At 49.8% G+C, this 124469-nt stretch overlaps 1 protein-coding gene and 2 gene segments (V, D, J or C); 1 reads left to right on the forward strand and 2 right to left on the reverse strand.

The window, feature by feature from the left end:
- The first annotated feature begins 11297 nt into the window (after positions 1-11297).
- On the forward strand, positions 11298-48989 carry LOC116815921 (carbonic anhydrase 15-like). Its single transcript, XM_032764717.2, has 8 exons — positions 11298-11386; positions 26031-26066; positions 30268-30438; positions 30944-31104; positions 32830-32922; positions 43992-44058; positions 44748-44914; positions 47038-48989. The coding sequence occupies exons 1-8, from the start codon at positions 11326-11328 to the stop codon at positions 47257-47259; spliced, it is 978 nt and encodes a 325-aa protein (XP_032620608.1). The 5' UTR covers positions 11298-11325; the 3' UTR covers positions 47260-48989.
- A 60626-nt stretch (positions 48990-109615) lies between these two features.
- Positions 109616-114151, reverse strand: LOC116815932 (immunoglobulin lambda constant 1-like). The segment is given in 3 exon segments: positions 109616-110254; positions 112887-112950; positions 114092-114151. Coding segments are annotated over 3 exon segments (447 nt in total).
- Positions 114152-117195: 3044 nt separating this feature from the next.
- LOC142045840 (immunoglobulin lambda variable 3-21-like) overlaps positions 117196-124469 on the reverse strand; it is a 100785-nt gene continuing 93511 nt past the window's right edge. Inside the window, 2 exon segments of the V gene segment in view lie at positions 117196-117461; positions 120558-120601. Coding sequence covers positions 117196-117461; positions 120558-120601 — 310 coding nt within the window.

A 124469-nucleotide genomic window follows, 5' to 3' on the forward strand; every position in this document is an offset into this window, starting at 1 on the left:
GCTGTGGAGGGCAATTAACTCTTTCCCACCTCTTCTCTCTTGTGCTGGAGCTGATGGGACAGCTGTCTCAGCTAGCGCTTTGCTGGAGGTTGCAAACTGGTCTGCCCCATTTTTGCTGGGGGTAGGGCTGAAGGGGAGCAGGTCCCTAGCTAGACTCCATCTGCAGTGGTTGGGGTGTGTGCACACAGTGCTCCCATTTGTGATTAAGTTAACAAAGCTTATTGGTGTCCTGGTTCTTCCTCCTTCCCTGCAGCTCAGCTGGTCCCTCCCTGCTGTGGCCAGCCCAGCCCTCCTGCCAGGACTCGGGGGAGGTGGGCTGCAGATGGCAGCAAAGCTCCAGGGGTAGGAACCAAGTTGTTTGATGAGATGGTTTGGGCTCCAACCTAGTGAGGTTGGGTCTGTGATCCCGCTTCCCATTTATGCAGCTTGCACTCTGAAAGATCTGGAAGAGACTTGCAGAGAGCATGGAGTGGAAATATCAGCCTGCCCTGCAAATGCAGCCAGCTCTGGGGTGGAGCGTAGTAACTGCCTGGTGCTGTCCAGCAATGCAGGGCAGGAAGGCAAGGAGGACACCTCTTGTGAACTTCCTTTCCCATCTGTGCTTTTCAAGGACAGTCCTTTCCCACAGGACGGTAATGCTGGGACAGCCATGGAGATGGGAGTCTTCTAGCCCCAGAACAGGCACAGTTTGGGTCACAGCAGGCTAAAGCGCACCCCAGCCTGCTTCTCTAGTGGTCCTCACGCCTTGCCTGGAGGACCCAGCTGTAGAAGTCCCCAAGGAGTTCACCTGCCATGTCCCGTTGGCACTCGGAGAGTACAAGTGAATGAAGGGGGGTGGGGGTGGGGGTGGGAATTGTTGTGAACCGGACGCCTGCCTGCTGTTTAACCAGACTGCGCCCTGAACAGCCATCACCTGAGCAGCTTTTGGTGACATGAGCTGGATTTGAGCCCCCTGATCTACTCCATCATTGGAGACCATTCTTTCCCTGCACTATCGCTGCAGGAAATGCACCCAGCAGTTCATCCAGGGCTCACTCGAATAGCTGAGTTTGCTGAAGCAAGAGATGAAGCTTGGTACCTGCTGTCTTGTCTTGGATGCACAGAACAGAGCTGCTGTTTCACCAGTGCACACATCTCAGGAACCAGGCTGTAGATGAGATGTCTCTTTCCCAGCCTCCTCCAGCCCCCTGTGCAAATTAATCTGCAATTTCTTTAATGCTAGGGATGCTGATCCTAGAGCTCATAAACTGACCCCAGCCCCTGGGTGCCTCCAGATCCCAGCACAGCCTGTAGCCACAAGTATTCACCGTAGGATCTGGCATAATGAAGCTAACTCTGTTTCCAAAGGACCGCTCCGCAAGTCCTTTCAGGCACTTGGTTATCAAGCGGCGATATTGCTCTTGCCAGCCGCCGTGGGAATGTTTTCTTCAGTGTTAACGCACGTTCTCCACAGGCCCGGAAACATTCTCTGCAGGCAACCACAACATCGTTACGTCCCAGTGAAATGAGGATGAATCATATTGGCACGATGCGCAGCCTCGGTATAAATCAACCGCCCTGGAGGCGAGGCAGGCTGGGGCTTGCTTTTCTTGTGCCTGCGTCGCAATCCTGGCCTTCAGCTGCTGAGTCTGGACTTCTCAGGTCTTAGGACAGCCAGTGTTATCACCTCAGACATGGGGGGGGGCACAGTGGCTTAAAGCCCTGTGCCTGCTCAAGGAGAGAGGGGAATGGATCATCTACCCACTGCTCTGTATTCAGTGAATGCAATGCACAGGCATGGTGGCTGATTGACAGCCCTGGAGACATGGGCTGTAGCAGGGACATCTTTCTTGCCCCAGCCCTGCCAGGGTGCTTCAATCCTGATCTGGAGGGAGTCACCCCTCAGAGAGTGGGTGAGAGTGGAGCCATGTCCAGGGTCTGCTCAGTCTTTGGTCTGCCTGCCGGAGCGCTAGGCCAGTGGCTGTTGTCTGTAAAGCAAGGCCTCTGACCACTTGGAATTGAGAGCAGCAGCTCACTCCAAGTGGGCCATGGAATCGCCGTTCCTCAGACTATTGGCACAAACCTCCAACCATTGCCAACCTGGGCTGGATTGGACAAGTGACCTGCATCCGTGTCCCCGTCCCCGGGGCGCCTTGTTACTGGGGTGACCAGGCCGACCAGGCCCCTTTCTCAGTGTGAGGAGGGAGTGCTTCCTGCGCCTAATGGGTTCCTCTACAATTCTCACACCCCTCTCGGTTCCGCTGCCTCCCTGACTATGGCACCTCAGTGTCCTTCACTGTTTCATGCCCTGTGGCTCTGGGAAGTGGCGCTTCTGGGGTGAGGTGAAACCCCCAGGCATCAAGGGACTGGAGAGGGAGCTTCTGTCAAGCGTTGTCTCATTCTGCTGGCCACCAGCAGGGCCGGGAAGGGAAGGGATCCCAACCTGGGACTGAATGTCTTTCTAAAAGATCTGCTCCAGGGATTATTTTGGGGTTGTTCCCTGGCATGGGTTATGCAGGAGGCCAGACAGGTCCCTTCTGCCCTGGGAATCTGTGCAGCTCTGCACAGGCAGCAGGGGACCAGATAAGTGGAGGGTGGATTTGCTTTTTTCCACTGCCAGGAAATTGGATTCCTGTCTCCAGCAGCCACTGACTTGATGGTCCCCTGGTCTGATCTAGTTCGGCAGGGCCGTTGTAAATCTCTTCCCACCTCTTATGGCCTGATGACATCTAGCAAAGCCTAATCCCTCCAAAGCAGCGAACTCCCTCTGGCATTCTTACTAGGGTGGCATAGCAAGAGCGGAGCGCAGGCTTGGGTTTGCACAGTCCCATCGGCAGCCCTCAGCCAGCCAGTCCCTCCCTGGGGTATGTGGACAAGGCTGGGGGGAGGTTCAGTGTGTGTTAAAGGCTGGTTAGCCCTTTCTCTCCCCTGAAGACAGAGTCCTGATCAGTGGGTCTTGACTGACAGGCAGGGATTTCCTGCCGGGGTGCTCTCCTTTGGGGCTCCCTTCCGAACACCTGCCAAAGGCCGTTGCTGGCAGGAAGGCATCTGGACAGCCAGTGCAGACGTGATCATCTCCCCACCCGCACTTTGTATCTTGTTGCCACATCAGCGTCCCCTCCCTCCCGGGGCCCAGCCCGACCGTCGTCCTCGCGTAGCTGGGGAGGTTTGTCTGGACCCAGCGCCTTGTTCGCCTGCAAGGAGACAGGGCTAATAACTCCCCCTTAGCTTTATGCTGCTCTCCAATGGCTATGAATTATTGACAGGCTGGGAGGCTCGTTCACTCCAGCAGCCCTGCGTTCGCTGCCCTTGGTGGAGAGGGCCGGGGCCTGCCTGCGTGCACTACTGAAAGAGCACAGAGGGGCGTGTTAGTTTAGACACTAAGAATAACCAGGCAGAAAACCCCAGCTTCCCGATCGATTGCAGCAGGACTGCAGAGCCGCGCTGCAGGGGAAATTGTTCTTGGCTCCTTTCTCTCTTCCCACTCTGGGCTCTGGAAACGCACAGAAGGGGCTCTGACCAGCTATCCCACACAACAGGAGCCAAGCTAAACAGGAGGTCGCTACATCCAGCCCTCCCCACCCACAACTGGGAAACTTGAACTGAACATGTCCCTTCTTTCTGGCTCCCATTCTCCACCCCCAACCTGAGGGGCAGGGGATGGATCTCTCAGGCTGCTCCCTGGGCTCATTGATTTTCATTGTGTGGCATTGGAGGATGGAGCTCAAAGCCGGGGTGGTACCCAGCCGTCCCCCTCCCCTTGTGTGCACCTGTCGCTCCAGGCCTGTCCTGTGCATGATTCATGCCAGCTGAGTGCTCAGAGGAAGCTTCCTTTGCCAGTAAAAGCTTTTTCTACCTAAAGAGAGAGATGTCCTGCAATTAGCAAGGTAGTGGGAGATGGGGGCAGGGGTGCTGCCCGGCTTTTCCTTCCCTCCTCTGCTCCTCCTGGATTCTCTGCAGTGGAGAGCTCGTTCTGAGTTAACAACCTGTGAACTCCTTTCACTAGAGTGTCCAGTCTCGTGAACATCCTCCTAAAATTTTTCTTCTTTACCTGAGTATAAATGATAAAAGCAGTGATCTTGGAAATATAAAATTTCTTTTTATGACATGCTTATTACACACTATTTATTACTTTATCGTTACAGTATTTTTATTACATTATGAAAACGGCAAGACTCTTCCAAGATCTCACTTTCGTAGCTTGTATCTCTTTGAATAAGTCTGTTATAAGACCAGGCTCCTATGTTTCATCAAGGAGTATCAGATATGAAACAGCATGAAGGTATTTAAGAAGCCAACTCAAATCATTCCTCCTATACAAGCATTCAGGTCTTGGGCAGTCCAGGCAAATAACTCAAGTTACAACAAAGCTTAAACTTGTTCTTCATAATAATTTTAAAAACAACACTAGCTGCCTATTTAATTTTAAAAACAGCAAAAAAATCCACCTCCCCTTCCATTTCTTACAAGTCTTGAAGTTTAAATCTCCCCAGTGTGATAGATATGTTTGTTTTGATCTGTTTAGCTCTTGGAAGTCCAGGGGCTCTGGGCTGCTGGCCACGTGCTTCTCGGGGTCCCTAAGGACAGCTCTGTCCGCCATTAAGGAATTTCTACCCCAAGAACCCCCTGTAACATTTTGCAACCCCCCAGGGGTTCACAACCCCCAGTTTGGGAACCACTCTCCTATAACCCTAGGTGCAAAGGGGGCTCAGCATTGGGAGGATGGTAAGTGGACAATGGCTGCCAGCTGTCTGGCATGGGTATAAGGGCGTGGTGGGTGGGTGGGGACAGTACCTGAGAGCTGGAAGTGTGAAGGACGGTGATACCTTGAGACACCACGTTGCTGGGTACATTCTAGCTATGCTGGGTTAGGCTGAAATGCTCCAGAAGCAGAGAGCCCGTTTGGGATCTCAAAGCTGTACGAGCAGAGTGCCCCCGTTTAGCTCAGCGGAGTGTCTGTGGGTTTGCAGGGGGTAACTGGGCTCAGAATCTGGTCCAGCCCCCGTGGAGAGAATGAAAATGTTCTGTCTTGCTCTCCAGTGACCGCTGCGGTGGTCAAGTGAGGCACAGCACTGAGCTGCAGCAGCAGGGGCCTTGGCCACGGGAAAACGCCGTGATGCGACCATGGAAGCAGACAGAGAAGCCCTCTGCTAAGAGTGCCACAAAACACCCCCTCTGGAGTCAAGCCGGAGAGCAATGCGACTGTGCTGTGACAGCTTGAGCATGTGCCATGCGTGGACCTGCGTCTGCCCCCGGTGCCCAGGCCTCTGGTGATCTCTGTGCAGATCATGACGCCAACTCCAGGGACCACATGTGCCCAGTCAGTTCAGTGGAGTTACAGCAGCTGTGTCTGTTCACTGCAGTGGCCCATGTCACCTCCACTGGGATGGTGTCAAGACTGGAGGGTTTTTTTCAGATTGAATAACTGAATTAGCTGACAGGTCCCTGACTCCAGGGCCCTGCCACTTTCAGATGATGTGCAGATACCCACTTGTGGCCGAGCATTAAAGCAACAGGTCTTGTGTGGCACGTGCATTGGTGCTCACATGCCCATAAGGAAATCCCTGGATATTGACTCCTGCTATGGTGGGAGGACCAGTCTAGGACCACCTCCGCTGCATCACCGAGCACAAGACTCAGCCATGCCTGTGCATGAATGAATGCAGCTCTCAGACTGCAGCTCGGCCTGTTGGGGTGCACCAAGCAACTGGGCCTACAAACCCACCCCCAGCAAACAGCTGAGGAGCAGGGGGGGCTTTTTCTGGGGCTCCCCAGGACTCCAGCAGTGGAGTAATGTAGCAGCAGCTTAGTTGCAAAGTGCCCTGTTGAGGGGGTGGGGGTTGGGGCTGTTGAGAGAAGACTGAATGCAGGCTGTGCAGTGCCTGCTAGTGCGCTTTTGGGGTGTGGGTGTCCTGAATAGGGGACTGTGCAGCTGGAGAAGCAGCTGCCCAGTGAAATATCTGTTTAGAACCAGAGACTGAAAACCCCGTCCCTGTTGCAGGTGTGTCCTGCTGGCAGGCTGACATGGAATGAGGCTACGGGAGAACAGCCCGCTGTCGCGGATCCATAGGTCCAGGGCGGACCCCCTCAGCGTGCCTGCCCCCTTCCACGAGGGTACGTCACTTGGCTTCACTGCCTCCTTGGACTGAACTGCAGCGTCTTCAGCGCCCTGCTCCATCCTGGGAGCTCCCTTCAGCGAGTCCACCTGAGAGAGGCTTGTACCCCCAAAGGGAGCAATATACCCCCACTTCCCTTAGGCGGGAGTGACTCTTAGGCAGGGTTGTAGAAGCAGGAAGTGGGTGGGGGAGTTTATTAGATGTCTGGAACACAGTAGAGAAAGTCTTTGGTTAGCGCAGAGGACAGAAAGTTACAGCATGGCCGTCTTGGTCAGCCTAGAGCTCAGACCCCTCTGACCCCTCCCTTGTCCTAGTTCACAAGAGTCTCCAGCTTCCAGCAGCCCACATGTAACACCGGTGCCTGTCCCCTCCTCTGCCCTGTTCTCCAACTGGTCAAACCAGCTGGCTTCCCATGGAGTCTTGGCCATCCAGGGTCGTTAGTTGCTAGGTGCCAAATGTCCAGGCAATTGGAGTGGCCATTGTCTTCTCAGACTCTCCACGGTTTGGGGGCCCAGGCCCTAGACAGGTAGGCATCAGTCACTCCTGGATCTCTGGGTCTCTGCAAAGACCTTTTCCCGCAACCTAGTTAACCAGGCAGCACATAGGGGGAAACTGAGGCACATACTGTCTATTCATACAAAATATTACAGAAAATGCCCACTCTGTCACACCAGCCTCAGTTGTTAGCTAACTGCGTGATGTTACTGCAGCATCAGAGAGTCCGAATTGCAGGTTTAAAGTGGCTGGGACTTGGGAAAGTGGCTGTAAAAATGGCATTTGCCGGAGGCTAATTCTCTGGCTGGTGAGTGGCAGAGGGGGAGAATCCCTCATTTGGGACTGAAGAAACAATTAATTACACAATCTCTTGCTGCTGAGGCAATAAAACCCTTTCTCTTCTCTCTCTTTTCTTTTTTGATAGCCAGCAGCAAAAATGAAAACTAACAAGAGCCAGCAGCCCTTGGTGAGCTGATAAACCCTTCCCTTCAAAGTCAGCTGCAGCATCCGCCATTCCCAGGTCATCCCATGCTGGTATCGCTTCTCAACAGCCCAACAGGAAGCGCATGTCAGCGTAACTGACAGAGATGCGTCCTGAACTGATGATGAACGTGGGAGGACACGGGGGCATCGACAGGGTGAGGTGAGATGCTGATGAATGTCAATCATCTCGTTTGCCCTCTGTGTGGAGGACGGCTGCGCGGTGGAGTGGCACAGCCCCAAAGGGCCAGGCATGGGGTTGGTGCAAAGAGGAGGCTGAATGCTGATGAAAGGGGTCGGTCGGTCTGTGTCTCTCAAACAGCAGGTTGGGTGGTTCTAGCTCCAACCAAATAAACCAGCTTTATAGGAAAAAACCTGCCTCTTTTCTCTGCCGAACAGGTGACTCTGAGGGAAGCCCCCTTGGTTTAACTCCCCCTGGATCATGGCTGCGGACGGGCTGGCATGCAGCAGGTAGTGCACTGCCAATCCCAGTCAGGAGCCAGCCTCACAATCTGCTTGGAGCAGCAGGACCTGAAGTCCCGAGGGCCTGACTTTCAGAGGGGCTGAGTATCCCCAATACCAGGTGAAGTCAGCTGGAGATGTGGGGGTTGGGCCCCAAAGCAGGACGCTAAAGAAACACTCTGCTAGCTCTGAGAGGCAGCTGCTGTTAGCCACCTGCTCAGATGGGACATGCTAAATGCAGTTGATGAAAGGGGAGATTTTGGGAATTTAGGCACCTGACACTCATTGAAAGTTAGGCACTGTCCAGCCCTCTGTACCACTGGAAACCTTGCCCAGCATGACCAGCTGTTCGCCAGACAGGCTGGGTACACTCTCCTGGGCAGTGAGCGAGCGGGGCTAAATGAGTCTGGCTGAAACCGCTGAGCTGGATTTTATGGATTGCAGCTTTGGGTCCCCAGTTCCAAACAGCATTGTCTGGTCACTGCAGGCTGAGCCCACCCAGGAGTGCCAAGAATCCAGCAGCAATAACAAGTGCGCGAAGGGCTCTCTGGAGGGGTAAATCTCCCCCTCTGAGGGTAATTTCACAGGCTTTGATGGCTTCTGCAGGCGCACACATCTCTCCCTCTCCCTGCAAAGCCTGGAATGTTTATTCCATAAGTGTGTGTGGCCGCGAGTTGCCTGGTGTAGCTGTGTCAGTCCCAGGATAGGAGATGAGGTGGGTGAGGGAATATCTTTTACTGGATTTTATTGCTTGCGAGAGAGGCCAGCTTCACTGGACAGCTTCTCTCTCTCATCAATAGAAGTTGGTCCAATAAAAGCTATTACCTCACCCGCCTTGTCACGCTAAGTAGCCATCAGGGCTCATTCGCTTCTGCCCCTGAGAGCTTCCCCAGCAGTGTGGTTGCTTCCCTGCCTTTAGAATCTCAACGCCAGCTGAGAGCACCAGTTCTTGAGAGATGCACAAGCACACCCTCATTTCCTGCCCACCCAAAGCAGCACCCCTAGGCCCAGCACCTATAAGGGGTGTTGTCCATGGGCTAGGGATAGGAATGCAATTACAGGTATGTCTCCAGATGATGCGGGGGGGGGGAGGGGGGAGCAGATTGTCAGTGTGGGTGTTGGCAACAAAAATCCATCAGCTGACTAGCGCTTGGCGGGGGTAGGGAGGGGCTACTCCATTTCTAGTGTGGTTGGTTAGGTGGGTTAGCAGAGGTCAGCCTCTAACTCGCCACTCACATGTGCAATTACCTCACGTGTGTCTCAGCTGCAGACAGATGCTGAGACAAGACAATCAATGATCAGGTTTTTCTCATGCCAGGCCAGTCCCCCTTCAGGTTTCTGATCAGATTTTTGGAGCAACTGGGGAAGCACAAGACTGAGCAGTGATTTTTCTTGGGCTTGCTCCATTGGCTCCTAGGTCTGTTATGCAGGGTAGTTGTAGCCATGTCAGTCCCAGTATATTAGAGAGACAGGGGGCGGGGGGTGAGCTAATATCTTTTACTGGGGAGACAGACAAGCTCAGGTATTGGGCAGGTTTCCTTTCACCCTGTAGGTCAGATACAGAGTGATGACTGTCACCTGCCAGCACACACTAAGGCAGGGGTGGGCAAATTGTGGCCTGCGAGCTGTTTTAAGCCGGCTTGTGAGCTGCACCATGGGGCTTGGCCCCACGCCAACGCTTTGGCTGGGGCACTGGGTTGGGAGCTGCACCACACGGCTCTCGGAAGCTGCAACATAGCCCTGCTCTGGCTCCTACGTGCTCCAATGGGAGCTGCAGGCGCAGTGCCTGCAGATGGGGCAGTGTGCAGAGCCACCTGGCTGTGCCTCTACTCGAGAGCTGGAGTAGGGACATGCCGCTGCTTCTGGGAGCCGCTTGAGGTAAGTGCTGCTCGGAACCTGCACCCTCTGCCCAGCCCTGATCCCCCTCCTGCTCTCCAAACCCCTCGCTCTCAGTTTGGAGCACCCTTCTGCACCCCAAACCTTTCATCCCAGCTCCACCCCAGAGCCCTCACCCCCTCCTGCACCCTAACTCCAATTTTGTGAGCATTCATGGCCCCCCACACAATTTCTACTCCCCGGTGTGGCTCTTGGGCACAAAAGTTTTCCTACCCCGATCTAAAGCCCAGTGAGTGTCTCTGCTGTTTCATTGCTCTTGTTCTCCTCCTTTCTCTTTATTTTTGGCTCCACTTGTGCCTGGACCCCTCCTAGGAATCCCCCCCACCACAAGTTTACTGGAATGAGCATAGCTTGGTTGTTTGTTTAGCATTGAAATCAACAAATGCTAAAAAAAACACCCGCCCCCCCACAAGTTCCCTGGAGGGATGGCATCCTGTCCCCCTTGCCCCCCAGCCCTCCTTAGCACCCTGTTGCTAGGCCTGGCCAGGGCATAACCCTCGCAGCCTATCAATGGGGTGTGAGAGTTTTACTTACATGGCTGTGCCTGCACCATTCAGTCAGAGCCCCAGGGCCTCTGCACAGGCCTCTAGATCCTTTGTTAGAGGTTTCTAGAGGGCCAGAACTAGTGCTAGACACAAGCAGACTAAGCAGTTGCTTAGAGCCCTAACAGCTTAAGGGGCCCCCTTATTTTTGTGTGTGTGAGGCCCATCTACTCCTCGGGCACATTTGTTGTGTCTAACTCGCCCAGCCAAGGGACAGAAGTGGGGTGTCAGTCCAGTAAGCTCACGGAAACGTGCTGGCCCTAGAAGGGGCTATCTTAGCACTGGCCTGGTCTGTAGGCAGGGCACTTGCTGTGTGGAGAGGGGGTGATACTCTAGGGCAGGGGTCAGCAACCTTTCAGAAGTGGTGGGCTGAGTCTTCATTTATCTGCTATAATTTAAGGTTTTTCGGGCCAGTCATACATGTCAATGTTTTCAGAAGGTCTCATTCTATAAGTCTATAATCTATAACTAAACTATTGTTGTATGTAAATAAGTTTTTTTTTTAAATGCTTCATTTAAAATTAAAGTGAAATGCAGAGCCCCCTGGACCATAGCCAAGACTTGGGCAGTGTGAGTGCCGCTGAAAATCAGCTCAGGTGCTGCCTTTGGCACAGGTGCCATAGGTTGCCTACCCCTGCTCTAGGATATCCTGCGGTGTCCCCGTTTACCAAGAAGACCACACCTCTGTGCAAAGCAACAGCTCCCACCAGTGTGGGGGACATGCAGCCAGAGAGGGGCTGGCTGTGCCCCCCGTTCAGAATAAGGCAGATCCTTGGTATGTCTCTCGGTCTGGCTCAGGGGCTCAGGAAGGGCGTAAGCCCCTTGGAAAGCCGTGGCTTGGGGTAGTGCTGATGGGCACGGGCCCCAGCCTAGCTGCAGCACTGACTGGCTTTGCTGCAGCCATGCTGTGGGCAGAGCAGGCACGTCGGACCCAGGAGTCCTGGTGGCCAGGCTGCAGCTCTAATCACTGGGCACCATTGCCAGGTGTCTACCCTGCAGTAGCCCGATGCTCTAGTGGCCCCTGAGCGGAGGCTGGAGCTTGCTGGGCTCCCCTGCGCCATGTGCCCCCCGAGCTGCGCCCCACCACCCGGAGCGGGAGCAGGGCCGGGGCTTGCTGGACCGCCATGCGCCCCCCGAGCTGCGCCCCCCGCCCGGCCCCGCGGTGGGTGCAGGTGGGCAGGGCCCGTCGCGGGAGGCGAGCGAGGGGTTAAGCGCAGCCCGGCTCCCGGCGCTGAATATTTAAGAGCCGCGAGCAGGCGGCAGCGCAGCCCCGGGTTCCCCTTGCGCCCCGGACGGCCGAGGCTGGGCGCGAGCCGCAGAGCGCGCGGTGGCCCCGGGCAGCAGCCGGCCGGACGATGCAGCGCCTGGCGCTAACTTTCCTGGCTTTGCCGCTGATGCTCCGCGCCGCTCCGGGAGGTGAGCAGCCCCCAGCCCGGGCAGGCTCCAGGGACCGGCCCCGGCTCTCGCCGAGCGGCTGCAGCCGGGCCGGGGGGACTTGTCTGGGGCAGGACCGAGCGAGCCCCTGGGGATCTGGCCGGGTTGTCTGGTGACTGCGGCGCTCTGCCCCTCCAGCGCCCCGGGAATGGCCCCGCGGGGGGAGCTGGACTCTGCTGGGGCCCCTGCCCAGCCCGCTTCTTCCAGACTCGGCAGTTACCTGGCCTCGGTCCCCGCCTGCTGCAGCAGCTGCTTTTCCTGCTCTTCTCCAGCTGGGAAAGGCCTGAGGGGCCAGAGCCCGGGGCTTGTTCCCTTTCCTCCCCCTGGCTGTGTGTGGGAGGGTTTAGAGACACCCGGAGAGCAGGGCTGGCTCTCGGCTCCCCTCTGTCTTTGCAGGCAGGTGGCATCACCTGTCCTAGGAGTGCCTGTGAACAGCACTGGAGGCGCAAGAGCCTTCCACCTGCTGCCCTCAGCCCCTGGCATTCCCAGCTTCTCTGTGGGCTACAAACGGCCCTTCCCTGCCCAGTGCCCCAGCATCCCCTGCCACTCATAACCCCCCTGGCGGGGCAGGACAGAGACCCAGCAGCTGGGACGAGTGGCTTGCCCTGGCTTTGGTGCTGAGCGCCAACCGGCTCGGAGGCTTGCCATGGAATTGCTGGCTCCCCCGGGCAGTGCTGAGCTGCCAGCGGGCTGCTGGCACCAGGACAATTTCAGTGGGAGAGGGGGGCTCATTTCCATAAAGCGTACCTGGTTGTTTCTTGCCTTAGCGAGGCAGTTTCCTGCCAAGCTGTGGAGAAGCTGCAGCTGTGTCTAGGGATTTAGGGGGACTGGAGCAAGTGCATAGCCAGTGGCCAGATTCTGCTGTCCCTGCTGTTGCTGTAAATTCACGGTAACTCCACCGATGTCAGTGAGGATCCAGGCCAGTGATGGAGTTCAGGGGTTTGGCTCATTCTCATTATTCATTAGAGCTGGCTGGAAAAGGTCAGCAAATGAAATTTCAATGAAAGACCAACTGAATCTCGTGGAAATATTTGTGATATTTTCCATTTGCTGCCCAGCTCTGCTACTGGCAATAACAACACTCAGCGGGTGCCTGGCAGTAAGAGCAGTTAAGGTGCTGGCCCGGGATGCAGGAGTTCTGGGTTCAATGAGTGTCTCTGCTACAGGTGACCTTGGGGGTGTTGCTAGGGGCAGATCTTCTCAAGAGCTCTGCTTCCATGTAGACCCCACGGCATGCATCCAGAACTGAGTTTTCTGGCTCTCCAATTGCTGGAGACCAGGAGTCCTGCCCCGCCGGGTGAGGAGGCTGCTGGCGTGGACTGTGTCCTGCCAGCAGCTCCTGGGTTTGAGCCTGAAGCTCTCTGAGAAGTCCTTGTGAGAGGTGCTGGCTTCACAGCTCTGCAGGCTGATCTGCTGTGCCCAAGTACAACATAGGCAGGGGCCATGTGAGCCTTTAGCACTGTCCCACCAATGAGCCTCACACCTGATCTGCACGGACCATGTCTGGTGTGGGCTGGGAGAGCTGCCTCCACAGCCCAGCCAAGCTTTGGCTTCTCAGGCAGGGATGCCAATAAATGTGTTGCTCAGTGCTGAGGTTACACAGACCTTCCTCCACTAGGAACAACCAGGCTCTCAACTCCTTTCACTTAAGGCACCGATCAGACCCCAGCTGCTAATACTTTCTGTTTATGGATCTACTGACCTGTGGGACCAGTGAGCTCCAGGAGAGAGGAGCCATATCTGGTTGCCGAGCCTCTGAGCCATTTGGTTCAGCATCCGCTCCTACTTTTCTTCATCACACATGGACAATTTAAATGGTACAGCCGCTGTGGTTGGCCAGACTAGCCTGAAACCCCACAAACCTTGATGCAGAGCAGGGGTGCATCTGGCCCTTCAGATGTTTTAATCTGGCCCTCGATCTCCAGCTGGGGAGCGGGGTCCTGGGATTGCCCAGCTCCATGCATGCCAGGTCTCTGTGCGGCTCCTGGAAGCGGCAGCATGTCCCTCCTATGCGTAGGGGCAGGAAAGGGGACATGCCATTGCTTCTGGGAGCTGCTTGAGATAAACGCAGCCAAGAGCTTGCACCCCTGACCCCTCTTGCACCCCAACCTCCTGCCCCAGCTCTGATCCCCCTCCTGCCGTCCAAACCCCTTGGTCCCAGCCCGGAGCACTCTCCTGCACCCCCAGCTGAAGCCCTCACTCCCTCCCGCACCTCAACCCCAAATTTGGTGAACATTCATGGCCTGCCATACAATTTCCATACCTAGAGGTGGCCCTCGGGCCACAAAGTTTGTAGAGCCTTTGCTCAGCCACTCAGACTGCAAGATGAGAGACCTTGCAGCACATTGCTATGCACTGGGGAAGCTGCCTAGCTCAGGGTGGGGGACTCAAGGGGTCAGGACTGAGATTTCTTGGATCTCACTGCCAAGTGACTGGTACAAGCCATCCCAGGAGGTCTGTGAGGGTATGGCTACACTTGGAAATGTGCAGCGCTGGGAGTTACAGCTGTGGTCATACAGCTGTGTAGGAACAGCGCTGCAGTGTGGCCGCATTTGCAGCGCTGTTGGGAGTGGTGCATTGTGGGCAGCTATCCCAGCGTTTAAGTGGCTGCAACGTGCTTTTCAAAAGAGGGGGGTGGGGTGGAGTGTGACAGGGAGCGTCGGGGAGACAGAGAGAGCGGATTTTTGGAGCAGACACTGTGAGCTCCCTGCCTTGCAAATTCTGGCCATTTCCCCCACCCCTCTCTCAATCACTCTTAAATGTAAAAAGGCTTCAGACCAGATAAGCAGCTTCTCCGACGGACTCCCTCCCCCCCGCCGTGCTGTTTGTCTCCTCAAGCAAACAGCTGTGAACATTCCAAAGCCTCGGCTCGGCTCGCTCGCTGGAGCAAAGAGCAGCTGTGTTTGGTAGCTCCGGGGAGTACCTTCCGGTTTGTTGTAGACAGGAATTCTGGGATACCTCTTAATACCCTGGAGGCCAATAACAGCGCTGGTGAGTGTCCACACCTGATGAGCAGCGCTGCATCACCAGCGCTGGATTCGCTACACCCGTAGCAGCCCAGGAGTACAGCCAGCGCTGCAGCCAGGGAGTTGCAGCGCTGGCTGAGCTTTGTAAGTGTGGACACCGGGTAAGTTGCAGCGCTGTAACCCCCTCACCAGCGCTGCAACTTGCAAGTGTAGCCAAGCCCTGAGTGACCGAAGTCAGGAAACTGCTCTGGAGGCCTGTGGCAATGTATGATTGACAGCTCCAGTCCAGCTCCCTGGCTGACCCTTGCTCCAGTCCAGGCAAGTGTCTGTCTGTTGTGTTTGGCACTTCCAGTAGAAGAGCCAAGAACTGAACTGGGTGTAAAAACTGCACTGCCCCTAGGTACAGTCCCTTACTGGTGGGGAATGGGGTGTGTGTGATGTAACACTGTTGCTACTCTGGTTTTGCCTGACTTGCACCTAATTAGACAACTCCAGAGCCCCTTGACATTGTGCATTCAGCACCCAGATGTGTCCTCGGTCTGTCTGGCTCGTTGGCTTTTTGCACAGCACCCCACCAGGTCATTGCTCCTTGCCCAAGGGATCAGCAGATGTCCAGTGTCACACGGTACCTACGAACAGGGAAGTTGGCCTGCAGCACAGCTCTGCTCCTGTCAGAGCAAACTCAAGCCCCACAAAGCACAGGAGGTTTCCCTGTTGGGATCACATTGGGGAACTGAAGTCACTACTGCAGGAGTTCGCAGAAGAACCTGCAAGGGCGATTGATGCTCTGCCACAGTGGGCAGCAGAAGGAACACAATGGCCTGCCATAAATGTGCCAGCTGAATCCTCAGGTGAATTGTTTGGCTAGTTAGGCTTCAGATTACCTGATCTGCAAATGACCATTTTCATGCAGATGGGCAGGTTTCACCACATGCAAATGGAGATGCCTGGGAGTGCTCTGAGTGCATTACTGGAGGTTGTTTCAGGTCCAGGTCATCTGAGTGCAGTGCAGAGAGGATCCAGCTGGAAATTTGTGATCCCACTGTTCTAGGATCTGCTGGAAATTGAGAATCAGATGGAATTCTAGACTAGCTCGGGCTAGGACAGGTGGGGCTAGAGGGCCTGATCCAAAGCCAAAGTCAATGGGAATCTTTCCATGGACTTCAGTGGGTTTTGGATCACATCCATTGTGTGTGTGTGTGTGAGCGGGGGTGTGGGAAGTGCTTGGGCACAATGAATGAATTCTTAAGAAATTGTGAGTAACTGCACAATGGGAGTTTGTAGCAATGGCAGAAGTGTGTATTGTTCAGTGCTTTGAATTCACTGTGATGAACTTACTTTGCTGATTGAAGGTATCACAACCTATCTACTGCCCCTAAATCAGAAGGACTTTTATCTTTTGATAGCATTTGGCAGAGAGGGTTATGGCTAGTCTTGAGCATGTCCGGTGTCCTCAAGAAATGGATCAAGCTGATGAAAAACATTTACAGCAAGGTGATGAGTGTGGTGGCAATAGACAAGAATCTGATGGAATGGTTCAGGATGACTTAGAAGCAAGGATGCACGTTATCACCAGATTTGGAAGCAGTAGTGGCTATTGCACTGAGAGATGCAATGGGAGGTGTCATGTTGTGTGGGAGGACAGTGAACAACTTTATTTTCGCAGGTGATATTGACCAAGAAGGATTTACAGAGAATAGCTGACAAGGTGGATCAGAAAAGCAGAAAAAGTCAGACTGAAGATCAGCACAGAGAAGACAAAAATTTTGGCAACTGGAAGACATGAGGGAGAGGTAAAGATAAAACCCAGAGACCAAGAACTAGAACAAGTGGAAAAAATGCATGTACCTTGGAGGTACTGAAGAATGGAAACTGTGAAGATGGCATAAAAGAAGAATTGAATTAGCCACTACTGCATTCATAAAACTCTGTAACATCTCGAAGGCCAAAGATATTTCAATCAAAGCAAAAATCGGCATGTATGAGCCAGTTGTCCTGCCAACGCTTTTGTATGGGTTGGAGTGTGAGGAAAGCCAACGAATGAAAGGTGTTGATTGAAGAAATGGACTGGCTGAGGGGAACACTGAGAGTTTCAAGGCATGTCCTGGTAATGAGGACAGTCGGCCCTAATGACTCAGTTACTGATTGTGAGACCTTGAACATGAAACAAAAGAGGAAGCGAGAAGAAAACAGCTAAGCAAGTAATAAGCCTGTTACAGAAGAAAGATGACAGTGGGTGGTTTGGACACATGGTCAGAATTGACCCAGAAAGTACACTGTACATGGCGATACACACTAGAGTGCAAGAAGCTAGACACAGGGCAAGACTGAGGATGCATTGGAAAGACATGGTGAAAAATGACACAGAACAAAAAGGTTTAAAGAGGAACAGAACTGTGAAGCTGGTACAAGACAGAATGTGGTGGGAAGACTTCATTTGGCCCCATTGTCACTGTTGAGCTGATGGACAGGAATAGAAGCCAAAGGCTGTCCCTAAAACAAGAGTGTTCTTTACAAATATCACCTCTAGATCTGGGACAGATTCCTTACAGGGCTCACCTGGGCTTCTCATCCTCCTGGATGTCCGTGTGCTTGCTGTGTGGTTGGCATGTCCCCTCAGAGTGCCTTGGGCGGTAGGGGCAGGACTGATATTCTTAGATAACTCAGGAGTAGTTTAATTGGCCTGTAGCTATGACTCTTTGCTCTGCCTGAGCACAGTTGGAAGAGATAGGCACAGTCAGCCCCATAGCGGGATGCAACATTTCAAGCTCACAGCCCTTGGAGGATATCACGTATTATTTATATTATCGTAGTGCCAGGAGCCTAGTCATGGCCAGGACCCTGTTGCCAGAACAAAGGGTCTCTGCCCCAAAGAGCTCACAACCTAGGCAATGCCTGGGGCTGAGGAAGGATGCTCTCTCCTGGCTTTCTTATACCCCCTGCACAGCTAGGCAGAGAGATACAGAAAACTTCATGTGCACCCTGGAGTAAACGTGCAAAGCTCTCCGGTACCATGCTGGAGGATGCAGGATAAAATGCCGAGATAAATGGTGGGGTTCACTGCCCTTTGGTCTGACACAGCCTGAGTTTGCTGTGCTTCCGGGCCCGTGCTGAGGGGGTGGCAGGAAGGTGCAGCACATCCTTTGAGATGGCTGGTGACTCTGGAGGTATCACTGGGCGTGTCAGTGGGACTTTTGCCTGCCTGAGGAAATGAGCCCTGAAAAAAACATGAAGGGCCATTAGCTTTTCTTGATGGGTAGAGCGGAGAGCAGAACCGATGGCAAAGTAGGGAAGGGAAGCCGAGCCCCCGCTGGGTCTGGCTGTGAGCAACCAGCCGTGCAGCAGCACTGTCCGTGTCCCAGCCCCTTTGCTGCTTCGGGCGGGACAGCGCACAGCACAGGGAAAGTGAGAGCGGGGAGCGGAAGAGGGGAGAAGAGTTCCCTGCTCAGGGTGTTTGCAGAACCTTCAGCAGCCGGTTCAGCCCCGCTTGACTTGGGCTGAGTTAACGCAGCGTCTGCCAGGGCTGAGTTTGGCCATCAACGCTCAGAGGAGAGAAACTTCTCCCGCATGCACCATGGTGACCATGTCACCGTGTGCCCTTCCCCGTGCCTCGCCCCCGCAACCCCGGCTCCGTGGGTGCCCCGTCCATCACGTCCCATCTGTGCGCTGGGGAGCCTGTCCCTGCCCATCCTCCGCATCCGCCTCCTCATGCACCCTTCCCTGTCTGCCCCCAAGCCTGGGACACCTCCCCTCCAGCTTCCACCCTGTACAGTCTCAGCCCACACGCCTCCCACCCTGGGCACAATGAACCCACCTAGTCCCCTGCCTAAGCATTGATGGTCTGGAAGAGCGGGATGCAGACTGGACAGTGCTCGGCCGGGCTGCTGGCGGGGATGGGGGAGGAGGGGAAGTGCTGGCTCCAGTCACTTGCCTTATTTTGCATTCCCGCCGTGTGCAGTGCTGCGCTTCCCTGCTGCACTGAGGCCATGCTGCAAATGAAGCCAGCGCTGTCGGCACAGAGATTGGGGCCAGCGGGGCACTGACCCTTGTTAATTGCTCTGGGTGTCTCCCACTGGAGACCTGAGCAATGAAGAATGTGCCAGACAGGGTTACGTAAATGATCTCGAGGCCTTCTCAAGGCAGGCGGCTCCGGGCTTACGAGCAGGGGCCATGCTGTTGGCGAGGCGGGTGCTGCATGCCCTGGTGCCCACCAGCTGAATGCCCTCTGCTCCGGCGCTCCTAGGAAAATGACTATTTCATGGGGCTCAGAGCACGTCTCGGCCTTGCATGCTCAGGTGTGGAAATATAATATGAATTGTGCCAGAGGGGTTTTTTGACTCTTTGGCTCTTGCGTCCAACAGCTGATTTAATCTTTGGAAGGGGCGGTAGCGTAGGCAGAGGGGAGTCTGGAGAAATAAAGGGGTTGGGGGGTCAGCGCAAATCTTACCTGGAAACATCAGGTGCAGGCAGGGTCGTCCCTAGGGGGCCTGGGACAACCCTCCGTCTCTGTCTCAGGACCCGCCCGTACTCCACCTCTTCTCTCAAACCACCGCCCAGCCTCTTCCTGGCTTCCACCCCCACCTCCGAGCGATGCCAAGAACCGGCGGGGGGTAAGGGAGGTGGGCTGGGGCCAGGTTTCTCATTGCTGCTGGTGTCAGGCCCCCCGCTAACCCCCCAGGCTGCCCTGGGCCCTGCTCCCCAAAGCATGGAGCCCAGGGCGGTTGCCCTGATCCATCCTATGGATGAGACAGCTCTGGCTGCAGCCAGGGTGAGGGAGGTGACAGCCAGCTGTGTGCAGCAGGAGGCGAGTGACTCCAGTAGGCCCTGGCAATCGCACCCTGCACACTTAGCAACAAGCCTGCTCCATCCTGTTCTGCGGGGAGAAGCTGGAGGAAGCTTTCTCTGGTAATTTGCCTTTGCTGGGTTTGGATGGTGATACTTCAATGGGGCAAGGTAATGTACAGTCTGCTCCAGAATGTGTGTGAGCCTCAGGGTGCATTGAAGAGGTTTTGTCAGTGCCCCAGCGCATGATGTTTTGCAATTTAGTTTAAAATTGTGGTCTGTCTTTGAAATTCTCAGTCTTTCTGGTCCTGCTTACAGGTTAGGGGGCTCTGTAGGGAAGCGTGTGATCAGAGTCAGTTCTAGAGCAAGGTGGGGTGAGTTGTGGCTCTGTTTTTAGGGAGCAGCCAGTTTTAGCTTCCTGTGTTTTGGGGTTCCTGTGTGGTGGTGTACTGAATTCTAAACAGTGTTATGGTGCACCTTCCAGCAAGTATATTTCTGTTTTTAGCAAACTTCTCTGCGTGTATGCTGTGAACATAACCCAGAGCACAGAGGTATTAGTATCATGCACCCTGTGCTGCAGGCTAGCCTGTAGCTCTGGTGGGCTCTTGTAGGTAATTACCTTTGCAGTTTTGCAGCACAATGCCTTCTCTCCGCAGTGTTCAAAGTGACTAACAGGTTTAGCCTCACAACCCTCTGTGGAAGTAGGGAAGGATTGTTATTCTTGCTTGACAAATGGGCAAACTGAGGCACACAGCCGGGAAGGGCCACAGGAGACCTGGCTCTGTGTTCATGACTTTCAGCTTTTGGAGATAACTGAGGTCAGATTTGTCCCTGAGTGATTGCACAGCAAGGCAGCGCCAGAGATGAGAGTAGAACGCAGGAATCCTGACTCCCAGCACCATGTGCTAACAACTAGCCAACATGACCTCTTTCACTGTGCTATGCAGGTCGCTGATCACCTAGGCCTAAGCCCATGGTGATGGCTCAGGCTGACACTCCACTGCTGTGTGTGTGAGGAGGGGAGGAGATGGCAAGTCACTGGGGGAAAGGGCAGCTGTGTCTGGGAGGGGTGGGAGGAAGCAGGGCTTGGGAGATGTTTGGTTTTGACAAGGATCAGACTCAAAGCTCCCATGAACAGATGCAGAGACCCCAAAGGCAGGAGATCAACATTTTCCCAAACGACCTGCACAGTTCTTTGTGCCCAAACTGAGATTCACCCCCACCTCTGGCTCGGGGGACAGAGGTCCAGGGAGCAGGAAAATGACTGAGAAGTTTCAGTGTGTCATCCCAGAGCTTTGGAGAGAAACAAATCAGCCAAAGTGATGAAGCTGGGGCAGGATCCATTGCAGCCTTGGGGACTGAGTGATAGTTTAGCTGCAGTGAATTAGAAAATGATGAATACGGGGCTGCCTGCCGGCCTGCCAGCTCGGCAGTTTCTGAAAAGAGAACAAACAAATAACCGGTGGATTTCCTTGGAGACAGTCGTGTGTGTGTGTGTGTGTGTGTGTGGGGTGGGGAGGTTAAGGGGGGGTAAGAAAAACAGCCAAGCTACCAATAACCAGGACAAAGTGAGAAACAGAATCACCAATTTCATGGGTAGTTTTGGGACAAAGACCCCAGGACTAGAGAAAGTGGCTATGGGTGGCTCTCAGGTTCGGAGAGAAGACTAACGAAACCTGTGAAGGGACTGTGATGAACTAGGAATGTTCTTAATGTTTTCTCTGAATCCTGTGTTGGTACCTCAGTATCCCTTAGGCAGTTCTTAAGTATCTGGCAGAGCAAAGGGCCAGTGCACCTAAATGCCTGACACTCTGTCTCCTAGCAACTGATGGCCTGGGCCCCTCCTCTGCAATGGTGCCAACTGAAGGTGTTGGAGACAAAGAGGTCAGGTGACCTCCTGGCCCGGGAAAGGGGCTGAGCAGAGGAGGAGGGGCTGGAGGGGGTTTTTAGTCTGGAGCTGGCTGAGGGCAGATGTGGGGGTCTGGCTCACTGCCCCCCAGAATGGACCCGGCCGACGAGTCCGGTTCGCTGTATCTACAAACTCTGTTTTAGACCCTGTTCCTGTCATCGAATAAACCTCTGTTTTACTGGCTGGCTAAGAGTCGCGTCTGACTGCGAAATGGGGGTGCAGGACCCTATGGCTTCCCCAGGACCCTGCCTGGGCAGACTTGCTGTGGGAAGCGCACGGAGGGGCAGAGGATGCTGAATGCTCCAAGGAGAGACCCAGGAGGTGAAGCCATGTGAGCTTCTTGCCATGAACAAGTCTGCTCCAAGGAAGAGGAGGCTCCCCAAAGTCCTAACTGGCTTTGTGGGGACCAGTTCCAGAGCATCGCCCCGGGGACTCCGTGACAGGGACATGCAGAGAGAAAGGAAGGAAACAGTTTGCTTTAACACAGCATCCGAAAAGGACAGAGTGGAAGTTTGGGTGACACTGATCTATTGCTGTAGGAGCCTCAGGCCAATGGACCAGGAGGTTTATTCCCTAGTGCCAGGGCTAGAAACGAGGACTGTAGGTTCTAATGACGCAGTTACTGACTGTGAGAGCTCAGCAAGAGAGCTTTCTCCTGGGGGGACATGGTTCGCTGCAGCAGCCAAGGTGGTCACCTTGTTAGCCATTGAACCATGTATGGGTGATGGGTGTGGTAGGTTGTAGAACCCTGAGGGTCATGTGAGCCCATCGTTGCTGGATTTGAAATACAAGGGCTGGTGGGCTGTGACTGCTCCTTACTGAGTTTTAATCATGTCCTTGTTACCTTGTGCTACCCCACCTGTTTTCTCATTTTGTACTTAGTCCCTGCCCCAAAGAGCTCACAATCTGATGTATGTATATGCAGTACGTTGTGCAATGGGGCGCTGACTGAGGCCTCTGGGGACTACTGTAATATATGAGTATCAAGAGTAATGGGATGTTAGAGAGACCCCATGGCCCAGCTGGCATGGCACCAGCATGGGAAACAGCCCTCCTGAGCCTTGTTCCCATCTCTGCCACTGACTTGCTCTATGACCTTGAGCAAGTCCATTAACTCTCGGTGCTGCCAGGGAAGGCGCTTTGCTGTCTGTGGATGAGAAGTGCTAAGCGTTGTGGGAAGGAGAAAGGGGTGTCTGGAAATGTAATGTGGAAATATGTGAAATGAGCCGGGAGGGGACTGTGGCCGAGTTTTTCATCTTGATTAAATCCAGAGTAAACACACAAAAGGGCAACAAAGGCCAGGCTGGTTAAGTGGAGATGTAAAGAATAGGACAAGCAATTATAAGGAGGTTAAAAATACAATCAATCTGCTCAGGGGGAGGATTGCAAGAGCTATAAAAATAAACAAAAGCAGGTTGCAGGGATAATTAGAGGAGCAAAAGCTAATATTGAAGGCTGGATTGCAGTGAAGATCTCCGCTCCTAAGAAAGGTCTCCTTAGATCTATTATTAATAGGCAGAAGATAAAAGGGAAAATTGGTCCAGTAAAAATGATGATGGGGAACTGAACACAAGTGCTAAGGCGAGGGTGGATTTTATGAGAGCTTGTGCTGGCTTTATGGGATGGGAAGAAGGCAAGGAAATGCCCGAGACAGGAAGGCATTTCTTGTAACTGGACAGGAAGCTGTTGCCCCCTGTTCTCCCCCCTCCAGTGTGTCCTCCCCTGTCCCCTTCACCCACTCTTCCCCCTGCCATAGTCTGTCGTCCTCTACTTGAAAGCAGTCCTCTAGCTGTTTCCCACCCTGTCGGGATGGGTGAATTCTTTACTAGCCAGAAACAGGGCATATAGAGCCCTCGGATGCTGCCATATCCCTTTCACCTGGCATTCAGGGGCTGGAGCAGGGATGAGGAGCTCAGTTCCTGTCTCCTGCCTTCTGTCTGTCTTGTATACTTTGACAGTGAGCTCTTTAGGGCAGGGATTGTTTCTGACCATGGGTTTTCCCGGCACCTCGAACAACGGTGCCCTGAAATCAGGTGACATCTAAGCACTACTGTCATAATAGCGATGATGGTCATTGCCAGTTAATAATTAATTTAGGACAACATGTAAAATGAACGGTCTCTAAAGAACAAGTAGGGGACGAATTGGAACGTATGCAGATTGCTTACCCTGCATCACAAAACCCTGATGTGTTCAGAACTGACAGGGAGGATGATGCTGGGGAGTTGGTGTAAGACTGGAGAAAAAGCATTGAGAAAACAAAATAGGAGTGATCCTGGCAATCGCCAACCTGCAGATCTTCCTAGTAAAACGACGCAATTGTTATAAAGTGGGGACTGAATTGTGAAGCACCTAGAGATAAGAGAATCATAGTTCGTGAGCACTAAGCAGGATGGATTCAAGAACAGGTCCAGCGTGGTGAACTAGACTCTGTTCCTTTGATAGCAGCACAACGGTGTCAGTGGATGAAGGCATGCAGACAACTACCTATTGTGTTTGATGGTCACTAAAGCACGTTGATATAGGGTCTCATGAAATCTTGTTCTCACAATTAATTCCAACCGGACTGGCCAGGATTAGCGACACAGATCCAAAACTGTGGCAGCAGTATAAACAAAGCCGTGATGAATGGCAGCATATCAGCCTGGCAGGTGATTCTAGTGTGGGTACTGCAGGGATAGAGGGTAGATCCAGTTTAATTAGCATCTTCTACAGTCATCTGGAAGAAGAGGTGAAAAGCACACAATTGAAATGTACAGGTGATATTTGGGAGGCATCACAATTGCTGCAGAGGACAGAGAATTAACACAAAGGGATCTCAAGAGGCTAGAACTATGAGTGTGATCTATACAAATGAGATTCAGTTTAATCTGTATCTCCCTGATGTGTATATGTGTGTGTGTGTGTGTGTGTGTGTGTGAAGGGCGTGGGCAGTTGCTGTAGGCTGCAGGGAAGAGGAAATTCAGTTTCATGAAGTACAAGAAGGGCTCAAGCCCATCAGTAGTTTTGAGGCAAAACTCCCATGGTGGAGAATGGAATTAGGCCTGTGGAAGGAAGACAGGCTACAGTTTTGGACTGAACCCTCTGGTGCTGCCCCGCGAGGCTCAAAAGCAACAGGTGTCCTGCGTGAGAGGTGTTTGCTGTTGGATAGCTCAGTCCTTCTTCGTGCCGCGTCTCAGACAGAAGATGCTGAATGGTAGGAAGCAGAAGACCAGCAGGATGGGTCTGGTACTGGATGCCGGAATAAAATGCTCGGTAATAAGGGATTCTAGTAGGTTTGTTCTTCACATCCCTCCCTTCTCTGTGGGTTTAGCATCAGTTTTTCCTTTGGGCAAATATTTCTGGACAAAGGTAAACCCCAGATTGCCAATGTAGCTGATCCAGTGCTAGTTATAGCAATGATGACCTGTAGGACAGACCTGTTCCATTGGAACTGCGTGGAATGCATTGGTATGACGCTGGATTAGGTGTATCATGTACTGATTTTCAACCCTCTTCCCCTTCACTTTCCTGCTCCGCTGCCGTAGGCCACAGGAGAAAGGGGGCAGGTATGTTCTTGCATGCTGGCTTTTGGGCACTTGGGTGTGAATGTGGTGGGAGGATGGGCTTGGGATGGAGCTTGGGGTGTAGCTAATCCTCCTCACAGCCCGGCCATGCCCTGGAGAATGGGGGCTACCATCACCGGTGATCTCTAAAGCCTTTGTAATCAGAAGGTCACTGAGGCATTCACAGAAATAATGGCAATAAAATGTGCTCATAGAACAAGCTGTAGCCACATACAGGTCCAGTCGTGCAAACGGGCATATGTTTCACTTCAGTGACTAGTCTGCTAGAAGTCAGTGGGACCACTCACGTTCTGGTCGTTGGCAGCAGGGCCGGCTCCAGCGTTTTTGCCGCCCCAAGCAGCAGGGGGAGGGGGGGAAAAAGCTGCGATCGGCGGCACTTTGGTGGCAGGAACTTCCCTCTGAGAGGGACTGACGGACCCGCCGCCGAATTGCCGCTGAAGAGCTGGATGTGTCGCCCCTCACCATTGGCTGCCCCAAGCACCTGCTGGTGCCTGGAGCTGGCCTTGGTTGGCAGAGTTCAAGCCCTGCAGCCCTAGTCTCTACCGCTGGTGCTGAAGGAGAGCACCTGTTGTGCTCAGTAAGTGGGAAACTTTTATAGTGGCTGGGCACCGCTGTGAGAAGGAGACATGATCACATTCACTATGCTAGTGTTACAGCCAGGTTCCCGTTATTCGAGGGGATGGGGGCACACAGCTTTAGTGATAGAGGTTTTGATAATTCAACTAATTATTCAGCTAATCATTGGTCCAAATTTACCTCTAAAATGGCTGGTTTTAGCAAAATCCAGTGTCTGAAAAAAAGAGAAAATGTCACTAGAACCACGATAACCTGTTGCCAAAATGACCACAGGTACATTTCAGTGACAGCACAGCCCAGGCAGGAAGGGACAACTTGCTGAAACCAGGCAAGAATCTGCTGTGAAAACAGTGCTGGGTAATTCCTGTGATTTCCTCCTCCTCCCTCCATCCCCCAACACGTCAGTCACGGGCAGGTCAGGAAGCCTGGCACTCGGTGCAGGGGGCAGAGATCAAGGTAGCTGCAGTATCTCCATATCTCCTGCTTGTGGTGACTGGTATTCTGAAGGGTGACCACAAGAGGGCTCCATGTGGATCCTTCTCATTTAGATTCCTGGGCTGCTAAGGAGAAACTCCACTAAGTCGCCTGGGGCTTTTGACGCTATTGCTGTTCACTCCCATATGTTGCCTCTGTAGAATCAGGCCCACGTCAAAGCCTGTGCATCTAACTGCATGTTGTTCTGCAAACCCTTCATGGCTGCTTAGAATGATGGGTCAGGAAAAGTGAGAACGCAACGAGCTCTTTGGCCCTGCGAAAATCTGTGGATTTTAATGCCAACTTTTTCCATTCCTACCAGCCTGTATTCTGACTTCTTCTCTCTCTTGCAGTTTCCTGGTGCTACGATTCACAGGATCCCAAATGTGGTGAGTACAGAAATTGTTTCAAGTTGAGGTGTGTGCAGAGGGCAAGTGTGCTGGGGCAGCGTGTCCGTGTGCACGTCCGTGTCTGAAAGCAGTGTGAATGTGCGTGGTGTGTGAATGTGCATGCGTGGCCCTGGGGGCAGAGATCACGGTGGCTGCAGTACCTAAAACTGCCCTTGCAACCCTGGAATTCAGAGAGATTTTTAAATTACTTTTTGCAAAGCACCTACATGGTTATTCCCATTGAGCCTAATCCAGCTCCCTCTCCCCGCAGGCTAAATCAAGACTGTCTCCTCTGAAGTCAGGGCCTTTGCACTGGTGTAGGAGCAGAATACATCCGCCCAAAGTCAGGCATTTGGGGTTTTTAAATTTGTTTTGCATAAATATTCTGGGCCAGGCAGAACCCTGGAACAGCGGAGCGAGCACTGGGACAACATGTGATCTAGTTCATGGTGGGAAACCCGACTAAGGGAAGGAGAAGTGAACCCATATGATGCTAACATGTGAATTATTTGAATACACTTTGAAGCCTAAATTGCCCACATGCTAATATATCAAATAAGCAGCTCCGTCCGAGCTGTGGTCCGTGACCTTAGGGACAGCTTGAGAGGCAGTTAGCAGGGGAGCCTATATTCTGCATTGCTGTGGAGGTGTGGCCTGTGTGCTGGCCCCCGGGATCAGGAGGTTTTCCCTGTCACTTTAACACCGAAGTATTGTGCTGTCCACCTCCTGACATGGCTCTCGGGAGAAGCTCAGCACCGCATGTTTTTTTTCCAGTGACTGTCTCCCCTTTGTCATGCCTAACTCCATGGCTCTCTTTGCTCCTGGCCCAAAAGGATTTCAGGGTCTCACTAAATTCCGAGCAACTGTTGCATCCCCTTGCTCTGAGCCGACACTGAGTGGAGAGCTAGCACCCTCCCTGCCAGGCCCTGCTCATTTGTCACATGTCTCGCTCACTTGTTTGGGAGTCCTTCACTTCCCCGAGGAGTGGTATTTGGTTTTAAGTGTCACACACAGCATGTGGTCAGAGCTTTCCTGGACAGGAGGGGGGTGCATTGGAATGGGACCCCCTGTACAGAGGACTGCAGGGCCAGGCTGAGGGAAAGGATCCATTTGCGCTCAGCTTCCCCATGTTTGCTGAGGACAAGATTTGATTTGTAAATAGAAAATGGCTAGTGAGCCGTGTGAATGGTGCCAGGATCTCAGCAGAGGCCAGGAGTCAGCAACATTATTCAATCTCCTGCTACCCTAAAGAGAAAACAGAGATGCGATGTGAAACGTCAGCCTGGCAGTCTGACGTGTCTGCTCACCGCCCAGCTCGGAAGAGCCTGGGAAACACAGCGTGGGGTGGACGGTTACATTTCAGAGGCCAGAAATGCCCTTCGTTATCTCACCAAGAAAATAAACTGGTTGCTTTACCCGTACTAAAATATAGTTGCACATTTAAAATGTCGGTCACGCTTGATATTAAAGGAGCGGTTATAAACAGTTTATAAAGGGTTAAAAAGCTTAATAAATGTTTAAATGAATGATTAGTCAATGGTTAGAGTTCAACAGATCAGCAGGTTGTTTATAACCATGGCTCAGACCCATTTATAATGTCTCTGAACGATGTGCTGATAACCATCTATCACACATACTGTTCATGTCTATAACATACTTATAACATCTATGAATCATTTATTAACTCTTTATAAACTATTTATAAAATGGAGTCGTAATATAAAGTGTAACCAAAATGGGTAACTTCCGTGGGAACGGTACATAACTAGTGTACAGTTTATATGACAGTATTGGACTTACACAGGAGAGTGACTTATTTGAGGACTGATGTGTGTATCTGTGCAGTATTTTATTTCTGACATATATGTGGCCCTGTAAGGACTAGTGTGAATTTTGAAGTCTGCCATTTAGTACATCTTGTTATAAGAGTGGCCATGCTGGGTCAGACCAATGGTCCATCTAGCCCAGTATCCAGTCTTCCAGCAGTGGCCAATGATAGGTGCTTCAGAGGGAATGTACGTAACATGGCAATTCTCGAGTGATCCATCCCCTGTTGTCCAGTCTCAGCAGCTGGCAGTCAGAGGATTAGGGACACCTGGAGCATGGGGTTGTATCCCTGACCATCTTGGCTAATAGCCATTGATGGACCTGTCCTCCATGAACTTCTCTATTTCTTTTTTGAGCCCAGTTATCCTTTTGGCCTTCACAACATTCTGTGGCAATGAGTTCCGCAGGTTGACTGTGCATTGTATGAAGAAATATTTCCTTTGGTTTGTTTTAAACCTGCTGCCTATTAATTTCATTGGATGACCCCTGGTTCTTGTGTTACATGAAGGGGTAAATAGAATCATAGAATATCAGGGTTGGAAGGGACCTCAGGGGGTCATCTAGTCCAACCCCCTGCTCAAAGCAAGACCAATCCCCAACTAAATCATCCCAGCCAGGACTTTGTCAAGCTTGAGCTTAAAAACCTTAATAACACTTCCTCATTCACTCTCTCCACACCATTCATGATTTTATAGACCTCCATCCTACTTCTCTTAGTTGTATCAATGAAGCACATCTGTACTGAGACATATTGGCATGCACCTCACAGTCCTTCTGTGCGTGAATGGTAATATGACCCAGTGGCCTGGGCACCAGTTTAGGATTTGGGAGGCCACGATTCAGTTCCCTGATCTGCTGCAGATTTCTTGCGGGCCTTTGGGCAAGTCATTTAATGGCTTTTGGCCTCTGTTTCCCATCTGTAAAATGAGCCTAATAGCACCACTCCCTCTGGAATGCTGTTTCAGTGCCTGATGCTGATCAGGCGTGGTGCAAAAGGAAAGGACCTAGATGCTTTGCCCCATGGGCATCCAAGTGCCTTCCTGACTGTCCAGTGACAGGAGTAAGGCCCTGACACCCCTCCCCCCTTCGGTTCAGAGACAGCCAAATCTCAGTAACATTGTTCCTGGGCTCCAGCTGACATGGCAAGTGGGAGGACTGCTGATGTGTTGGCTTAGTGTTCTGCTTTAATTGTGGCATCTTCTCCTCCCAGGCTCTGGGGTGTTTCAATAAAGCAGATGTTCCATTGTGCCGCTCATTCTAAAGTGCAGAGGCTGGATTTCAGCAGCCAAAACATTACTGATCAGGGAGACTGTCTGGCTTCCTTGCTCGTTACAAGGTTACACACCTCACAGATTAATGTTACTTACCGTGGTTTCCACTGAAACAATCCCAGCTCCCTGGCAGTCTACAGCTGTAGACAGCAGAGCCAGCCATTTGCTGCCATGGGCTCACTGGTGGTGGAGTGATGGTTCCTCAGTCGCTGGGCACCGGTCCCCTTTCGTCGCTACGTTCCATCACCGAGGCAGTGCCGACTGTGGTAGCCCAATGACGCATTTGTGTTCGTGGCCTTAGGGGGCGGCTTCGGCTCTGTCTTGGTGGCTTATCAGAGGTATGAGGCAAGGGTTTGTGCTGCCTTGGCATAAAGGCCTCAGGCTTACAAGTGACCATCATGGTAGCTGTGGAGAACCCAAATGGTTGCTAATGCATAGACCCTTGAGAACAGCCCCGACCGACAGGGCAGGGAGGCTTTGGTGTATGAGGGGGCTGTGTGTGGCGGGGAAAGACGGCTGAAGCAGGGGAAAGGGAAGGGGCTGAGAGGGGTGTGGCTGGGGTGCGGAGAACCTCTCCAGGGGAGACGTGGGAGGAGCGAGGGGAAGAAAAAACCAAACCCAGTGAGGAAGCTACTAGTGGAAGCAGAGCCTGTTCTTCAGGGACTGTAACTAGCTCAGAGATCAGGGGCCGCCTGTCAGGCTAAATATAGGCCCTGGCCCAGCGGAGGAAATCCTGCTGAATTATGAATGAGGCTTGACTAAGACCCGGCTCATTACTATTCATGAAGGTCGGCTAAGCGAGCGGCTGTCTCTCGTGGGGTGGGGTGTGGGGCCATGGAGGGAGAGGCTAACGAAAGCGCTGGCGTGCGCTGTGTCCTTTGCGGCCAGAGAATGCTCGCAGGCAGATGTGCTGCGTTTACCAGCATTTCGCTCGTTGAAAGCAGGACAGCCAGGAGCCCTCGGCAAACCCAGCTCCATTTTAACACACGCCCCACGAAGCTGCTCTCGCTGGCGTTCTCACGTGATGACACCAGGACCCTTTACTCCGCGGTAGCTTGCCCCCATGTGGGTCATGTTTTACCCCCTTCTCTTTCTCTCTCCAGGCCCCAGGTACTGGAAGGATCTGGCAAAGGGCTGTGGAGGAGATAACCAGTCGCCCATTAACATTGACAGGCGCAAAGTGCAGAGGGACAGGAACCTAGGGGACGTCCTGTTTGAGGGCTATGACCAGGCCCCGCCGGGCAAGTGGAGGCTCATGAACAATGGGCACACGGGTGGGTATTTGTGCCAGACTCCCTCTCTTCCTCCTTCCTTGGCCCCTCAAACTCTCTGATCCAGGGCTGGATCAGTGAGCTTGACTTGTTGCAGGATTCCCTTCGGTATGATATACTTATTATTTCAACTGTGGTAGCACCTGGGAGCCCTGTGGTGGCCCAAGACCCCATGGTGCGTGCTAGGTGTTGGACAAACACAGAACATGATTCCTGCCCAGAGGAGCTCATGGTCTTGCATCTGGTTCTGTTATTCACCTGAGAATGCATTGTGCCCAAGAAGAATGGCCTTGAGGTTTGCCCAGCTGCATGGAAATTACAGAGGTGTGAGCTGGCTGATTGGACTCTTTTATGTGCTCCTCCATTCTCATGCATTCACTCCCATGCTCCCAGCCACCTCTACCCCGTCTGTTTTGTGTCCATGAGAGGTCGTTGATGCCCTGGGTGAGGCTGGTGGGATTACAGCCATGTGTTTCCCCTCTGTAACTTCGCTCTGGCTCGTTGACAGTGATGATGAGACTGGAAGGTGTGTCTGCGAGCGAACATATCAATATCACCATTGGAGTGCTGCTTGAGAAGTACCGAGCCCTGCAGTTCCACTTCCACTGGGGGAACCTCGAGGGGAATGGCTCGGAGCACACCATTGATGGACACCAGTTCCCCATGGAGGTAAGTGGGGGAGAGGTGGTCATGTCTCATGGGAGTTATAGTTCATAGTAGCAGTAGGGTTCATAGCAGCTTATTGCTAAGAACTCCACCTGTTGCTGTCAAAGATCATGATTAAGACTGTGCACTCGAGCTGCACAAGACCCCCTGATTAATGTGTATATCTTAGGTTCAGCCAAACCCCAGGTGAACCCACATCTCTCTGGATTTTGTGTTTGGCAGAGCTGGTTGGAAAATATCCTCCCCCATCCCTCTGGAAAACTTCAATGAAAAAATGAAAGAATATTCATTTTCATTGAAGTTTTGTATGGACAATTTCAAAGTTTCAGTGAATAACCATAAACCAAAATTCATTTCTTTTCTGAAATGCCACAGCAGTGCCTCATGGGAGTTGTAGTTCAGGTGCCTCATGCACCCATTCACTTTTATAGGCCTGGTTCCTTTGTCAGACAATGCCTTCTGTGATGCGCTGCAGTCTCCCCTCTTAGTGAAGGGAGGCCATGCACCAGGCCATGGCACGTCATGGAAGATGTAGTTTGGGTGAGGAGCCCAGCCCATAGAGGAAAATGGCACATGAGGCACTGAACTACAACTCCCATGAGGCTAAAGTGCTCCAATCTAGAGTCCGTCCCATGAATGGGGCATGTGATCCTGCAGCTAGAGAGATCCATTCAGTATGGTTCATTTAAAAATGGTGACTTTTTATGACGGGCGAGTGTTTTCTCCCCATCCTTCCCACTTGACTCAAGATGCCCATCCTGTTCAGAGCTATAAGATGATAAATATCCCACCCATCAAACTGTCTGACTGGGAAAACTCTGCTAAGGGCTTTAGGATACTGGAATGGGCTGTTTGCTGGTCATTAATGAGCCATTAGCACAGGGGTGGACAACCTGAGCCTGAGAAGGAGTCAGGATTTACCCATATACATTGCCAAAGAGCCACAGTAATATGTCAGCAGACCCCCATCAGGTCCCCGCCCCGCTTCCAGCGTCTCCCACTCACCGGCAGCCTCCCTGATCAGCACCTTCCCCTCCCTCCCTGCACTTCCCAATCAGCTGTTTTGTGGCGTGCAGGAGGTTCGGAGTAGGCGAGGAGGAGCGAGGGCACGGCAGGCTCAGAGGGGGCGTGAAGGGGAGTGGGGGCAGAGCCAGGGGTTGAGCAGTGAGCACCCCTCGGCACACTGGAAATTTGGCACCTGTAGCTCCAGCCCCGAAGCTGGTGCTTATGCAAGGAGCTGCATATTAATAGATGATTATTAGGCTGTGTACAACAGGGTGCATGAATGAACACGGGTGTGTCTCTGCAGAGTGCATGCCCAGGGAGAGTAGGTAGCCATGGAATACCTGAGCGCAATTGCTCCAGTACCTTCCTGTTCTCGGAGGGAATGAAATTTTAATGCAACCTTAAAACACCAACGACCTGATTCTGCTTTGCACTGAGGGCCCTTTATGGCACTCTGGCAGCGTAAAGAGGCCTCAGAGTGAGCGTGACTGTCATTGATACCTACGCTAAGGCCCTCTTGCACTTCCAGAGTGGTGTGAATGGCCCCTAGTGTCAGGGATATGGATGTCCACTAGGGTTGAGGAGCTGTGTGCGCCGTTGACTACAAAGGGCGCTGGAAGTGGCGAGCTGAGTATCCGTTTGCCGTCCCTGTGACTGATGGGGTAAAATCCCACAGAGGCCTGGAACAGGTCTCACCCACCTTCTGTATCTCTTTCTCTCTAGCTGCACCTTGTTCACATGAACACCAAGTACAAAACCGTCAACGAGGCCAAAGGGCATCCGAATGGGTTGGCTGTCCTGGGCTTCTTGTACAAGGTAGGTCAAAAACACCCTGCCCTTGGCTTGCACGTTCACGGCCAGATTCCTTCGAGTTACCCTGAGGAGGTGGCAGAGAGTAGCCTGCGTTCTAGGCCCTCTAATAAACAAAAATCCCCTTGCTGGAGTTCCCACTCTGTGCTGTGTTGAACTGTGAGCCGCCACATCACCAGGTTATGATCAGTTTAGAGAGAGAACCTCAGGCGGGGGATGCAGGTGGGACATTGCCCGGAGAGTACCTGCTCTGGATCTAAAGACCTTTGACCCTGCCAAGTCAGCCCCTTTAACCAGCTCCAGAAATGGCACTTTGCCTCCAATACGGATGGGAACACTCCCGCAGTGCAGCCGTGGTGCCCTGGGGTCTGATTGCCATACCTCAGGTGTGCTGCAAATCCTCAGGTCACAGGCTGTGTGCTGCCAGGCCCGAGAAACACGTCTGTGGCTCGCTTCAAAGTCACTGTGTTCACTGTACCCCAGCGGTAACTATTGGTTTAATCTCTGATTTGAGATTCTAATTTACCATGTAACTGCTGCATCGAGGGCTGGGGAACAGGGCAAAATGCAGCCCTCTGTGCCTGGTGCATCCGACGGAATGCAGCAGGGAAAGGTTTGAAGTTCATCCCAACGGAAGAATAACCCAAGAACACAAACCCTCTGGACAGAGTAGAAATCACCACTGAGTTGAACTGCAGCTAAACCGAATGTGGCATCTTGAGGCGGTCATGGGGGTTCCCTGTTTTTGTAAAGCAAATGGACAAATGTGTATTTTAACACAGCCTGGTTCATCCTCCTCTCCCAGCAACCCTGTGCTGCTGTTGGGAGCTGCCTAGAATGTAGCCAAGTTCTCATTTCGTTCAAAGGCTGTTCCGTCCTGAGAGCTGCCCCATTGCTCATTCCAGTGCCAGGCCACTTAGCATGTGGAAAGTCACAAATTTCCATTTCTGAAAACATTCACCTTCTGGCTGTCATTGCAGCTCCTAAGAACCATGTGTTTTTTGCTGCAGTTTGACGTGCTCAAGAGTGAAAAATGACCTAGAACGCATAAAGAGGGATCAGATGGGGTCGTGGTGTTAGATGGACCCTAGTGGTCATTTCCTTCCAGAAAGAATAGGCTTGAGCACACACTTAGCCTTTTCTGGGTTGCAAGTAACGTTCCAGGCTCAATAAACACTTGAATCCTGCAGGTTGTGATACAGCATGGCCAGAGGGCAGCATAAGAGCGTTAGCAGGGGGCCTTATTCCCTGCCAAGGGAGGAAGGTTTGCTTTAGATTAACTAGAACAGCTGTGGCCAATTAGAGCACCTGACTCCAGTTAGAGCACCTTGACTCCAGTTAGAGCACCTGACTCCAGTCATGGGATATAAACCCCTGCTTCAGTCAGACAGGGGGTGGTAGTTTGAAGGAGAAAGGTTGGATTGGAGCAGAGTGCAGATTGCAGGAAGAGAAGAGTTTGTCCAGAGAGAAATAGAAGGTTTGGAGGAGTGCTGCGGTGGATTGGGAAGCCCAACAGAAACCCTAGGTAAGGGGCACCAGCTTGTATAGAAGAGAGGCGAGAAGCCCTTCACAAGCTGACGGGTATGAGAGGGAAGTAACCCAGGGGAAGAAACCGCTAGTCAAGTGGTTCACCACAACCCAGGGCCCCTGGGTTGGGACCTGGAGTAGAGGGCGGGCCCAGGTCCCTCCCTCTCCACTCCCTCCTCCAAGGACACTAGGGAGTGATTAAGAACTGGTTCAGAGGCAAGCAATATCGCCCTGAACCTACCCAGAGAAGAGAAAGCGCGAGACCAGAGAACAGTACCGGCAATTTGCCACACGTGGTGTCAGGAGTGGGATCTGCGCGCTGGGGACATAGTCCAGGGGAGACATAACACCCTCCACCCTTAGATGGACGACGTGGTCAAGGCCCTTATACATGCCACCGCGGCCAGCAGGAGGCTACCAGCGGTCCAGGCAACCGCCCAACAAGAGGCGACTAGATTGCAGCAAGAGACTAATCAGCTGCTGCTGAGTCAGGCTGCTCAGGACCGAGCCTGCTGAGAGACTAATAAGCCAGATGAAGACCCTATGGAATGGACAGAATCACCACAGGGGAAGGACCGGACCATACGGCTAGCCATTACTTACAAAAAATGACCAGGGAGGATGATGTGGAAGCATACCTCCTGGCTTTTGAGAGAACAGCCCTGCGGAGGCCTGGCCCCGAGAACAATGGTCTGGTATCCTTGCCCCATTCCTATGTGGGGAAGCCCAGAAGGTCTATTACGATATGTCTGCAGAAGCTGCAGCAAACTATTCCCAGCTAAAGGCAGAGATCCTGGCCAGGTTCGGAGTGACAACGGCACTACGAGCCCAGAGGTTCCATAATGGCGATATATGGAGGACAAGACACCCCGAACGCAGTTGTTTGACTTGATCCACTGACCCGGAAATGGCTGCGCCCTGAAGCCATAGCTCTGAGGAGATGATGGAGGTACTAATATTGGACCGGTATATGCGGGGTTCCACCAGGACTCAGGACTTGGGTGGGTCAGAATGACCCTCTCTATGATGAGTTGGTCTCCCTCGTGGAAGAACAACTGGCAGCCCGCGAACTGTTCCAGACTCCAAGCGGGGAGACACGGCAACCCAGGAAGACAACCCCAAACCCAAGGCCCCGGACTGTCGAGAAACTCTAGAAAAACTATAACCGGGAGGAACGACAGTGAGGAATGGTTCGAGGCCAGAAAGGGACCTGGGGGTTTGGAAGAGTGGTGGGGGGCCGGCCAACTAGCCCAGGCAGGGGGTGATAACCGGAATGAGGGGACGGTGTTATGAATGTGGGGAATTGGGGCATATAGCAAGCCAATGTCCCAACAAGGAGGTGCCTATGCAGTGTAATCTGGGAGTTATGGGGAGCAATGTGGCCTGATCAACCTGGTAGGGGTTACATTGACCTCACATGGATTTACCAGACAAGTAAAAATGAATGGTATAAAAACCATAGCATTAATAGATTCGGGAGTGCTGTCACGTTGGTCTCGGGAAAGTTGGTGGGAACAGACCAACTAACTCGGCCAAAAGCACAGGGGTAACATGCGTACATGGCACCGTGAATTTTTACCCTACAATTCCAGTACGGATTGAAATCCAGGGGAATACCACCAGAGTATTTCTGCAGGAGTAGTCCCCAAGCTCCCTTATCCTGTTTTGATTGGGAGAGACTTCCCTGGGTTTGAGAACTTACTGACCCCGATAGAGGCAGGAGAGGGTAGCAACCCCAGGTTGAGACAGAGGCAACTAAAGATAGCCTCGCCCCATGTTTGCTGAATTTGCTCCAGAATTGTTCTCATTCCCCTGGAAACCCCGCAGGGCTAGGCGAGAACGAAGGGCGGCTAAAAAGTTAGGGACCAGGATTCTGGCAGCTAATCAAAAGACTTCCCTTGTGGGTAGGCGAACCCGCCCAGGAGACAAGGAGAAGGTTCGGGTCACGGAGGACTCAGAGGAGGTTCCTGGCCCAAGTGGGAGCACCCCAGGGGGAAGAGTTGAAATAGGCCCCCTGGAATTAGGTCAGTTCAGCACTGCACGTGAGACTCTTTGGGCAGACCAGGCCGAAGATCCATTATATGCAAACGTGAGGGAGGAGGTAGTGGACTGGAGTAAATTGGAGTGCCTGTAGAGAGGAAAAGTCAAAGGCCCAAGGCCATATTACGTGCTCAAACGTGATCTGTTGTACAGAATAGAGCAAAATACGAGGGGAAGAAGTAGAGCAACTCCTAGTCCCACGGAAACACATAAGGGGCGTACTAGAGTTAGCTCACAGTCATTTATATTGGGGGACATCTAGGGGTAGACAAGACGCTGGATAGAATACTAAGAAGGTTTTATTGGCCAGGAATACGAGCAGAAGTCCAGCGTTATTGTGCCTCCTGCCCTGAATGCCAGCTGCATAGCCCCCGACCTCACTTGCGGCCCCACTAGTACCTTTACCTATTATTGATGTCCGTTCGAGAGGATAGCTATGGACATGTGGCCCACTAGAAAAGTCGGCACGGGGCCACCGACTGAAACGTACTAGTCATCCTTGACTATGCCACACGATATCCAGAGGCATCCCTTTAAGAAACCCCACGTCTAAGGCAATAGCTAAAGAACTACTACAGGTTTTCGCCAGAGTGGGCATCCCTAAGGAGATCCCTGACAGACCAGGGAACCCCGTTTACGTCAAAACTAATGAAAGACTTATGTGCCCTGCTCCGTATACAAGCCATTCGGACCTCCGTCTACCATCCACAAACAGACGGACTAGTCGAAAGATTCAATCGAACCCAAAAGTATGATCCGGAAAGTGGTAGCACAGGATGGAAAGGACTGGGACACTCTTTTGCCGTATCTAATGTTCGCTATACGGGAAGTTCCCCAGGCGTCCACGGGTTTTCTCCCTTGAACTCTTATATGGACGCACCACGCGGGATATTGGATATCGCCAAGGAGGATTGGGAGGAACAACCCAACCCAGGAAAGAATATTATTGAGCATGTGACACAGATGCGAGAGCGGATAACTCGAGTAACCCCGATAGTACGGGAGCATTTAGAAAAAGCACAAGAGGCCACAGCGGACATACTACAACCGTCGGGCGAAAATGCGAAGATTTCAGCGGGGGAACGGGTGATGGTGTTAGTGCGACCCGACAGAAAGCAAACTCCTAGCCAGTTGGCAGCGGACCATATGAGATAGTGGAAGCCATTGAGAAGTGAATTATAAGGTTAGACAACCAGACCGCCGGAAGCCAGAGCAAATATACCAATCAACTTACTGAAGCCCTGGCATGACAGAGAGACGTGTCTGGTCACTCGAGGAGCTCTACCTCAGGCAGACGGCCCGCAGGAGCAGGTAAAGATATCTCCTGACTTAACCCCAGAACAATGGATGGAAGTCATTGAAATGATCCACCGGAACCAGGACGTATTTTGTACCAACCAGGTCGAACGGCACTAAGTCCAACATCATATTGTCACCAGCCCCGGAGTAAGGGTGACGATAAGACCATATCGAATACCGGGAAGCTAAAAGGGAAGAAATTAGGATGGAAGTGCGAAAGATGCTGGAACTCGGGGTCATTGAAGAATCCCACAGCCAGTGGTCCAGTCCGATCGTACTAGTCCCCAAGCCTGATGGCACCCTGAGGTTTTGTAACGACTTCCGGAAATTAAATGAAGTATCCCACTTCGATGCCTACCCGATACCACGCATTGACGAGCTGGTTGATCAGTTAGGCAAGGCCAAATACCTAACCACCCTAGATCTGACCAAAGGATATGGCAAATACCCCTGGCCAAGGATGCCAGGGAAAAGACTGCTTTTTCTACACCCGATGGCCTGTTCCAGTACACTGTCCTCCCTTTCGGACTCCATGGGGCCCCTGCCACATTCAAAGACTGATGGATAAGTTATTACGACCCATGCCAACTATGCCGCCGCCTATCTAGACGACATAGTTATACATAGCCCTGATTGGGAGACACACCTGGACAAAGTGGAAGCAGTGCTGGACGCTTTGCGAAAGGCTGGTCTCACCGCTAATCCTCTGAAATGCGTGATAGGACTAGCTGAGGCCAAATACCTCGGGCATGTCGTAGGAGAGGGGTGGTGAAGCCCCAATGGAACAAGGTGGAGGCAATACAAGATTGGCCTCGACCAATCCGCAAGAAGCAGGTCAGAGCATTTTTGGGTATAGTTGGATACTATCGGAGATTCATCCCTCATTTTGCCACAAGAGCGGGGCCATTGACGGATCTGATAAAAGCTCGGGGCCCCGAGATAGTGAAGTGGACAGATGCGGCGGAAGCAGCATTTGCAGATTTGCGGACAGCCCTATGCTGCCATCCGGTACTTCATGGCCCCAGACTTCGAGAAGGAATTCATCCTGCAGACGGACGCCTCGGAGGTGGGACTCGGTGCCGTCCTTCCTTTCCAGATGGTAGGGAGGAGGAGCACCCCATCTTGTACCTCAGCCGGAAGCTCCTCCCAGGGAACAAAAATACGCTGTTGTTGAAAAGGAATGTCTGGCGATAAAATGGGCTATGGAGACTCTCCGCTACTATCTCCTGGGGCGGCGGTTTACCCTTGTGACTGATCACGCCCCGCTCCAGTGGATGCATAGGAACAAGGAAAGAAACGCCAGAGTGACAAGGTGGTCCTCTCTTTGCAACCTTTCCATTTTCGGGTCCAGCATAGGGCTGGAAGCCAACACGGCAACGCTGATGGCCTCTCACGCCAACACTGCCTCTCGTCCCGAGTAGCCCAACCCCTTGGTGTTGAGCGGTGGGAGGGGGGGGGATATGTGATACAGCATGGCCAGAGGGCAGCATAAGAGTGTTAGCAGGGGGCCTTATTCCCTGCCAAGGGAGGAAGGTTTGCTTTAGATTAACTAGAACAGCTGTGGCCAATTAAGAGCACCTGACTCACTTAGAGCACCTGACTCCAGTCAGTTGGGATATATAAACCCTGCTTTCAGTCAGACAGGGGGTGGTAGTTGAAGGAGAAAGGTTGGATTGGAGCAGAGTGCAGATTGCAGAAGAGAAGAGTTTGTCCAGAGAGAAATAGAAGGTTTGGAGGAGTGCTGCGGTGGATTGGGAAGCCCAACAGAAACCCTAGGTAAGGGCACCAGGCTTGTATAGAAGAGAGGCGAGAAGCCCTTCACAAGCTGACGGGTATGAGAGGGAAGTAACCAGGGGAAGAAACTGCTAGTCAAGTGGTTCACCACAACCCAGGGCCCCTGGGTTGGGACCTGGAGTAGAGGGCGGGCCCAGGTCCCTCCGTCTCCACTCCCCTCCTCCAAGGACAACTAAGGGGGAGTGATTAAGAACTGGTTCAGAGGCAAGCAATATCGCCCTGAACCTACCCCAGAGAAGAGAAAGCGTGAGACCCAGAGAACAGTACCGGCAATTTGCCACAAGGTGCATTTCTGTATCTGAGTTTTGATCATTGCAGGTTTTGGTCCATTAACTACATAAGTTATGTTTTCCATACACCGAGTAACGACACACTTACAGTCTAAATTACTTCTGATTTGTGATTAAGCAGCAACAATAAAACAAGAAAGAACAAAACTGAAGTCTCCAGGAGAGAGCACAGTGTGGGTGTCTCTTCTTCAGCTGAATGGAGCCCAGCAGATTTCTAGAAATGTAAAAGTGCAATGCACAGAAGACAAAACCTTCTACATTGCCACCTGTGCCATAACAGAGATCATCAGTCAGTCGGATTGCTCTCTCTGTCCAAAACATTATGTAAACCTTAAAGAATACTATTGAAAGACTAAAAATAAAAGTTAAGCAGATAGGTAGTGGGAGGTTAGCTGGGAGTTTATAGGTTTGAGAGACCATTGTTGCAGCTGGGGCAGTGCTCTCTTCCCCTGCTCCCCTGGATATGAACTGTGCAAAGCCAGGGTGGTTGGTCGCATTGTAACCAGCTCTCCAAAGTACAGGTGAATAGTGAGAGCTAAATCAGACTGATATCAGTCAGTTACATGATATCTCTCTCCCGACAATGGTGTTAGCAGCTGGGGCTCCAAACACCTGCAAACACCATTGAAAATACCTTTCCTGACTGCCCATTATGGTGCTTATGAAAGAAAGTCACACACAATGGCTTAAGGGTTCTGGGAAAACTTCAGTTAGCTGACGTGGGAACAAGCCGGTGTGGTTTATATCAGTGCAGCGCCATTTCTCTGGAGCTAGGAGTGTGTGAGTGAGACAGAAGAGGAAAGGAGTGCAAATATTTACGTACAGTGACTGCACTTAGAAAGCTGCCTCTGTTCTCTCCTTGGGGAGAACGCAAAGCATGGAAAAAAGTCTTTTTAATAACAATAAACTTTGCGTTTCTATAGTGCTTTCTATCCATGGACCTCAAAGTGCTTTGAAACACTAGTGATGAAGGGGGATGATTATTCCTAGTTTGTAGGCAAGGAAACCCAGGCCCTGATCAGTGATGTGATTTGCCCAAGGTCACCTGGTGAATCAGAGGTAGCAATGTAGAAATAGAACCCACGGCTTTTGACTTGCAGTCTCGTGCTATAACCAGGAGACCTCAGCAATGTTGGCTTCATTCTGAGCCCACGGTGTTTGGCTGTACAGCAGGTGCATAGGAAGAGAAGTGTTTTGATTCCCTACAGTGCTCTGTGCCTGTCTGCTGGTAGCTGTGACCCTGTTGTGTACTGGTGAGTGAAAACCATCATCACATCTCACAAAGATGCTTAATCCACCCGCTATCCAGGCAGCATGCCTGGGTGGGAGCTTCATGTCTACGGGGGGCCTCCCTAGCCACCTACTTTGCTGTTTGTTGGGATAGGATTGTGATCAGGATGTTGTCTGGTACAGTGACCTCGCCCACCCCGCAGAGGAGCTTACTCATAGACTCATAGACTCATAGGTCAGAAGGGACCAATATGATCATCTAGTCTGACCTCCTGCACAAGGCACGCCACAAAACCCTACCCATACACATTTATAACAACCCCGAACCCATGACTGAGTTATTGAAATCCTGTTATAATTGTAGGATAATGCGATATAGTAGAATCAGGATGTAATGTCTGGTAAACAAAGTGGAGCCATCCGACCCCGCACCAGAGGTAGCCTTACGTCAATTAGGACTCAGACGAATCAGTCAAGAAAAAAAGGGACAAAAATGAATCAAATCTAGTTGACTCTCCTGCACAAAGACAACGCACAAAACCTTCGTACGCCCATCACACCAATTATATAAAACACCTATGACCCATGATGAGTATGAGGAGAATTGTCAAAATCTTGAGATTTGAAGACCTCCAAGCTGCAGGGAATCCACCAGCAAGCGACCCATCTGCCCTACAGAGCTGCAATGAGGAAGGCCCGAAAACCTCCAGCGCACTCTGCCAAAATACCCGCCCAAGGAGGAAAATCCTTCCCAGACTAACAAATAATAAGGGGCAGAATCAGCTAAGGCCCTCGAGCATCGTGAGAAGACCTCACCACCAGCCACACCCCAAGAAAAGAATTTCTCTGCAGTAAAACTCAGTTCCCACCCATCCACATCCCCTCACAGACCATTCTGATCGTGCAGAAGCAAGCTATAGGCTGCCGATCATAAAGGACGTTGCCCCTCAAGAATGGGGATCGCTCATCATAACATTCACACTATAAGGACCTTTTATCAAGCTTAAGTCTAAAGCCCATAAGTCTTTTGCCCCCCCTTACCCTTCCATCGGAAAGCCGTCCAGAACTCACCCCTAAATGGTTAGAAAACCTCGTCTACATTTCAAGTCTAAACTTCCTAATACCCAGTTTGTACCCATTCGTCCTGTGCCTACTTAGTATACTTTAAATACCATTGCCACAAATCTAGTTAATCCCCCTGATATATTTAACTAAGAACCTCGGTCATCTCGCCAAGCTTCTTTTATTGGGTCAGAGCTGAAAATCCCAATGCTTACTTTGAACTCCTCTTCTACTGATATAAGGCAGCATTATTTCCATGCCTCGGATCATCCTATGTAGCGTTTCCGTCTCTAGAACCTGTTCCAGTTTGAAATTCATCCTCTTAAGAGACCAGACGTGCAAACACACAATATGCGATGGGTGGCGGTCTCACAGCATGCCGTAATTAATTAACAGACAACTAACACCTCCTATCTCCTTCTAGGAAAATACCTATACGCCGGATGTCTCACTAACTATGGCTTAGGCCTGCAGTTGCTTTTAACATACGGCCAATATCCATTGGCGCTCATAGACAATCCTGCTATCAAACACAATATCCGCCAAGGTCCTTCTCCTCCTCCCGTCTTTCCAACTAGATGATAAATTAGCAGTGCTTAGACGTATCACTAGAATCATTACTAATACATCTCCTAAAGTATATCAGACTATATTATATTTCATCCTATTACTCATACTGCCAGTGTACAAGGTGGTCCAGATCTTCCTAATAGTATCCGGTGCCTTCTTCCGTGTTAGCAATACCACCCAGCTTCGTGTCATCAGCAAACCTTTATTAACACATCTCTGCTCTTGTGCCAAGGCTCAGTAATAAATACGGTTAATAAGATCGTCCCAAACCGATCTTTGATGACTCCGCTAGTAACCTCCTTCCAGCCTGACAGTTCACCCTTGAGTACGACCCGCTGCAGTCTCCCCTTTAACCAGTTCCTTATCCACCTTACAACTTTCACATTCATCCCCATCTTTTCCAATTTAACTAACAGTTCCCCATGCGGTTTTGTCTTGTGAACAGAATTGGATCCTTTTCCCATCATAGCCTTCGTCTGCAGTTTTGTCTGCAATGCATGGCCGCTGGAGTGTTCCCAGGTTAAGCTGTCGCTCAAAAACATACCGAATCTTGGAGATTTAAAAATACCTCCCACATTCCGCTGTTGATCAGGGCAGAGAACGGGCAGTTTTGATGGACAACTTGAGCAGACAGCATTAAACTCCTGTTTAAGAACAGATGTTGACATCCCAGCTTTCTATTGTATCGCTTCCCCTTGCAGAATAGCAGCTCCCTGTGGGCATGGCTTAGGGAGCAGCAGTGAGATCTACAATAGGCCTGTAAAGGAAGTTTCAGAGCATCCTCATGTGGGAAATGCCATTAAAGATCCCACGGCATGTTTTATAAGAGGTGGGTGTTAACTCCAGTGCTGGGGCCCAATTCCCCCTTGGTACTGACTTCAGCCTTCTTAGAATTGCTGCCATGTCTGTAGGACGCCGTTATTCGTTGCTGTGTGTTGCTGAGCAGTGATTGTGCACATCTCGCAGGTGGCTGAGTTTCAGTGAAGGTGGACGTGAGCCAACTGTGTAGTTCATGTTAGTTTGTAAGCCCTTTGGATCCTTTGAGATTAGCAGGTGCTGTCAAATCTCCATCGTCCAAGTTGGGGAAGCACAGCACAAGCATAGGTGTCCAGGCACCCATCACTCTCCACAAGAGCTGCAAATGCACTTGGGTTCTGGGGTACCCAGTTTTTGTCTGGAACCATTTGGACTCCCCCTTGTAAATAGAATCCTCGAGATCTGCCCTGGGCCGGTCGTTCATTCTTCCCCTGTAATGTTTGACAGGTGTCGGATGCTGATAACTCCAATTATAACACAATTGTAGCTGGCCTGAAGAACATTTCCCGTCAAGGTGAGTCTTCCTGCTCCTCTGTCGTCTCCACTCCAGAGCAGACAGAATAGAGGATGAGAGGAACCCGGAAGCAGGAGGGAAGGGGATAGGTAGGGGCACCAGTCCCTGGTTTCAAGGACCCTTGACACGTTTTCATGCCACTGTGTAAGTGGGTAGTTCCTGGTGGGTTAACACAACGTGGGCACAGGTGTGTCACTGCCATCAATCTACATGGCCTGCCTGTTGTCTAATTCAAGGACGCTCTGCTGTGAACAGCCCCTTTTGAGAATCAGTGGCACTGGGCTTCCTGGGGCCCATGCATGGTGTGGAAAGCCTGGAATCCAGGGCCAGTTTGGGGCTGTCTGAGCCAATGACCCGCTGATACCATGTTGGGTTTTCATTCTGTGCCAGGGGAGGAGCAAAGCCTGTCAGCCATGTCTGATGCCCTCCTGCACCGGGCTCACTGTGTCACCTGCTGACTGACTTGTGGAGGTGCAGCGAGGGCAGCCTCCCCAGGGTCTGCCAAGCAGAGCCAAGATGCTGCTGTTGCACCTGGCGGTCTAGCAGCATCTGCGGTGGCGAAGGATGCAAGGTGTGAGGCAGGGTTGAGTGGTGCCCGCTGTAGCTTTAGAAATGTCAGCTCTTCCACGCCATTCATCCCCAGGATGGGCTTTTATGATGTTGGCTTTTCATTCTCTCTCTCTCTGAAGGGGATTTTGTGGATTTAGCATCCACATTTTGCTTGAACAACCTTCTTCCCAGCATGGCCAAGCTGTCCAAGTACTACCGCTATCAGGGCTCCCTGACCACCCCAGACTGCGCGGAGGTTGTCGTCTGGACGCTCTTTGAGGAACCCATCCCTATCAGCCAGTCTCAGGTAAAAGCGCATCACAGCTCTCAGGGCCGGCTTTAGGAAGTGCGGAGCCCAATTCGAACAGTTTCGACGGGGCCTCGGCAGGGATGACTTAAAAAAACAAACAAACACACACATGTAAAACAACCTGTGGGGTTTGTACTCACCGGGCGGTGCTCCGAGTCTTCAGTAGCACTTCAGCGGTGGGTCCTTCACTCGCTCCAGGTCTTCAGCGGCACTGAAGGACCCATCACCGAAGTGCCACCGAAGACCCGAAGTGCCACCAGGTGAGTAAAAGTTAAAAAGGCGCCTCTAGTCAGGGAAGGGATTCTCACTGGGCGCGGGGCCCTCTTAGGCGCGGGGCCCAATTCGGTGGAATTGGTGGAATAGGCCTAAAGCCGGCCCTGACAGCTCTGTTGTAACTACTGCTCTGGTGAATCCAGCAGAGGGTCTTCAGTATGCAGAGGTCCTTCCCAATCCCAGCTCGTGGGCAGCAGTTCAGGGATCAGAGATCCTGCTCGGGTTGTCTCCTCTTACCATCCCTGTCCACTGAAATGCCACACAGGACCATCTGCTGCAGGTGCTGGACTTGAAACCCGTTCCAGGTGGGCATAGCAATTTCAAGTACATGTGTTCCCAAGGGAAATGGCATCCAAGCAACACGGGCTTTGCAGTTCTGACCTGGTGCATCTCCTCCTGGGGACAGTACTCTGCACCATTCTGTGTCAGAGCTGGGCAACCCATGGGGAGTCAACCCTCTCACCCCCCCGCCCCCATGAACTCTCTCATTATCTTGAAAATAAAAGCATGGAGTTCCTGCTGCTGTGATTAGTAGTGTAATATTATTCATTCCTCAGTGAGTATTGGGCAGTTGCCAGTGTACCAAATTGTCAGTGTGCGTGTTGTGTCCACAGAAGATGGCAGCCTGTTACAGCTCTCTGTTGTTTAACTCATGCTTCGAGCTCTGGAGGTCACCTGTCATTTTCACTGTTTTGTGCCGGAAAGTGAATACAGTTGTTTTTTCTCCTTGATTGGGTGACTGCAGCAATATCATGTGACTTATGTAGCCACTTTTCCTTTTATTTCTTTAGATTGAAACAATAATAAATCACTTGCACAAGAAGCTCTAGGGCCCTGACAACTAGCTAGTTTTCTAGCAACTTAATCATGAGCACTAGGCAACATTAAAAATCATATCTGGATAGCGTACATTGCCTGCCAACGGCAATCAGCAACCAGGAACGGGAACAAATTAACTAAGCCAGACAGTAAATCAAAGCAACAGAAAAGCTGCTCTCCACCCCCAGACTCTCCAGAAACATCTTTGCAACCTCCCCACCAAAACCCTGCTGAATAAATTGGGGATCAGGCAATTCCTAAAAGTGTGCTACAGTCAGCAGTGCTCCATGTGCGTTGCCCTGCTGTGCTGGCATGTTCCGTCTTAGGACCGCTGGGCAAAGGCTGTATGGGCAGCGGTGCCCCAAGATAACATGCTGGTTCCTTTTCCTGATTCCAAAAGGAACAGACAGACTGGTGGAACGTCCTCCTCTCCTGGCTCAGTGGCTGCTCTGCAAACCCAGCTTCCTTGACGCAAGTGCAGCCTGGCCAGCCATGTGCATTCCAAAACTACCCGTTGGGCCTCAAAAATCATGAGATTATTATTTTTGGAAAATCTCATGATTTTTAAGCCAATCTGGGGTTCATTGCATTGGCCTGCTGGTTTCTAAGCTGCTGGGTGCACTCGAGTCCTGCTTTCAAGTGTTTCTCCACAGCTATGAGAACTAGATACAATTTTTTTTTTTTAAATTGAAACAGAGATTCTCGTGGGATCACTTGACTCCAGGAGCTGAGTCTTTAAGAAAAATGCCTAGTATCAGGAGCCTTGTCGAAGAGTGAGCAACCCTGAGTCGCAGGGAAGCACGGGGATGGATTTTGATGTCTGTCTAGGCCCCAGTTTAGCAAAGCAGTTAAGCACGTACTTAACCTGAAGCATGTGTTTAAGTCCATCCCTGTTCAAGAAAGTACTTAAACGTGTATTTAAAGATGAGCATGTGCTTAAAATCTTTGCTGAATCAGGGGCCTGCAAAGTATTTTGCCTGAACATAATGAAATGGCTTGAAATCTCTCTCTGTCTCTCATATCTGCAGCTGAACGCATTTGTCAACACAGTTCACTTCCCGGCCAATGGCACTGGAACCTCTCTAGTGAAAATGACCAACAACTTTCGACTGCCACAGCCTCTCAAGAACCGAAAAGTCTATGCGTCCAGAGATGCCACGATCAGCCGCAGTGCCATGCCCAGTGTCAGCCTCCCGCTCCTTCCTCTGCTCTTGGTTTTCCAGATTGTCCACTTCTCAGGTCCCTCCTAAAGGCCCCTCCCCTGACTCCCTCCCTTCTTTTTCATGAATGATTCGTGACTATTTTATGATGTCTTCATATCCGTGATTCCACACTGTGATCATTTTCTAGCCACAGGACTGAATGCGATGAATGAAATGAAAGCAGATTGGCAGGGGGTACTGGGCCAGATCAAAGGTCCATCTAGCCCAGTATCCTGTCTTCTGACAGTGGCCAATGCCAGATGTCTCAGAGGGAATGAACAGAACATGGCAATTCTCCAGTGACCCATCCCCGGTCGTCCTGTCCCAGGCTCTGGCACTCAGAGCCTTAGGGACACTCAAAGCAGCGGGGTTGCATCCCTGACCATCTTGACTTATAACCATTGATTGACCTATTCTCTGTGAATGTCTCTAATTCTTTTTTGAGCCCAGTGCTCCTTTTGGCCTTCACAATATCCCCTGTCAACGAATTTCACAGGTTGACTCTGCGTTGTGTGAAGAAATACTTCTTAATGTTTGTTTTAAACTGGCTGCCTATTAATTTGATTGGGTGACCCCTAGTTCTTGTGTTGTGAAGGGGTAAATAACAATTTCTTCTTCACTTTCTCCACACCAAGTCATAATTTTATAGCCTCTCTCATATCCCCCCTTTGTTGTCTCTTTTCTAAGCTGAACAGTCTGTCTTTTTATACCTCCTCATATGGAAGCTGTTCCATACCCCTGATGATTTTTCCATACCCCTGATTGTTATCTGTACCTTTTCCAATTCTAAGAAATCATTTTTGAGGTGAGGTGATCAGATCTGCATGCAGTTTTCCAGGTGTGGACATGCCATGGATTTATAAAGTGGCATTATGATATTTTCTGTGTTATTATCTATCCCTTTCCTAATGATTCCTAACATTGTCAGCTTTTTTTGACTGCCACTGTACACTGAGCAGATACATTCAGAGAACTATCCACAATGACTCCAAGAGCTCCTTCTTGAGGGGTAACAGCTAATTTACACCCCATTGTTTTGTCTGTATAGTTGGGATTATGTTTTCCAATGTTCATTACTTTGCATTTCTCAACACTGAACATCATCTGCCATTTTGTTGCCCAGTTACTGGGTTTTGTGAGATCCCTTTTACAACTCATTACAGTCTGCTATGGGCTTAACTGTCTTGAATATTTTTGTATTGTCTGCAAATTTTGCCACATCACTGTTTACCTCTTTTTCCAGATCATTTATGAATATGTTGAACAGCACATGTCCCAGCACAGATTCTTGGGGGGACCCTGCTCTTTACCTTTCTCCACTGTGAAAACTGATGGTTTATTCCTACCCTTTGTTTCCTATCTTTTAACCAGTTCCTGATCCATAAGAGGACCTTCTGTCTTATCCCATGACTGGCTACTTTGCTTAGGAGCCAATGGTGAGGGATCAAAGGAAAAGGAATGTCCGTTGCTAGTTTAAAAAATCAATAACTAAGATCTTGATTCTGCCAAGACTTTCATGTAACTTTAAGCACATGAGAACTCCCGTTGAGCTCTCCCATTCCTCACCTGCTTAAAGTTAAGCACTGGTGTTGCAGGACTGGACCCTCACATCCAGTAAGGGCATATTTACAAATGTGACCCCTTTGGTTTTGCCAGCTGCGCTATGCTGGAGTGACTGATGATGTGACACACACACAGGGCTTTCTGTTGAATGAGAAGAAATTTTTAAATGATGTCAGAATGCAATTGTAATAAATCTAGAGTTCTTACATCTCTGGTCGGAATCACCTGGCTTTTCGTTTGTTTCCATTTGATACTTTGTGCGTCTCCAGGGCATCTTGCACAGGGGGAGTTGCCCCATTTGGCTCTAGTGGATAGTCAGTGTTTGAGGTCTTGCAGGGGATGTTTCTGTTAGGAGGCAAAATTAATTATATGAGTCAGGTTTATTCTTGGGCGTGATCTTCTTCAGTGACAAAAAATGTGCACAAAGTCTTTCCCCCTGAGCACGATAGAAACAAACAGCAGCAGAAATTCTTAGTCAGAAATCCCCAGGTCTGCTCTTCCCCTCCCCACAATGACCTCTGCGCTCAAGAAGTCCTGTCTCTGCCCAGGGTCAGGCTCAGAATTGCTTCACCAGGCTTCCTGCCTCTACCATACACAGGCAGCAAAACCAGCATTCTATTCTCTGGGTTTGCAACCAGGGAAACCCCTCAGCCCACATGGTTTAGCTCCGTCCTGCCATGTGCCTTGAGCGGTCCCTCCATTTTTTGTAGGTGTCTCTTCTACATAAACAGGCTTAATTGCCCCCCTCCTTTGAGTCTGTAAGAGTGCATGGCACATCCATTAACTTTACGTGGGCCTGGGATAATCTTTAGATCAAAGACTCGCCCTTTAGCACCTTTCAACCTAACAGGGGCTTGTGCCCCCCTCCCCCCTTACTTTGATGAATAAAAAAAGCCTGGGAGATTTTTATCAAAATGTTTTTTATTTTGCTTTTCCCCCATGAAAATTCAGGTTCCCTTCCTGGAAGACTTGGTGGCCTTATCTAGGCCCCTGGTACCTAGAGCACTAGGAATTTGTCATCCCCCAGCCTTGCCATAAATAGGGCTGGATTTTTTAGCCTTCTTTTCAAAGCACAGGCCAGAGGGTTAGATGGTGTCTGAGTATTCTCTCATCGGAGACGTGGAACTGCAAAGCAGCTGAGTTCAGGTGTAGACGCATGCGTCAAGGAGGAAGCATGGGGGACACCATCCATGGATGGTTTGTAGCTTCTGAACACTCCTGCAGGGTGTTCCCCATGGGCTGTGTTCCCTGCAGGTGGAGGCATGACACTTTCAGTAGAAGGGCCTGATTCCTCCTCTTGTTTACAACAAATCTATTGACTTAATTGGGGTCACTCCTGGTTCACACTGTGTCAGTGAGAGGGGAATCCAGCCTTTCAGTCTCCCATTAAGGCACCGCTGAGAGTATAACTCAAATTGTCCATACCAGCCTTTTTTTTATTTCAGTCAAGAGCGATGTCTCCACATGGGGAATCCTCTGCTCTGGCAGGGGAACGCAGCTGGTCACCCTCTAGAGAAAACTGTTAAGGGTAAAATGACTGAAATGCAATGAAAATGTACCTGCCAAGATAGCTCTGGCTGCCAGATCTGCTCTTCTGGTCCCTGCTGCCCTTCATTGCTGAGGGACAGGGGCTGGGGGTGCTGTGGGGAAGGGAATTGGGATGTTCATCATTTATGTGCTGAAATTTCAGACTTTTGTCTTGTCCCTTCCTGAATTCCGGAAATAATAACCCAGATCATCTTCTAAGAGAGGAAAGAATGGATGGGAATGAATTAATAGAAATTCGGTTTATTTTTTAATTTCCTGTCCTAACTAGCACTGTCAGGCGGTAGCAGCTGCTGCTTTCACCCCAGAGCTGGCTGCATTTTAGTGGTGAAGGAAATCTCGTATGTTAGATTTGCAAACATGTTTGGGGGATCCTTCAGAGTGACAGGTACAATGGCTGGGATTTCCCTAGCAGCCTTAGGGAGCCCACTGACTTCCAATGGGATTTGGGCTATCCCATGGGAGGGATAGCTCAGTGCTTTGAACATTTTTCTTCCTAAACCCAGGGTTGTGAGCTCAATCCTTGAGGGGACCACTTCGGGATCTTGGGCAAAATCAGTACTTGGTCCTGCTAGTGAGGGCAGGGGGCTGGACTCAATGACCCTTCGGGGTCCCTTCCAGTTCTAGGAGATAGGGTAGTTTCATTATTATTATTGTTGTTGTTATAAGATTATCTGCATCCCCAGATCTCTCTAATAGATTATCTGCATCCCCAGATCTCTGTGCACTCCCTGTGCAGGAAAAGCCTATTGAGATAAAAATTGCCTGACCTCCTGGGGTTAACACAGAGAGGGCTGAGGTACCTGGCTCTTTTGCAAAGAGCGGACCCGATCTCAGGAGCCTGAACTATTCCTTTTATTCTCAGTAATTGCAGCTTTAAATTTAGAACTGGAGAAAAATGAATGGAGTCTAAAGTTAGCTCTGGAAAAGGTCAGTCAATTTTAGTTCATATAACCCAGTCCCCTGCACCCACACAGTCCTTTCAATTAAGCCTTTTCCCTGGGGAAGGGCTTTCTCCTTCACTCCCCGCCCATCATTGGTTTTCACTGTTCAGAGAGCTCCGGTATTTATGGAGGGGCAGCAGTCGGCTCTAAAAATGCCCATTTTCAGAGAGATGCTTCATAGATTGAATGCATGAATTAGAGCCCTCCACAGCTGAGGCTGATCTATGCAGCCCAGATAAGTTTCCTTTCTTTGCATTTTAAGGTCTGAGTCTCAAACCTGGCTTAGGTCCCAGATAGAATAAGTCTAGATGTCTCTTCTGAGCTTAGTGGACACTCATCCGCCAGCTGCAAAAAAGTCACAACAGTGCTGTGTGGGTTTATTAACTAATGGATATACATGCAGCACTTGGAGATCTTCCAAAAGAAGGTGCTAGAGAAGTGCAAAATATTAACAATCAAAAGGGCGAGATTTCCTAAGTTGAACGACTAAAGTTAGGCAGCTACATCCATATTAAGACATAATAAATTGCTTGATTTTTCATTGGTGCTGAGCACCCACGGCACCAGGGACTTCAATAGCAGCTGCTGGGTCCTTCTGAAAATCAGACCCCTTCTTGAGGGGCTTAAATATGGATTTCTGCACCTAACTTAGTTGCCCAACTTTCAAAATGGGGACCACTGTTTCTACATTGGTTAAAATCAGATTATCCAGAAGAATGAGAGGGCTGCCCCTTCAAAGATCCCCTACCCTAGGCAGAGCTTTAGTAAAAGTAGGGTGAAGATAGGAATTCATTTTGCCATGGCTGCTTACTCCTTGATCTAAGCATAAGACAAATAGACATGGGGGTACGTGGAAATGATGAGACAATATTCGTGATAGGCAGTGGTCGCTGAACACCAGTGGCCTAACGCTTATCAAGTTTTTTGTAGGCCTTGGGGCAAAGGGGAGTTTTGCGGAAGGAGTTGATGGAAGATAATGAGGCAGTTTTGTGGGTGTTTGTGGGGAGCCCCTTCCAGCTGTGAGGAGCAGCGTGGGAGAAAGCATGAAGGTGCTTGTTTGAAAACGTAACAAATAGCTAATTGAGAATGGCACCAAGGGCTGATCGGAGGTGAGGGACATCTTGACAAGAAATGAAAGCTGATGGGGAGGGTGGGGACTCTGAAGGGCTTGAAAGTAGGGGGGAAGCCAAGTAGCTTATGTTTCATGTGGTAGAGAAGGGGAAACCCAGGGAGGGATGTGAAGAGAGGGATGACACAATCACAGTGACGGGCTACGAAAATGATCTTTGCCGTGCTGTTTTGAAGACAATTGTATTTGTCAAAGGCAGAGAGAAGAACGTTGCAGGAGTTGAGATGTGAGATGATGAGAGCTTGGATGAGAATTTTGAGTGTCTGGATGGATAATAAAGGCTGTGTCTTATAAATGTTGTTCAGAAAGAATCAGCAAGGTTTGGACATAGCCTGGACCTAGAGAGAGGTCCAAGTCAAAGATGACACCCAGGTTACAGGCCTGAGTGAGAAGCAGGATGGTGGTGGTGTCTTTAGCGATTCAGAAAGGAGGTAGCAGGGAGGACTTGGAAAAGGAGGGAGATGGAGAGTTCTCTTTAGCCATATCGAGTTTGAGTTGATGGCTAGACATGTACAAGGAGATGTCAGAGACCAGCCAAGATTTTAGTTTGGACAGGAAGTGACAGGTCTGGAATAGAGAGGAAGATCCATAAGTCTTCAGCATACGGATGGCAGTTTAATCTGTGTTTGAGGACGAAATTACCCAGAAATAAGCCCAGAGACATAAGAGAAGGGGACCAAAGACAGAACCCTGTATTTGGCCAATAGTGGAATATTTTGCAGTAGGTGTCCTCCCTCCCCCACCCCCTTCAGTTTAATATATGCAAAGACTGATAAATATATCTGAACATTCTTGTGACATACATGAAGTTTACTAAGAATTATAAAAATGCCATAGCCAAGGAAGTTTTTCTGAGCACCTCCACCTGCCTTTGTCACTGAAAGTGTCAGCTGTCTTAGGAAAAACATAGACACATTAGATTTAGTGAGGGTGCTGTTGCATTTCAAAGAGCGGTCATTGTGCAACAGCGGGAGAAATTCACTATTGTCTACAACATTCGAGGAAGTTCTTCTTAGTGATTACTGTGATGGGATCCCCGGGTTGCAGCCGGGGACTGTGGGACCGCTGTGCCCCCTTAACTCCCCAACCTGGATTGTCTCTCACAATGCTTTGCTAGTGACAAGCAGCAAGCCCCTCCAGGTGCTGTTATCAGCACAACGATATGTGGAGCTCCACACCCAGCTAGATTGCATGGAATGCTCCCAGAGCCACTCATGAATCACACACATAAAGGCACCAGCCAAATTCCCACAACTCCCAGCCTTGTACCTCAGGAATATAAGGAAAAGCAGTGCAAATTTATTAATTGCTTCACCACTTCATGGATGGAAAGTGGGATATACCCCAGCATTTGTAAACCTAAGCAAACACCCTTCCCAAACACTTCAGGCAAACTCACTGGTAAAGATAAACAGTTAAACACATTTATTGACAACAAAAGGTAGATTTTAAGTGATTATAAGTGATAGGCAAAAAGTCAGAGGTAGTTACCAAAATAAAATAAAATGTAAGCTTGCAGTCTAAACTCTCAACCCGATTAGACTGGGCAACATCTAGATTAAGCAGTTTTTCTCACCCCACTAGATACCATAGTTCAGAGTACACAGGTTTCACCCTTGAAACCTGAGCCAGTCCCCTCTCTTGGAGTCTTCAGTCTTCTGAGTGTCCTTGTTGCTTGCAGCGTAAGTGGGGGAAGGAGAAAGGCCCAGCAGGTGGCCACTGTGTTCTGTTTTATACCTTTAGTCCACGTGCTTGGAGAACACATGTCCAGGCATGTCTGGGGGGCATTGCTGAGTCCCCAGGCAAGGTTAAGCAATTCCCCTGGGCTGGCCTTATGCAGGTGAGTCCTTGACTTCTAACTCCCTTGCTGGACAATGGCTGGTGATGTCTGTTCAGTACCCACCTAGGCACTGGTTACCTCTTCCCTTGTCATTGTCTCTGGAGAGCTAGATCTCCAGAGACAATGGTGCTTCCCAAACCCACAGCATATTTTAGTGAAAACTATACAACACAATTCTTATAACTTCATATGCATTGATGAGAGAGAACAATGGCTTTCAGCAGATCCCCTGATACCTCAAACGGCCTGCTTTATATACAATATCACAGTTATATATAGATGTAGAATAGGAGGGTTACAAGGTGCTCCCCTGAGGTATAGAATGTCACAATTACATCTATTGAACAGTCAGACAACCCAGGCCCTCCTCCTTCAAGTGACTCCGTGTATGGGAACCGCTGAATGCTGCAGGGCCCTGTGCGCTAGGGTTCTTCTGCATGGGCCAGACATCTTGCAGGAGCAGGGCCTTAGTTAGTAAGGGCAGAGATGGATTAAACCTATAGGGTGTCTGCACCAATGTCCAGTTTGTGTTGGGAACTGCAGGTCGTATTCTGGGTACGGGCTTGGATCTACCCCCACTCCAGGCACAGGACCTGCATTTGGTTCGGATTGTTTAAAACACAGAATGAGTCTCTTCCATAAGTAAATGAGGGAAACGCAGCAGATCAATAATGGCAGAGAACACTAAGCAACTGCCCTCCCCAGAATCCATCTGTGAAAACCATTACACCCACATCATAAATCTTTTGTACAAGGGAACAGAACGTTGTGATCACAGACTTTTGTCTGGCACCAGGGGCCTTTGCTTTGTGGCTTTCTGGTCTTCTGCCATTAGCTCGTAACTACAGGATTTTTATTGTAAAAGAAAAGGTTATTTTTTAAAATAGTATTTGTTAAAGGGCATCTGGAAAATCTTCTGTGACATGAGCACATTAGCAAATTCTACCTTCTCTTTTTCTCCCATTTTTAAACAATTGAGATAATATTTAAAGTAAATAAATACTCTAGCAGAACTCTGATTTCAATAGCTTGTAAGGCAAAATACTCTTCTTCTACATATGTAGGAGATATGACTTATGGCACTATGCTAAATCAATAAACTATGATTTAATAACTTCAAAATAAATAGCCATCAGATGACAGTCAGTGGATTAGGGCAGTGGCTCTCAGCCTTTCCAGACCACTGTACCCTTTCAGGAGTCCGATTTGTCTTGTGTATCCCCAAGTTTCACCTCACTGCAAAACTAGTTGCTTACAAAATCAGACGTGAAAAGACAAAAGTGCCACAGAACACTAGTACTGAAAAATTGCCGACTTTCTCATTTTACCATGCAATTATAAATTAATTGATTGGAATACAAACTTTGTACTTACATTGCAGTTTGTGGTATATAGAGCAGTATAAACAAGTCATTGTCTGTATGAAATTTTAGTTTATACGGACTTTGCTAGTGCTTTTTGTGTGGCCTGTTGTAAAACTAGACGAATATCTAGACTAGTTGCTGTACCCTGTGGAAGACTTCTGTGTACCCCAGGGGTACATGTACCCCTGGTTGAGAACCACTGGCTTATCGTAGTAAATATAAAGATTTAATTCTGTAGGCTCTGAATCAGCAAGGAACTGAAGCACATACCTAACTTTAAACATATAAGTAGTCCCGTTAAATCAAGCTTATACTTATTCATATGCTTAAAGTTATGCATATGCCTCAGTGTCCTGCTGAATCAGGGCCAAAGCTGGGTTAGTTTCATGCGGTTGTTGCCATAAAAGTTGCTGTGACTGTATTTCAGTATTTCTTGTTATAATTTTTGATTTTATCATTTATTTCTGGCCACAAACGATGCCATAAAATATGTAGTGTGTGCTGTTAAGGGCATCTCTTCAGAGTTAGTAACAGCTTTGAAATCATCACTGCAACACAGATGCATAGACCCAGCCTAGGTGTCTAGAGGTAGCATTTTATGCAGTAGTCTGAATTCTACTGGAGCAGAACAATCAATCTACAATGACTAATCTACTGGAGCTATCATGCCTTTTTCCTGGAAAGTGTCCACAAACAGCTTGTGGTGGTGTTTTTGGACTGAACCATTGAATTCTGGTCCATAGATTGTTTTTGAGTCATTCATTGCAAATATCCAAAATTCAAGGGGCATTGGCTCATTTTGATTGGGTGTGTAGGCCACATGATATTATTTCTCTACCCTGATTGGATGAGCTTAACGCTTAGGTTTAGGATTCTAGTGAAAATGCCCCAAGTCTGAGCTAGAAATTTGCTTTCTGGAAATATTCTCTAGTATTCACCTAATGCTTGCGTCTTTCAGGAAGCATGTCTGCCATTGGAAGCGTGCAGCAGAACAGCAGTGTAAAGGGAAAACACACAGAAGCATAAATATAGTAACTGAGAATTCAACACCTTTATTTGAATGAACATTAAAGATGCTGGATTTTTGCTGGATTTGCTCAGCTCTGCTGGTATCTGGTTCAGGTTCCAGATTTGGGTTCTCACTGCTAAACCTGGCAGAGGACGGTGGCAGCTCTCTAGGAGGCTGATCCGAACCCCACTGAAGTCATTACCTAAGTGGATGTTGCATCCAGTCAAGGCTAACACGTATGATTCAATAGTATGAATGTCCATCCTCCCCGGGGAAAGGGGTAGAAAGGGGACAGGAGGCAAATAAGTAACTGAGCAGGACAGTGGGCATAAGCCTTTCAAAAGTGACTAGTAATTTTGGGTGAGACACCTCAAAGGGTTCTGATTTTCCCAGGCTGAGCACTTTCTGGAAGTTAGGCCCCTTTATGGGGTCTCAAACTGGACACCAGCAGAAGGAGAGGCCCAAATTCACTGGTCAGTTTTGAAAACCTTGGTCTGGGTTTTTAAACTGGGTGCCCCAATGAAAGTCCAATTTCTGATCTTTATGATGCTCATACAACTTCCCTCTGACTCCAGTGACAAAGCTGCAACCAGTTCTCCTTTGTCTGGCTGCGCTTCTTCCTCTCAGGGGAAGCGAGAATGAAAGGAGCAGTAAGTATTTTGGTTCAAATATCGCTGCTTTGTTTAGGAAATAATGAAATGGGTAGACGGAGGGATATTGCATTTTAGAAAATTGTACTTTCAAAATACTGACACATCCCAGATCCACAGCCCAGTGAGCGAGAGAATGAATAGAAATATTAGTTCACTTAATGGAAGCACAGCATGAAGAGAGTTTGAACCAATGGGATTCCATGCTTAGACAGCCGGCCTGATTTACTGGGCTGCGCCAGGTGCTCCATCAAGGATGGCAGAAATTCCCCCGTGATCAATTATTCACCGAACAGCGCTCATATGCGCTCACCGATGTAATAGTAACATATTGACACTGACGGAGAAAAATAATTAAATGCTTTGTACAAGGACTGCAGAGTTTAAACAACTTGTCAGTTTCCTGGCTCGTGCCACACTCTAGATGTATGGAAAAGAGAGCCGTTCCCCAGGGGCCAGATTCTGGCCTTCTTACTTCATCTGAGTAGGGTCATCCTTCTCAAGCAGTTACGCTGACTTTCACTGGACTCAAGAGAAAGGGTTTTGCAATCAGAACACACCAGCAGGATTTCCTTGCTATGTGCCTGCTCCAAAGTTGATTGAAGCCACTGGACCAGCCTCCCCCTGATTTCAGTGAGCTTTGGGTCAAACCCTGATTCTATAGCAGGCCCAGCAGGGAAAGGCCAATCTGCACATGACACCAGTGCCAGTGGGTGTGTAGAAAAAGAGCCATCACTTGTGGCAGCTGGAGCTGGCAGGCTCAGCGCCCTGCAAGGTGGCAGGACGGGTCAGGCCTGAACAGAGCTTTTCTAAATTGCTTAGACTTGCTTCTGTGCGTCTCAGTGTTTATCTCCCTTTGCCTGTTCACAGGCGGTAGCTATAAGACACAGTGGGGCCTGGGCACCTGGCTGTCAGAGATGCCAAGTACCTATTATTCCAAATAAAAGTCGTGGCAGCTGTGGATGCCCCACGCCTCTGTCACTCAGGGCTTTGAATACAGTCTCCCTACCTTTCTGTTTGAGAAGCTGGTGTCCAGATCCCATAGATCAGCGGTTCTCAAAATGTGGGTCAGGACCCTGTTTTAAGGCAGTCACCGGGACTGGTGTTAGATGGGCTGGGGCCTGGGGCCAAAGCCTGAGCCGCTTCAGCCCTGGGTAGCAGGGCTCAGACTTTGGCTTCAGCCCTGGGCGGCGGGTATCAGGCTACAGGCCCCTCGCCAAGGACTGAAGACCTTGGGCGTTGGGCCTCCCCACCCCCAGGGCAGCAGGGCTCAGGTGGGTTCAGGCTTTGGGTTCCCCTCGTGGGGTTGGGGTGGCATTTTTGTTGTCAGAAGGGGGTCACGGTGCAATGGTGTTTGAGAACCGCTGCCTTGGATCCAGGTTGGACATAGATTGGTCCTGCCCAGTGATAACCTCATGACCATGCTCCCTCTACTAAGCCAGTGATGTGGCTTGGTCTCCACCTGTACTGCCCAGTGCTAAAGCACCAGCAAAAACGTGAAATATTCCGGCAGCAGCTACTTCTCCCTGCCCTGCAGTTGGACTGATATCCAGGCATCCCAGAAATCCGTTTGCCAGGGGAAGATGCAGAAAAATGCAGAGTTTGTGTTTTTACAGAGAATCTTTACTTTTTACATTTTGTGGAAAAAATAAAATCAGATATTAACTGCAGTAGAACCCTGTTCATCAGAGCGTCCATTACCAGCTCTCCATGTTAACCAAACCGGGGCTAACACCCTGAAGCCTGATGCCCTTTACCCATTCTCTGGATTATCTAAATTTGTCATTATCTGATATGGTCCTGGCCCCAATTAGATTGGATAAATGGGGTCCCACTGTATATCAATAAAACATTGCGTTCAATCGATACCTATAGATGTATCTTATGGCTAGGGAAAGGAAAGTTCAGCCTTTCATTTCAATTGTGGAAAAACATAGATTTTTATATTTTTGTAATCAGAGAATTTTTTTTTTATCACGGAAAACTAGGATCCCTACTGGTAACCCTCAGCCACTGGTAAGACAAGCCGGGGGGTTTATCTCATGTTATGGGGCAATAGCTGTAAATGGCATCAAACGAGGGCTCCCTTTGTCCAGTAATTGAAAAAGTCATCCCAGCATTTCATTAAAATAGCAGAGAGGAGTAGGTTTAAAATGACATCTGCGATGAGAGGAATGAGAGGAAAATACCATCACAACTCACGCTATAAATGTGTGTGTGTAGGATCAGATCACACCCAATGCAAGCCACTTAATGATATTGTTTCAGAGCATGATGTAGATGCTGGTTCAAAAGGCCCAGAACCTCCAAGATATTTAGGTGTTTATCTCCCATTGAATCAATGGGAGTTGGGCACGTACGTATCTTGGAGGATCTGGGCAAAAGGGACACATGGAGTGGTTTAGAATTAGGGAAGGAGGAAGGTTTGATTCTCCTACTATAATTGAAATGGATGTGTCCTTGCCCCCATTTCATTTTCAGGCACGTTACTAGCAATCTACTGAGCTCCTTTCTAACTCTGCGCTCGGTGCATCTGCTGCCTGATCTGCAGCTACCAAAATACCTTGTACTCTGTGGTGCTCTTACTCAACACCTCTTAAATCAAGCTATCCCCCGGGCAGGTTAATAATGCATGAGCAGCACTGCTGAGCTGCCCACCCCTCCCCACATGCCCGCGGTTAACGATATATACTAGGGACGGGCTAGGCCACGAGATTTGAACCCAGATCTGGATTTCAAACATTCCAAAGCTGGAGAGTATTCAGAACTGTCTTTCTAGCAGTTTCGGGTGCCTATCATCTAAGCACCATTTTGGTTTGGCTCATTACTGAGTTTGACCAATCTAGGGGTTTGGTCTGGATCCTGCCCTGGATTTCAAACATAGGTTAAGGTTCCAAAGCTTTGGTGTGAGCCCACCTGTAGTCTATATTCCTCCAGTTCGGTTTTCTCAAGCCCCGTCCCCCTGAAACCTTTCACTAGGTAATAATAGCGCATTCCCAGTGAGCCATAAGCATTGTGATTTAAGCATTATACTTCTACGTTTACCATCTCTCGTTTCAGCATAACATTTCCCCTTCAACTGCTGCAGCCTTGAGGAGTTACTAGGTAAGTTGCACATCACTGACATGGTCTTTTGGTTGCGTTAGGAAGTGTAGATAGTAAATGACACATGGGAGCCCTCACCTTTCAGGAATCTCCACCCAAGGAGAAGACTGAAAGCTACTGTTGTAATTTAGCAATTTGCAGCTGTACCAACTCTGTGCTGTCCCCGGAACACCTCCTAGCAATGTGCCATATTGTTACTTAGCATTAAATACCTGTCATAGCATCAGCCTTTCTTTACTGCAAGGTTGTTGGGGTTTTTTAAGTGTCTGTCACTTTAACAACCAGATGCTAATTAAAAGAATTAAAGACTATACAGATTATGCATCAGCCTGCCCATAAAGAGGAGCTTAAAAGCGACTGCTCTGGCTTGGAACAACAGTATGGCCAGTCATTGCTCACTGTCGCTCCACAGAGAGTAGCTCTGGAAGGAATCAGAGACCTCATTTCTGCGCTGGCTGCGGTACACCCATCTGGGGGACACCTAGGCTTCCGTGCAGAGAGTGCAGCTGTGGCCAGACTCTGTGTGCTCCTTCCCTGCAGGGCACCACGGTGTGCAAATTTCCTGGCGATCGTGCCGGCTACAGGATCCGTGCTCTGCAGTGATCTCTGCTGCCCACGAATTCAATGCTGGTGCCTCAGTATTTTACACAGTGCTTGGCTAGTTCCCTTTCCCAACATCTCCATTCAGATAGGATTGGGGTGGAGGGTGAGGGAGATGTTGCTCAGTAGGCAGAACAAAAACCCATTGCCCATCTGCTCCCATGCCTGGCTCGCTCAGTGGGCTGTCACACGGTGCTGTCATATGGTGGGTGAGGTATCACCGTTCTGCTGGCCATTTTGTGGCCATTATTTCCTGTCTCCTGGTAGCCCCTGGCAGCTGGAGGTTCCATGATCTTTTTAGGCTGCTTCTTGCCAGCAGGTTTCAGGGGGTTTGCAGGGGGTAGAAAGGTGCTTTTCACCTGCAATGGATCCACAGGATCTGAGTTGGATCGGGGCCCCAGTTTACCAGTCAGGGCTTTTTGGGCTGTGACGAGGGTCATGGCTCGGAGCAGGACTTGGTTTCTGCTGGGGCCTGGCAGTGGGCAGAGGGAGGGCACGGAGCGAGCCTTGAACTGCTCCTCCAAGGCTGATGGGATCCTGCCCCCCGGCTTTTCTCTCTGTCCAGCCCTGTGGTAAGTGCCTTTCAGCGGGCCAAACGTGGCCTCGTCCTGCTCTTCCAGTGGGCTCAGCTCTGAGGGCAGCGGAGTGTGATGCTCGCCGTGAGCTTGCAGGGTCTCACGCAGGCTGTTCAGCTCCTTGGTCACATCCTTCCTCACAGCCTCGATGCTGGCTGTCACCTCCCCTCTCAGTGCTGCCAGCTCCTTCTGCAGCTTCTTCTCCACCTCTGCAGGGAGCTCCCAGGCATAGCCAGCAGGATCTCTGTGCTGCCCACACACTGCACAGCCACTGTCTGTTGTGCCCTCGGGGCCTGTGCTGCCGTTTGGAGACAGAGCTCCTCCATCATCTGCCTCCCCGTGAGTGAATTTCTCTACTAGCTCCATCACCCGGCTACCTGGGCTGGGGTTCTCCTGCGGCTCCCTGATGGACACCTGGGCTCGCAGCTGGCTTCGGAGCTGAGCCATTCGCTCTTCGCCTAGGCTCTCTCTCTTGTGGTCTCTGGGGGCAGGGGTGTCCTCGTGCCGTTCGTCTCCAGTACCCTGGGCTTCGCCTGTGTCTGGGCTCACTGAATTATTTGTTCTCTTCTGCTGCTTCTTCTCTTTGTTGTGAGCAGATGCCATGTTCTGAGCAGAGGGGGAAGCAGGGTCCCCCTCCCTCCGCAGGCCATCGGTGATGGAATGAAGCAGACGCACATTGTTCCAAGTTTTGTTGGGCTTGGAGGCCATGTTCCGGCCCTCCAAATTGCAGCTCAGCCTGTGCACAGCTGACTGAGTGTTTGAGAGTGTGTAGCAGATCGTTAGTGTTGACTAACCCTGAGCTGAGACCTGGGGAATCCCAAAGGGAAAAGGAGGAGACTGGGGATGTGCCAGAAAACCACTGCTATAGCTACTGATAAGTGGAACCTTAACAACTGCCAGCTTAGGAACACAGAACAGCTGAGTTGCTGGTGCAGGGAATTCCTGTTACTGTTTTCTCACCTCACTCTTGGGCCTAGGCTTTTCAACCAACCCAGATGGGAAGCTGAGATTTTAGAAACAGGGAGTGGAAATAACCCCCTCACCCCTAGGCTGCAATCCTCTGCACAAAACCCAACATCTCTCCAGCAGGGAACGCATGGCAGCGACAGTAGTGAAATAATAGTAACGTTGGGTACAAAGGGCTAACGGTGGGATCTCCTGGGAAGAAGCTACCTGTGCTGCAGACCATCCTGGAGAAGCAGCGCTGGCTGTACATGAGAGGCCCAGTGCATTCTGGGTCCGGGAATTATAAACGTAGTGAAGTTCAGCCCAGATGGTTCGTAAAGTGGGACACTGAAGTCCTTAATGAGGCATCTGAATAACAGTGGCCTGATTTTCAAAGGGACTCTTCCAACTAAGCAGAAGTGCTCTCTGGCCCCTCCAGATCCCCAGGGACATCAGCCAATGCCTGAGGGAGGGGCTCAGTCCCATCCCCTCAGCACAGAGTGCTGAATCCGCACAGCCCGGCTCAGGCAGAGGGTCAGGCAGTGGGACACTGGGATTTCCCATCTGGGGTGAGGGAATGTGCTACTCTGGTACCCTGTGTGCGGGGCTGGGGAAACGTATTGTGGGCCACCAGCCAAACCGCTCAGTGTCTCCCCAGCTGGCAGGGCTAAAGTCTTGTGTGCAACCAGGGGCGCCTCTAGCTTTTTTGCTGCCCCAAGCACGGCAGTTAGGCAGCCTTTGGTGGCACGCCTATGGGAGGTCCCCGGTCCTGTGGCTTTGGTGTACCCACCACCGAATGGCTGCTAAATCCACGGGACTGGGGACCTCCCGCAGGCAACCTGCTGAAGGCAGCCTGACTGCCGCCCTTGCAGGGACCGGCAGGGCGCCCCCTGCAGCTTGCCGCCCCAGGCACGTGCTTGCTGCACTGGTGCCTGGAGCCACTGCTGTGTGCAACCTCCCCTGCCTGCACCCGCCACCTATGGCCGCTGGAGTGGGCTTTCCGGCCCGTGGGGAGAGGTGTGGAAGCTGGGGAGTGATCATGGCAGTGGCTGGCAGTTCTCTTGTTTGCCTTTGCATTGCGTTCCCTTGTTTGTTTGTGCCGGTTGCTATCAGCAAAACAACACTGAGGGCCTGATGTCTGCGATGCTGGCGGCTTCGCAGTTCCACGCCAGGCGATATCACATGCAGACCAGTCCCAGCCTCTCCCCCAGTCCCCCTAAGTCCCCAGGGTGGCAGTAGATGCTGCTGTGAGAAGTTGGGCTGAGATGACCCAGTTCATCTTCACCTGCAGGACTCACTGTATAACCTACCAAATCTCCTCGCAGGGGCTGAGCAGTCTGGTATGTGAGGCCATCAGAAAGGCCTGAGCCAGGCTCTCACTGCTCCGGGAGGCCCTGAGGGGACCTCTCCAGGCCCTGGGCAGAGCCGGGCCCTGAAGAATTACAGCCCCTGCTGCGACTGATCACAAAATCATTACCCACTCAATCTGTTGTTTGCACCTCAGGTGCAAGGCCATTAATTGGGAGCCCTGGTGCTGTTTTCACTCCTTGCCCGGCTACCACAGGTTCATTAAGGGTCCCTCAGCGAATTCCCTCAGGGCCTGAGCATTGCCACAGCCCATACAAATAAATACCAACCATTGAGTCCCAGCTCCAGGCCTAGAGTAACCCTAGAGTTCTCTGGCATTGGGAATATGCCGCAAATTCCCGTTTCCCCCGTAGTACAAGAGCCAGACTCCAGATCAGATGCTGAACAGGGGCTGGAGAATGTCTGCTCATCCCCTTCCAGGCCACAGGAGAGCAGTGAGTTGTGTCCCAAATGCAGCATTTGACATCCATGTCAGCAAGACTCCTGAGAAGGAAGGAGCTAGTCTTTTTTTTTATCTGTCCTATTGGACTCTCACTTCTCCCCACAGTCCCTGGCTGAGTGTGAAGGAAACATCCAGCAGGTAAAGATTGATTATACAGCTCTGACCAGCAAGAGCAAATGCTCTCTGAGCTACCAGAGCAATTAGAGCCCCAGAGTAGCCACAGCGGTGTGCAGATTGGATGAGAGGAGGCAGCACATGTACTGTGGCAGGCTGGGCTCTTCTCCCTGGGTGCCACGATTCCTGGAACGCTGCGGCACGGAGACCGCTTGCAATACAGGGCTGCCAGCTCAGCAGATTTGCCACTTGTTTTTGAAATGCTGTTTTGTAAGTCACCATGCAGCCATTAATGACCTAATCCTTCCAACAGATCAGCCACAGCATGTGCACGTCTCCAGACTGGAGGGTGAACCAGCATCTGCAAGACATTTTAAGTAGGGAGGGATTCTGTACGGAGGGGGTGCATGAGTGGGATTCTCCACCATGACAGGCTCAGTGCTTTACTCTCTCACCCATTTTCTCTGGACTCTGATCAACAGATTCTCTTCCCTTCTCCCTAGTCAAATGGCCGATTGCTCAGGCAGTGATTAGATGGTGGAGCAACAGTGGCAAGTTTGTTCTCGCTTGTTGTTTCTTCTTTGCACCTTTTAATAACTTGTTCAGGTCGTAGGGTGGGAGAGGGGACTTCGGTTGTTACTCAGTATTATAACAGTTTTTCTCAGGTTCCCACAGCCATTGGCAGTGCAATACATTTACTTGCAACATATATTCAGCCACTAGGTGAGCTGTAGAGGCCCCTTAGACAAAGTGACTTGGTGGACCTGGTGAAGAAGGGAGACAAAGCTGGAACTCAAGCTGTGTGGAGGTCTTTTTGTTTGTATCTATAGTTTGTAATTATTTTCTTTAATAATGACCCCTGTTTGAGATGGATTGTGATTCCCTAGACTATGCCAGGTGGTGTTAGAGCTTTGCTTCCATCAGCTGGACATGGTCCTTCAGACGGGTCAGCAGCATTTCTTTTGTTTCCCCTTTTTTTGTGTGTGTTTTATCCTCTCATTTGGAGGGGCTAGAAGAATATGCCTTGTCCTCCTCCAGCAGTTGTTAGGTCTGAGACTCAGGGGATCTGGACTGCCAGTTACGCTGTGACTCTGACACCTCGTGCTGCTGAAATGCTCCTGTGGTGCCCGTTGAAAGTTCTGTCATCCTAGTTCTTGGGCTGGCTCCTCAGCTGCTGCAGATCGGTGTGGTTTCATTGCCTGGGATGGAGCTATGCTGAACTGCCCCAGCTGAAGTGTTTAATCTCTTTGCAGATTGTTCACAGGCAAGTGGAATGGTGCTATCACTAAGATTCAGTAGTGGAGGAAATTCACCCCTATGCAAAGGGCCAGTAAAAGGTCTGTGCACCATATAAGCCTCACTTAAAACCTATTTTGAGGGATTAAGTGGTGCAGACTCTCTGCACAGGGGGTGAATTTCACCCTAGTACAATGATAACCTTGCATTGCTGGCCAGCACTGACGTTAAAACCTATGACTCTAAAAGGGCTTTTATCAAGTTCCTCCTACGAGCTCCTGAAAAACTTGGCAGAGGCAGTGTGACCTTCTACCTCAGAGCCATTGACTGGGGAGTGGTGCAGGGGCCAGGGCTCTTACCTTTCTCACCAGGTTTGTGTCCCCCTGGAGCTTGGTTCCAGGCCAGTGCCCCAAGATACTGAAGCGGATGAAACTTCAGAGAGAAACAGGAGAAGGCAGAGGCGGCTGGGAAACACCAGTGGCGCTTGTTTTGTTGTGGGGCCTGGGAAGAGCAGCCCCGCCACATTAGCAAAGTCAGGTGAGTTGCCAGCAGCTCCCAGCCCTGGGGAATTGAAAGGGAGAGGAAAACATTGAGGAGGCAGTGAAACTGAATAATACACAAGGCTCTGTGGTGTCAGCCCGGCTGTTTCACAGGTGAACAAGTCCTTCAGTATCCTGATGACGCCCTGCTTCGCTCCTCTGACCCCGAGGCTGGCAAAGGCCAAGGAGAAAAAGTTCCACCAGGGACCATCAGCCGAGCAACATGGGAGGCATCAGGGCCCTGTCTCCCCTGTAACAACCGGAATGCAGGCTCCTGCTGAGTCACTTGCTGCTAGAGATAACTTGCAGCTATGCCAGTAATACTGCTCCCCTAGAGTGTTAATTAAGGTAGACGCTATAGTCTCAGCCTAGTTCTAATTAAAATGAGTCTTTCTAATAAAATACGTGCAGCCTAATGGGGGGATACATCACTATGAATCAGTAACCACATTCACTGGCCTATTAGTGGAATAACAAGGCACTGTCCAGAGCGAGATGAGGATCAGAAGCAGCAGGGGCTGGAGAAGCCAGGGAGAGCAGGGGGAGGGGAGAAGCTAGAAGGAGAAGAAGAGAAAAAGAGACACGCTCTTACTGGGGTCCCACTGAAATCAGTGTCCAATTGCCCATTGGCTTCAATGGAAGCAGCAGCGGGCCTGGAGGGCTCTGTGGATTTGCTCACTGATGTAGCCTCTTCCTCTTGATGGGCGGAAGGTTGCCTGTGGCACATCAGCTCTCAACTCAGCCACGCCACACACAGCTGGCCCCATCCCTGGTGCAAAAGTGCAAAACATCCCAGCAGGCTGGTGAGGAAGAGGGGGTGGCCCAGGAGACAGCAGAGAGCCCAGACAACAGTCGGTCTATTGGCTAGACAGATAATCCATTGGCTACAGCGAGATTAAATCCCTGACAGATGCCGAAGGGGCCAGAGAACGGCTCATTCATTAGTATCTGGTTCTTTACACTCTTCCTTCAGGAAACACAGAGTTCGCTTGTGCCTGGGAAGGCTGCAGGTCCAGCTGCCCCTGTACTGAGGTCATTTCTGTTCATGCACAGGTCAGGGTTCCCTTTGCTGTGTAAACCTCACCTGATGGACCCACTTCTCTAGGTGGTGAAAAGTCCTAAGGGCCAATTTCAGCCCCTGTTCAAATGGGTGAGGCTACACTGAAGTCCATACTTGCTGACACCAAGGCTGAATTTGCCCCTTAGTCTCCGGATCAGCTAATTTCTGGGCTTCTCCGAAGGCCGAGGTTGATAGCTGTGCTGACCTGCGTGTGGTCGATGTTTTTATTTCTGCTAGGGACTGAGCTGAGATTCATCAAGCTCCTGACACGCAGGACCTGAACCTGACTCCCTAGAGGTGAACGCCGAGTGCTGTAGTCACTAGGCCTCCTGAATGTGGCTGGGGAATTGGCTTTTGATTAACAAGGAATCAAAGAAATAAAGCAGTTTTGGGGGGTGGGGGGTAGCAGCAGCAGCGTGGTGCAGAGGGTGAAGTGTGAGAGGGAAAAGCTAGAAGCCTCCTGTTAGCTCCACTGGGGAATTGTAGTGCTTTCCTGCACTCGGTTAACAAAGCACTGCTCGACAGTGCCTTCATTAAGGACTCTCTCTGGGCCAAGTTTGCAGAGTTGAGGGACCTGTGAATTAGTTTAGATCCATCAGCTGCCTTCAAAACCATTGATCCTGAGGGAGGGTGAACACAGGGCTGGCTCTAAGGGTTTTGCTGCCCCAAGCAGACCAAAAAAAAAAAAAAAAAAAGCCACGATTGCGATCTGCGGCAATTCAACGGGAGGTCCTTCACTCCGAGCGGGAGTGAGGGACCCTCTGCCGAATACCTGAACGTGCCACCCCGGTCTGGAGTGGCCGCCCCAAGCACCTGCTTGCTAAGCTGGTGCCTGGAGCTGGCCCTGCATGGACACATCTGTTATTTCTAGTCAGATGAGAGGAAACTGTGTCCCCTCCATAGTGCAAAGGTGCAAAACATTCCTTGTGAGGGGTCCCAGAAGCTAGCACTTGGTAGCTGCTCAGGTGCCCTGCCAGCTTTGGGGTATCACAAAGTCCTGTCTTGTCATGCTTGCTGTTCAATGTGTATATGAGGCCGGATGGGCTAGGGGCCTTCAGCATATTGATGACACCCAGCTGTATGGGCCAGATTCAGACGAGCCCCGCTTCATTTACACATCAAAATAAGTGGCTGGATTTCCAAGAATTGGATGTTGAGCACTTAAAATTGGGCCCCATGTCACCATCTCATCCCAGCCACCTGATGCAGCTGGGTGACTTACAAGTGCCTGAATGAGGCTGGGACATGGAGGAGGCTGCCAGCCTCTGTGCCTCAGTTTCCCCATCTGTAAAGTGTTGCTCTCCGTTGTGCAGTGCTTTGAGATATTTGGCTGCAGTGGGCTATTTGGGGGTGCAGCATATTATAGCATTATTATTCCATGCCCTGAGCCCTTTGGCTTTCCCTCAGCCAAGCTCTTTGTGGAGTCACTGTAGTTTTTGTTTCCATAAGGACTGGGCGAGGCGTAATACTTGGTGTATTATTTATGGCTGTAGCAAGCTCATGGGGCAGAAACATTTCAAACCCTCTCCAGCATCCCAGGTGTGAACGCTGTAAGAGGATCAAACCATGGGTCACACTGGCGTCTCCCGGGGAGGAAATCTTCTGTTGGGGGCCAGGTTTGCCCCCAGCAAGGAGGAGGCTGTGGGACCTGCCCCACACACTGTGGATCCTGGGGGATCAATGGGAGACCAGGCTCACTCATGCAGAGGCCTGGTGCTTCTGCCTCAGCCCTGCCCCCCGCCCCACCGCAGTCTAGCTCCACAGGAGCCACACCAGCAGGGAAGTGTTCTGGCAACCGCTGCCCCAGGCAGCAGCTAGAGGGAAAAGACCAGAAAAATAAACCCAACCCAAGCAAAGTGCCTCCTGCGAAGATGATAAACTAATGGCCCTGAAGGAGGCCAGCCGGCTAGAGCAGCTGCCCAGAGCTGGTTTGGACGAGACCGGCCTGGTGATTCCCTTGTTCTGTCCTGAGGGAAGGATAGGGCGTTTGAAGGCCACCTGTTCATCTAATTTCAGCCTCCTGGTTCTCCTCTCCTTCCCCCCACCCCGTATGTCCCTGGGAGTAAGCAGTCGAGCTGCTATGAAATCGGTGGGTTCTGAGGCTCGCTCCATAGCGCCCCTTTGATGTGCTGGTGCTGTTCTGATTCTTTTCTGTACCGACAAGTCTCCCTCTCAGAAAGCTCTTGGCTAGCACAGCATCAGAGACAGCAAAGGACTCTTAGCAAAGGCTGTGAGAGGTTGGTGCATCGAAACCAAGAGCCAGCTAAGACCACACAGCTGTCACATGGCTGAATTCATTGCTGGAAGGCACTCAGGTACCATGGCGAGGGATATGGGATAAGTACTTGTATAGAATAGAAATGTGGCTGATTTCTGGTTTAATTACGTAGCTAAAACACTCAGACTTGTACACACTTTCAAGTAGACTAGGATCCTATGGAAGAAACCCACCAGTTTTCACCCATCCTGCCCTCCTGTTAGGTCATCTAGCCCCATACAATGTATTTTCTACGGCTCTGTCCTTTCTAGTTTTAAATGTCTCAAGCAACAGCAATGTCTCAAGCTGGGAAGATGCCCCTGATATAAAGCTGCTTCCCTGGCTCTACGAACAGCTGCATAGAGCTGGAAGGGCAGCGTTAGCCAGGCATGTGGCAGAAAGCAGGAGGTTGTGAGGTTTATTTCGGGCATGTCTGTGAACGGCTAGGAAAGCCCATAAACAACCTGACATAGCAGCATCACCCTCAAGCCCTGCCTGGCCTGTGGGTTGTCATGGGATGGTGGCCTCATGCCAAACACTAATAAAACCTAGCGACTCCAACCCAGTGGGTTCCTCAGAGGCCAGGAAATGAAGTGTTGCAGCAGGACGAGTGGCTGGACTGGGGAAGTCCAAGTGAGTGATGCTCATGTTCAAAGCTGAGGGAAGGAAAAGTGATAGAACATGAAGGCCACTGGACTCCGCGTGGCTGATTGTTGGTTCCCCTTCACTTCACTCCTCTGCTTCCCCCTCCTCTCAGAGCTTTCTGTTCAACATTTCACTCGAATCACTTCCTAAATGTTGTTTGGGTTATTACAGAAAGGAGCCTGGCTGGCAGGAAACAGGGCTTTGCCAGAAGGACAAGGCAGCCCTCAGATCCCAGTGCATGGCCTGGATTCTTAGCCATGTTGTGGATGATGGACTGCACCCATGACTGATCAGCATGTTCCTGTTCCCCTGAAAAGGAGTGTTCAGAGAGCTGTGATCTGCTGCTTGGCATATCCGTCACCTCTCTTCCCGTGGGGAGAGCCGTAGCCCCATAACACGGCAGCTTGAGGGAGAGGTGAATTCTGATAGTGGAGGACCAGGAGCTCATTTAGCGGGTTTATTCATTATGCCATAGCCCTCTCCTTTGTTCTCAGGTCTTGGGCAGGCCGCTCGATGCATTCTCATGACTGTCTTTGGGACAGACTGTATGTTGACGATGGGGTAAAGATTTTCATGAGCATTTCTGCTTATGAATGCCTGGTTCTCTATTCTAACAGCTACCATTTCCCCATTCCCTACAGCTGGGGCACCCACAGTTTGCCTGACACAAAAATGCAGCACTTCCTCCTTCTTAGGTGCTGCCCAGTGAAATCCCTTGAGGGATAGTGCTGGTAATTACTCTGCTGCCTAATTACCACAAAGTTCTGGAAATGACCTTGCTTGGAGGAGTGGAGGGGATTTGCATGCTTGACCTTTCCTTAATTATTTCATTAGCTCAGGTAATGGCCTTTCCCGTGTTCCTTCCATAATGTTCCCGGCTGGGAAATAGCTCATTACACGGAGGGGCCTTGTAGGGTACTCGCTCCCGGGGCGGCTTTGGCATGGATTGCTGGGCAGGGGCTGGTGGAGGGAGAACTCCCAGACTTGTTTGTGAGACTCCTGGCTGCAGCACAATCAGCTGCTTTTCTCTAAGGGGGCGAGGAGGCCTTGGGAGTGGAACTACTGCTGGAATAGACCATTCCAAGCCGCGGTGCTGTGGGGCAGGTGTGTTCCTTGGTGCTGGGGAGAAAGTGACCTGGAGCGAGGACCCCTTTGCATTGTGAAGGATGAGATGGGGAGGTGGGCGTGCGCAGGGATGGCGCTTCCATTTAGGTGATCTAGGTGGTCGCCTAGGGCGCCAGGATTTGGGGGGCGGCATTTTATCGCTCTCGGTGGCAATTCGGCGGCGGGGGGGTCCTTCCGGCGCTCTGGGTTTTCAGCGGTAATTCTGCGGTGGGTCCTTCACTCGCTCCGGGACCTGCCACCAAAGTGCCCTGAAGACCAGGAGCGCGGAACGACCCCCCCCGCTGCAGAGTTGCCGCCAACAACCGGGAACGTGGAAGGACCCTCGCCTAGGGCGCCAAAAACCCTGGCGCTGCTCCTGGGCGTGCGTGAGATGCAGCATGCAGACCCCTCTCATCCAAGGCTAGAAGAACTTGCATGTAAACAAATGAGCCCTGAGCATGTTAGCTACAGCACACGAAGGCAAATGAAAGGCGAAGTGGTGGAGGAGCATCAGGCTTAGGGGATACTGAGCAATGACAATGAAAGCAGTTAAGTGACTGAATTGAAATCAGGCATGAGCCGAGCTCAGAGAGGTCCCTGAGGCCTGTTCTAGAGACCCTGGGCCATTGGATTGCTCAGGGCAGGGAGCGTTCAGCTGACAAGAATTATGCATGCAGGAATCTCAATGGGCTGCAGCTGCAAGGGCCTGATTAGAAGGGCTGTTAGGTGAAGAATAAGAGCTGGCCCTGAAGTTAATTGCCCAGGTCACACACCCCTTCAAGGGCTGGCTCGCTATAGAGGCACGGAGCACCTGACAGACCCACAGGGCAGCTTTCATGGAGCTAGAAGGAAACTCATTCAGGTGCAAAGGACTCCAGCTCAGTTCATTGGTCTCTGGAGAGAAAGGAAGCCTCCTTATGGCCCAGGCAGGCCCAGCTCCCTGCTGCAATGAGAGGGGGAGATTATTGATTAACCATCTGAAAGGCTCTGGGGTTCACGAGCTATAGCCAGCAGTGACCCAACCTCAGCTGGGCTGTGAATGCTGCATCTTCATGTCAATGCTCTTTTTTAATGTAAAACTCCTTGGAGGTGTTTGTCCTTCTGTCCTGGGGCTGGCTCCAGGCTTGTGCCCACTTTGCAGTATGCCTCTGTTCCATTAGCCCCCGCTCCCACAATTTCCCTTGCACTCCCCCAGGCCCTACACACTGCAAGGAAATTGTGGGATTCCACCTTCCTGGGCTCTGCTGCAGGATCCAACCCTCCTACCAGACGCCCAAACCCTTGATGGATTTTGAGTGAAAAACAAGCCGCTCCAGCTTGGGCTGTGGGAGGCTGCTGGAGGCTTCTTCACCAAGACCCGGAGGAATCCAGGCCTGGCGCTGGCTCTCACCATCCCAAAGGCCAAAGCTATTGCTCTCATTCTGAGGGAGATTCCTTTAGGGGACAATTCCATGAGCTGGGTTCTGTCAGATTTGCTGCTGGGTGGGAGTGATCTCCAAAGGGCCTCATGCTGGGCTCCCCGTCAGATCTTCTCCCAGACATGCAGGGTTGGGAATGCATGCCCAGTGTCATGGTACAGGCCGCACCAGTCAGGCTGAAAGCCTTTTGGTTCTCAGTCTGCTTCTTCTGCTCTTCTAGCTTTCCTGTTGCTTAGGGCCATCACCCAGGAGACAGGCCCTGAATTACCTGACACTACAATAGCTCGGATTTTAAAATTGCCTCCCAGTCCTGAATAATCTGCCCGCATCAGCCAAACAACAAAGGGACAAGCAGTCCCTCTCCTCCTCTTCATGGGGGCTGCTGGGTCTAGTCTGGTGGTGGATGTCTCATGCTCTGCTCTGCCCACCCTAGTCCAGCGTCATGTGTCTGCCAGGATTCTTGCATCCTCTCTGCTCCTGGGAAACAGAGCCATGGAGTGACAGCATCGGTGGGCAGTGGTCCAGCCCCCCTGCAGTTGGAGGTGGGCAGATAGCCTGTGGCCTGTGTGGGGAGCAAAGGGGGACACAGAGACCTTGCTTTGTCTATGTCAGGCAGATGCAGAAAATCAATAGCCGAGATTTTGGCCAGTGCTCTGCAGGGGTCAGACAAGATGATCGGAATGGTCCCTTCTGGCCTGAGCATCCATGAATCATTAAAGATCAGATTCTGCTCTTCCTAGTGCGAGGCGCTAAGTGCTGAGCTGGGGCTGAGTTGAGGATCCCTGAGCCAGGCTGTCTGCACAGAGCAGGATGGCGGAAGGAGGCCAAGATGACCTGCACTTTGGGGCAGCCCCTTTTGTGGCTCTGTAAAGCAGCCCTGTGCAGTCAGGCTAGTGGCTATGTTCTATGTGCGGGGATCTGTGCCGTGGCTACTGTATGTCCTGTGAGTCACTGAGCTCCCCAGCCACCCTAGGCCCAGTTCATATCTTAGATCTGTCCTGTGCCCTGCTTTCATTTGGGGGTGCTGGGAAAAGCCGACATCCTGTGCCAGGCCCCTACCACACCCAAGCGTGAAAATGATAGTGAGGTAGTGGCAAGGTGGGAATTTTTCTCTACAGAAAGGACGGGTCTGACAGCAGACATGCCTGTGGCTGCAGTGAGTGGCCTCTGTGTGCAGTAGGGAGCAGCTCAAGGATCCCGGTGGGAATGGCCTGACCTGATCTTTGCAGAGACCTGTGCGTTCATGCCTCACTGCCTGGAGGGTGACCCGCGGTACCAGGAATGCGCACAGACTGGGTGCCTGGCAGTGCTTGCTGTGCCCGTAGGTTATTGTTCCTTCCAAGATTCTCGAGGGTGACAGACAGACAGAGAAAACCAGACAGAAACATGTATCATGGCAGCTTCTGACTGGCCACCCTGAAAACACTCGGTCCCCTGCCTGCTTCAGAGTGCTGCTGTACCTGCCTTCGAACCGTGGCCACCCACTCCTCTGATCTCTGCACAAGATAAAACTGAGACAAAATGCCAAGCTTGTGAGCTCCCATTGAAACACGCCGGGGTGTAACAGTTTTACGCCGATAAAAGATTTCACTTGAAGCATTAACTGTTTCAATTACTGAGCCTTAGCCCAGGGGCTGCCTTTCCGCCAGGCTCCAGCCAGTCATGCCATGCTGAAGTCCTAGCAAGCCCTATGATGGCCCCTGGGGGTGCACAAAAGTGAGAGGAGATCCAATGGGGTTGCAGTATGTACAGTGGCACCACTTTCTTTCATTTAGTGCTGTGAGGCAGGGCAGGTAAAAGAGGCCACGATTTACTTGACCCCTGCGTCGTGTCACTAATAATCTCCACGGTTCTCAGCTGGGTCGTTTCCTGCATGCTCTGCAACTCAACCCCTTGCTTTTGCCTTGTGCCCAGAAAATGTCATAGGTTCTGCATGTGGTTTGTGTGGCACCTGTAAAGGCACTTGTGAACTAACATGTGGATCCTATGGTGATGGGGAGCCCACGGAAACACGGGGAGAATGAACTTGGGCTGAAGGGAACTGCCAAGGGGTGGGGTGACAATTTCTTCTGGGTGCGATAGTCTCCTACTGCACTCCCCTCCAGGGGCCTCATTTACAGCCCATGGATGTCTATGGGAGTCTCTCCACTAACTTCAGGGGACTTTGGATCTGTCGAAAAAGCTAGAGAGGGAGAGACTCTCTGCAGGGGGGAAGTTGCTTCTGTGGAGGGGAGCCAGCCTAGAGGCTGGGTAGTTTTCCAAGGCATCCCACTGTGAGCAGGGTCCTAGTAGGGAGCCAGGTGTGATCACTCAATTAGGGTGAACTGCAAAGAACAGGGCAGAAAATTCCCATAAAGCTGGTGGATATTCCAATACTTAGATTCACCAAACCAGCATAAAACAGCTTCTTTATTACCTGCCTGGTTACTCAGACGTCCAAATAACACAGTTCCCTTAAAGTGATCCAGCCTCAGGCCTCCATTCAGGTACCCATGTCAAATATGATGAACATTTCTGACAATCTTATCTCATCATATTAAAGAAAAGTTTCTACCAATCCCAAAGGATCGGACACATCACCTCCCAGGTTATTGAATATTCCAGATCTTACCCAAATAAACATTACAGACCATTCTTATTACCTAAACTAAAATGTATTGAAAAACAAAAGAGAGTACAGTTAAAAGATCAATATACATACAGACATGATTTCAGTCCACTGAGGTACAGATTCGCAGCAGAGTTGGAGAGCTTTGTAGTTGCAAAGAGTTCCTTTAGAATTCAGTTCATAGGTCATAGTCCAGTGTCCAAATATCATATTCAGGGTGGACCAGCATAGCTGGGACTTAAGTCTTGTGACTCAAACTTCCCCTGATGAAGCCTACGCAGAACTGAGATGGCAGAATCAGGACCCCAGGATCTTTTATACAGTTTCATTAACTCTTTCACAAGTTGGGATTTCCTCGGGGAACAAAAGGTCATTAGGATGACTTTGAAGCAGGGCCACAAATTAACATAAGGCAGTTTGCTTTTTCCTCCACCATTCACAGTACATTTCAAAGACAGGTGAATACTGAGATATCCCGTGTTTATAATCCATTTAAATGATATCAGAATACAGCATAGACAGGGGCTGTTGTTTACATTGTCAACCCTTCTCATACATATGTAAATACACAAAACTACAAACATTATCTCCCTACATGTCTTTTGAGGGTTATTTATTTTGTAGGATGTTAAAACCTCTCTAGCCATGCCTGATGCCCATGGTAAAGACTCAGTGTCCAAAGAAATGACCTTCTGATAAACCAGCTCCCTCCTACTTCTTGTCAAGCTTATTAGATCAGTGTTTGGCAAAGAGCCCCAGGTGCATGGAGCCAATTCCATTCCTCACCGCTGTCACCATGTGAAAATTGCCTAATCAAAAAACTTCACAGGAGAGATCCAGCTTTATTACAGGAGAGGCTCCTGGAGAGATGAACTCTGACCGCTTCACATTTATCTCAGGTGTGAGTTATTAGCCTACAAGCCACCAGGACAGACTGCCCCAGTAGGTTGTGAGATAACAGGTTGTTTATGAAGTCTCAGCTGAGCTCAGGAGAGTCAATTTATGAACGAATGTTAGTGTTTTCTTAATGAGATGTGGGTCAAACTCAAGTTCCTTGTAGCTGTAGGGGAGAAGGAAGGAGCAAGGAGAGGCAGGGGTGTTCCACAAATGTCTAACCTACCTGTGGCCAGCCTGAGTTGCTGGGAATTGCCAGGTTTTATGTTATCTGTGGGAGTGCTAACCCTCGAAGCTGGGTCTCCTGGGAAAACCATCACAGCTGCTGCTGGCAGTCAGGGTGGTCCTCTGCTGTGATATAATTCTGAAAGGGATTTCAGGAAATCCAGGTGAGTGATAAGCTTGATGTCAGCACCCACCCATTCAGAGGTAAGTCACGCAGGTAAAATACCCCAACTACCTTGGATCTCGGAACGTTTCTGTGTTGGGAAATGACCACAGAGTGGGGCAGACACAATTCCCAGGCTTTGTTCTCCTCTCTAGTAAATCAGTACAAAGGCTGGTCAGACAAATCATGTTTATTTCCATCTCTGTTGAGGGAAGAGACTATGAATAGATCACAGGGAGGCTGCTCTCTTGCTTTTGACTGTAATGTCTGAGATAAGCTTGTCAGAGGAAGTGTGGTCTAATGGCACTAGGATACCACTGACAGGAGCTCAGGTCTGCTTATGGCTCCACCACCGAGTTTCTCTGTGATGCTGGGCAAGTCACTTCACATATCTGTGCCTCAGTTTTCCAATCTGTAAAATGGGGATGCTACTTATTATGTGTGTCATTCCAACAGGTTAGAAGGATTAATTAGTGTTTGTAAAGCATTTCGCTGCCACTGGATGGAAAGTGCAATAGACACGTGAACATGTTGTTTTTGTTCTTTGCATCCTAGTGAACTGACGCCGTGGATTCTTCCAAACCAAGTCACCTGGTGTATAGCTATCCTTATGTTTGCACCCCGGCTGCTGCACGGTGTGATGAAGCATCATGGGATATCATTACAATAGCTCTGAAGCTATTTTGTATAGATGGGCCTGGGTCATGGAACTGGATTCAGATGAGAACTTCCCCAACATTTTGGGTGTGTTCAGATTCAGGGTTTTTTTGTTTGAGGCTTTGTCTGACATTATGGAATTACTTTACTTTAGCATCTGGTAAGCATGGCGTAGCCCTGTTCTGCGTTGGCTGGGGTAGTTGGTAAGTCTCACTATGATGCTCTCCTTTGTAATGTAGACTGCACCCCCTCTTCTCCTTTCCTCTGTACACTTGGAATCTCCTACCTGACTTTGGGGAACAAAACCCCATAGAACTTAGGGGCTTTCTCCAAGTGTTTGTTGGCTAACTGCTACAGCTCATTCAAACCCTGAGACCCTCCACTGTGGCCATGGCTTTGACCAGGTGCTCTGCCTTGGCTTTTCTCATCCAGTCCCAACTCTCTTCACACTGGGGATCCTCTCCCTTCCAGGCCGTTTTCCAAGTAACAAATTTCCCCCACAAAAGCACAGTTTTGTGTCGTTTTCTGGGGACTAATGGCTCCATCTTCTGGTTAAACCCAGTAAGGTCTTTGTTCTCTTTCTTCGCTCTGGTTGCTGCAGTCCACAGTGGATGTGAAATTTAACGGTATCTTACATGAGGCCGTGTGTTGTCTACCAGCTAGTAGTCAGGGCAGAAATTGGCCTCAGAAGTAGAGTTCGCATCACCCTGGGCATCTCTTCATCCTGGGTCCTTTCTTTAAAATGTCTATGGTTTGTGTTACACTGGTGGCTATAGGCTTCAGTCAGGGATCAGGGCCCCACTGTATTCAGCCAGGTACACACACATACAACAGAAAATAACAGACTGGGCCCTAAAGACTCTAAAGTGGAAGTAACCATTGACTCCTACGTGCTCTGAATGCTTAGTGCACTGTGAGAGCATAGAGATAAAAATATGATGCCGTGCGTGGATCTTGTGTGTGTTTGGCTTCCCTCGCACAGGTCTAGGCCTTCATCACCTTCAAGCAGAAACACGAACTCGTTTGCTATCAGCAAAATCAAGTTTAAACAGTCAAAACGTTTCCTTCAAAACTGTTTTTTTTGGTGACTAAATGACATTTTTCATGAAAAGTGCCTGCTTTCCATGGGAAATGTCAAGTTATCGAAACCTTGGTGGCCCAAACTGAGAAACAACTAGTTTTTAGGCAAAATATTTTGGTTTTGAGTGTCCAGTGAGAAGTCGGTTTTTTCCATTTTTCTTCAACTTTTTCTGTGAAATAAAAACCTATTTTTCACCCAGCTCTACTATTAATGTTTAGTGAAGGAAACCCAGGAACCGTGCTGTAAAAACCCAGTGAGGAAGAGGGCTACGTCTACACTACAAGTGAGGGGTGTGATTTCCCCTGCTCGCGTACGCACACTCGTACTGTTTCTCATTGAACGAGTGCGACTATAAAAAGCAGTGTAGCCACAGCAGCACAGGTAACAGCAGTGGAGGTCTGGCTGAGCCATACCAAGTACATATTCCCCAGTTTCCAGCAGGTTTCAGAGTGGAGTTTGGGGATGAGCACCTTGGAAAACCCCAGACAGCTCCTAGGAATGGGGTTTGCTTGGCTTGCAGTCAGGCTGAGAGAGCTAGCGAGGGCTTTGTATCTCTGAGGTTAATTTCCATGTGGTCTGATTGAAACCTACTAGGGAGAGAGCAGAACTGAGCGTGAGTTTTTTTTCTGAGCAGCGCTGAACCTCAGCACCTAGTCAAGCAGAAAGCGTCATCGGAATGAAAAACGGTAAAACCACAAAGGAGAAAGTTAGCCACCCATTCCATCCGGGGTTTGTAAACAGCAGGCTAACCGGAGTTACTCTCCCACTCTGGGAGGTGCTGAGTGCCCTCCTCACCCACTGACCTCACCAGAGACAGGGGAGCTCTACCTCTTGCAGGAAGCACTCAGCATCTGGCAGGATTCAGCCCTTACAGCTCCCTGGGGATACACTGTTGTAACCATGTGATCCTGTTTCCATTAGCTGCTCTGTCCAGTGTTGCTGGGGAGATGCCTGGTAAAAACCTCTGCAGAAGAGCAGCAGGAAGGTGCCGAATAGCAGCACACTGGTATTTCCATCTATACAACTGGGGACTCAGATGAACCCAAATTCACTGGGTCATGATTTGAGCTCAGATTCCTGGGGTGAGGTTAGTGCCACTGCTCCATCCACACCCGGTACCTGGACAACTTCCATCTACGTTGCTGAGCTTGCCCAGAGGAGTGTTTGTCCCAAGCCCATCTTACTTTGGATGGTTCACTTGGGCCCCATGTACTTGTGTATGGAGCTCAGATCTGCATCCCTCCCTCCTGTCTGTCCCTTGGTTCCCATCCAGCTAGCATGTCGTTTGAGTGACATCATGGACAGGGTGAAGAAGAACCTCTTCAGATTGCATAAGACGCCAGGGCCTTGCTCTGTATCTTGGTCAATGCTCAAATGGCCTGACCGCCATATCCTGTCCCTGAGCTGTGCATGTCAGCAGGTTTCTGGGGGGAAGGAAGGCTCCATGGTCCCTGTCTGGAGGAAGGGAGAGGAATGGCTGGAGGAAGATACTAATTGACATCCCTAGTCACTGAGGCCTTCTATTTTTTCACATGGTCACTAGCGCTGAAATCTTCCCTCCACTACCCGGCTCATAGGCCACAATCCTGAGATGGAAGGACCCCCTCTATGGGTGAGAGAACAGCTCAGCCTCCAGACCTATTCAGTCCTGGACCTTGCTACCAAGTAAGGCCACTCTAAGTGGAGGTACATCTGCTAGCAACGAGACTGAAACCAGCAACTTCCACCCCTGAAGAACTTTCTGTCACTACTTTCCTAAGCTGGCTTTGAACCAGTGACCTAGAAGAGAAAAGCCATCACCAGATCCCTGGGCAAGCTGATCCCTCTGACTGTCTTCACTGTTCAGTCCATGTCATCTTAAAGCTAATTTCTTTCCTGCTTGTTGTTTGTTCTTTCCTATGATATCCCAGACCCCATCTTCTCAGTCATTCTTATACCTGGACCTTATCCTGCTCTTGTCTGCCTGCTTATGCCTTTTGTGAAGCCTGTGCATGCTGATGCCATGAATTACACTAAATAACTAAGTGACCACAAGGTGTCTCTGTAACCTAAGAAAGGCCAGAGTTTGCCTTTGGGTTAAAAATTGACCTAGAGATGCAATCTGATCATTTCTTTACAAATACCAAGACATTCCTTATACCCATGGTCCCTTCCAAACAGACTAACACAGAGGTTCGTATCTTGCTGCCCTTACCCTCTTCCACCACCACATTTCATACTCCTCCTCAGGTCTTGTGATACTTTAAAGGCTTGGTGAATTTAACCTCTCACCAACGTGCATCTCTCTCCGGGGGATGGAAGGGTTGTAAAATCTTGTGTTTATAAGGACGTTTTGCAGGCTGGAGTTTACGTTATAATTAAGGTTAAGATTTAGTCCTGGGTATTTTTAGTAAAAGTCATGGACAGGTCACAGGCAATAAACAAAAAATCATGGCTAGTGATTTGTCCATGACTTTTACTATAAATTTACGAAATCTCTGCTCCTGGACCCCTGCTTCTCTGGGGGACCCATGCTCCAGCAGTGGGGGCTGACTGCCACTGGCAGCCTGCTGCTCTAAGGCCCCTGGGACCACTCTCCCAACGGCCCCAGGACCACTACTGCTCTGGCTGGCCCTGGACTGCCTCTAAGACGGATCCTCAGGTGCTCTCTGCAGCTGCTGCTGCAGCTGCCCTCGGGACTGCTGCTGCTCAGGTGCTGCTTGGGGCCACTGCTGGGACCACTGGCAGCCGCTTGGGTGCTCCCCAGGGCCAGCCGCACTGGCCGCTGCTCAGGCGCTCCCCGGGGCCAACTTCCTGGGGCCGCCCGAGCAATGGCCAATGAACATAAGAACATAAGAACAGCCATACTGGATCAGACCAAAGGTTCATCCAGCCCAGTATCCTGTCTTCTGACAGTGGCCAATGCCAGGTGCCCCAGAGAGAGAACCTAACAGGTAATGATCAAGTGTGGCTGGCCTTGGGGCTACTCCAGCAGTGGTTGGTGTGGTTGGCTTTGGGGCCATCTGCTTGGGCAGCCCTGTGGTCAGCTGCATGAACCGCTGCAGCTGCGGAAGTCACGGCGGTCATGGAAAGTCACAGAATCTGTGACTTCCACGGCCTCTGTGACAAAATTGCAGCCTTAATTATAATCAGTTTGTACATTTTGCTGGAAGCTCTGGGTGGGTGGCCTGGGGTAATGTTATCTTGTCCTATTGAGTATGTCTTTCTGTGATTAAAATACAGTCAAAAATCAGAAAATGAAATGTCGAGAATGAGCCCCCGAGGGAGCGGTTCTGCCATTGCACAGCCGCGATGGTGGCACTGCTCTAAAAATGAATGAACGTGGGATTTTCCCTTCTGCAAGCTAATCTTCTTTCCTAAGGAGCTCCTGAAAGCTTTGATTGGTGCATTGATTCTGAACTGCCATCTCCTGTTATTCATTTCTGTAGTGCTTGTCACGAGATCAACTTGATGCTTTCGTTGCTTGAATAAATGAACAAGCCCGGATGGTCTGAAGAGCAGCAGCTGGTTTGAAAAGTGGCCCCCTTTAACCACACACTTTCATCTGCAATGGTATGCAAGGAGGACAGAGAAGAAGCTCCATGAGGAAGTGTCAGACTCTTTCCAAGCTGATAAAAAACATGTTGACACAAAAGCAGGAGCTTATTTTTAGAGCCCAGCTAGTGTTCTTCCAAGCCAGCCTCTCATTTCCTGCTGGAAGGGGAAATTACTCGCCTGTGTTCTGCTTCTCTGAGGATTGCACTCCAAGATTCCAGCATTAGAACACTGCAGCTCCCACAACGTGTACAATGTTGACCTTGAAGGATGGCAGGAGTTGGGAACAGCGTGAACCAGACCCTGGGCGAGCCATTGCGTGCCACTGCCCACTGGTTATAAATACTGCCTTGTGAACCTTCCAGGTGGTTCTTCAGCTTCTCTGCAAATCAGGCCCAAGGGGCTTCAGGCTGGACCCCTGAACTCAACATGTCCCATTGCTATGTTCACTTTCCTACACGGTTCAATGCCTAATAGTGCATCTACTGGCAGGAATACCAATGACGTGATCTCAATAAAGCAACCTCCAATTTCACTTCCATAATTGAAAAAAACCAAAGCATTTTGCAACCTGAAAACCACTCCTGGAATTAAAATGATCATTTTCACACTTCCTCATTTTGCACTCGGTTCTTACTCAGACAGATCCAAGGAGAAGGTTTTCCTGAGTAAGGACTGAATAAGACCTGTGCAGGGGTCTCAGGATTTGGCATCGCCATCATCAGCCCATTAATTTACAGTGACCTGCCTACAATTCACGCTAACCTCACTCCCCTGCCTCTCAGTATGCTGATTGAAAGGGAACGGCCCGTCTGAAAGATGCTCTCACCTTTGACAGTAAGGTGGCTACCATGGCATGAGGGTGAGCCATGGCAGCACAGTGGTCTGGGGGCTCGTCTGAGACCTGGGTTTGATCCCCTGCTTCACCTCTGGATTCCTGTGTGACTCCTAACTTCCACTGAAACCAGTCATTAGAACAGAGGAGCCTACTGTGAATCTGGGTCTCTGTCTCTCTATGCCTCAGTTCCCCATCTGTAAAATGGGCACAATGGCATTGGCCTGTCTCACAGGGGTGTGGTGAGGACAGCTACATTAAAGATTGTGAGGAGCTAGGTATACAGGAATGGGGCAGAGAAGTCCCTTAGGTCCTGCCCCTATCTTACGGTGGTACCCTTTGGTGAGAGCACGCTGGTGCTTTCCCAGATCTAACTGACTGTAGAAGCCTCTCTCAGGCCCACAGTCAGTGCTCTCCCTCTGGGACACACTGTGTCCTGTTCTTCACTTAGAAAGGCCCTGCTGTGGCAGCTCACCCATCAGGGTTGCTGTAAAAACACCTTCCAAGGCAACGTGTTCTCCAGGCTCAGAGCTACTGGGGCAGGTGGGGCAGGGATGGACAGACAATTAGGCTCCACCAACTTGTAAAGAAAGGAGCAGTGAGTTGGGGCTGGTAGGATGGGCAATTTAGTCCTATGGATTAACACCTCCCTTCTTCTGCCCCCTTCACCCACCTTTGGCTAGTCTACACTAGAAGTGCTACATGGGCACATTGGTACTTGCATTGGGTGAAGACTCTATGCCAGGGATGGGCAAACTTTTTGGCCTGTGGGCCACATCTGGGAATAGAAATTGTATGGTGGGCCAAGAATGCTCACAAAATTGGGATTGGGGTGTGGGAGGGGGTGATGGGTCTGACTGAGGGTGTGGGCTCCGGGGTGGGGCCAGAAATTAGGAGTTCAGAGTGCAGGAGGGGGCTCTGTGCTGGGGAGTGGGGTGCGAGCTCTAAGGTGGGAGTGGGGCTGGGGATGAGGAGTTTGGGGTGCAGGAGGATGCTCTGGGCTGGGACCGAGGGATTCGGAGGACGGGAGGGGGATCAGGGCTAGGGCAGGGGGTTGGGGTGCAGGAAGGGGTGCAGGCTCCGGCTGAGGGTATGGGCTCTGGAGTGGGGCTGGAGATGAGGAGTTTAGGGTGCAGGAGGATGCTCTGGGCTGGGACCAAGGGTTTTGGAGAGGGATCAGGGCTGGGGCAGGGGGTTGGGGCAGGGGGAGAGGCTCAGGGGTTCAGGCTCCAGGTGACACTTACCTCAAGCAGTTCCTGGAAGCAGTGGCATGTCCCTTCTCTGGCTCCTATGCAGAGGCATGGCCAGGCGGCTGTGTGTGCTGCCCCGTCTGCAGGCACCACCTCTGCAGCTCCCATTGGGGTGCCGGAGGGGGGCTATGCTGTGGCTTCTGGGAACCAGATGGAGCAGCCCCCTGGCCCAGCTCCCTGGCTTGCGCGCCAGATGGGGGCCACGCTGCAGCTTACACGAACCACATGGAGTGGCCCCCAACACTGCTCCCTGGCTGGAGCACTGGAGTGAGGCAATGCTATGGCTTCTGGGATCTACATGGAGTGGGCCCCAACCTTGCTCCCCAGCTGGAGTGCCGGAGTGGGGCAAGCCTCAGGCCTCGCTCCCCAGTGGGAGCTTGAGAGCCAGCTTAAAATGGATGGTGGGCCGGATCTGGACCACGGGCCGTAGTTTGCCCGCCCCTGCTCTATGCCATTGGGAGAGAGCTTTTCCCTCTGCACAATAAATCCACCTCTGTGTGAGGTGGCAGCTGTGTCAGCGGGAGAGGACAGAGACCTGTCCACACTGGCACTTCGGGTCGGTGTAACTTACGTCACTCCGGGGGTGGGGGGCATTATTCACACCCATGAGCGGCATATGTTATACCGACACGGCCTGTAGTGTAGACAAGGCCTTAGTTTCTGGCTTCTCTGAAGCCATGTGACAGCTGCTTGTGAAGAATAAGTGCTAAAACAGTGAGTTAGTGAATTACACTGAATAGGAAAATGCCCACAAGGTGTCTCTGTAACCTAGAAAAGTGCCGTTAAAATCGACCAAAGGATCCTGCATGATCATTTCCTTCTAAGTCTCAAGACACTTTTGTGCCCATTTACCCCCTCCAGACAAGCTAACACAAAGATCTGTAGCTTTGTCCCTTGGCTTTTAACGTGCCCATTTCCATTCCCAGTCCCCAAGACGATGTTTGAATGAATCCGCCAGGACCGAAGAACCATTATAAAGCAAGAAGGTCTGAGAAGCTCGACACAGACCTATTTTCAAGAGCAGAATGGGCTGCTATAGCACCGGTACTGACACATGATATCCACCGAGATCATTTTCACAGCGGGAGCTTATAATTTTTTGAGTTGCTTCCAAAAATCTGTAAGTTGGTTTGGCAAGGATCAGCTTTTTGTTCTGTGTTCATACAGCACCTCGCACAGTGGGGTCCTGGTCCATGACTCAGCCGCCTTGGTGTTGATGCAATATAAATAATAATTAATAATCATGATTAAAAGCCCCAGTGTTGATCTGGAATGTGACCAATGATGCCGCTTGGATTTTAGATCTTTTCCTTTATTGTCCGTCAGAAAGCAGATCAGACCATAGCTCATGGGGATTAGAGGTGGGAAAACTAGACTAAATAACAATATTCCTTCCCAAGCCTCATCTGAGGGTCTTTGGGGTTCCAGGAGATAGCTGGGGTCAGAAGCCGAAATGTCCGACTATTACAAGAAAATCTGGGCTTGGCATATTTCCGTCTGGGACAGGATGGATGAAATGTAACAAGAAATGTGTTCTCACAAATAGAACCTAGTTTGAAATCTCAGAAAAACATCTAGAAGCTTTAGGTGTTTATCTGAACTACATGGGATCTTTGGAGGTGAGCCCCTCCATTAATGTCAAGGTTGCCTTCAGTCGCTCAAACATCTCCTGGACGCCCCTGGGTCGCAAGAACCCTGTGTTCGTCGTGAAAGCAGAATATTGTGCAGAGCAGGTCAGGAGGAGAAGCTACTAAGCTGAGTAGCAGAACTGAGAGTTTGTTATGGACTCCAGACAGGGAACTATACTCTGATGGGTGGGTACATTGGGTAGAAACAGAATTGGTTCTGGGTTGCAAGCACCACTTCTGAGCACTGGAGGGTACTGCTAATATAGACTGTGGGTATATTTGTGTATATTCCTCTAGTGTACAGACATTTACTGAAGTGCTTCTCGGTTACTGTAAATGGTTCTGCTGCATCAGCAAAGGGCATAATTTCCATTCGATCTCTGTTTAAAATTGCCTCAAAAAGCCACGGTGGCTGTGACTGGAAAGGAGTTTATGCATGAGGCCGAAGAGAGCTGAATCCATCCAGATGTCTCCTGACAAGTCCCAGGAGAGAGGATCTAACTGGACCTTTCATTCTTGTGTCTTGGGATCAAAACTGGTCTTGGGTATCTAGCTGTCCTTGGAGGCCACCCGGAGAAGTGCCTTAGAAACGTGACAGACAGGTAGGCAGGGAAAGGCAGCTAGCTGGAGAGGTGTTGGTATTGGTTTGAGTTTGATTACTTCACTGAGGTCTATAATGGATGATGCTCCATCTTAGAAAACCTCTGCACCTCCATGAGGCACAATCGTTCATCTCGATTGGGAGACACTCACGACTAGACTAGCAGGCAGTGCTGCAGGTCATGCTTGTCGTGCTTTGGCAGAGCTGTGTGGGAACCCAGGGCTGGAGTCACAGGCGCTGCTACAGTCCGGAATAAGATGCATTGGCAGAGCTGCCAGGTATCAAACAGGAAGGGATATGGGTCTGGATGTGGTCTGGACTCAACAAAGAGCCCCTCTTTCCCTTGCAAGCAGCGCCAAATGCAGCTCAACTGCTCCAGCACCAGAGCTGAGCAGATAACGCTTTCTCACGCAAGCTACACCAGTGGCTCCAGGAGCCAGGTTGCTAGCAGCAGTAAGTGAAGGATACAATCCCTCAGGGAACAGATCAGTCTGAGATGGCTCTGGGCTGGAGTCTGCTTTACAGAGGCAAAGAAAATCTGATCTGGCTTTTCCAGAGCAGTTGCAGGAGTCTGAGCTATTCCCGAATTCCCTTGGTCTGGTAACTCACTGGCAATAAGGGATTCTGCCCCCAGCTGAAACGGGCTTTGTCTGTGCCTTTCGGCTCTGTTTACTGTTCTTTTTGGGACCTCCCCGCCATCTCCAGGCTCAGGAGATCAGTTATTGTGCCACCATCACTGGATATGAACTTCTTTCCCCTTAGTCTTGGGCTCCTGCCCTGAAAGCTGGGTGTTTTGCTAAACAAGATCTCACCGCTTCCTGTGGCTTTTCTCTTTGATCCCTCTGTCAGTTACAGCAGCACTCATCCTCCCCAGCTTGTCACTGACCAGTTGTTATTAATCAGTGCCCTGAAGACTGGTGCTGACATGAGTTCTCAGAATGGGGTTACTAGGAAATTGGAGACCTTAGCAAAGAAAGGATCTTACAGAGAAACCCACAGCTCTTGATTCAGCTGAGATATAAAACCAAGACTTTGATCAGTCATGATCGTTCTAGATTTCATGGTGGTCTATAGCAGATGGGAATCCTCAGAGCCTGTAAGTCCCAGCTGCCTGATCGCATGCTGCCTTCTCAAAAATCCTCAGGCTGTTTTTTTTTTTAAACATTAAAAAAGAGAGCGAGAGAAGCACGAATGGTAGGATCTACCCCATAGGGCAGAATGTCAATACCCAGGGGTCTCCTCCCCTGCTGTGTTTCAATGTAGATTCAGCACCCAATTACCTATGGCCTAGCAACTGCCAAATAAAAAACACAATTGCTACCTGCTGATCTCAGTTAGAGCATCACTAGGAAAAGAGTGAGGGGGAGTTTTGCAAAGTGACAGGGATCCCCTCTCTGCAGGGTGAAATCTTCCCCTTCCACCTTTAACGCAGCTGGGTCTGATTCCCCATTGCATTACATCTGTTTGTAACGGGGAGACTCTGCTGAAGTCTCTTGGGTATAAAATTAGTGCACAGCAGCTGAGACTGAGCCCCAATATGTGCAGAGGTGGCTGCATCTCAGTGGTGGGTGAAGTGACCCCTGAGTTTATGTGGGGCCCTATCCTGCAAAGCTTTTCCCTCCCCTCTAAAGATTTGGGTCCGTATGTTCAAGTGGTGAAGTCTGTATGCTAGAATCAGTGGGTAAAGTTTGCTGGATGTGTTTTGATGAGTGGTGTGCGTAAATAGCTGTCACTATCATCAGGGCATCTGTGTGCTCAAACCCAGCCAAAAAGCAGACTCTGAAGTGTTGTAATGAGCTCCAAAGGGAGTGACTGGGCCCACTACCATCGCCCAGCAGTGACCATGGCACTGCTTCCGGCTCTCTAGGTCTGCGTGGAATGAATGACATCAAGATTTTCCTTCCTTTTCCCAAAAGCTCCTGAAAAGGTTAATTGGTGCATTGATTCTGAAATGCCACCTCCTTTTATGCATTTCTATGGTGCCAGTCGCTAGAGCAGCTTGGTGCTTTCATTACAAAGACGCTAACCCCAGAAAGAGTGAAGGTCCACAACAGAGCACTGGCTTGACAATTGGCCCTTCTTTAACTGTACTCAGAACCGTGCCATAAGGAGGACAGGGAGTAAACTCCATTACCCAGCAGCAGGTTCTTTGCAACAGGACAGAAATCATGTTTGTCACAAAAACACCAGTTCTGTGGAAACGAGGCCTCATTGGTTTATTTTTAGAGCCCAGCTGGTGTTCACCCAAGGCAGCCTCTTGTTTCCTGCTGGGACATAATTTTAGCAAAGATAAGATGTTCGAAAACAACCCCGCGGGTCATTTTGGGTTGTGGTTGGAACATCTGTACGACACGATAAGGATGACAGAGATGTTTGTGATTTTGGCTAAGCATGACAGGGTTTTTAATATGTCCACTCAGCTGCATCCATGCCTGAGATCTGTTGATGCAGTATTGGAATTGTCCCAGCACTCATATGGGGGGTGGAGGGTCAGAAGAAAGGGCAGAGGTGCTGGAATTAGGGGTGCAGGGGGTGCTGCAGCTCCTTCTGACTTGAAGTGGGTTCTATTATATACAGAGTTGACGATTTGGTTCAACAGCTTTTAGCACTCCCGCTATACAAATTTTTCCAGCATCCCTGAGAAGAGGGGTTCCCTGTCATATTGATAAATGAATTCCATTACTACAGGGCAATGCCCCTTTCTGATCTGGCCAGAGACAGTCTGTTTCAGTGCTGACAGCGGTCCATGTACTTCTGTCTAGGTATGATCACATTTTCCAGGATTTAAATGTGTGTGACAAAGTGAGAACTTTCTTTAGTGTTTTTGTGAGTTGTATTTGTGTCTCTTTCCCCTACATTTTGTATGGCTACCCAGTGGAGGGGGGAAAAGACTTAGCTTGCTTTCAGGACAGGCTAAGAGAGAGAGGTGGATATATGTCGCCTAGTTGTCTGAGCCTGAATGGGTCATTAAAAAGGACTGGCCGAGGCCAAATCAATGGAAAATCCAAGAAGAGAGTGGAAAACCCAGTCACCAAGACTTTGACAGCTAGCAACCATTGACCCCAGAGGGAGACGGAGTTCCCTGCCGCTCAGCAGGGAAGCTGGGCATAGATCCTAGCTTGAGAACAAAGGGCTGGAAGGGGTAAAGTAGGGGGATAAAGGGTTCGCTTCTGGAAGATGCTAGGAGCCGGCTAAGGAGGCCAGATGTGAGGGAGACACAGGGCCTGGACATGGAGCTCTGGTCTAACCAGAATGGACAATACTTTAACCCTCATCTCTCAGTGCTACTTAAGGACTTTCCGATTCTGGGTGCCAGGGGACCAGTAAATGGTGTCCTTGTATATACTCCCTGAGATCACATGCAGTGCCCTGAAGGGGCCCAGGACGAGCCTCCCACCGGAGTCTGGCTTGGCTGGATTCCCTGCAGGGAGCCACAGAGAGAAACAGGGAAGGCTGGTGCCAAAGGCCCAGTCCTAGAGACCAGGGGCCTGCCCTCGTTGAACAGGGTAGGGGCACTGCCAGGAGATGGATTCCAGGGCGGGGCATAGCCCAGACCCTGTGGTTCAGTGACACTATGATCTCAATGTCAGTATTTTATCTTATTTCAATGCACATGCCAATGAAAAACTTCAAGAAATTCCCTGCAGGATAATAGCACACAGTTACCCCATGGACTCACCAGTCTCGGCTTCCACTGAAAATAGTTATAAACACTTGGTACAGCAGGTGTATGAGGCACATAGCCCTTTGTTGCGGTGCCCACAAATCACAGCAACCTGTTCTTTCTCTAGCTGTACTGCTGGGGTCATTCAGAGGCTGGGGGCACCACACACAGACCCTCTGCTGGGGCCACCTTCTAGGGGGACCATTTTTCAAACTCCCATGTTCTTACTTCCACTTGTTCAGCATTCGGTGGATTTCTGCTCCAGTGTCCCAAGCACAAAGACTGACCCCGGTCCAACAAAGAATCTCACACATGCATAAGCGATCTGCTGCCTCAGGGCCTAAGTTAACAACACCGTGATATTTTGTGCTTTGTATTTGTGGCTCCAAAGATCACAGTCGCACGCTGAAAATCTCTGCAGAGGGTCCTCCTATCATTACATGCTCTAGCAGTATAGCAAAGATTATTAGCATAAAGCCCTAGATCTAGAGATTCATTTGCTCTGCCTGTATTGATCATTGATTTGCCGTCGACCCACACGCGTGCCGGTTCTCTGTCAATAACGTACTGCAGAAAAGCTCATTAAAAGCCTGAAATCACGACAGGGGCCCCCTTTGTTGTTTGTGTTTATCTTGTTTTCCTTCTGGTTCTCGCAGTTTTCAGCTCTAAGCCACACAGATGGTGCCTGGCCCTTGTGAGATTTATCTGAGAACCAGACATTCAGTGGAACTGTTCGCCAACAGGGGATGGAGGCTAGTTAAGAAGTAGGAGAATTCTGGTTTGTAATTCACAGTCTTTACTGATATGCGGTGCCTTGGGGATCACTCTCGGATATACATTTCTAAAGCAGGGGCAGAGTGCCCCCCACTCTGTTCTCACACTGAGTAATAATTCACCCGGCAAGAAATTCCATTGGTTAGATACTAGGCTACGGCTGTAGGGCTCGAACACTGTCTGAAATTGAGCGTGTAATAAAAAGAATGAATAAAGAGCACATGTAAGTGCAGCGGAGATGACTAAAAACAGATAAAGGGGCCCTATCCTGCAGATACTTACTCTGGGGAGGAGTTCCATCGACATTAATGAGGCCGCTTGCCTGATTAAGAATTATTTACTTGAGCAAAAGTTTGCAGGACTTGGCCCAAAATATTTATGAAAAACATACTGACGTAGCTGGCTATGTGTCTAGACCCCTTAGTTCAGCCGGGATCAATGTCCTTTCACATCAAACTGCTTGTTAGAGTTAAATCCTAGGCCATGGTGTCTGGGACTTTCAAGGGGGCATGAAGGGCCTCACTCTGGTTTAGAGAATCTTGACGTTAGGTTAACTTGGGGGCAGTTTTAAGAACATAGTTGACTTAATTTCTCTCCTCCTCCTTGAGCACAGCAGGAATCATGGCACTAGGGCACCCGAGCTTTGCAGGGTGAAGAAAAAAAAATGCCAATAAATGCTAAAAGCCTCCCTGATCCTAACAGCCATGAGTCAGCAGGACCTGTGCTTTGCCGTGTGTGTGTAATTAAAGTATTATGAGTTACCCTTTGCAAAAAGCAGACTCAAGTGCCAGTCTCCGTTCTGTTTATTCTCTCCCCCCTGCCTTTTAGTTGTTTTCTTGTTAGGAAACTTTATGTCTGAAGTTAAGTTTCAAGCCAATTTTAAGTGTTTTAAATTCAAATACAACTGTCCTTGTTTGTACAACTAAAAAAGAAATTAACCTTTCTCTAAAAAACCCACAAACAAACCGTTGATATAATTTATTTATCAGCATCCACCAAAACATAAATCTTTCTCCATTAGTACAGTATACACTGTGAAAAGTAACATTAGCTTCTTTTACGTTTATGGATTACTTCCTTAGCAGAAAGCAACAATTTTCTAAATTTTCTGGAGACTGAAAACTGTGTTAGGAGTTTTTTTTCCCTTTGTAAATGCTCTAAATCTTAGCTGGATAATATCATTTGATTCATAGAAATAACAAGTCCTCTTTACCAGCAGATGGAAAATTATTTATAACGTGTTCTCATACTTCAATGTTTCCATTCTGTATGGCTGAATGCACCAATATCTAAATATTTGTGTGTAGATTTTTATATATATTTATATACAAAGGTGCACACCTGCATAATTACTCACAAATAATTTATCCTGCGGTTTCACTCAGCTAGCAGCGAGATTCAGCTTATTCGACTGGGAAACTAGTCAGTTGCAGTTTTGAGGCATGTATGCAAAACCATTTATTTTTCTGCAGAAATGTTCTATATCAGTCAATTACTCTGAGTAAGGGAATGAACATAAAATATTTATTTCATTTAATCATCTCTCTGTTCCTCCATTGTAGGGCACAATTAAAAACATGCTCACTGCTTCAGGCTCTGTGAAACCATTTGTGTTTAGTTCCCAGTTTATACATAGGTTCTAGGCTTGTTTTTCTTCTTTTTTAAGTGTACTTCGGGAACATTTGTACCTTGTATTTACCTCACTGATTCAGCTGGCCTCACTAGTTTGTTAATGAAGCCCAGGGATCAAGTCTAATTTGCGCATTATTTTATAGACCAAATGAAACTGACACTAAAACAAATGACTTTCCAGCTGAGTTAATGTATTTTTCTTCTCCGGATTTAGCAACTAATTAATTCAATGTAGACTTAATCTCATGTTCTCCCTGTGCAGTCAGGCCTGATGGTATAAGGTGCGGAGGGCCTCAGCTCCCCCTGACATCAGAAGAGAGCCAAGGCCCCTCGGGTGATCCTTGCCCTAGTCAATAGCCAGCACAAAGCCTCTCTCTCTTAAGGCTCACTTCAGCCCTGTTTTGAAGACTAAAGCCCTGATTTGCAAATCTTATCTTGAAGCACGTAACTGCTTTGCTGAGGTGGGGTCTTCAAGAAGTGCATAGGCCTTGTGCTAGTCCTGTGTCAAATTTTCCCCTTCAGGATCTATCCCTCCAAAAGCAGTGTTTGAGTGGGAGAGGCAGATCTCAGTGATCAGAACCAACAACTTTCTCCAGCAAGTAAAAAGAAAATTTCTTTTTATTCCTTCTCCATGTTGTGCCTGTCAGTAAATGTCTGATGTAAGCAAAAAGAAAGCCATGAGCAGTAGATGTTCGTACCCTGTAATGTGTGCTACTGCCACATTACAGCTAGTTCCCAAGTTCGAAGGGGGTTAATATAACAGTGTGGTGTATTGTATCACGGGAAAGTATGACTGGGTTAAGGTGCTAACTACTGTTTGCACATATAATTTGGATGCCCAACCACCAATCAAAGTTAAGGAAACATTGCTCCGTACTGTTCAGGAGTCACGTCACAAAGAATCCAGTCTTGTCTGTACAATGTGCCCCGGCTTGGCCTCTGCTAGGGTTTGCTGCAGTGCTGGTTCCTCACAGCATGACTATTCTGATCAGGCTCAGTGCTATATATTTCCAGGTACATATTTACTGCACAGTTTGATGAAAGGGGACCATGCTGAGTTGTGTATTCTCAGGACATTGCCCCTGAGCTGCTCCAAAGAGTCTCATTAAAGATTTCCAGGGGATTTTACTTCAAGTGAACGTAGTGTTTGTAAAAGGCCCAGAAGGATGAAATGCTGTCGGAGCCCATCCAAAATGGGGATCTTTTCATTGTCTGCAGTGGTTTTTGGCCTGTCAGGTTTGGGTTTGTGAGAGGGGAGGGGTTGCCACAGCTAGTGCCCTGAGCTCTAGCAAAAACAGAGTTCAATTCAGAGTTTAATATCTGCAGCCTGCTTACACCCCTCCCTCGACGCAGCCAGGGTTTCTTAGCCTGAGCAAAGGCTGGCTCGGGCTGTGGCAAATCCCTCCCAAAAGGTCCAGTCGTGCCCGGCGTTGAGCTGATCTCCCCCATGAGTGGCTGCCCAGCAATGGGAACTGAGGCCAGGCAGCTGCTTGCGGGAGGCATACAGGAGCACCGAGCGGGATCAGACCCTCTGGTTAGTTAATAAAGCTTGGATCCAAGGCTGGAAGCCTTTAAATTACTCATCACCCTCAGGAAGCAAAATAACGAATCTGGGTGAATAGTAATAAATCTCTTAGGGGAGCGACTGCTCTAACCGGAACCCTGCATGTCACTGCTTGACAGGAAAACACTGAGCATGTACCCGTCTGGCTTGGGTGCAGCTCCCCTGACTCTGAAGGACAAATTACCCAGGGGGCTCTAGGGCCAGACCCTCAGCAGGGATAAATTGGCCTAACTCCATTGAAGCCAGGGATGCTGCATGAGTTTGTGCCAGCTGAGGATCTGGCTCATTATGTTTGATCCCGATTCCACTGCTGCTTCTTCACAGAAGGGCAAGTGAGCGAGGGCCTGGAGGCAGGCTTTGAAAATGGTCCATAATCTCCATGTGCCAGGGGGAAGCTCAACTGAACCATTTGCCATGGATCTTGCAGCGCTGGAAGAAAGATGAAGGGAAATGCTGCCTGAGGCACTGATACTTCCCAAGTGACTTCCCCCTAAGGGTGTTTGCCCAGGAATGGACTCTCCTGCCTCAGTGACTCAGTCATCTTGGTGTGTTTTCCCCGGGACTGGTCACTCTGACTTACATGGGACAGTTCAGTGCTGTGGGCGGGCCTGATCCTCCGTATCCATAGTTTCCATCCCCCCAGGCCTGTGGAGCTGCCTTTGCTCCCAGAGAGGGGAGGGAAGTCTGTGTCTGTATGTTAGTCAGCAGAAAAGACATGTGTGCTCAAAACCAGCGCATGGCCACAAGGCCAGAGCACACTGTCCTTGGTCCCACAACACAGCGACGCGGCATGGGCTGGACGGTCCAGAGGTCAAGACACTGGCATGGGACTCAGATACTGTGGGTCTAATTCCTCTCTCTGCCACAGACTCCCTGTGTGACCTAGGGCAAGTCCTTGAACACCTGACTGTGCCTTAGTTTCCCTATGTGTACAGTGGGGATACTAGCACTTCCCCACGCGATGGGGTGCCGTGAGGAGAAACTCCCTCACATGTCTGTGGTGCCTTGAGCGAGGGGGCCACGTAGTGTCTTCTTGGTGTCTTAATAGAACAGTGCAGTTACTGTTTCCCTTCATGCTAGCTAGGTATCTATACGGGCCTCATCATCGCAATAACAGAGCCCCTGGCATATTGTATTGACTGTCTGATTACCAATAACCCCATGTAGCTTTGGCATAGCAGTGCACGTACTTGCTCAGATAACTCAGTGGTGTAATTACTGCAGTCTCAGCTGGAACACAACGGTGTATTTTCTTGTAAGACAAGTAGAGGAATGAGTCAGATTATTTCAGTTTGATAGTTGCAAAGATCAAGTGCCTCCAAAGATCAAGTGCCTCCCAGCCCATGGGCCTTCCACCTCTGTGCTGCACCCACCCAGAACCCGACTCCTCGGGAGCAGCTGGGGTCCCAGCCCACGGGCTTCCACCTTTGCATTGCATCTACCCGGAGCCCAAATCCTAGGGAGCAGCTGGGGTCCCAGCCTATGGGCCATCCACCTCTGCCTTGCATCCACCCGGAGCCTGAATCCTAGAGAGCAGCTGGGATCCCAGTCCACAGGCTTCCACCTCTGCGCTGCGCCCACCTGGAGCCTGACTCCTGGGGCTGTAGAGGCAGGGTGGATTTCACTCTCAGGGCACATTTCTGACCGTGAATATCCCCAAAGTCAAGTAACAGGCTTGAGTTCAGCTGGTGAAATGGGCGTAGCTGCACTGAAGAGAATGGCGTTGCATGCATTTCTACCAGCTAAGGATCTGGCCCAACTTGTTCACTGATGTAGCGAACTAAGACCTGTTATTTGTCTCTTGAAACCCTAGGCAAGTAGGCTTCAGATGGCGTGTTAGCTCTTGGGTGTTCACCTCCATTGGTTAAATACATAGGCCAGATCTGTCGCTTGCCTCCCTCTGGCCCCGTGCGGGGGCCATAAAGGACACTCTTTTAGGGCGTTTTCAGACACTTCGTATCTTTTAGGTCAAGCATCCAATTTATTATTTTTTTTTATTCAGCAAATTGCAAAACTTTAATTCTGGACGAATCACTGATGAAAGAGACGTGTACGTGTGGCTGGGCTGCATGATGACTTGTTTGTGTATTTGTCTCTCTTTCACATGTCAATAGCCACTGGGGACGGTTTCACTTCCTTTTTTGGGAGCTTTTTGGCTTGCGTTTTCTAGTTTCTGATTGGTCATTTAGGCCAGAGGAGGTTAAATTTAGCATGGGGGCGCCCCTACAGCGGTGCAGCTGCATAGAGACAGCAAGGTGGGGCGAGGCTGTTTTTTACTATTGCAATACAGATCTGAATCACTGAAATCTTGTCCTGTTCGTCCTTGAAAGCATTTGAATAGGTGCTAACATCAATGCATAGACTATATTTCAGTCCCCGGCTTGTATGTTATATCCTTTTTCACCAGCCTTTGTTTTGTCTTTGTGCTTTAAAAAATAGGATATACATTAAATGTAATTTCTATAACATACACTGCCCTGGAAGAACCCTGGGGGACAGCATTAAAATGAAAGATCCTCTCCCTTCCTGTATTTGGTAGGCCCAGTCTGGATAGACAACACTCATTGATAGCTGTGGGAGTCTGGTCTGAATAAGAAGAGGAGGATTTAGTCCAATAAATTTACCTTCTTTTTCTCAAACGTAAGAGAAAAGACCCTTTTGCATTTTAATGTTGTTCTCTGCAATCGAAGCAAGACAAAACATGTTCACTGGAAGGGCAAACACAGCCTATGCAGATGTGAGTCTGGATTAATTTCACAGCCAGCTCACACTGACACTTTGTGAGGAATTAAACCATTGAGCTGCACAGGAGTGATCATGCACACATGAGAAGGCCTTGATTTTAGAGGAGGACCAGCTCGTGCTGACTCCTCCGTGTGGGGTCTCAATGGGTAGTGCCTGTAGTAGATCCTGATACAAAACCAAGGTCCAACAGAGCTAAGGAAACAGCCCTGGAAGGCGTCTCTCATGTTTTCCCCAGAGTGACATTACAGTGGAGTGCATTGCAATGGTGTTGTCCAGTCTGCACTGAGATCATTCCAGGGTGGGTACAGAGAGGCAATTGCAATAGGATATTTTCCAGAATGTTGTTGGCCACTTGTACCCAAGAAACAACCACATACTTATATCAGGCTATTTCCTGCCATCCTTCCTCTTGTGAAGTGGTACCTCACTTTGCGAGCTGTCCTGCTGAAATCAGTGGGATCAGTCCTGGGGCAAGGTACAGCTCAAAGGGTGAACAAGTGTGGTGGAATCAGACCAAGCACGATGAATTCCTGAGGGACCCAATAATTACTGAGTAGGCTTCCCAAGGGGCCTCCAAAAATGAGCCACGCACTTTGCAAGTGCCTACCTTTGGCAAATGCAACCCCTGCATGTGCTCGAGGCAGCGACCATTGTATACACTTGTACTGCAGTAGCACCTTGGAGCGCTAGGCATGGCCCAGGAACCCATGGTGCTAGGTGTTGTACAAACATAGAAGAAAAAGACAGTCCCTGCTCCCAAGAGCTGACAACGGAGGGGGTATTTCATTGATTAAATGGGGAATAAAATCAAACCATTTGCCTTTCATAATAGCTCAGGGGTGTGGACAGCCAGTAAGAACTAACACGATTGGAATTTGTTGACTTCAGTTAACGTAACTGAAGGACTAACACCCCTCCGCACCCCCAATTAAACAAAACTTCCCCCCAAGAGGCCAAGCTCTGTACTAGCAGATTGGCAGTGCGTGGATGGCCACCAGGTTTGGATGCTGTTGAAACAACGGGAGAAGCAATGTTCTGGAGTTGAGGATCTTGAGAATGCACTGCCAGAAGCCCTTTAAATAGAGGGGCACTTAATTTGAGCTCCTCAGCTGTCTTGGAGGAGCCTGGGGAGAGAAGGTCTCTTGGATACTCAGAACTTGGAAGCAGATATGAAGCAGTGGCATGACATGTTCCCCTGGCTAACCCTGCTCAGCAGGCTGGTTGCCATATTCCGTACCAGCTAGAGTGGTGGTCTGGAGTGAAGGTGAAAACTGCACAGAAGCCCTTGTTTAAGCATAAATGCTGCTTCTGGCCCATGTGAGCAGCGTCTTTTTGGAGGCACCTTTGCACTGAATCCACTCCTGCTGTAAGAGATAACGGTAGGGGTGAATTGGGCCCTTACTGTTCTACGAGGGTGAAAGAGTGTGTTTGCCTTCCCAGCATTTCCCACATCCCTTTCAAGGGAGCACACTGGCCAGTCAAGTGTTCATGGTGGTTGCTGGAGGGAGCAAAGGTTAGCTAACAAACATGACATTGCTATGAAGTGATCAGAAGAGTCACTCTGCCTGCTTGCACTGTGGGAACAAGGAGGAGGAGGATCAAAGGGAACTTTGACTCCTGGCCATTCCCTGATGCAGTTATGACAGTAGTGGAAAGGTACAACTGCCTCGTCTTCTTCCCGCAGCCCTAGAATTTCCACTGGTTCCTCTGGGCTGGGGGTTACGCAGGAGGGGGAAATGTCTGAGGCCTTGTCTGCGCTGGAGAGGTCGGCCACTGTAGCTAGAGCGACAAACCTTCCTTGTGGAGATGCAGCTTATACTGGCAAAAGAGCTCCTTTACTGGAGAGCTTATATCAGTTCCCCCCTCGAAATAAGCTGTGCTGGCAAAAGGACTTGTCTACCTGTGTAACTGCATCTGCACTAGGGGTTGCGCTGGCCTAGCGCTGTCAGTTACGGGGGTGATTTTTCCCACATTCCAAACCGACGTGGCTGTGCCAGCAAAACTGACATACAGACCAGGCCTAAGGGTCAACGCTGCCTTGCTGTGCAGCAGCTGTACTGCAGGCCGAGTCACCCTGGTGCAGAATAGACCCCCTGCCAAGGAGGGACATGCTGTATCTCCATAGAGAAAGCATGCAGGTACCTGCAGCGAGGAGACGTGGATGGGAATAATGCTGTTGACAGGAGGTGAAACCTCCTTGCCCTCCTAGCAGTCTGTGCTCACAGCACCAGTGTGTGTTCCTGGCTCCCTGCACCTCAGTCTGCCTGACTCCCGACCTCTTTGTATGGCTTCCTCAGACCCGATGTGCAAATGGCCCCACCATCCCTAGGCACCTCTTGGGCCCTGCTTAAGCCCTTGGGGTGCACAGGCTTCATGAAAGGCCTTCTGGACAGAGTGAATGTCGCCCTCAGAAAATAACCGTTGCTCACATTAAAAGCGATCAACCCCTGAAGGTGACAGACCGGGGGCTGCTTGATTCACATGTTACCACCTGCTGGGTCAAGTCAGCAGAACAAAAGCAACGGATCTTGAGCTGACCCTCCCAAAATAGCCCAGAACCACAGCTTGCCACCTGCTGTGAGCCAAAGATGAGCTGGACCTAGTGGCATTCTGAGGCCCCACCCTGCCTGGTTGGTCTTGCCTGTCCTGCACCTGTTCTTTCTCTTTCCCTGGTGCCTTTCTTTCCGTTAACTGTTGGGTCCGGTGGGCCTTTTCTCCTGGCTGGAGCTATTCTTAGTGCACAGAATTTACTTTCGAGTTTCAGCCCCGCTGCCCTCAGGACCTTGGATGCTATTTGTGTATCTCACAGCTGCTAGCGCGAGGCCAGTGGAAACCCCCTTTCGCTGAGCTGACGTTGGTGATACTTTCTGACTGAGTTGGGAGCGTTGTGTCAGCCTGTCCCCACTTGCTATACGTGATCTGTAACCTCCATGATCCACGTTTGCCCAGATCATAGTCACAGATTTGTTCCTGGAAGAGACAACCAGAGATGAAATTGTAGGTCTGGCCAGAAATCCGAGCTGTAGCTAGACACAGTGCGAGTGAGGCCATGCTGCTGACTTGCACACATTGGAGTGGGTAAAGACCATCATGACTTATGCTAATCTAGGGCCAGATTCTGCCAGCTTTCCATGGAGCAGCCCTTGTTCTGCTAGTAGCCCTAGTAATTTCAAGGGCACTATTCCCAGAGTGCTTCTCAGCATGAATTAGGGGTCAGACTTGGAGGGGTGTTTTGTCTTTGTGTCTGATTTAGGGCCAGATTCTGCCTCCCTTACTCGTATTGAGTAGCACCATGAGTCAGGCCATAGAAATAAATGAGTCTCCTCGCAGATTGAGGGGTTTCGCATTGGGACTAATCAGAATCTGAGCCCCTTAGAAATATTCACTCACAGACTCAGAATCAGACCTTCAAAGGTCAGAAGACCCTAGAGCAGATTCTAGGATATTTTCTCCCTGGTCTAAGCCTCTTGTGTTTTTCTACTTCTGTTATTCTGGCCTTATGCTGAACTGCGTTGGTAAATGTGCTGTTATTACTGAAATACGCAGCCATATTCTGCAATGACTGTCCACATCGCTACAGCTCAAAGTGCAGTGGCTGCAGGGCCTGAGGCCGTTATTGGAAATTACTAAGAGCACGTGCTTTATGGGTGGTCCTGGTCCTGCTCTCATAACCATGCAGACGGACCCATATGCCTATGAGAAGCCCCATTGATGTTAATAGGGCTCTACCTGGGCATGAGAAGCTCCCTGTATGGCTCTGATTGCTGGATCACCTACAGTAGGGCTAGATTTTCAGAAGAGTTCAGCCCGTTGGGTACGTGGGCACTGAGCACTTGGGAAAGTCTGGCCTGTGATGTCACATTGGGAGCAGGGGTGAACTTCAGCCCCCAGGAGCATCCAGATCATGAAATCACACAGTAGGCCCCATTTGGTGCCGTTGGTATGGACCATCACAGATGGATTGGTGTGTGCGGGGGGTGTGGGCGTGTGTGCTGAGTGCTGGCCCAGAACTCATGCCACTGTTCGCCTCGGAGTTTCCCCTTGGTGTCTGTGTGTGGCAGAGAACATGGTTCCATGCTGGAGATTAGCTCTGTAAAACCAGCCCCTTCTTCCAGGAGAGTTCTGCTCCCTGTGGGTCTGCTGTCTCAGATCTGCCACCTCTAGACACAATTATATTAGAACTGCCTTTTGCATCAGCAGCAGAACTGGTTACTAACTTCCAATTAGTGCCACCTGTGCAACCCACTGAAGGCCCAGCGATTGCATAAGGTCATAATGGGAAGACAGTGGGCTTGCTTCAGGGTCAGTGTGGGCACTGCTTGGCCTGCAGAACCTTTGTTACTGGTGTTGATGGGTGAAGAAGAAAGAACCCAGCTTCACCTCAGGTGAGCCCAGCTGGTTGGCTGCTGAGCACTCCTGAAAAGCTGGGCGCCCTGGGAGCTGATCATGCCTGAAAATCTGTCCCCCCCACAGCTCTCTCAGGAATGGGGCCCCACGAGCCCAGTGTGCAGGGCTGGCAGCTATAAACAAATATCTGCTTCCACGCTGAGCATTTCTGACAAGGAGTCACTGAGACACAATCAACGTGGTGCCTTGTGAAGCTACTTTTATAATGTCATTGTTCAGAGTAGACAGCTCTGGATTAGTGCCCTGGTTGTAATTGCTCTAGCATCACATGCGGGTCCCTAGCCCAATTCCAGACTTTCATCCACTTGATTTACAAAGAATCACAGCTGGTGACTGGCCTGGGAAGGCTGCAGGTTCTCTTTATAGCTCTGGCTGCGCCTTTAGCCCCTATCACCACCACAGACCCCTTCCTGGCCTTAGAGCCCATTGATTGCTTCCCAGGTGGAAACACTTTGTTGGATCACCTGACAGGCTGGGGCTAAGGGCCCTTCAACTCAGGTGCATTCAGAGCTAGGTAACTGCTGGCTGTTGCTCTGTTTGGATGGTTGCCGTCTCTGCTCCACTCAGGATGCGTGTGTGCTCCTAGCTGTCTGTGTCTTGTAGAGTGAACCAGGTACAAATTTCACTATCTAACACAGTTGTGGGGCTTTGTTTCTGGTGGGTTCAAGAAGAGGTTCTTCTAAAGGAGAAGCTGCATGGGTGCTGGGGGGAAAAAGAAAGAACTGATGTGTTTTGAAGTTAGTCCAACAAGTGTGTGAATAGCTCAGTTACTGATGCTGAGATTAGCCACTGGGCTCAGCTTTGAGAGCCAGGTGAGGGTGCGGGTGGAGGCTGGTAACTGACGAGAGAAGTCAAATGTGCCCTGGTGGGAGTGTTCTTAGGGGTAGCAAATGCTCCATGTCTCCCTGTCTGCATGAGCATCTGAGTCCTAGGGAGTGTGCAGGGGTGGAGGGGCCTGGCTTGCCTCTAACGTGCCCAAGCAGACTCCCTTTGTGGGGCCGCATACTATTGGTAGGGCTACCCCACCCCTGGCTGCCTCGTGCACAAGTGCCATAAGGGAGAGGAGTGTCTGCCCCCTTGACCCAGACACCAGCTGTGGGAATCTGGCCCTAAACTGGCAGTTCGGTTTCTGGAAGGGAAAATCAAGGCCTTTTTAAAAAAGGAAACTTTCTTCTCACAATTGCGCCCCTGAGCCCTTCCAGAGGGGCTCGGCCTGCCCATTGTTCGTACCCCAGCCTCGAGCCAGAGATGACACTCGTGACTGGGGGAGGGGAGCTGGGTGCACAGGTCAGGCATCGTAGCTAGATGACTAACCGCCTGCTCTGCACAGGAACTGAGTCTTCTGTGAGCACAGCTAGGCTGTGTGTGCTGGGGGCGAATGGAGGATGGTTAGAAAATCTGGCCTCCAGCATCTGTCTTTCTCTTTGGCTACCCAGTGAGGCCAGCCTTTCGCGTGGCTGGGGGGGGGCAAGGAAGAGAGTATCTCATTAATCACCGTCTGTGACTTAAAAGGGGTTGAAAAGGGGGGTTTCCAATAAAGGTCTAGGGCTAGACCGTCCGCTGGTGTCCCTGGCAAAGATCCTATGACCTCCGTGGAGTTAGATGGCCCTTTATGCTAGCTGGGGATTTGGCTCGGAGAGACAGGATAGCCAGACCGGTGCGATTGTCCTGGGTTCTGCTACTGCCTCGCTTTTATTTTAGCCAGTGACGAACAAACTAGGTCCTCTCGCATGTGCTGGCCTATTCGCTATGGTGCACATGGAACCAGGTGATCAACATGGGATTGCAGGCTCAGGGGACCAAGATCAGCTTTATTAGTGGGCTAGATGCATAAAATATGACATGTGAACTAGGAGCAGAGAGCAGCATTCCTTGGCGTTATACCCTTTCCCCTCCTCTCTCTTCCCTGGGCATGGCACCCCATTATATTGACTCATCTCCTGTGTTAGCAGTCCTTCTGCCTCTGTCGGGGGGAGTTGCGTGCAGCACAGGACGAGCCTTAGCTATGCAGAGCCAGCATTTCAGCTGTGGGCAGCTTTGCTCTTGCATCTTCTTCTGTGCTGAGCTTGTGCATCAATAACCACAGGTCTGGAACTAGCGGTGTGGGAGGGGGGAAGGGGACAGCTGCACCCCCTCGCTGGAAGTGGTTTCCATCATATACGGGATTTACAGTTTGGGTCAATGGCTTGCAGCGCCCCCGCTATACAAATTGTTCCAGTGCCCCTGTCAATAACCTCTCGGGGAAGCAGAGAGCTGAAAATTCACACATAGAGTTGAATTTAATCGCAGGTGAGACTTTTGATGGCATGGAGGTGCACTGCCTCTCGTTAACACTTTACATACTTCCCACTAGACCTGGTGGGGGCTGCAGAGGGGCAGGAGACTGGCTTTGGGGGGCATGGCAGTGTGCCAGGAGATGGGGACATAGAGGGAGCTGCATGGGAGGAGTTTCAGGGGACCGGGAAACCCAGAGGGACAGGATGGGGGAAGGAGAGTGAGGGGGCTGGGAGCAGAGCTCTCTGCTTTCTGTGCTCTGGGTCTGTGCCAATGCAATTGCTAAGAGCCTGGGAAACCCCCAGTTACGTTCCTCCTCCCCAGCTCAATGCTCCTTTCAGATCAGTCCAACCCAGCAGTACCCATCAGCTGCCCATGTGTACACACACCCTGCATGCGTGGCTGTGATCACCAGGGAAACAGACCTTTATTTCTTCAAACTGCACTGGGGCCAGACTCTGCAAAGCTGCGCCCTGGCGAGCAGCCTGGCTGGAACCCATGGGAATTCTCAGCTGTGTTAAGGGGTGGGACTTTACATTGCTCTCCTGACCTCCTCTCCCCCCACTTGCTGTCTGCCTATTAACCTGTGTGCACTGAGAAGGCGCCTGAAGCCCCAGGTGCCTGAGCCGCATCCAGCTCACAGCTGCTTTAATACAAAGAACTTGCTGCAAACGTGGTGCGCTCTCCCCCACTCCAAACGTAGCAGCAGCCGCCAGAGTCAGCTCAGAGCAGCCGAAGCACTGAGTCTCTGGGTAGCTGGGGTGAGAGGCCTCATAGAGATGTATGGCGTTCGTCGGTAGCCCTGGCCGTTCACTCGCTATTCACAAATGTATTTGAACAAACTTTTCTTCCCCTGCCAGAACACCGCAAAACCCATGGCCATGAGCTTTATAAGATGAGGGAAATAAGAAGCAATCCAATGCATATGCAAGTACTGCGTCACCCACTCCTGTTAGGGAGGGCTAGGGCGCAGGCATGGGCCATGCTACGTGTGTGTCCATTTTTACCTTCACTTAAAGCATTTCCAGGTTAGGTACATCTGCTGTATTATACCCATTGGCTATCCACAGACACAGCAATCGCTGAATGGTTCTCGTTTTATTAGTATCAGAACAAGGCTGCATCAGAGGCAGGAAGGTTGTTTCCAGGGAATGCAGAGGGGCGAGAGCAGTGGGAACATGGAGATAAGAGCAGATATCAAAGGGATCAGCAAAGATCCCCCAGGTCAAACAGGAAGCAGAGTTACTGGAAATCAGCAGTATGGTTCCTGGCTCCTCTGGGGAACCCCCTACTGACTGACACAGAAACTGGCTGAGCACCCTAGGGATTAGAGGGCTAAGAACACTCTGAGCTCTTTAGGGACTTCTCAAAGTTCTTCCCATCACGTGTCACCTGACAGGTGTAGGTCTTCCACTGAGCTGCATCCAGAGGGGAAAGCAAGAGGTTTCCCTCCAGGCCCCTGGCAAGGGGTGCCCACAACAGCAGTTCCAGGAAGCCCTGCCCTTTGGGACATGCTCATTCCTTCATCCTGTTCCTGGAGGACCAGGATGCTGAGCCAGGAGGGGGAAGGGCAGGTTGTTGTACCTCGGGGAGCATCCTCTGGCAGCCTAATGGGCTCACCCTTGTCTGAGGCCTCCTGCAGCAGTAGGACTCCGCAGCACCCCCTTACTCGGGGCTTGTGGCTAAATGCCAAGAGCCTCATCCTACGTTGTGCTGCCCCACTAGCAGAACAGAGAGACTCCAAGCTATTGCATGAGCTGCACCCCACTGCCTTACTCCACTACTCTGACAGGCAAAGGAGTTAGGCGGGGAGCAGCTGCTGGAGTGTCCTTATGCATGCGGCACCTGGGCCCACTCCTGTGGGGAGCTAGAACAGCAAGAGCAGTGACGGGGCCTCTTCGGCTGCCCGTCTACCCCAGCAGTGAGCCGAGGGGCATTTCCTAAAGTGTCCTTCATCAAGGAGGAGCGAGAAAATGCACCAGGAGTGACAGATGTTACTCGTGTAGCTCAGTGCATGCTCAGAGACTGGTATCAGAACCAGGAGAGACTAGAGCCCAGGGTGAGTGTTATATCTGCATCAACTAGCTGTTCCCTCTTACCGGGGAGGTGACTTTGGAATAAAAATGGGGACATTCTCTGCCTTGTACCCTTGGTGCAGGGACTCTGCTTAGAAACTCTGCACCCCATCGCTTCCCATAAGCTGCTTTTCCGATCCTGAAATCAGCTAGAGTGTGATCCAGCTCTCATAGCAGTCATGAGATTGACTGACTTCAATAGAGTTGGCAGGGTCCTGCTGAACCCCCTTGTAAAAGGACATTTTAGGGGACCATTCAACAAATAAGCAATCCATAAAAAGGCATTTTCAATGATGAATATCAAGTCTTGTTTAAGACTTCTGACTAGCAAGAGCTGCTGCAACTGACAGAGCCCCTGAAGTTCACCTCGCTCCCAGAACGAAGCCAAGCAGCAGAGAGGATTCTCCAGTAGCTCACTGATGTATTATTCATTGATTATTCACTTCCAAATTGGTGCTTCAGGACGTGGTTCAGCAACTCTTTTAATCAATAATTAGTGAGATTTCCTCTCCCTGCCGGAAAGCAGAACAGCCTGAGTTAAACTGCCTTTTCTGCACCTTCTGGAGACATCCCTAGTGGGGAAAATGATCAGATGAGGAGCGGGGGCTCGTCAGGCACACCAGGGCAGAGACTTGAAATGAAAGGAGAGCCCAGTGCTATGACTTTACAGCTCCTGCCTGGACTCACTGCAGAACTCTAGAGCTGACTTTTCTAAGGAGGATGGCTTGGTTTGCACTTCCTGGCCAGAGAGAACGTAGTCCTGATTTCAGAGCTGTTGAGCACCCAGAACTCCTATTAAAGTCAATGGCAGCTGGGAATTCCCCATATCTGAAAATTAGGTTATCTATGGGGCTCAAAAATTGACACCCTAAATCAGTGGCCACCTTTGAAAATTATGGCTACAATATGCAGGCTTTATGCAGTAAATGGCTGAGAAAGGAGACTCCCAAACCTGTCTTTTAAAAGAATAATTGGCTTCCAGTTTAGAGGAGCTATGTGTGGGCTTCTACACAGCTTGGCCACCGGACAGTATTTCCCCTCTAACTGAAATCTAAAACTCCTGTAAAAGGCTGTTGAAAAGAATCTAGGGGTTTTGGGACCCTCAGGCTGCCCCTAGTTGACAAACACCTTGCGGTATCTTGCAAAAGAGAACAATTTTCTGAGCACTCTACATAGGAGAAGTACCTGTCCCGGGGAAAAAGATTAAAAGTATAAAGATGCACATGAAAGGAAAAAATTGTCTCCATTGGAGACGAGATCATACAAGCCAATTCCAGTTACTTACTGAGGATGTTCAGCTGGGTTCCTCCACCAAGATCCACCACCATGATACACACCTGTGCAAAAACCTCTCGCTCAGTGAGAGGAAGATCTCACTCGTGTTATGAATCCAGCACGGAAAAACTCCTTTGGGGTTATTCCTCTGATGCCCAAGAGCAGGATGAGATGTCTTCTCTCTGTAGAAACTTCTGGCACAAGAGGTAAAATGAGTTTATTGGGAACACCTAGCAGGGTGGTCCTAGCAGGGTCCTAGGGATGAGCAAACTGGTTTGACTAGAATACACTCCTCCACCCCCACCCCTTCCCCCATTTATAGAGCTGAATTTAAGTCAAATGTGTTGGGGGCAGGGTTAAGGGTCCAGTCTCATCCCATTGTTCTGAGCCTGCTGGGGACACCTGGGCTCATAGGACCTGGTCCAAACCACTTAAACTAATGGAAAAACACCCACAGGCTCTGGATCAGGCCCAGAATCATGAGGCTGTAACTGACCCTCTACTGTCTTCATTCTGACCCCCGATATCCCCTGCTGTACGGAGCGGCTCTGGGCCACAGCAGAGAATTTGGCTCTAAGTGTTTGCTCTGGATGGATTCCATGAAGGAATGTCCAACTCTCTGGGAAGTGAAGAGATTTCTGGCTAACAGGGAAGCCGTTCCAAGCAATAAGGGCCTGTCTGCTCCCCCCTGAGGTCAATGGCAAAGCTTCCATTGGTTTCAATGGGACCTGCCTGGAAACCTAATAACTGATGTCATTGAGGACATTAGGTCAGTACCTGCCTTTACCGTTCCTCGGTGATTTCAAGTGCCTACCTGCTTACATGACTTTCTGTACTCAGAGACCATCTCTCAGGGTAATGACCTGTCATACGCAGCCCAGTTCATAACTCGTGTGAGCTCCGTCCTGCTTTTACCCTCTAATGGGCACTAGGGGTCTGCTGGACACTTTTTTTTTTTTTTTTACCATTCTTCTGTTTCTTTATTTTTTTTAGGCCAATGTTTTTGCTCTGGTTCCAGCTGCAGTTCTTGGCACCTTGGAGAACCAAGTCACTCAATTTGGTGCCTAAGTATGGATTTAGGTCCCTAACTTTGGTGACCCAGAGCTGTAGGGCTTAGGAAAGGGGTTGGACTGGCAGGCCTAGAGCCCGAAGCCCTCTTTAGAGGTGTTGCATATAGGATTTCCCCATGATGTCCTGCTAATGCGCCTCAACCCTAAGTGGGAAGGCCTGGCTCTAGGGTGAGTGGTCCCAGATGTCCAGGCCAATTCAGCCCTTGGCCATTCCACTGTAAAAGCTCATAAAGGGGCCGTCTGCGGTGGTAATTTTGGGGTGTGGAGACTTGGCCACTAGGAGCTGAACCTTGTTCCTTTATCCCATCACTGACACCATTAAACAGCCTCGAAATGGTGCTTTCTGGTTACCATGGCTGTTTGCTGCGACCATAGGACTCTTTAGCTAGGGGCTAGTGAGGGGTTCGTGATGCTGATTGCTGGCTTCCATCGCTGGAGAAAGAGGAGACATCCTGGGCCTGATTTCCCCCCTCACTTACAACCGCGTAAACTGGGAGAAACTGCACTGAAGTCCGCATAACGAGCCCCGTGTAAAGCAGGGGTCAGCGAGAGAGGATCAGGCCCAGTTTCTCCCAAGTGCTGAACTCTGGATGGCAGAGGATTCATGCCCCAATGTAGAGGCAAAAACTTGAGCTCAAGGCCGCCTCCCCTCCTCTTCTTTCCCCACCCCACTCCACCATGATCTTTGGAGTGTTTGAGATTCAGATCCAAAGCAGAATACTTTGGGTTTGGGTCCATATCAAATTCTAATGTTGGGAGGGATAGCTCAGTGGTTTGAGCATTGGCCTGCTAAACCCAGGGTTGTGAGTTCAATCCTTGAGGGGGCCATTTAGGGATCTGGGGCAAAAATCTGTCTGGGGATTGGTCCTGTTTTGAGCAGGGGGTTGACTAGATGACCTCCTGAGGTCCCTTCCAAATCTGATATTCTGTGATCCTATGAAACAACTACATTGTAGCCACTCAACAAAAGAAAAGTTACTCTGGACCTGGAGCCTTTTAATAAGTAAATGTTTTAAAACATGACTGCAAACTCATTGGCTCCATCTCGCGGCGCCCTCCCTGTGTGTGTGTGTGTGTGCATGTATTTCATTGTACCATGGATAATACTGGCCAGTGTCCATTGTACAGATCTGGGTAGAGGGAGGAAAGAAGGAGAAAGGTTCCTTTCCTGTCCTCAATTCCTAACTCCCTTTCAGAGGCGGAGAACCTGGCAGGCCAGGGAGGGGACTCCAAACACTAGTGCTAGACAGTGAATACCTCCTTCTCACGTCCTTCCATAAGCAAACCAATTTAACCCATTTCCCACATGCTTTGAGCTCTTCAATCATTATTTTAAAGTGTATATTGTTACTGAAGACTCTGTTTTAATAGAGTCATCTCCTTTGGTTGCATCTAACCTGGGCACTTGGAGTCCTTGATAACTCTCCCGTGGGAACTTGGTTCCCAGTGGCACCTAAGCGCTGCTGTCTGGTATGTCCATTGTATCTGCCCTAAGGGGAAATAATACCTCCACACGGTGTGTGGTTTTGATGCAAGACACTTGTATTTAAGAGTCCAATAGTGTGAACTGACTCATCAGAAACTATGAGCAGCCTAAAGCTATAAACCTCAGAGAAGCGTGGATTGTTCTGTTTTAATTGTAACTAGAGCATTCGCATTACACAATCAAACATCTCTGCATTCTGTCATCCTTGCTCATTTGGAATGTATCCCATTTTACTCTGGGATTAGCCCCATTGACTTCAATGGGATTTAGGCAGAATTTGGTCCTCTGTAATTAACCAACAGAACTTGCTTCAGAGGGGAGTTTCTGCAGTAGGGACCCCTGGGTTTGGTGTTACCACCTTAGATCAGATCAATCGTTAGCTCTTCTATGACTCCCAAGGAATAACATGGCAGCTCTGTGCTGTTAACATTCATGCAGTAAGTAGCTAAGAAAAAGTGTAACGCGAAAGAGATTCAGAAGCAGAAGGATGAACATTTGGATGATAAGGTACATGTTTTATTGGAAGATAATGTAAATAGTTCAAATACAGTCAGTAAGCGTGAAGAGGACAGGAGAAGTTTAACTCTGCACAGACACAGTGATAGCTGAATGTTTCTGGTTTTATTAATATCGTAACGAGGCTGAAGCAGGAAGGACATTTTCAGGGAATGCAGAGGGGCAAGAGCAGTGGGAACATGGGAATAACAGCAGGTATCAAAGGGATCACATAAAACAGGAAGTAGTTTTGCTGGAAATCAGCATTTTGGTTCCTGGCTCCCTTGGGAAATTCTCTAGTGACTGACATGGGAACCAGCGGAGCACCCTGTTAAGAACACTCCGAGCTCTTCAGAGACTTCTCGAAGTTCTTCCCATCGTGTGTCACCTGGCAGGTGTAGGTCTCATGGGTCTTCCACTTTGATGCATCCAGAGACAGGTAACTGCTGGCCATGTACTTGTTGTCACTCTGTTTGGAGGGTTTGGTCGTCTCCACTCCAGTGGAGATCTGCTGGCCGTCAGCTTTCCAGGTGACTTGGACTGACCCTGGGTAAAAGCTGTCCAGTAGACACACCAGTGTGGCTTTGTTGTTTGTCTTTATCTCTTCTGAGGATGGAGGGAAGAGGTGCACGGTGGGAGATGCCTTTGGCTGACCTTCAAGACAAGGAAATTCAGTGTTAGAAAACCCAAATCCAGAAACTGCTAGTGCAGAATGTTTGACATTCCAGATCTCTGCAGTGTAACAAATCCAACCCTCCACAAGCGCTGTGGGCAGGATAATCATCTGAGATGTAAGATGTTGTTTTGGTTAAGGCGCAGGGCTGGGAATCAGGACATTTGGGACCCAATCCTTCGTCTTTCACATCCTTCCTGAGTGAACCTGGCCTAGTTAGTAACTGTCCCTATGCCTGTAGAAGGCAGATAATATCACTTGAATCTCTGAAGGCTTGATCCCGTATTCCTCTTATACCCATATCTCCCACTGACTTCATATAACTGCTCGGGCCCTGCCAGGTGTATGGTGTTGGTGCTAAGAAAAAATCAGCTGGTCTGAAAGTGAGTAAAGAATCACATTCCAATCAATACCCATTGGACATCTAGCAAGAGCCATTCACAAAGAGAAGCTGCAGCTGATTCTGCATTGTGCTGTGTTTTAGAAATCTAAAAGCATCTTTCTAAGGATTTTGGACTTATTAGTTCAGGGATATTTCTTAGGATCTAAGGTTTACTTAGAGATAATGTCTGTGGTTAGGGCACGAGAAGCCACTTCAGTGCACCCAGAGAGGAATCCTTATGGAAAAATCCTGTAAAATGTAATTACAAAGATTCCAATAGTATCCAAAGGCTGGGACAGGGGATCTAGACACATTTAAGACCTAGTTACCAAGTTAGCTTGTTGTTGAAACATTTTCAGAAGCTCGTTAATGTACAGAATCCTATATGGGACCAATCCCAGCCAAAGGACTCAAGCCAGTATGTGTCTAAGTGCCTTGCTGGATAGGGGACCAAGGTGAGCAAAAGAGACATTGCAAAATATCACAATATTGGTGGATTTCATGGTGGTACAGAGTAGAATCTCCTTGCATGATGTTGTGCTATGTTACTGCATGGAGATATGGAGACAATAAAGGACCTACTTGCTTAGGAATGGATGCAAAAGCTTTTGGGGAATTTTTAACCCCATAGTAAAAGGCACTTATCTTCTAACTGGGGCCAAATTGAGAAACTCTTCCTCATTCCAGGTAGCAAGGATGTCAGTGGGCCTGTTTGAAGAGCAAGGTGCTACTTAGCACAGGTAGGCTTAGTGTAGCCTGGGCTGTAGTTATTTCACACTTTACACAGATCAAAGCTACAAGCAATGTTGTCTGAGGTAGCTCAGTCAGCCCTGATTTACTGAGCCCTGGCTAGCCGAGATCTATCTGCTCCTCAAGGTTTTACTGTCACTGAAACCTGCTGGCCTAGCCAGCATCCTGGTCATTGAGCTCTGAGGTTGGCAGCTGGAGAGTGCAGCTTCTAGGAAGCCGTCCAGACTTTCCAGACTGTCCAGCAACCTCGTTAGTGTGCTCCAGGCTTGAGAGAGGCAATTAGTGCCGCCTCTTTCAAGCCCTCTTGCCCCCCTGGCTGCTCCAACCCCACCTCATTTATCTGTAACTCTCCATGTTTCATACGTGTTGGGTGTCCTTCAGCACTGTCAGAAAATCAGGGTTGAGTGGTATTTCCAAACTAAAATCCACGATAGCTACAGACATCCAATGTACAATGGAACCGATCCTCTGGGTCAGGAATGAGTCAGTCAGTACAATTACACTCACTCAGTGCAAGTGTGAATCGGTGTAGTTACATTACTGCCAAGGGAGCTACATTAATTTACACCACATGAGGATCCGTTCTTATATTTTTAAAATTGCATCAATGTCTTACCTCACTTTAAATTAGCAATTCTACAAATAGGGTTGGACAAAAATTGCCCATCAAATCTTTTTTTCAGTTGAAAATTCGGTTTTCATCTCAATGGAAATTTTTGCAGAAAGTGTTAAAAAATTTCTTGTTTCAAATGCAAAATCTCAAAACCGAAAGGTTTCTGCAAATATATAGGGTTTTTCTTTGTTTTCAGTAATTATTGATAGAAAATATTTTTCAATTTTCTGCTGTGAATTTAGACAAAAATATTTTAATTTTTGATAAATTTTTCCAGAAATTGAAACCCATTTTGTGCCTAAATTTTACCAAAATGAATAGTCTTCAGACTACTCCAGAAGATCAGATTTCAAATCACAAAGGACAAATTATTTTTTCCTATCACATTAGATTTCCAGGGATTGTACATCTATCTTAAAGAGGTTTAGGTGAGTTTTGGTGGAGATCTATTGAAAACAAAGGGATTATGTTGTTTTACCCTGGCTGAGAACCTGGCACTTGGTTTCTTTCACATATGGACTTAAGAAATGTCTAGTCCGTTAAAACAAAAGACAAGGTAGAAAATATTTTAGGAGGCTCGCACCAGTTATTTAAAAATTGGGACCTGACAGCAGGATCTTCATAGATTTCATGGGCAAATTCAGACACCTGTTCATTGGGAAAAGATGAGAAAATCCAGCATGGGACACGTGCACTCTACTCTGACTATCCATTGATTTAATATTGTTCTCAACACCATATGAAGGTATGTGTATAAAGGGAGAGGAGACCCAAGCCTAGGACTAAGAGAGAAAAGGAGATAAAAATCATGGAAACATGACCGGATTGGCATTGAGAAGAAAAGCAGGTGAGTAATTCAGTGACTTACCAAGGACGGTCAGCTGGGTTCCTCCACCGAAGATGTTCCACAGTGACACACGGCTGTTCAAAAACTAGTCCCAGTTGATGGCAGGGAGAGATCTCCACCACTGCCCACGATGGGGAAAATAGACATGGGACAACTTCTGCTCGCTCTCCATGAGAGCAAAGGTTCATTGTTTTTGGAGAAGCTCATAGTACAATTGATTGAATGAAGATCCATTGGGAGGTGAAGCAATGGAGTATTCTTTGGGAGAGCTCATATGGGGCCAAATCCTGGTCCCAGCATGCAGCCCACGTAAGAGAGCAGAAGATGGTCTTGTACTTAAGGCACTGGAGTGGGAGTTAGAGTAAAATCCTGGTTCTGCCACAGACTGACTTTGTGCCCTTGGGCAAGTCACATCATTTCTGTGCCTTAATTCCCCATCTGTAAAATGGGGATAGTACTTCCCTATTTCACAGGGGTGCTGTAAGGATAAATTCCGTTATGGCTGTGAGATGCTCAGGTATGACAGTGATACAGGTCATAAACCTGCCTAGATAGACACACAGGATCTGTGTGCTAGGCAGCTGCTACTGCACTCGATTCCACTGCCCCTGTGCTCCCCCAATGCACACCCATGGTCTGGGGATCTGCAGGTACCTCTAGCATTGCCTGGATGTGTTGCTGTGGATGGTTCTCATGGATCTCCATCTAGCACCATTGTGGGTGGAGGAGGGGACGCAGAGAGCGTTGAATTGGGGCTGCTACACTGTTGGTCCTTTCACTGCCAGCTGCCCCTCGTAGGTCCCCAGGAGGGAGGGGCTGGCAGATTTCTTCGGGATGCTGATAGTGAACACACTGAGCCACGTTCAACCCTGATGAAATTATAGTGACTTGTGAGAATTTTACCAGAGAAGAATTAGGCCCATTTGCTGCCAGTATTTAATGTATCCAATCGTGTATTTCATGTCGGGGATACCCCTGTTTCCAAAGCACGTCTGTAGCCCACACCCCTGGGAGCACTGGCTTCTCTACAGACATAGTGTAAACACTATCATAGCGTCACACCAACAAGTGTCAGCAAAGAAACAGATCTGCAATGTGGGGCTGCGTGTGTGTGGATAGGAAACCAACACCACATGCTGTCCTCATCTCTCATCCGGATAGTGCAGCCTTTCCTGCACCTGTCAGTGAGAAGCTATGACATCCCATGACACGTGGTCCTGCCTTACCTGATCAGGATCTGCAGATAGTTCAAAGGGCCAGAGGTCACTCTGAAGAAGCTGTGTCATGATGTTCTCTCTTGCATTTGGCTGGTGAAGTCTCCGCACTGGACATGTAGAAGGAACAAATAAAGAATGCTCAAGATCCATGTGCCATGAAACCGATCACCACCATCTTCTGCTGGGACCCTGTTACTACCAATACAAGCAATGTTGGGATCAATGTCCAGTGTGCAACAGAGATCAGCACTTTCCTGAAGGGAGCCCCCATTTGCTTTAGAAATTAACTCAATGCCACCAACAACAGCCACTTGCTCTGTATTTCCCAGCTGTTCTCAGCAGTAAATCCCTGCGCTGTTTCCCTGGACAGAGCTGCCATGAGACTCTCACTATTGCTGGGCTATTCCCTGCCCCTCACCTTAGGAGAGAAGCTCTGGGGCCTGCTGCCCAGCAGAGTGTGGGTGTGTGGGGCCCCTCTCACCAAAGGCAGGGCCAGTAAACATCTAGGCTGTGAGCTGTGTCCATGCTCAGCTGGTTTATTCTGAATTAAACCAGGGCACTGGACCCTCCCTCTGACTGTAAATACAAACTCCCCTTAATGCCTGGTATGTGTCAGCTCAGCACAGCCAGGGGAGTGAATGGTACCAGCCTCATTTCCGCAGCTGAAGCCAAGAGGGATCATATGCTGTGTTTAACAATTGATCCAGCACCTACTGATGTTGGTGGGGAAGCTCCTGTGACTTGAGTGGTTCCGTCTCAGACCCCCAGAGAATTCCCTGGGTAATGGAGGGCAGGCCTGAGCCACTAGCAAAAAGGCCCAAGTCCCATTGTCAGAAGTGACTTAAGCACTTGGGCCGGACTGTTAAAGGTATTTAAGCACCTAAATACCTAAATAAAGGTATTTAAGCACCTAAATAAATGTACAGGGAGGCACCTAACAGGATTTTCAAAAGCACCTAGCTGCCAAACACCCATTCATTTCAATGCCTTTTAATTCTGGCCCTTAGGCTCCTGAATCCTATTGACTTTCTGTTGAACTTAGAGTTCTAATGGAGTGAGTCATTTTTGAAAATACTCTAAGTATTTCATGCAGTTTTTCAGTCCATTCGTCAGTCTATTGCAGTTCACATGTGCAAGGGAACAGGACCAATTCCTAAACATTGAGCAAAGGAAGTTAATCTCTTTCCAGAGTCTTTTTGTCAATCAAAGTAGTGTTAAAAGTCAGCGCGCACCAATAGGTTCTGGCAGCCAACTCTTTATGGCACATGCTCACTCTCCCTCTCTCCCCTGCCACTCACACTCACACTCTCACACACGCTCTGTCTGATCCCTTCACACAGATCCTTGCATTGTAAGCTCCTGAAAACTTCTGAGAGCCATTGTCCCCTCTGTGCTCTGCACACTTTTGGTGTTCCACAAGTCCATCATCTGGAAATCTTAACACATCCACCCACCCCTGTACTTGGGGTGCTATGTCGGGGTGGTGGTGCAGTGGTGGGACAAATAGGTGTGGGGATGTTAAAGATACTTATTTAAGAAACCATCATTCTTTAAAACTCATACATAGTGCAGTTCTCCCCAGCTCCCCTTCCCTCTTATTCATTTCTGGAGGAGGTAGAAGTGAATGGCTGGCCTTCCGTCCGTCCACCCATCCATCCATCTGCATCCCCATATTGTGAGTGTCAGATCCCATTGTGCTGCCACCAAATATCTGGCATAGGTGATACAAATGTATCCCTTTACCTCAGGGGCCCATGGCTGTAGGAGAACCAGTATTCCAGAGTCTCCTTTGGCTGGCTGGCCCAGCACGGTTCAGAGGTCCATGATAAACGCTCTCCAGAAGGTGAGTTCCCAGCTGTACATACGGTGCATGCTGCTGTCTGGGAAGGGTGGGGCAGACTCCCAGGTGCTCCTCAAGAGTATCCAGTCTCATATGCAACATGAAACTTATCCCTGGACCTCCAGCATCATTTGTGGGTTTTAATGGGACACAAACTGTCTGCTCCGGCCCATCAAGGCCCAAACTGTGCAACACACAAGACGTACTAATGGCCCCAGTAGTGCACCGAGAGAATCCCAATCATCAGGACTGGTCTGATTTAGTTCTAAATAATGATGCTTTTCAAGTGTAATATCTTGAATCTGAAGGCTCCCAAAGCACTTTACATACTTACACAGCTGGTCAAACTGGACATAAGGATCACTGCCTTCACCTGTAGTTGAAATACAGGACCTATTGCATAGTGGCCAGCGGCACTAGTTTATTTCAGGCAGATTTCCCTGTACAGCTGAACCTGGTGAGAAGGCCGGTTGGGTGGGCTGAGAGCTGTCACCCAGCTTGGTGTTGACAGGATATTAAAGGCCACTCTTCCAAAGAGGGGTTTGGGTCTCTACTGACCAGAAGTAGCCAGGAGCTCTGTTTACATCCTATCCCAGGTAACCACCATCAGCAGTGTCGTGCCTCTCACTCAACGGGCCAGATTTGGCCACTTATTCCCCTGAGTATTGAGCTGTTCAGCCAATAGCCCATTGATTCCAATGAGTCTACTTGAAAAATACTCAGGGAGAAGCAGGGAGCTGGAATCTGCCTCATGCAAAGGCAGAGGATGACTCAATACTAACTCACAGAGCAGGCTGCTCTCTGCAGGGCTAGTGACCCAGCTGAGCATTAACCCAGCCTATAAAGAAAACCATATTAGCTGATAAAAGGTAAGTTTATTTTATTGGAAGAGAAGGTGAATATTGCATTTAATACACAAGGTGGAAAAGGGACAGAAGAAGTTAAACTCTTCACAGTCACAGCTATAGTCAATTTTTTCTGATTTTATTAATATCATAACAAGGCTGCATCAGAGACTAAAGCAGGAAGGACAATTCCAGGGAATGCAGGGGGGTGAGAGGAATGGGGACGTGGGAATAAAGACGGTGTCGTATGGATTGATAAAATCCCCCACCTAAAATAGGAAGCAGATTTGCTGGACATCAGCATTATGGGAATGCTACGGACAGATCCTGGCTCCCTTGGGGAACCCCCTACAGACTGACATGGGAACCGGTTGAGCCCTCCCACTCTGAGCTTCTTCAGGGACTTCTCGAAGTTCTCCCGTCGTGTGTCACTGGCAGGTGTAGCTCTCATGGCTCTTCCAAGCTGATGCATCCAGAGACAGGTAACTGCTGGCATGTACTTGTTGTCACTCTGTTTGGAGGGTTTGGTCGTCTCCACTCCAGTGGAGATCTGCTGGCCGTCAGCTTTCCAGGTGACTTGGACTGACCCTGGGTAAAAGCTGTCCAGCAGACACACCAGCGTGGCTTTGCTTTTTGTTTTTATCTCTTCTGAGGATGGAGGGAAGAGGTGCACGGTGGGAGATGCCTTTGGCTGACCATACAAGACAAAGAAAACTCAGTGTTAGAAACCCAAGATAGATGGATTGCCAGTGCAGAATACAAGAAATTCCAGATCTCTGCAGTGCAACAAGTCCAACCTCTCACAAGCGTTGTGGCAGGGGTAATTATCTGAGGTGTCTCCTGGTTAAGGCACAGGACTGGGAATCTGGACACTTGGGGTCCCTTCCTAGTTCTGCCACAGGCTTCCTCTGTGAATCTGATGAAGTCACTGATCTCTCTGCCCATGAAAGGGGATCACATCACTGAACTCTCCGCACACAGGCTTTTTCTCAAGGTTTATGTGTTTTTACATATTTCTAAAGTGCTGAGACACTTGGTGGAAGATGCTGTAGAAGTGTGAAGTATTATCAGTATTGTTTCCAAGCTCCCCTTTGAATTCATCGTTGGTCGGATATGGAGAAATATGACTTCTAAACAGCTGGCAACCTAGGCAGTTTGCACAGAATTCCTCATTATTAAGTGCTAGATTTTGATCCCCTTCCTCACATACAGTAGCACCTTCCTTCTCAAATGTTGCTGTTTAGTGCAGATAAAGGTGCTACTCATTGAATTAGCTCGGAAGATATTTCCATGGTGAAAACTCTCTCTCTCTCATTTCTCAAGAACAGACTATCTGCGTATGAGATAGTGAGAGCCATTCACAGAGAAAACCTCTAGGTCATTCGGCCTTGTGCCCATCTCAGAAATATAAAAACAGCAGATAAGTATTTCTCTAGGACTACGTTCTATTTATTATTTTGGGGCTATTTCTTAGGGTCTAAGCTTAGAGTTTAATTTGTCTGTTCTGGCCTTGGGGGCTGTTTTGCAAGAGGCACAGAGGAATCTGGGGGTAACCCCCATTTTTCCTAATGAAAGAAAATGCTATAACAGATAATTACAAAAACAGTAGGATTCAAAGCATAGGAAGGAGAGCTACATGCATTAAATAGTGTTTTATGGAAAGCATTTTAAAATTCTGTACAGTTTTAAGAGAGTTTGTTTTTGAACCATCCTATGGAATTCCACAGCAGGGATAAATTCTCTATTCTGCCAAGTGGGTCAATAAACTCATTGTTGAATTCTCATTGTCTATCTGGGTCTGTAGGTCTCTCTGCTAAGGGTCAGATCTTCTGATTAACACCTGGGTAACAAAACAACCTCCTACCACACTTTGGTTGCTTGTTCCTGGTGCTGAACAGCCAAGTTACCAAGCAAGCTTGTTGCTGAAACATTTTCAGCAGCTGTAAAGTACAGACCCGTTTATGGGAGCAATCCCTGCTACAGGGCCCAATCCAGTGTGCGTCTGAGCGCTTTGCTGGATGGAGTTGAAGAGAAGAGGAAAAGGGACTTTGCAAAATCCCACAATGAGGGTTGATTTCATTGTGGGCACAGAATAGATTCCCCGAGGCCCTAGTCTGGTGCTGTGTAACTGCAGGGAGACATTGAAGGCACGACCTGCTTATGAAGGGCACAAAATTTTGGGGAATTTTTAAACTCTTGATAACATTTATGCACCAGCCTTGTCGCAGGGGCCAGATTAGGATGCTCATCCTCGCGCCAGGTTTCATCTTACTCCACAGGTGGTTGGTCCTGTGTACATTAGTGGGACTGTATGAAAAGCAATTTGTTACTTGGCATGAGTAGGGCTGTCGCTGTCTGGACCTTAATTATTTCATGTTTTTGTAGGTTAAGGCAGCCAGCAGTGGTGTTAAAGTCAGGGCTGACAATATTAGCTCACTGAGCTCTGGCTAAGCCAGGTCCATTAGGTCTCCAAGGCTGTTCTGTAACTGAAGCCGGCTGGTCCAACCAGTTCCCTGATCACTGAGCTCTGAGCTTGGCAGACACAGAACCCAGCCTCTAGGAAGCCGTCCAGCCTTTCAAACTGGCCAGAAACCTCATTAGTGTGCCCCAGGCTCGACGGACACAATTAATGCAACCTTTTTAAAGCCCTCTCCTCCTGCAGGCTGCTCCAGCCCTAGTCTGTATAAATAACATCTGGCATATTTCAAAGGTTTTGGGTGGGGTTGGGTTGCATTTTTAAACTGAACTCCAGTGGTAGCTTCAGTCATCCAAGGTACAATGGAACGGATCCTCTGGGGTCAGGAGTAAGTCAGTCAGTGCAATCAGACTCACTCAGGCTAAGTGTAAATCAGTGCATCCATTGCTGGCAAGGAAGCGACATGGATTTACATCATATGAGGAGCTGCCTTCTATTTTTCAAATGTTATCAGTCACTTGTCTAGCTCTAACTGAACAATGCTACATATAGGGCTGGTTGAAAATGACCCATGAAAATTATTTTCAGTGGAAAATTGGTTTTCAACTGCATGACAATTTTTGTTGGAAGTATCTGCTTTTCTCAAAAAAATTTTTTGGCTGAAAATCCAAAAATGGAAAAAATTGAAATAACTGAAGCATTTTTGGTTTTCAACTTGAAAATGCTTCTTTGGGATTTTGGACCCATTGAGCTGAAAATGATTTTTTTTGTTTTGCTTTTCCTAAAATTATTAACCATGTAAAACCATATTTTCTGCCCAGCTCTCAGTGCTAAGCATTTCCCTCCAATGGTCCCCGAAAAATCAGATTTTAAATCACGAGAAACCAATGATTGGACACCTGTCTGTAGGATTTTGGGATGAGTTATGGTGGAGCTCTGTTGCAGACAATGGAGCTAGGACAGTGCAGCACCTGAGAACCTGGCTCTGGGTTTCTTTCATACACTGACTAACACCTGGTGCTACTGAGAAATAGTTCATATCTTCAAAGAAAAAGAGGGAAAATCTTTTCCTTAAGGGGCTAACACTAGGTCATCATAACTGGGGACCCAGTGGCAGAATCTCAATAGGTTTCATGGGCAAATTCAAACTTCTCTTAATTGGCAAAAGAAAACAAAACCCAGCATGGACTATGTACACCTGCTATGGACTATCCAGAGAGACTAAACATTATTCCCAACACTGCATGAAGGTCCATATATAAAGTGAGAGGAGTCCCGAGCCCAGTGTGAAGACAAAGAACTCAGGAAAAAAAAAACATGGAAAATGTACAATACAGGCAGGAGAAGGGAAGTTTGTGAGTAATTCAGTGACTTACCAAGGACGGTCAGCTGGGTTCCTCCACCGAAGACCCACCACAGTGACACAGGGCAGTACAAAAACCTGTCCCAGTCGATGGCAGGGAAAAGTCACTACTACTGCCCAGGTAGGGAAAAAGAAACACGGGACAATTTCCATTGGCATCCCATGAGAGTGCAGGTTTATCCTTTCTGGAGAAACTGATCACACAATCGGAGGATTGAAGATCCATTGGGAAGTGAAGCAATGGAGTATTCCTTGGGACAACTCACAAGAAGGCCAAATCCTGGTCCCCGTACACAGCCCACGTAAGAGAGCAGAAGATGGTCTTGTCGTTAAGGCATTGGAGTGAGAGTCAAAAGACTGAGGTTCAAGTCCTGGCTCTGCCAAAGACTTTGTGCCCTTGGGCAAGTCATCTCATCTCTGTGCCTCCATTCCCCACCTGTAAAATAGGGGCACCACTTCCGTACCTCACAGGGTGGTATAAGGATAAGTTCTATCATGTCTCAGAGATGCTCAGGCACAACAGTGGTTGAGGCCGTAAAGGTACTGAGAGAGAGAAGCAAAGGAGCTCTGTGTTCTGCTACCGTGCTGGGTTCCTCCACTAAGGCTGTGGATCTGCCTGCATGTTTGTGCGGCTGTGGCTGGAGCCCATGGAGAACGGTTGTGAGTGCTGGAGGCATGTACACAACTGGACTGTGTGTTGGTCCTTCCACTGCCATTTGGCCATGACAGGCCAGTACTGGGCCAAATTCATCACTGGTGCGATTGTAGTGACTTCAGTGGAATTGTGTCATGGAAGGAATGAGGCGCATTAGCTGTCAGTACTGAATGGATTCAGTGGTGTATGTTATGGATACGATAACAGTATTTAGAAACTGTGTCCGTGACCCCCCCACCTCTTGGAGCACCAGCATCTTTCTAGACATAATTAATGTACAGCATGTCCCTGTGACCCACCAATTAGTGTCAGTGAAGAGACAGATCAGACATGCCAGGGGCTGCACGCCTGTGGATTGGATGCGATCCAAACCACGTGCTGTCCTCATCCACTCTCTAAATAGTGCAGCCTCTCTGCACCTGTCCATGAGAAGCTAAGACATCCCCTCCCAGATTGTCCCAACTTACCTGATCAGGATTTTCAGGTGGGCCAGGGGACCAGTGGGTCACTCTGAGTCACTGGGCACAGCCCTTCTGCACGGAGCTGCATCATGGCATCCTGTGTTCAGTCTCAGCTGAGCCATGCAGGGGGCTGGTGACGTCTCCACATTGGATGTGCTTGAGGAATGACTCAAGATCCATGTGCCATGTAACCGATCACCCCACGCTCTGTCTGAACCCCAGCAGGCGTTACTGGACCAGGTGCAGGCATTACTGGAAGCTAGGAGCCAAGTAGGATGCTCAGAACCTTTGGTGCTTGTAAAAGCCATGTCCATTGTTCAGCTGGCATATGCTGGAAAATGCTCCTGCCCCTGTAGGTACCAGTACAAGGCAATGCTGGTATCAACAGAGAGCATGTCTGCTCAGCCTATGTCCAGTGTGCAGGGGTGGTTCTCACTTTCCTGAAGGGAGCCTCCCAGTTGCCTTTAGAAATTAACTCAGTGCCACCAACAGCCATTTGCTCTGTATTTCCCAGCTGTTCTCAGCAGTAAATCCCTGCGCTGTTTCCCTGGACAGAGCTGCCATGAGACGCTCACCATCACTGGGCTATTCCCTGCCCCTCGCCTTAGGAGAGAAGCTCTGGGGCCTGCTGCCCAGCAGAGTGTGGGTGTGTGGGGCCCCTCTCACCAAGGGCAGGGCCAGTAAACATCTAGGCTGTGAGCTGTGTCCATGCTCAGCTGGTTTCTTTTGAATTAAACCAGGGCACTGGACCCTCCCTCTGACTGTAAATACAAATTCCCCTTAGTGCCTGGTGTGTGTCAGCTCAGCATGGCCAGGGGAGTGAATGGTTCCAGCCTCATTTCCTCTGTAATGGGCCGCAGTTGAAGCCAAGGATCATGTGGTGTGTTTAACATGTGATCCGGCACTTACTGAAGTTGGTGGGGAAGCTCCTGTGACTTGAGTGGTTCAGGCTCAGATCCTGGGTAATGGAGGGCAGGCCTGAGCTGCTAACAAAAGTGCCCAAGTCCCATTGTCAAAGTGACTTTAACACTCCAACCCAAGTGCTTAAGGTATTTAAGCACCTATATGTACAGGCAGCTAGCTAGCGGGATTTTGAGAAGCACCTGTCTGCCAAATGCCCATTCATTTCAATGCCTTTTAAATCTGGCCCTTAAGCTCCTGAATTCTATTGACTTTCAGTTGAACTTAACTTTCTATGGAGTGAGTCACTTTTAAAAATACCCTAAATATTTCATGCAGTTTTTCAGTCCATTCATCAGTTTATTGCACTTCACATGTGCAAGGGAACAGGCCCAATTAATAAACGGTGAGCAAAGGAAGTTTAATCTCTTTCCAGAGTCTTTTTGTCAATGAAGTAGTTGTATAATCAGCGCACGCTCTGGTTTCTAGTAGCCAACTCTATGGCAAATGCTTGCTTCCCCCTCTCTCACATATGCTTTGTGTGAGCTTCTGAAAATTTCTGAGCACCATTGTCCCCTCTGTGTTCTGCACACTGTGCTCTGCAAATTATAACCTGGGATTCTTATACCCCTGCCATGTACAGACGTGTGTGTGTGTGTGTGGGGAGAGGGAATGGTGGGACAGTGGATCTGGGGATGCTAAAAATAATTTGAAGTTTAAGGAACCTTAATTCTTTCAAACTTCTCCATATTGCAGCTTCCCTCTGCTCTCCTTTCCCCTTATCCCCTTCCGTAGGAGGTGGCAGTGCATGACTATCCATCCATCTGTGTCACTCATGTTGTGAGTGGTGGCACCTCGGTGGGATTCAACAAATATGTGGCATATGTGATACAAATGTATCCCTTTGCCTCTCTGGCCCAAGGACTATAGGAGAATCAGTGTTTATGGATCTCCTTTGGCTGCCTGGCCCAGCACTGCTCAGGGGTCCATAATAAATGGTCTCCATGATGCAAATTCCCAGTTGCACACGTGGTGCATGCTGCTGTCTGCCCCTTGGAGTATCCAGTCTCACATTAAACTGATCCCCCAGCACAACTGTGGGTTATTAATGGGGGACACACTGTTTGCTCTGGCCTGCCAAGGCCCAAATTGTGCGGCACCCGAGAAGTATCACAGGCCTGAGTGATTCCAGAGAATCCAGATCATCAGTAATGTTCTTATTTCATTTGAAAAGTATCTTGAATCTGAAGGCTCCCAAAGTACTCTAACCATTTACACAGCTGGTCAAACTGCACATAAAAGTCACTGCCTTCCTCTCTGGCTGAAACACAGCAGGTGTCACACAGTGGCCATAGGCATTAGTTTTTAATTCAGGCAGATTTCCATGTACAGCTGAACCTGTGGGGAGGGGGGGTTGGGTGCATAGGGAGCTGTCACCCAAGTTGGTATTTAATATCCTGCCATATGCCACTCATCCAACAGGGTCCTTTGTGTCTCTACTGACCAGATTTAGCCAGGACCTCTGGTTACAGCCGATCTCAAGGACCAGCCTGCAGCAGCATAGTGCCCCTCACTCAATGGGCCAGATTTGGACACTTATTTCCCTGAGTGTTGAGCTGTTCAACCAATAGACTATTGACTCCAACGAGGCTTCTTGAAGAATGACTAATGCTCAGGGAGAAGCAGGGAGCCAGAATCTGCTCCATGCGAGGGCAGAGGATGACTCAGTACTAATGCACAGAGCAGACTGCTCTCTGCAGGGCTAGTGACCCAGCTGAGTATTGACCCAGCCTAGCCCTGCTGCTCTATTGAGAGTTGCCAGGATCCCAGCACAAGCAGGGCTGGCTGCAGACCCACGGGGGTTGCGTTACGCTCTCATGCAGCCCAGTATCACCCGGGGATTCCCT

This window comes from Chelonoidis abingdonii, chromosome 22, assembly GCF_003597395.2.
Source record: "Chelonoidis abingdonii isolate Lonesome George chromosome 22, CheloAbing_2.0, whole genome shotgun sequence".
NCBI classification, from domain to species: Eukaryota; Metazoa; Chordata; order Testudines; family Testudinidae; genus Chelonoidis; species Chelonoidis abingdonii.

What these genes read in the sequence shown, in the direction of transcription:
- LOC116815921 (XM_032764717.2), top strand. Translation starts at nt 11,326, where the DNA reads ATGCAGCGCCTGGCGCTAACTTTCCTGGCTTTGCCGCTGATGCTCCGC. An exon ending in GCTCCGCGCCGCTCCGGGAG is followed by an intron (nt 11,387 to 26,030) that starts GTGAGCAGCCCC and finishes TCTCTCTTGCAG; the next exon opens with TTTCCTGGTGCTACGATTCA. An exon ending in CATGAACAATGGGCACACGG is followed by an intron (nt 30,439 to 30,943) that starts GTGGGTATTTGT and finishes GCTCGTTGACAG; the next exon opens with TGATGATGAGACTGGAAGGT.